Genomic DNA, 144,179 nt, shown 5'->3' with positions numbered 1-144,179 from the left:
CTAGTGGTGATGCATTGGATGTTGATGATGATCATGACACTCATGTGCAGGCTGAAAGGCAAGAATCACGGACTCTTAGTGGACCAGAGACATCATCTGGTAGTCCTTGGTCTGGGAGACTAAGGAGTACCTCTACATCTTCGAGTGCATCTAGTAGCACTACAGGTAAAGAAAAAGGAAAGAATAAAGTGTCAGAAGGCATTGATGCAGTTCTTGATGGAGACTCCAGTGGCTCAGAGAGCTTGGATGATGAGCTTGGCATTCCTTCAGTGAGGACTCCAGGTGTGCAGAGAGTACGTGTTAATGCAAAGACTCCATTGAGTGATCCAGTGGTACGTAGGTCTAGCAGGGTGAGATACCCTGTTAAAAGATTTGGTTTTGAGGGTTATGCAGCTCACCATTATGCTTATATGGTGAAACTAGTTGAGGATGTTGAGCCCACATGTTTTGAGGAGGCTGTTGGTCATGCTCATTGGGATGCAGCAATGGATGAGGAGATGGCTGCATTAGAGGCCAATAAGACTTGGGATCTAGTATCATTGCCAAAGGGAAAGAAATCTATTGGATGTAAGTGGGTTTATAAGATTAAGCACAATGCAGATGGTTCTATTAGCAGGTACAAAGCTAGGCTGGTTGCAAAAGGCTATGCCCAAACATATGGCATAGATTATGATGAAACCTTCAGTCCAGTTGCTAGGATGGCAACTGTCAAATGTGTGATTGCTTTGGCAGCAGCCAAAGGTTGGAGGTTGCAGCAAATGGATGTAAAGAATGCCTTCTTGCATGGTGATTTGCAGGAAGAAGTGTATATGGATCAGCCAGTAGGTTATGAAGATTTAGAGCATCCCACGTATTTGTGCAGGTTGAAGAAGGCACTCTATGGGCTCAAGCAAGCACCAAGAGCATGGTCTGACAGGATCAGAGAGTATCTTGTCAATATTGGCTTTTATGTTTCTGATGCTGATCACTCACTTTATGTGAGAAAGGGAGATGCAGGTTTGGTCATCATAGTCATCTATGTGGATGACTTGATTATTACAGGTGATAGTGATAGTGGGATTGCTGAAGTCAAGGGCTATTTGAAGATGAAGTTTGAGATGAAGGATTTAGGTGAGCTAAGGTACTTCCTTGGCATTGAGGTGATCAGATGTGATGATGGTATATGGCTGTTCCAAAGACAGTATGGCTTGGATATGTTGTCCAAGTATGGTATGACTGCATGCAAACCACTTTCAGTCCCGTTGGAGCAGAATGTAAAGCTGAGTGCTGATGTTGGGGATGAGATAGAAGACCCTACTATGTTCAGGAGGATAGTGGGGAGTTTGATCTACATGACCATTACAAGGCTAGACTTGAGCTATGCTGTTGGTCTTGTGAGTCAGTTTATGCAAGTACCTAGAAAGCCACATTTGGATGCAGTCAGACGCATATTGAGATATGTGAAGTCCACATTACATTATGGACTTTTCTATGAGGCAGGTACAGATGTACAGGTGTTTGGATACACAGATGCAGATTGGGCTGGTAGTATGTCTGATAGAAGATCTACCAGCGGATACATGTTCTCTCTTGGTAGTGCAGCAGTTGCATGGAGCAGCAAAAAGCAATCTACAGTTGCTTTGTCGAGTACAGAGGCTGAGTATAGAGGTGCTGCTGTTGCAGCATGTGAGGTAGTATGGCTGCAAAAGCTATTGGCTGATTTGGATGTCCAGGTGGAAGGCCCAGTTGTCATTTATTGTGACAACATGAGCAGTATACAGTTGGCTAGGAACCCTGTGTTCCATGCCAGGACAAAACATATTGAGGTACACTACCACTTTGTGAGAGAGAAGGTACTAGCAGGTGAGATTGACTTGGTGTATGTCAGCACACAGGATCAGATAGCTGATATCTTCACGAAGGCATTGGGTACAGAGAAGCTTCAAAAGTTTCGAAGCTTACTTGGAGTTGCAGAGATGCAGTTGAGCTTGAGGGGGAGTGTTGAGATGGCAAGCTCAACACATGTGGACATGGATGATGGACCGCCTGGTTAGATGGGTCCACACGTCTACACTTAGCACGTCGGTGGTCATTATGACTCTCACATGGCCACTGACTCATTACTTATTATATTCAGGTTGTTACACCTATTTACAGCTGGCATAGTTATAGCGCCAGTCGACTAGTGTAGTCGGTTATGCATTGTTTGACTTAGTAGGCCACTTTCCTTTTATGTTGTATCTTATCTATACTTTGTGTACATTGTAAAGAGTGTGAAAGAAGAAGAAGAAATCAGCAAGAAAACGTTTTGCCTCCATCTCTCTTCTTGTCTCTTGAGTGAGCTTCTCCTTGTGCATTCTGTGTGTGTTCGGCGCAGCATCTTGAGCAACCCCCTCCACCACGCGATTCTTGACAGGCTGCTCAATCCCAATCTCTATCTCCATCTAAGCTTCCAAATGTCCACGAGGTGGGACATGACACCATCCGTAGCTCTCCGCCAAGGGTATGCCTGTGCAACCTAATGTGACTAGATCAACTCATGCTCGATCTACACAAGTGAATGCTCAAAGGGCAACAAAAGACACGACCACTTCCGATCGCCCTAGGGACTTAGCACTGCAATCTACTAGCAATAGCCAGTCCACTGAAATAGCCACTACTACTTCCAATCAAGAATCACAATAGTCACAGCCCTTGGCCGTGACAATGCCCCTTGCAGAACGTGTCCTTAGTAGTTCACCTGTGGAGAAGGTGTCGCAACCAACTTCCTTGACAACTCTAGCACTTCCAAAGCGCCTAAAGCCTAGGCTAGAGGAGTTAAATAGAAGGGAATTGGGTGAAGAGCTAGACTCTCCAAAAAGGGAGGCAATTGTACCCTCACAACCTAGCCAGGCTATTCAGCAGGCCACGGCTATGTCCCATAAGGACACACTAGAGAAAGAGAATGCTGAGGCCCAACCAAGCACGTCAACGGTTGACCTAGTCCAGGGTCCTGATTCGTTGAGAGATGCACCTTCACTGACCAAGAAAAAGAGGAGAAAACAGCAAAAACAACAGCAGTTACAAGTGGTTGTGGACCCCAAGAACATTGACACCAAGAGCGTAGAGAGCTTAGGAATAAAGTATCGAGTCCGTTCACCAATGAACCCATTGATGCCTCTCCTAATAGCGGTGGAACCTCAGACACATCCGTGTGCTCTGAAAAATCAAAGCAGTCGTTACCATCAACGGTTGCTTGCAACACTCAATCCAACGACAACAGAACTCGCATTGACCAATCAAGAGTGGATACAATGTTGTCACAACAGGGTGACAAATTTATACCAGTCATGTCCAAGGAGAACCATGACGCAATAACAAAGCCTCAGGAGAAACATGGAAACCCCAAGAGCATAAGAAATCCTAGCATTGACCAATCTTTCTCATCTAGGCCTGAGCCCCTAGCTATGCTAAAGCCTAGGCAAACTCCTAGAACCTTGCATGAGATAGCAATTGAGCAAGCCCTCGTTGAACATAGAAGTGTCGCAGAATGCTTAACTGAGTTGGATGCTAAGCTCAAAGTGTTTGCACGTGTCTATGTCCTGGAAAACATGGGTGCATTCCCTAAAGAGCATCTTGAAGAATACTTGCCATTTCTCTTATCCTAGGAAGAGCAAGAACATCTTGACGAGCACTATAACAGGCTCCTGTATGAACGCATGCGACTCATCTCTGACGAGGAAGCTGACGAACTACCCTTAATTGTAACATTCAATGATGTGCTCTGCCAACCAAATCTCTTAGAGATAGAGAAACTAAAGTGACTATCAGAGGGTCGAAGTCAATTTGAACAACATTGTGTGAAAATTGCATTGCAATGGCCGAACTAGGAGCCCAGATCATGATAGTCTCAGAGGAGCAATCGGCCAAATGGCGGTCTCAAAGAGACCCAACCTATGTGGCACCAACTTCCTTTCGAACTATTTGCCATTCAGGGTACGAACTTGGCTTAAACTAGCCAAGAGAACTCTCTGTTTGATAAGGTTCTCACTGACGAGGAGTTACATGTTGCCAGTAGACTCGGACAAGGTTCCATGCTACTCGATGTTGCAAAATATCTATCGGTATTGAGTAAGCTGCCACGAGTACTAGATGCGTGTGTCACACTCCAATACAATCCAAAGTTCTAGAATTGGCTTTTATCCTTAAGAAGTAACATGGATTCGTAAATATGTACATTTTTTTAAAAAACAATAAACTTTGTGACCCTGTATAGACAATGTCAGCACACACAAGCAATGCTAGTCAAGCGTAGGGAGAAGAGTTGGGTTCAAGAGGCTAAGCTCCTCAGGTCCTCCTCTCACCACACATTTAGAAGTTGTGTGACCATTACCGTCTCTAGGTGGAGGGCATGTAACCCTCATCACCACCATAGGAAGATCTGACCAACATCTCTAAGGGTATAGGAAAGATACCATCCCTTTCTATACACCTTTCCCCCTTTCCGGTATATCCTCCCGAGGATGAGCCCTACCCCACTCCATGACAACTAGTCCACGCAACGTAGCATGAGCCAAGATCTGCTAATGGTTGGAGGCCAAATGAACATCATCATGGGGGCCATCCCTCTACAACAAACACTGTATGCCTCACCTCTCCCCTTCTCGTCATATGCGCTTCATAACCCACTATATAATCCCTTCCATGCGAATAGTTTTATCCTGTCTCAAGGCCTAATCATTGGTTCACATTTTGCAGGTCCCCCTATGGTAGTAGACATGGAGCACCCAATGCAGCTGGCTTGCAAAGACGATATCCATCGTCAAAAGGAGCATGTAGCACAAGCTTCTCCACAAGAACGCTACATACCTAGCCTCAAAAGGTATGCAAAGAAACGAGGCCCCAAGCGACACTGCCATGGACGTAGGCAGAAAAATCCCCAAGCCAAGGGAATAGAAGCTCAAGGGAGCACACAAGGCATGGCAACACCGATTGTGTGGGCTCCCACTAGACGCTTGGGCACTAGGTGCTCGAAAGAGAAGAGGGTGGCTCGACACAAGGAAGAATTTGATGCATTGTTCAAAAGCATTCTAGAAACAGTTACGGTCAGGGACTACACCATTCAGGTCTCGCTCGACATCTCCCCTACCCAACCTCACAGGAGCCCCTCACCAGCAGAACCTCAGTCACCCGACCACTCGGATTTACCCTGCCTCGTGCAAATAGAGTAGCCCCTATGATATACAAGCAACTTAACAAAGGCCATCCTGCCATAACTTTTTGTATTTTAATGGTTAAAGGTGCAGGCTCCCCACCTGTACATACTTTCTTTACCTATTGCTAATATATGTCATGTCTTTAACAAGCACTGGAATAGGCATCGCAATCAGCATCATATGATTTTGATAAAGCAATATCTTGACATGATTGCATTTGTTCGTTGTACTTAACACATGCGATTCTCATATACTCTCATGAAGTGACAAGTGGATGCTGGATGACACAAATCTTTGTGCAAACGCGTTCAATGCCCAAGTCACCCGCAAGACCACCAACCTCACAAACAACCACGACAAAGCCACGCTGCCGAAAGCAAAAATCACCCTTGCGAGTGCCCACATCGCATGGCCCAAAGCATAGTCATGGGCGACGCTCTCTTTCTGGGTCAAGCTCTACAGTTGGCTCACGACAGTTGTTACCTCAATTGTACCGACATCGCGTGTCGCAAAGAGATTTGCAATATCTCAAGTGTATCTTCCCATCTCAACAATTGCTTCTCTAACAACGAGGCTAGGGCACAATCATCACTATAATATCCATTTCTTGAGCCTTCGAAGCTTAACATTTCCCAACCCATTGAAAGGCTGATAGCCTCAACATATTGCAATGATTGTACTCAAGCAAGTCCAAAAAAAAAACAAGGAGAAAAGAGAAGAGAAAGAAAGAAACAAAGAAAAAAGCGTAAGAAAAGGAAACAAAAAAGAAAACAAAAAAGGAAAAAAGAAAAGAAAATAACGAAAAGATAAGAAGCACCCACGATCAGAGCACAATACCTATGGGTCCTCAAATTAGGTGCGTCCGGTGACCTTGGTCGGCTAGCTCCGTCCCTAGACCCCTAGCCCCTTAGCATCACCCACAATTGTTCAGGGCACATCAAGGGCAGGACATACCTAGGGAGCTTGTCTCGCCTATGGTTAGACCTGTCACCCTGACCCATTCACATGATTCCCTCTTCCACTCTGCCTTAATACCATTGCAATCAATTGTGGTAAGCACCGCACGAATGGCCATGAAAAGTACACGGTCCTCATCACGCAGGTCCAATAGCTACCAGCTACCGATAGTGCAGTGTCCCTGTGTTCAATTATGTTACGTCGTGCAATGACAATGCAAAGGATGTCGCATACACATTCACATGTACTTCTTCTCAACATGGACAACTTCGCTTCATCCACACATCGTTATGAGAAACCAACCCGCGGTCTTCTAAATACGTAATATCTAAGTATGTACGAGCACTCACATAATATCTGCACCGAAGTATATACACAGTTTGGGTCCTTAAGTGTAGGACAATACTCTCAACTTGCTTAGAGTTCGACCTATCTCCCAAACTAATTAAATTACGTCTTGTGCACGATAGACAAGACTAGCACTACCCCTAGGGAGAGACCACCTATGAGAGGTTTTCAACTGCAAGTATTGAAGACTCCAATGAAAGTGTCGTTTGCTCTTCATCAATACCCAACTCTGGATTCTTATCCTTTATCATCCTATAAGCCCGCCAGGAATCCTCATGTGCAGAATCCCCAGCAAACCAACACTTGTGCTGGCCATCAGGAATAACCCTACCACCAACTCCAACAACCCTACCACCAGCCACCTAGGCCACCAACGTGCCCCCAACGACCTTCCTCCACATCACCACCAACACTCCTCCACAGCAACCATCGATGTCCCTTCCACCCACGTCTTCAGTGCAGGCCAAAGCCTGCTACCTACGACGGTGAGTGCCATGGGACTGGCACTCGTCTAGGAGGGGGGTAATGTTAACCGGAAGATGAACAAGGTGGAAATTTTGGAAAAGCTAAAGCAGAAGACAAAGGCCAAGGCAAAGCGAAACGGAAGACAAAGATGCACAAGAAAAAAAGTCCTAAATAAGGGAACAAGGTGCACAAGGAAAAGCGCAAGTCAATACTTTTGTAAAAGAGCGCAAGCGCATCATGGTTTAATTCAAAGAGCGCCAGGCTCTCACCCGTGCAATTTGTAAATGTAGACGGGCGGTGGAAAGGAAGCTAGGAAGATAGAAGGACAATGGGAAAAAGGGCCTAGGCCACGGCCGGCTATGTAAAAAAGGGGATAAGGGGATGACCGCCCAAAAGGTATTTAGGGTTTTGTATATAAAGTTGAAAAGTGAATGAGAAGCTTATTCTTGTGTGTGGCCAAAAGTGGCTCTCTTCTTCTTCTTCTTCTTGCTTGCTTGAGCTTGTGCTTGAGAGAGGGAGTGTGAGAGTGTGAGGGAGTGAGTGTGTGAGGGTGAGGGACCGGGGAGGAGAAGCTCTCCATCTTCTCCTCTCTTCTTCTCTTCTCTTCTCTTGCTCATAGTGATGGAGCTTGGAGCATGGATCTTGAGGACGGAGCTTGCTTGAAGCTTGAATTTGGATCGTGGAGCTACTGGAGAGCGCGGGAGAGGAGGTAACTCGATCGGCATGGAGGTAAGCTCACTACACCCGTAGATATGGATGGCGCGTCAGCTATGTGAGAGGTAGCCATTACTACTCGGCTTGGAATACTTGAAACAATAAGCGATTCGTGGATCTTGGTGGTTGAGTGAAGGCTCCCACAGTTCTCAAAGAATTCCTCGCCTCCTGTCTTGTCGTCATCATTACTAGTGTGACTGCCTCCTCTACACACTCCAAATCCTCTTCGACCTCCACCCTCTACAATATCAACCCCTCCACCTGCATACTCTCCTTGTCTACACTCGAAACATTGCTTTCATCATACACTCTCGCACTCCAAGGAGCTAATGGCACAACATACCACCATCAAGGTTGTTAGGAATTTGGATAGAAAATTACATGTTCAATATCATTTATAAGAGTGAATCAACATCTGTGACTATTCCGTGTCATGAAAAAAAATTTAAAAATAGGTCATGCACATGTTCACAATGGGCTGGTAGAACAAACATGTTGCACAGATCCACCCATCTTTTCTCGAATTCTATTTCAAGAAATCCAAATGGACCTCGCTAAAAATGATTGCCTCAACTCCTTCCAATACCACTTTCAACCACTATACATCAAATATGATCATGGAGAAGCTACGTTAATCCAGTAAGATAACACTTTGCAAGTTTCCAAAATGCTTCATCATCTATAATGGTGTTTGGATCCATGGCCCACCATTGGCTCTCTTGCTCGAACTTTGCCATGACACCACAATCTATTGTGGAGCGCATTTTGTCAATGCGCTCAACATGAAAATGTCGCCCACGTGACCACCTTGCATTATAGATTGTGTACTGTACATTGAAATGGTTAGATTAGTTGTCGCATATAAAATCTAGATATGATGGATAATAAAACATGCAGTCACCTTCGAACTATATCCCCTCAAGAATTCCCACTCCTTAGTAAAGACCTCTACCCCTTCGCGAAAGAAGTTGTGATCAGAGCTCCATGTAACCATCGCATAGACATAAACCAAGGCATCTCCTCCATGCCCTCAGGATAGTCGATGGCATGTACTGGATCAAAATTTCGATCGCGTTTCTTCATGATCTTTCATGGCTTGCTCGTACCTAGTGAGCCACTTCTCCATGGATACATGAGGTAGCATACAAAAATGATTCACTTTCTCCTCCATTGTAGTATCCATCCTTTTTTCTACCCCATTTCCAACCACCACGTCTTCGATTAGTCTATCATCATCCTTTTTTAATCCACCATTGATAGCAATTGTGAAATATGCACTAACACCTCCAACACCAGCCAACCTTCAGCCATGCTACCTTCTGGCCGAGCTCATTGTCACAAAAAGTCCTTCAGGGTTTTCATGAAGAGATTCACGAAGAACATCCATCATGTATGGACGGATCCTGCAATCTCAACTTCATCTACAAGATGCGCCAGGAGGTGAGTTTGTATCGTGAGCATGCTGGTGGGCAGATACTTCTCAAAAAGATAAACCATCTCCACCGCTCCTTGCCTTGCAGATTCAATAAAGGATGTCTTGATCTCCTTCTGTAAGATCCATTGCACTAAATTTGACAACTTGTAAATCGCCTTGCATATTTTTGGAGTGAGGCATCACGCAATCACGATTGGTAGTACAAACTGCCACAAATAAAGAAGCATTACGAACACCGACTAGACACTAAATAGCAAAATATACAAGCTATTTGCAATCGGGGCCAAGATAAACCTGGCATATCTTATGCCAATCATGGGATTTCAGCCCTCATAGTTGGTCGTCTTTAGAGAAAGTGGATCTGAGGGAACGTATCATACCCATCGGGGTGCGGATAGACCTCGTAATTTGCTTCACAATGTGCTCTTCTTTAGTCGATAGGACCCAAGGAGCATGAGGTAGTTGCAAGAAACCATCAATGCTCGACTGCCGCCAAAGCGCATCTATCTTGCCTATCTCCTTCAAATCCATTCGTGCCTTTGCAGTGTCTCTCTTTCCTGTGATGTGATCCCATAATAAGCTACCCACATTTTTTAAAATATACATGGGATCCAACAAATATTTTATCTGTAAGTGGATCCAATACAACAACTCGTTGGAAACTAAGAACCATTGCATTCTATTTGGATGTGACTCCGTGTGAACCATTTTCAACTCATACCAACTTTGGGCATTCGTTCGTATTGGAGGTCATGCAAGAAAACCTTTCCTCAATTCATGACCCTCCGACAAGAAAGTAATGTGTCCTTGATATGCCATCTTCTTCGTGGTTCATGACCCCTTCGAGAGTTTACTAACTGTGGCTCACACAATGGACATGCATGATAACCTGAGGTAACTAGACATATCCCAACACCCCTATTTAGCCAACACAAACTTGAAAGAGCTATGCTAGATATCACCAACGAGAATGGAAGCCTACTTACCTGAGTACTCCCCGAATCCCAAAAAGTCATACATGGTCCATATGAGAATGGCTAGTATATTGGTGGACCGTCAACCATCATGCTTGCTCATGTCTTCCACGACAACCCCCTCCTCCCACAAAATCTTGAGCTCATCAACTAATGGACGAAGATAGACATCCATACTCTTGACTTTGTAGTGCCTAAGAATGAGCAAGCTAAGGATCAAGTATCCTTTCTTCGCAGAAAGTCATGGAGGCAGGATGTTGTAGTTAACAAGAACTACAAGCCACACACTGTAAGAAGTTGAGCAGAGACCAAATGTATTCACACCATCCATAGCAAGACCGAGTAAAGATTCCTTGGCTCTTTTATAAAGCCTCGAAAGGTGGAGTCAATGTGGCTCCATGCGCGTGAATTTGCTAATATTCGTTGGACTCCATCTATGGATCTATTTTTTGCATGACATGTTGTCAAGCTCACCATGCCCGATGTACAAAACATGTGACGTATACATCGTATAAGTAGAAAGTGTTTAAGAACTTTCTGAGGGATGGTTTATCCTTGCAAGTCCTATCGAGACCTATGAGCACCACACTTTGGGCATGTGTCTATAGTCATGTAGTCTCATTGAAACAACATGCAATCTTTGACATATGCATGAATGATGTTGTAGTCCATGCCAAGCTTTCGTAATACCAATTGCGCATTATCAAGAGACTCAACCATCGTGTTTCTATGTGATAATTTAGCAACCTAGAAAAAAAATCATAAAACACCTTGAAAAAACACGTGTTTTTTATAATGGAGTTCAAAAGATCAACTAAGCAAACATAGAATATACCTAAACAACTCGATCACACTCGCATTGCTCCACCCATATTTTTCTTGCACACTTAAGAGCACAAGTAGTGTCTTTAGGCGAGATACTCAACATCCATGGGCATCAATGCATTGATCATTGCCTCCATCTCAAGCTTCAAGATTGGAGGAAGGTCCGAAAGGTTGACTGTGTCCTCTCGTATCGAGGGTGTAGATTGATCTGTGCCTTCCAACTAATATATTGCCTTAGGCACTCCATCCATCACACGCCCACCATGAACTCTTCTAACTGGCTACAATAGGTGCATCCTTAGGATGAGGTGTCAACTCCCTATATAAATTTTATGGGAACATCTAATGTTTTTGTGTATGATATTCAGTTACTTTGCAAATGTAAAACATGATGGATACACACTTTTCTTACCATTCGCTCAAAGTCTGAGATCACCCGATCAATAATCTCTAATTAGAACTCGCTGAAGTGTCGTACGTGTTCTATAGATAAGCAACGCTTTCGTCTAATTGCTAGCTTGCATTGAGAGCAAGGACATGGGACACATTAATTAAGATACGCCTCGTGATCTTAGATATCATGACCATCGTCGTTCTACATTTGGTCTACGTTATGACAAACAACATGTTTTTGTTTCCCTTATTTATAATCTTCCTTTATTTTAATCTCTACTCCTCTTTCTCTCCCTTTCCCTTTTTTTGTTTGCCTCCCTTCATCTCTCTTTATCGATTCCTTTTCTCTCCATGTCCCTCTGTCTTTTTCTATACCCCTTTTTGTTTCTCTTCCAGTCCCTCTTTCTCTCTCTCTTTTCCCTATTTTTATTTGCCTCCCTTCCTCCTTGTTTATTTCTCTTCCCACTTTTCACATTCTCTTTCTCTTTATCTTTTTTTGTTTGCCTCCCTTCATCCTTCTTTGTTTCTCTCTCCTCCTCTCTCTCTCTCTTAATGTTTCTTTCTCTCCCCCATCTTCCCTCCCCACTCTCACTTCTTCTCTCTTTTCCTTTTCCTTCCTTCTTTTCTCTATGTCTTTCTCTCTTTTCCTCTCCACTCACACTCGACGCATCTCATTACAATCAAATTCAAAGATAGAAAATAAAAAACTCATAAAACAAGACATTGAATTACCCTCTCTCCCCACCCCTCTTCGTGCATCTCTTTCCCCTCCCCCTTTATTTTTCTATCATTCCATTCTCTCTAACTCTCTCGTTGTTTATGTTTTCTCTCTCATTCTCTCTCGCTCTCTATTTGTTGTTTTCTCTATCTCTTTTTTTCTCCCTCTTTTCATCCCTTTTTCTCCCCTTCTCTTTCTAGATCTCTCTTTTTTTTTCACTCTCCTTCCTCTCTTTACCTCACCCTTTTATCCACCTCTCCCTTCATTCTCCATTTCTTTTTCTCTTGTATCCTTGCACCTACAATGGTTTTGCAAGCCATGCAAACTTAAACGTCTCGAGAGATATAGCACCAACACAAGCAACCACTTCAACAACAACAATGACCAATGAGACCATGATAATAGGTTGGATGGTTTTTAAACTTTTTTCTAAATTACTTTCACATATGCTTCAAATATGAATTGTAGCAAGTATACAATACTTAATAGCACAATTCATGTCTTTTTTGCAAGGGCTCTCACAAAAGAATATACAAGCTATTGATGACATTGATAGGGTTAAAAATTAGTGGAGTGCATGCTTATTGAAATGAAGGATATTTGTGGTTAGTAAGTCACTATAAAATCACAATTTTGAAAAAAAAATAACTCTTCATCACGAAATGTTTTTCCCTTGAGTAGGTGCAAATATTGATATTCTCTTGCATGCACAACAATTGGGGCTTCAAATGGTAGCTTCCTTGCAACAGCTAAAGGCCTCTAAAGTGAACATGGGATCATATCCATGTTCACAGCTACAATATATTGAAGATGGATTTGGAAACTCACTAATTCGTCCAAAACCATTTGTAGAGCATACTCTTCCAAAGCCACGAAAGTGGACTTGAAAGATGGACTCTTTCCATTATTAATAGAAGCTAAAGAAGCTTGCATCTTCATAGTCAACTATTTGCGCATAAATTGAAATAAGAGAAGCAAGGAGAATAGTTGGAAATGGGGTACTTGGCCTTAATGGAGGATTTATCAAACAACATTGAAAGGTAGAGCCCGAGTGGAAGCACACAAGCGCAAGTAGTAAGAGCAAGGTAAGAGCTATGGCAAATGGAGTAAGAGAGAGATAGACACCGTATGTGGGAACTCCAACAGCCACAATGTGTGAATAGCCTTCCCTTATTCAATAGTTAGTGAAAGAATAAATAATAAAGTGACAATGATGGGTCCCACCACCTATAGTGTGTACAAGTGTGTGGTTGGAGTGTATAATGAGTAAATATGGACGGCTAAGGATAGATGCCTTTACCTACAACAACCTACACATGCAAGGGTATTGAAATCTATTCCTAAACCTGAGAAGAAGAAGAAAGTCAATATGCAAGCAATGCTTGACAAACTATGTGACAAGCAGGAAGAATGACCATGTTCCATGTATGAAGTTACTTTAAATCGTCTTGAGATTTCTTTATATGTGCATGATATGGAAATTAATGTCAATGTGTATCTTAAGTATCAATATTGAATCTATCCAATATCTCTTTTGTGGATGAAAAATGTTCGCTCCTAAAATTATATTCTTTGTATGCTCTCATGTAAATGATATATTGAGTGTTAAATTTTCTATACAAGTCTCATTCACAGAATCTGAAGACCTTGCTCCAAGCTATAGCAAATGAATGATGAATGGAAAGTTAATGAAATGGGGTTAAATACCCTACAAGCCTTTGGAAAAGCTCAATTGTGTTCAAGTGACTACTTATACATGCAGCTTGCAAGGGTATATGTTCACGTGTACATGCATGTAGCTTAACTTTTGAACATAACAATTGATGGATGCATTGTCTTGACTTCTGAGTCCCCATTCATAAAGACCCCACTGTAAAAGACTTGATTCTATTACATAAAATTGCTAGGGAGTTTGCATGATTTAAATTTTATTTTTTACATATTGTTATGCCTTTAGCTTTGTTTTTGTTAAAATAGATAGCAACGAAGCTGATTGACTTAGGGAAGGGGGGGGAAGGGGGGAAACATAGTACTAATGTAGAAGGCATAGGTATGAATTGAAATTTCAATTTGGTAGAGATGCACGGGGAGGTGCTGCCTGCATGTCTCGATAGATGCGAAAAATTACATCAACAGGAAATGTAGTCTGAGGAAGGAGAATTACGGTTAGCTTGTTGTTGGGATTGGCAAAAGCTAAGTGCCCAATTGGCATGCGCAATGCCTCTGCTGAACAGTGCTGATGCGTGATAATCGGTTGTACGAATTATGAGCAACAACAGAGCCGGCTTGGGAGCAATCGTCTGAATCCCTCACCACAGGAGCGCTCAATGAGAAGGCGTCGAGGCAGCTCGGTGGAAGACTTTCTTTGAGAGGGCGTTTGAATCAGCTGGCGGCTTGGGGGGGAAATGGGCTTTTGAATATGCATAAGATTGCTCTTCCAGTTGCACGTTATCGTCACCGGTGGGCTTCCTCTATGGGGGGTTGTGCAACGTTCCGTCGCCGACAGGTGGCGGGAGGGGGGAAAGAGGAGGGAGTTGGCGCAATGAAGAGGACGTGGCGGGGAGAGAGAAGGTGGCAGGGATGACATCCGTCAGCGGAGCTGACGAGGAGGCGACGTGGGAGGAGGAAGGCCACGGGCCTATTTCCCCCCCCTCTCAACTTGCCATGACAGATGGTGGGTGGGGAAAGACCACCCCTCCACCTTCACTCGCCGCCCGCCCCCCCCCCCCCCCCCGGCCAAAATACCTATATAAACCCCTTCGTCAAGGGGATGGAAAGGTTGGGAAGGCCGCGATTTGCTGCTGCTCGGGTAAGAAGAGAGGTAGGGAGAGAGGAGAGAAGGAGAGAGAGAGGAGAAGAAGAGAAGAATAAGAAGAAAGAGGGAGAGAGAGAGTGGAGGAGAAGAGAAGGAGGAGAAGAAGAAGAGAAGAAGAAGAAGAAGAAGAAGGTGAGAAGGGAGAGAGAGAGAAGAAGAAGAAGAGTAGTTGGGAGAGAGAAGAGGAGAAGAAGAAGAGAAGAAGAAGAAGAAAAGAAGGGAGAGAGGAGAAGAAGAGAAGAAGAGAAGATGAAGAGAGAGAGAGAAGGATAGAGAAGGTGAGAAAGAGGGAGGAAGAGAGAAAGAGAAAGAGGGTGTGCACATGCATTCCTTCTCTCCCGTTGGCCATGGACCTATACCCCGTTCCACGTGATTATCTTACGACCGCCAGCTCATCTGGCTTCCCAATCGGCCCTCGTTAATCGAGTACAAGACACGGAAATCATGTGTGAAGCACGTCTATAAGAAAAGAGATCGGAGATGGCACTCAAGCGAAAATTGTCGCACCCATATGGCACTCCCTTGACAAGCAACGAAGCCTCGAATAAAGGCATCACTACCGGTCCGCATGTGATGCCGTTCGTAAGTAATGTATTTCTGGATTATTGGATGCTTGCTCGATTATTGCATGAGACACATTAGGGCCATATTATGCCATTCAAGAATAGGACATTGAAACGAATAAACTTCATCATAAGTATTTGAAGGATTGAATTTCCCCAAATGTTGTATTAAGAAAAGTTAATTGTATTTGGATGCCATACGATAAACTTATAAACAGTTTGTAAGGCTTCAAGCATGGCCATCTTCCCATCCTTGCAATAGTAGGCACATTTTTTCATCACTTCAAATGTATATGTCGCAACTTGCATGTCTGATAAAATGCATGGCAAGCAACTTATTTTGGAAGGGAATCATTTTCGAAGCTCTAGATCTTTGCCAAACTCTCGCTAATAGCTCATGCCGTTAGATTGGGAATCTTGACGTTATGCTTAACTAGTATATACAATGACCATAAGGAGTAGAGGCAAAGTTGCCTTAGGATCCGCCTGATAAACACTATGTTTATCAATCCAAATTTGGAGATTGGGCTAGATACAGACAACTCCGGGCCCCAAAGGCAAGTAGAGAGCTCAAGGGATTGAGAAGATCGAGACAAAATAAAAGACCGCTACTCCTTCAAAAGAAGGCTAGATTATCGATCAATATAAGTGACTAATGGAACTTATGTCTTGTATAGTGTTAAAACCCCTAACAAATGCCTTAGCTAAAAGAAGGGTGTGATAAATAATTTTTATATGGAATCGCTCTTGATCCAAGGGGGAGAGTGAATATGCAATGGATAGTTATCGTGACTATCCCTACAATGATTGAAAAATGACACTATTACTTTTATCGATTAATCGAATAACGTTCTAAATGCTTTTGCATTAAACTGATTGTTGGGATGTGATCTGGATTATTATTCCAAGTGCTTGTGTCTAATGGTAAATACATGGCAGGGATCAGTAATGACAAGTTCCCATGGAAAATAAAGGAATGTTTTCTTGAAAGATGGCATTAGGCTGATTGCCTTGATTCTGCATGTTTTCTAATTGAATTAATTAAGGAAGGATATTTTGCATGGGTGGATCATCTCCAAGGTCATGCCGCATTTCAACCCGAGAGGGCACTGCTCGATTCATGGGCCAAAGATCGAGTGGTAAAAAGGCCAACCACGGAAAGCATATCTCACTCCTAGGTCGCTTGGGGTCAATGGAGCTCTGGACACCCCTTGCTGAGTCCAGAACGGATCTGTAGACTACCGTGAGCCCACCATCTAGGGCGTTGGAAGATCCTATTCTAGATACTACATAGAAATTATGGTGCCATGTGATGTGGATCAGGTACTTCTGTTGGACAGAAGGGATACATAAATTCTTCCGTATGGACAAGAGACAAAGATTAATCGAAAAATAAGTTAAAGAACTTGTTTGTCAAAAGGATTGCTTATTTTGTTTGCGTGTCGGTGCTCTAAATTATGCAAACGAACCGTGTTCTCAAAAAGGATTAATTAAGGAAGCTGGTTTTAAATGTCGCACATAAATGTGATAAAACTTAATTAGAAAACTAAAGCTATCAAGGGAAGCGGGTGGGCAGAATCCCCGAAGGGCCCAAGGTGGTCCCAGAGAACTTGGAGGCTTCTCATAAGGTTTTACCGTTGTTTGACCTTTAGGTATGGTTAGGTTAGAACCTAATTCGTGTCATTTTAGGGGACCGGAATGGGACTATGCCCTACGAGCAAAGAGGTTGAGCAGCGCATCCCTCTCGTTTCCCATTCTCTTTGAACCAAGTGTGGCATGGATCTACTTCAGCTTGGGCATCTCTGCGTAAAGTAGAATGTCTAAGACCCGATGCTAGAATGCTATCAAGAGACCTTGACCACCAGACCTAGATTTCAGGTTGTTTCTAGTGGGTTCGGCCACGAACGTTCCGTTGCGAGGCGGACTGGGAAAACCTTAAGCGATAAACCCTCTAACATTCTATGGAAGTGCCAGGCAATGATGCTTAGATTCGTTTCTTAATGGACCGCTAAAACGTGCTTGAACAGCCAATAGCCAGGCACGTTATAGTTAGTATCAGAGCAAAACTTCGTAATGATACATGATTGATTTATACATGGTTCGTAGACAAATCCTAAATGGAATAACCTAAGTGGTATGGCTTGATTGTCACGCACCTTCTGCACCTACGAATGCTGACATGCAAGAGAAGAAATTCCTTCTCAAGTAAATTAAGGCATACGAGTTTGGTGGAGAAGGGATAGACATCGCAGCAGAGGCGGAGATATGGATTGAGTCGATGGATGACTATTTCTTTGCTTTGGGAACTGTTGCTACCAATCAAGCAATGATATCCAAACTCAAGTTAGTTGGCCAGGCTCGGATGTAGTGGAAGCAATGGTGCAAAGAGGAGGTATTTCTGAAGCCGGTGTTACTTGCAGGCTGAAAGATGCTATATGCAGACAATACCTTCCGTCGAACTACCAAACTTTGAAGATGAATGAATTCTTCAAGCTTAGGCAGCTGGAATTAACCTTGGAAGCCTACTACTTGAAGTTTGTAACCATACTAAAATACGTGCCACCTATGGATATTGCATAAGAAGTATCCAAGTTCTGCCATGTCCTAAATGCTCCTCTAAACCACCTCCTTGAAGCAATGCATCCAACAGACCTGCAAAATGTGTCATTTCGAGCAAAGCCAATCGTCCAAGAACTAAATTCGGACAATTGTGACAAAGAGGATTCCCGAGATTAGGGCAAGAGATGCCATACGTGCGGAGAGATAGGGCACATCCGTAGGAGATGTCCCTACCGTCAATGCTTCCATTACAATGAGCTAGGGCATGTCCAAGCAGACTACCCTAACCTAAGTCTAGAAGACAATGAACCCCCAAGGAAACAAGGCTACATAAGTGTGGTCTATGGATACATGGAGAAATCAGATGAAGACGAAGACCTAGAGCCTACAACACCTACTCAGGATGATTAGAAATCCTAGAAAATTTTTGTTGACATGAAATACAACTTCTATTGGAATAAACTTTACTCTTGTAACTACAGTTAACCTAAGTAATACGAGTTCCATCTACTTTAAGCCTAGAACTTAGAATGAATTTTCCTCAAGTCTTCTTCTCAACTAATATAGATTGGATCTTGCCAGAATGATGAAGTTTGGGAGTACTCTTTAATACTACAAGCAAAGCTGATTGACCATGGACTCGGGTAAGTTACTCATGAATATATGTGTGTATCATGTGGGTTCAAAATAAGGTATTTTTAAAATATAAACTTTATACATTTTTTACATACAGAAGGGTGTAATATAAAGGGATTGTTTACAGACTGAATAGAAAATGGTTATGTTTTATTGAGGAAAAATTCACAGATAAGGATATTTATAAATAGGCCTTGAACGCATGTGATGTAGAGGATATACATATAATAACTTCCCCGAGACCATGGACCTCAGTCCAAGTCTAAAAAGAGAACAATTCAGAAACAAAGTTTTCGCGATAAAGGACCACTTCAGTCTGCTAAAATGATCCTAGGACAATTTGGCCTAATGAAGAAAATCCTGCCAACAAGGACGACTAGGAATCTTGTGACTGCATGCAATAAAGCTCCACGCTATTTTTATTGCAGGGAGTTAGGTCATTCCAAAAGGGAATGTCCAAAGCACCCTAAACACCGATGCTTCGAGTGCAACAACATTGGACATAACTATACCAATTGTCCCAATAGGACTCAAGGAGAACCTGAACTTACAAGGAATAAAATTATACAAGTTCCAATCATCTAGAAAATATGAGATACTTAGGAGAAACCCAGAAGATATCCATAAGATGTAACTACAATAAACCTTTCTCCTGTAATCCAGACTTGGATATATCCAGCACAATAAGTTATGTATCAAAGGACCACATGTTTATGAGTGAACAGAGTAGCGCAGCAGACGCATGGTGGGTCTTTTATCCACAAGCCTTAAGCCCCATTGATGCTTGTCTTTCCAAGTTCTTCCGAGATGAGGACATCTCGAGTTCTCTAAGGGGGAGAGGATACAAAGTTCCGTCGTGGCACACGGAACCCCCCTGTCGTCGCCGACAGGTGGCGGGAGGGGGGAAAGAGGACTGAGTTGGCACGACGAAGAGGACGTGGCGGGGAGAGAGAATGTGGGAGGGATGACATCCATCAATGGAGTTGACAAGGAGGCAACATGGGAGGAGGAAGGCCATAGGCCTATCCCCCCCCTCCCCCTCGACTTGCCATGACAGATGGTGGGTGGGGAAAGACCACCCCTCCACCTTCACTCCACATCCCCCCCCCAAATACCTATATAATTCCCCATCGTCAAGGGGATGGAAAGGCTGGGAAGGCCGCGGCCTGCTATTGCTCAGGTAAGAAGAAGAGAGGTAGGGAGCGAGGAGAGAAGGAGAGAGGAGAAGAAGAAGAGAAGAATAAGAAGAAGAGGGAGAGAGAGAGTAGAGACAAAGAGAAGAATAAGAAGAAGAGGGAGAGAGAGAGAGTAGAGAAGAAGAGAAGGAGGAGAAGAAGAAGAGAAGAAGAAGAAGAAGAGAGGGGGAGAGAGAGGAAGAAGAAGAAGAAGAAGAAGAAGAAGAAGAAGAAGAAGAAGAAGAAGGAAAGAAGGGAGGGAGAGAGAAGAAGAAGAAGAGTAGGGAGAGAGCGAGAGGAGAAGAAGTGTCAAGATTGTGGGAGAGAAGGAAGGAGTCTCACTTGTAGCTTTCTTGCTTGCACAATGGGGGAATACACACAAGGGTGGAGGCTGAAAACAGTTTTCCTCTTCTTAGTTGTGTAAGCCAAAAAGAACTCTAGTACAAAAGAAATAGAAGAACCCTATATATGGGTCTCAAACCAAACTCAACTAACTAAGGTGGCGTACTAACTGAGCCATGAACTAGAGTAGATAAGGGTAGCTGTCATGTAGCTATTATTCATGGGCGGTGTACCAACCGCATCTGCACTGACACGTCGGTGACATAAATGCACAACGGTCACCCTGGCATATCACGAGTGGAGCTCGATGTCTCAACACTCCCCCTCGAGCTCAATCCCAATTCCTGCACACCAAGCAGGTCTCTGAACTTGCGCAGCTTCTCTGCGCCCAATGCCTTCGTGAATATGTCAGCTACCTGATCCTCTGTGCTGACATAAACTAGATCAATAAGACCTAGTAAAACCCTCTCCCGCACATAGTGATAATGCACCTCAATGTGCTTTGTTTTAACATGATAGACTGGGTTATTTGCCAAGTGTATACTACTCATGTTGTCACAATAAATGACAAGTGGCCCATTTGTAGACTGATGCATATCATAAAGTAGCTTATGCAACCAAGCTACCTCACATGCAGCCATTGCTGCGCCCCTATACTCAGCCTCTGTGCTCGACAAGGCAATTGTAGGTTGTTTCTTGCTGCTTCAAGTGACTGCAGCACTCCCAAAAGAGAACACATACCCACTGGTAGATCGTCTATTAGAAATACTACCAGCCCAATCAGCATCACTGTATCCATGCAACTGTATCTGAACCCCAGTCTCATAAAATAGTCCATAGTGCAATGTGGACTTCACATACCTGAGTATGCGTCTAGCCGCATCCAAATGCGATTTCCTTGGAGCCTGCATAAACTAACTTACCAATCCAATAGCATAACTCAAATTTGGCCTGGTAATAGTCATATAAATCAAACTTCCTACTATGCATCTGTATATAGTAGGGTCTTCCAGAAGCTCACCTACATCTGCGCTCAGCTTCACATTCTGCTCCAAAGGAATTGAAATAGGCTTACAGCCTATCATCCCATATTTGGACAGCATGTCCAATCCATATTGCCTCTGCAAGAGCTGTGTCCCACTTGGTGATCTAATCACCTCAATGCCCAAGAAATAACGCAGCTCTCCCAAATCCTTCATCTCAAACTTTTGCTTCAATAGCATTTTTACATGAAGGATATCTTCATCACTGTCACCTATCATAATCAAATCATCAACATAAATGACAAGTAGCATAATATCTTTCTCTGTTTTTCTCACATAAAGTGAGAAATCTGCCTTGAAAATCTGAAAGCCAATAGTGACAAGATATTGTCCTATCTTGTCAGACCATGCTCTAGGTGCTTGCTTCAAGCCATACAAGGCTTTCTTCAACCTGCAAACAAACTCAGGATGAACAGCATGCACATAACCTGGTGGCTGCTCCATATAGACCTCTTCTTGCAAATCACCATGCAAGAAGGCATTCTTTACATCCATCTAATGTAAAGACCATCCCTTTGATGCAACCATATCAATGACTGCTCTTACGGTTGCTATCCTTGCAACTGGACTGAATGTTTCTTCATAGTCAATGCCATATGTTTGTGCATACCCCTTGACTACTAATCTTGCCTTGTATATGTTCACAGAACCATCTGCATTGTGCTTCACCTTATAAATCCACTTACAGCCAATTGCATTTTTACCTTTAGGCAAAGATATCAACTCCCATGTAGCATTTGCTTCCAAGGCATCCATTTCTTCATCCATGGCTTTCTCCCATTTTTATTTTCCCATGGCTTGCTCAAAAGAAGTGGGTTATGGTTCCTGTATCACTTTGACCATATATGCATAGTGAATGGCTGTAAATCCATCATATTTCAGCCTATCCACAGGATACCTAGCTCTAGTAGACCTGCGCAAAGTAGGTTCACTCCACGTGCTCTCAAAACATCCCTGGTCTTCCTTACTCCAGGTGTAACAATAGAAGGAATACCCAACTCATCATCAATGCTCTGTTCTGAGCCACTGGATTCACCATCCACATAAAAGTGACCTGCATTCATATCAAACATGGGCTGATCTACCTTCTCTTTTCCTTTTCGTAAAACCTTCATACCACTATCTACATTGCTTTGAGAAGATTCTCTTGATCTCAATCTGCCTGTCCATTGCGAAGAATGTGAACCACTGCTAGAGGACGCTCCAGGTCTACTAATATTTTGTGACTGCTGCTGTGAATTCTGTGCAGCATTACCATTTTGTGCATCTACATTATCAATCACATTTACTGGTTTATACTAGCTACTCATCTCATCAAAAATAACATCTCTGCTCACTGTAAACTTACGAGTAGAAGGGTTATAGCATCTATACCCTTTCTGCTGCAAAAAGTAACCAATAAAGATGCACTTCTCAGCTTTTGGATCGAACTTGGATCTCAACTCATCTGGCACATGAACATAGGCAATGCAACCAAAAATTTTCAAATGACAAATATCTGGTTTCCTACTAGTATACCTCTCCTCTGGAGTCATCCCATGTATTGCTACAGTGGGAGTCCTGTTCATTATGTAGACTGCTGTAGCAACTGCTTCAGCCCAATAAAAATCTGGCAAGTCTTTTTTGTTGAGCATGGCACGAGATACCTCTCCAATATGCCTATTTTTCCTTTCTGCAATTCCATTTTGCTGTGGGGTATGACTGCATGAATATTGCTACTTTATGCCATGCTCTTGCAGGAACCTTGCAAACTCATTTGAGAGGTACTCTCCCCCTCCATCTGACCTTAGGCATTTTATTTGCAGGCCTGTTTCTTTTTCAACCATAGCTTTAAGAGTTTTGAAATGCCCAAAAACTTCACTTTTCTTTTTCATAAAATACACCCAAGATTTTCTGCTATAGTCATCAATAAAAGTGACAAAATAATGACAACCTCCAAGAGATGCAGCTTTAGTAGTCCACACATCAGAGTGGATTAATTCCAATGGCTTCTTACTCTCTTGAACATGTCTAGGAAATGGTTTCCTTGCCTGTTTTCCAAACTGATAGGCTTCACATACCTTATGCATTTCTGCAACCTTGAATTTAGGCAATCCTGCAACAATATTTTGGGCATGCATTGATTTAAGTCACTGTACATTACCATGACCAATGCGTTTATGCCAGATATCAATATCTGCAACTACACCGGTCCCGTGTGCAAACATTGCTGTACTCAATTCAGACATGTCTGCATCCAAGGTAAACATTCTGCCCTTCTTCTTTCCTTTTGCTATCAAGCGACCTTTATTTTTCATATCCTCAACAAAGCATCCATGAGGATTAAATCTGACCTGCAAGCCCTGCTCAACCATTTGACCAACAGAAACCAGATTCTTGGTGATATTCGGGACATGAAATACATCGGACAGGTATTTCTTTTTCCCATTCTACATAGACAAAGGAATTTTTCCAATCTACACAATAGGATGTGCAGTATCATCACCAATCTCCACAAATCCTGGTTTTTCCATTTTCCTTGCATCCTCCATCCATTCTGCATGACCTGTCATGTGGTTTGATGCACCTGAGTCAACATACCACACATCGTTGCTTTCTTCTGCACTTGTCACAGAATTGTTCATGTGCTGCACCATAAACAAATGCTCATTTCTGTCATCACCCTGTCTACTAGAAGATGCATAATTCCCTTGTTGCAATTTCCCATTCATGATGTCATTTTGCTTTTTATAGCAGTCTTTAGCCATATGACCCATTTTACCACAGTAGTAGCATTCAACATTGTTGTTTGTATTTTGGCCTCTTTGCCATCCACTACGACTTCTTTGGCTCCCCCTGCCTCTAGAGTTATCACGTCCTCCTCCATAGGACTGGTTTTCTTGAGTTTGCTACATATTCTGATTTCTACCACGGCCTCCAAATCGGCCTCCTCTACCTCTTCCAGCATTTGAGTAGAAGACAGCTTCTTTTGAAGTCCCTCCTGAAGAAGATGCACCACCATTTCTCTGCTCCTCAGAAATTAGAAGAGCAATCAACTCCTCAAAATCAGGAAATCTTTCACAGACAGAAATGGATGTTCGGAACTGTGCATAATCCTTTCCTAGACCATTCAAGGTCACTGAGACTAAATCATCATCTTCCACTGGCGACCCAATGGAAGCAAGTGCATCTGCAATCTTCTTCACCTTCATGTGGTAGTCATTGATGCTCATACTTTCTCTTTGCACATTGTGCAACTCTTGCTTGAGCTACATTTTCTTGGCTTGCGTATTTGTGCTATACATTTTTGACAAAGTATCCCATGCCTCCTTTGGCGTACTTGCATCTTGAATATGCACAATCATAGAGTCTGAAATGTTAATAGACAGCCAGTACATAACTTTCCTAGCTCTCTCATGCCATGCTTTAAATGCCTGCATTTGCTGTTGATTCGGAACATCAGGAAGAACTGGTTCTTCTTCATTTCTTGCAACAAATTCCCAATATCCTTTTTCCATAAGGAAATTCGTCATTCTAAACTTCCATGCTTAGAAGTTGTTCTTGTCAAGCTTTTCAGTGACAATCTGTGAGAGAGAATCAGACGCCATTACAGAACACTGCAAAAAATTATGTCACTGCAAAGAACACAACTTCAACCTCACAAAGGCAAATCTGCAAAACTGACGAAAGTGGTATTTGACCACACAGTCACTTCCTAGTGACGATTTTGCATCAACAGGCAACAAGGATGATTCTGTAACTCCCAATGTCTCTGCGCACAGGCATACGATGCAATTTCTACAGTAACTTTTCACCAACATGTAGAACAGTGGTTGCACAGCATAAAACTGGGCCTTTTCCTGAGTGCGTGCAGAAAACTTCCGCCTCCAAAATAGGCCCCGAAATGGCCTCAAATCAAAAAAACAGGGTCGCCTAGGGCTAAAGCCCTAACCTGCAGCATATACTGCCCTCTTGCTTCACCGCGAAGGGCGTCTCAACCTGAGACAATGCACTGTTGCAATTTTCGGCTGTGCTACCTGCAGAGATTTGCTCCCAAAATAGAAAATGAAAGCAACACTGCTCCTCTTACCAGAACACCGCAAGCTTGGCTTGCTTTCTTAAGCTCCTTACCACGAACAAGGCTCTGATACCATGTCAAGATTGTGGGAGAGAAGGAAGGAGTCTCACTTGTAGCTTTCTTGCTTGCACAATGGGGGAATACACACAAGGGTGGAGGCTGAAAACAGTTTTCCTCTTCTTAGTTGTGTAAGCCAAAAAGAACTCTAGTACAAAAGAAATAGAAGAACCCTATATATGGGTCTCAAACCAAACTCAACTAACTAAGGTGGCATACTAACTGAGCCACGAACTAGAGTAGATAAGGATAGCTGTCATGTAGCTATTATTCATGGGCGATGTACCAACCGCATCTGCAACTGACACGTCGGTGACATAAATGCACAACGGTCACCCTGGCATATCACGAGTGGAGCTCGATATCTCAACAAGAAGAAGAGAAGAAGGAGGAGGGGGAGAGAAGGGGGAGAGAGAGAGAGAAGAAGAAGAGGAGGGAGAGAGAGAAGAGGAGAAGAAGAAGAGAAGAAGGAGAGGAGAGAAGGGAGAGAGAAGAAGATGAATAGAAGAAGATGGAGAAAGGAGGGAGAGAGAGAGAGAGAGAGAGAGAGAGAGAGAGAGAGAGAGAGAGAGAGAGAAGGATAGAGAAGGTGAGAAAGAGGGACGAAGAGAGACCCTGATCTTAGAGGAGTCATTGGCAGTGCCATTTCTTAGACACCACATGCCCTAAGATACATGCATGTTTCACCCAGAATTGGCACTTTAGGGGGTTCAAAGAGAGATTATAGAGTCTAGATCACTTCACATGTTCTCTTCAACTAGAGTGCATGCATATATCGTCAACAAATACTTCTAGCTCTCGTCTAAGCATTTATTTGAAGATGGCACACATTAGACGATGCTGAAAGGTAGCAGGTGCATTCATTATCCCAAACAGCATAACTAGTACATGAATACACTCCACTCCATAGCAAACGATGTCTTATGTCTGGCATCAAGGTGTACTTGAACTTGGTTGTAGCCTGAGAAGCTGTCCAGGAAACTGTAGGCCTCTTTCCTTGCCACTCTTTCAAGCATATGCTCCATGTAAGGCAATGGATAATTATCTCTCTTAGTCATGGCATTTACTTTCTTGTAGTTCACGCACACTCGGATTTTTTTTGTTCTTCTTCAAGACGATCACAATGGGTAACACCTAGTCCATGTGCTCAATCTCATAGATGAATCATGCCTTCAATAGCTTATCGATCTCTTCCTTCACGGTGTGAGCATTCTTTGGATTCGTCGGGTAAGGTTGTTGTGATTTACTGGTGTTGCATCAGGAGTCATCAAAATGTTATGTGTTACAACCCTCGAATCAACTCCTTTGAGTTCAGGCAAACACATCTATATACTCTCGCAAGAGAGAAATAAGATCAACCTCTTCTTGCTTGGTCAAGTCGTCAGCTATGAACATGGGTTGAGGCTTGTCCCCTTTCCCTGTTAAGTTGACTTCCTTGACTTTGGCACGTCCTTCTATCGGCTCACTTGTCATTCCTTGTCTCTTTGCGCCCAACAAGATCACTACCATGTCCCCTTTCTTGAATTTAGTGAAGCGCTTTGGTAGAGCTTGGGGTTTCTTTTCTTGTTCAACTTTTGACCCCTTTTAGTTGTCCTCTCTTTTCTTCCTTCAACCGTCTCTACGCCTAAGGTGGACTGGCATGTCCCCTTTGGTGCATCCCATTTTAGGCAGTTGGGGTATCTGGATCACTCACAAAGCTTACCTCCAATTCCAAGTTGAACTCACAACCCTTGCTAGAGGATGGAGTTTCCCCTGGTGATCACAACTCTAAGGTCCACTCCATCCTAAAGAGAGGCGCAACACTTGGCTAGACTAGCCTTGCTTGCTCATAGTCCATCACACGTAAGTGATCCAGCCAAGTGCGATCGCATTCAATTCTGAAGACTCCTCTTTCAATTCTCAATACATTGGCTCTCTACAGCTTGGAGTCTATCATCTGGGTTTCTTCTTCACTGCTTTCATTCGAGCAATGGCAATCCTCATACTCATCGTTTGAATTGCTACTTTCTTGACTACTTATCATCATCTAGGTCTCCATTCTCGACTCTCTTTTAGTCTGTGAGATAAATGCCCAATTTTACATAAGGTTTAGGTCATGCACTTTAGTCCATCGTCATTTTGGTTTATCCATGAGATCTTAGAGCAACTTGAGATTAGCAACTGGGTGACTAGCTAGCTCCCTTGTTTAATACTCAAGAATCCCCTGGAGTTCAAATCAATTAAACGGGATATGGAAAGGGGTGGGTGGTTGTTTCATGCTAGGGTTTTTGGCCATCATACAGAGTGGCACTGAATGATAGGGTCTTACCCCTTGGAATTTGAGGTGCGATGGCTTTATGGGAGTCACCACAGCTGTCCTTACAACCTGCTTATAATCCTCTTCCTCATCCTCCATAAACGGCAGGTCGATGGTGGCTAGCATGTGCATCCAATCTCGCTCGTCTTCAAGGCAGGAAATTCACTTCGTCAAGGGCCTGCATGAATTCCTAGCTTAGGTGTCTCCTTTCAAGATAGAGGAGATGGCATCTAAGTGACTAAGCGGCATGGTCTACCACCATCGAATATTAGGCCGTTACCCCAGTCTTCAATCACTCATGCATTCCTCATCCATGGTCTACCTAGTAGGTTATCCTAATCTACTCCCTTCATAACAATGAAGTTCATCAAGAACTGGACACCTGCTATCTTCAAGGGCCAGTCCTTCAATACTCCGAGTGGCTTAACTTTTATGCCATTAGTTGATGTGACATTAAACCTTGCAGTTTCCACTAGCAGGCTACCCCAAACCTACAAAACAGCATGGCTAAGTACACTAACTCCCACTCACGTGTCTACAATCCCCTTTCTCGTGACATCAAGTGTTGCCATTGGTAGGACCGCATGCATCTCTGTGCCTTCCCATAAAGCATTCACATGCAGGGACATAGCCATTGAGTTGAATGTGAGGCTTGGTATCTATGTGGCTGCATCATTCTCATACAAGTCAGCTACTCCTTGCTTGTTAGATCCCTCTATCCATTGCTTCAATTCTCATTATAATGAAGGGCTTTGCCTAAGCAGATCTCCCATTGGTAACGTTACACGAGCCGATAGCAATGTCACAAGCATGCCATTAGCCGCTTGCCTTTCTTCTTTCCCTACACTCTTTTTCCCCTGGTCTTGAGAAGCTTGCCTACCAATTGTGTATAAGCCTTGTCTTTGTGGTTTTACATGAGGTGCGAATGCATCTCTTGAGTTAATGCATGTCCGTGAGACACATGTGCTTACACTAGAGAACTCGTTGATCTTGTCTTCTAGAATAGGCTCGGCATCCTTTAGATACTCTTTGGCTTCTCTCACCCACTCCTTAACCTTATCAACTATTTCCAATTGGTGCCTTGGATTAGGATAGTCACCAACCTTGGCACTCCCCTTCTCCATTGTTTTAGGTACTGAAGTTTCATCCTCTGCATCTAACACTTGCTTCCCTCTTATTACATGGTCGCACTATCTGTTTTTAGTGTCACTTTGGCATCAACCCTCTTTTTCTTCCTTCGATGTGCCCTAGTCATGACACTCAACTAGATGGGAGTGGCCTCACCATCAAGTATTTCGACTCCAAACAGCCCTAAAGGTACAGAAGGTATGATGGCTGAGCTAGTAGAGATGGCTTTCACCTGGGACATTCAAAATATAAGTGAGTGATTCCACACTCAGGGCATCTCAAGTCGGCCTTTTCTTAGTTAGGTTGTTCTCATTTAGGGCAACGAGATGAGATGTGCCCTAGGTGGCCGCAAGTCGCAAGTCCAGCATGGGATTGGGTCTTGACTTTGCCCTCCTAGGCTTCTACCCCTTCCCTGTCCTAATGCCATCACCACACTAGTCTAAAGTCCATTAGGATGGGATTTCCCTCATCATCATATAGGATGTAAGGGTTCACGTATGTCTCATCCTCATTCAGCTCCTCTACGTAATGTATTGGAGTATCACTTGGTGGATGGGTCACGAAGGGTCCAAGTGGTCTAAGTATGCCTATAGTAGGGCTGATGTCCATTATAGGGAACAGCTGGCTTTTTCACGAGAGTCTATTCCCCAAGTAGTAAGGCTAGTTGTAAAGCTACCGATATGGTAATTGCCTTGGTAATTGGGAATGCATAGCATCATGATCGAACCTATCGTAGTTGGCACAAGGTCTGGATCTAGGATTCCTACACTCAACCGAGAAGTGGTTCCCTCCACAATTGACATATTGCACATGAGGTCGTGCAAGCCTTCTAATCATTTCTGAGAGCTTTGCCAACTCTAGCTTTATGTTCGCCAATTATTGGCTCAACACTCTTCCCCTTCTCTTGGCTACCCTGACTAGATCTCTCACTAGCAGTGGTAGCTTTCTCTGAAGCTCTAGAGGTTGCACTATCTCAGCTTGTGGCTCTTGAGCTCCTCTCCTTGAGCAATTCATCTATGTGTATGGCTTCTTCAAATACCCTAGCTAGCATGTCCCTTTGCAAGTTCGAGTTGCCTACCAAGGCCTTATAGAGCTCTTCACTCCTAATTCCCCTTATGAATATGGTGGAGACCGCTCGCTCTAGATCACTCTTCCGGTTGGGACTCTCTTAAAGAGACTCCGCACATGGGTGACGTAATCTCTAATGTCCTCCTTGTCCTTTTGACTGGCATTCAACCATGAGGTTATCCGAGTACTCTTTACTGCAACACCAGCAATAGGAAAAAAGAGGGAAAAAGGAAAAATCTGAGAAGTAGGAAAAGGCATAGGGCAGGCATGGAGAAGGCGCCCTAAAGAATAATAAGTCCGGAAAAAATCCAAAAGCATGGGAACAACCGCCGAAATTCTAAGGCGCAAACACCAAAGTCTGGAGGAGTTAAAAGCAAGAAAGTGCACCTTTAAATGCAAAGGCGCTCTCAAATCCTTGTAAAAGAGCGCCAGGCTCCCTCCTGTGCAAATTGTAAACTTGGAAGGGTGGTAGGACTAGCTAGGAAGTGAAAGAATGGAAAAAAAGGGCCTAGGCCATGGCCGGCCATGTAAAAATTGAGGATGGCCGCCCGTGGGAAGTAGGGCATGTATATAAACTTGAAAAGTGAATGAGAAGCTCATTCTTGTGTGTGGCAAAAATCTTCTTCTTCTTCTTGCCTTCTTACTTGTACTTGAGAGAGGGAGTGAGTGTGTGTGAGGGAGTGAGTGTGTGTGAGGGAGTGAGTGAGTGTGTGAGAGTGAGGGATCGAGGAGAAGAAGCTTCCCATCTCCTCTCTTCATCTTCTTCTCTTCTCTACTCTTCTCTTGTCTCGCGCAACTATGGAGGATGGAGCTTGTTGGAGAGGGATTGAGGTTGCTTGAGCTTGCCTCAAGGATTGTGGAGCTACTGGTGTGCACGGGAGAGGAGGGTACTCGATCGGGCATCAAGGTAAGCTCACTATACCCCATAGGTAGGGAGGGCGCATGGGCTAAATGTGAGAGGTAGCCATGGCCGCTCGGCTTTAAACACTTGACCAATAAGCGGTCCGTAGATCTCGGGGGTTGAGCTTGTAGCTCCCTTCATTTTGGTTCCATTGTTGGGATGGTCGAAATCGAGCCTTGAGTGCCGCGCGCTTCGAATCAAGCATAGAGGTAGGGTTTTTAGCCCGAACCGATGCTTGAGATAGATAGGAGATTTAGGTGGTTTGATCTTCGGAACAAGTAAATATTTTGGTTTGTTGTTGAGTAGGCAAGTAGGTAAATCAACATCAGCCACTATTTTTTATTTTTGTTGCACTTGGATAGGAGTAGGACCAAGGAAATAGGGAAAACAGAAGGGTTTTTTGCTGCTGAAAACTGGAGAAAGGGGCATAAAATCTAAATCTTGAGTAGATGGGTTCAAGAGGGCCAACCATAAGGTTGAAGGACATTTGAATAGGGAAATAAGAGGCTTAAAAGGTCAAGGGAGACCTCATTTTGCAGTTAGACATTGAGAGAGAGAGAGAGCTTGAGAGAGTGTGTGTGAATGCAGGTACAAAAGGGGTTCAATCTGATGGTTTTGCTGTCGCCCAACCATTCCAGGTATTCCTTGACCTTCTCTGAGTTGTGCTTATTTGATCTGGAAATTTGGAGCTTGTACTAGGATCCCCCATGCGTAGCATTCGTCACTCGTGTCCTCGCAACTACGCCGTGACAAATGTAGTCGGACCAGGCTACAGGTGTCCGATTTCCAAAATCGAACACTTGGACTATCCGACTCTCAAAGTCGAATCGTCCGACTCTACCAGTCGAACCACTCGTGGTCCGATCGGACCACTCATCCGATCGGATGCACCACCTTAGACTCAAACCACCCAGTCTGATCGGACTAACTATGCGATTGGACCGTCCGATTCTACTAGTCGGACCTTGCCACGTGGTAGTAGGACCCATTTTTAGACTTGGACCCACCCATCCAATCGGACTGCTGTCAGACACTCGGACAAACTCTAACACCAAGACTAGGATCTGACCACCTGGTCCGATCGGACAGTCGGACCACCCATCCTATTCTAGGAATTGGACCATCAGGGCAGAAAATTTAAGTGAGCCACCTCCTCAGGCCAAGGCTACTCCAAACACATCCCCAAACATCCCTGAGTACCTGACCCGGCTCTCAAAAGCCAAAAATTGGAGAAACCACACCTGGGTAGTCAACCTCTAGTAGCAAGCCATAGAATAGACGAGACTTAGAGCTGAAACTGACCCTCAGATTCCAATCCAGCCTTGACAAGGTGTAGAATGTGCAGCATAGACCCTAGACAATACAAGAGGACAGCTAGGAAATGCACTTAGAGCCATATTCGGCTACAAACAAAAGGGGGAAAAGCAGAAACTGCATTATTCATTTTGCATTCGTACCCCACACTAATTTCATCATTTAAAGTGCACTAAAAGGGAGAAAGCTTCATTTGGCACTATGCACTAGAAAGCACTAAGCACAAGTGTGAATAAAATTGACAGCTGCTTTCAATAACAAGGAACTCACATAGAATCATAATAATTCAAAGAACCCACTAGTAGGAGCAGACCCTGAGACGTAGCTGGGTGCCACAAAGCCCCGTTAATAAGACCCCAAAGACCCCGAAGAGTTTAAAGACGACAGGATTGAGGGCAAGTCGCTACCCGAGCTGATTGGACTGATTGACCACCGGGTGGACCTAGAGGCTAACAAAAATGTCACGAGCAGACGTGGACCGAGAGGATAACCAGCTGGACTTTGGTGAGTTCCCAATCGAATTGCAGCATATGGTCGACCAATACGACTAGCTAACAAGGATCGTGATCAACGGAAAACCGATCAAGGAAGTAGTTACAAGCCTTGAGGAAGAGAGAAAGGCAGCTAGGAAAGCGCTGCACAGCATCACGGCATATAACCGCGAGTAAAGGACGAGGAATTTGTGGCAAGACTTAGAGATGCTCGAGACATGATGCATTCTAGCCTTAACTAGTAAGGCCACAATAGGGCCTAACACAGAGAGGGAGAGGGAGCTAGAGGCAGACCTAACGTCGAGTGAGCTTGTCACCAAGCGAATCATAGACAACACAGCTACAAAATAGAGTGCAACTTCGCTAGCCACCTCTTTGCTCACAGGCTTAGGAATCACGCAGGGAGCGAAGAGCCACAACAAGATCCCTGCAGTGGCCAATCAGCTAGACAAGTACCAACCCTGCAAAAAACGACCCCTATAGCTTCGTGGAGCAGTTCGAGTAGGTTTGCAAAGCCAACAGTCTCACGGACCTCACCCAATGCTCGCAGGCTTTCATGCTTTGCTTGGGTTATAAGGAAAGGACATGGTACACCAGCCTAGATGCAGCAGAGCGAACGAACTTTAATCGCCTGAAGGATCTCTTCATCAATAGATTTTCAGAGACAGGGCACAACCTCATAGTCTGACTCTGTCAGAAGGACAAAGAGGAAATTAGAGTCTACATCACTCATGTACGTAGCTTGTTGAACGACCAAACAAGAGAGCGGTCTCTACCATTTTTATAAACGAAATCCACAGCGATGAACTTTACAAGGCACTAGCAAGCAACTCGAGCTTGTAGAGAGATGTGCTCGCTAGGGTGTTCGATGAGGCAATAAGGGTAGATGACCAGCTTAGGGAGAGAAGCGCTAGAAGCTCAAATCGAGATGGCTCTAGCCAAAGAACCATAGAGAAAGCCACAACTTATAGCGAGAGATCAGCCCTGACATGCAGGATAAGGGCAAGAGCACAACCAAGACCAAGAGCTAGTCGAAGTCAAGATAGAGCTAGCACGGTTGCAGGAGTTGGTAAAGAGACCCACTAGACCGCATATCCAATGTGTGCACTGTGGAGGCAACCACATCCCTACCGAGTGCCAAGATCCAAGATCCAGGCCTTATGCAAATTGCCGAAGGTTTGGCCACGACACAATGCATTGTCGATTGCCAAGAAGGTTTCCTTACGCACAGCAGTACAACTCACCAAACTACGAGAATAAGCCACCTAACTTCTTTGAAAGAGAAGCCCCATTGGCCCTTCTAGCACCTAATGATGCAAAACTAGTCATTCCTAGATTAGAGATCAATCCCACAGGCATTCCCAAACTTCCTAGACCCTTCGTGACACATCCACCGAGTGATGCTCCCATCCACTACGTGGAAGAGCCCAATGACGAGGAGTCATATGTGAACCCTTACATCTCGTATGATGAAGAGGGTAATCCGGTCCTCATGGACTATCAACCAGTGCCGATGATGGGATTAGGAAGGGGAACAGGCAGAGGTTTTTCAGGGCCAACCCAAGACCTAGTCACGTACTGGACTTGTGGTCACCCTGATCACATATTGACATGATGCCTAGAAAAAGAGCAAGCTTATAGAGAGAGAGCTGATCTCAGGTGTGCTGAGTGCGACATCACCCATCCCTTCAGGGAATGCCCTAGACAAAATCCGTCCTCAAGCTCAAGCAATGTACCATCAATACCTTTGGGGCTGTTTGGCATTGAGACATTCGACAACAAGGATTACACCCATCCCACTACATGTCATGACACATGCACAAACGCGACAAGTTGGCATATCACTACCTGGGCCTAGCAACCTAGACGCTGCCTCAATAGGGAAGAAGATTCATAGGCGAAGAAAGAAGAAAACCGACACTAAGATCATTCTCAAAACTGATGGAGAGACAACGCTAGTGAGTGGCACAAAGGTAACTGATGCTAAGGCTGAAACCACTACTCCGAAAACAGTAGAGAAAGGGAGTGCTAAGGTAGGGTAGTACCCCGGCCCAAAGCACCAATTAGAAGCAATTGAAAAGGTCAAGGAGTGGGTAAAGGAATCCCAAGAGAACCTGAAGGATGCTGAGGCCATCATAGAAGACGGAACTGAGGACTTCTCTAATGTGAGCGCCCCAATCTCACCCTCTCGACCAAGGTCAAGAGATGCGCCTATGCCACGGGCAGCACCACCCAGGAGAAGCTTAGGAGCCATGGGCCAGTAAAGCACCCAAGGCCAATGGCCTAGAGGTGTGGAAATGGAGGAGAGACAAATGACGAGTAACCTCCTCACGACATTAAGAACCACCCCACTAACCCTGAGCCTAAGAGACCTACTTAGGCAGCATCCGACGCCTTGGCTGGAACTAAAGCACTGGGTGGAGGAACCAACTAAGCAGATTGCTGCTAACCTGCATTAGCATGATCCAGTCACACAGATACCAAGCTTGATGTTGCACAGTGCCTAAATCTCTGCATGTAAATTATTTTTGGGAGGGCACCGAGATGCACGCTATGCTACCTATGGCTAGGAGACATGACGCGGAAAGGAATCGTAGACAAAGGCCTGCCAGGGGTTAGTGTCTTGAGCTAGACAGTCTTACAGGCCTGGGGAAACCCTCCCGTCTCAAGACTGCTAGGTTCAATGTCACACTAGCAAATGGAATGAAGGTAAGGACGTTCGGAGTTTTAAAGAATTGGCTAGTGAAGATTGCAGGTGTCCGGTTCTCTGTACACTTCATTGTTATGAAGGGAGTGGACTATGACATCCTACTAGGCCGACCCTGGATGAGCAATGCACAAATTGTCGAGGACTGGGACAACGGTCTAATCTTCTTAGGGAATCGGAAGGAAGCACTAAGGGTGGAGATGGATACCTAGAAGACAACACCTATTGATCTAGATGTCATCTCAGCCACATTGAGGGGTGACACGCAACCAACCACATCGTATGGGATGCTAACCAAGTATATCCCCTGCCCTGAGGATGAGCGAGATTGGATGCATGTCCTTGCAACCATTGGTCTCCCATTCTCAGACGATGAGGAGGAGTATAAGCAAGCCGCACAAGCCATGTGCATGCCAGATGAGGAACACTCAGTACCACTCTGCATGATGGCAAGGAGTGCGTGTGGTCGGCCCAAACCTAGCACTTTCCATGTCCCAAATAATGAGCTATAACTCCAGGAGACCCTAGAGTATTTGATAGGCAGATTGGCGGGCAATCCTTCCGCTAATCTCTTGCCCCTCAGAGACCTCCTAGGTGAGCATAAGTGAAAGTGCACTAAAGTTTATGACCTAAACTTGCTATACAATTGGGTTCTAGTCACCGACGAGAAAGATGCTAGATAGGAGGACCCAAGAGACGACGAGCAGTCAAGGAGTGACGGTTCTGACAATGAATATGAGGATTGTTCCTTCATCAGTGAGGAGAGCGAGGAGGAAATGAATATCGTGGAGTACAATATTGATGGAAGGGTGATAGTGCAAATAAGAGCAGACTCCAGGCCCCAAGAAAGGAATGTGAGCATGCTGGAATTGCCCAACCACCAGTGGTATCTGTGTTTAGGACAAACACACCTACTGAACTACAACCACCCGGGGAGACTCCTTCCTCTAGTGAGGGTTGTGAGTTCAACTCAAAGTCTGAAGTCAGTACAAAGAGCGACCCTGAAATACCCATGCCATCCAAAACCAAAAGCACTAGGGGGGACTTGCCAGTCCACCTAAAGCGCAATCAACTAAAGGAGCAAAGAAAGAAATGAACAAAAGAGTCAGACGCAGAACGACAAAAGAAACCGCAGGACATTAGGGGAGTTTTGAGGTCTTGAAAATGCCCTGTAAGAGATCCTAGAGAGAGAAAAAAATTTAAGAAATAAAATCATTTTATAGAATTTTTTAAAAGGTTTATATTTTGATAAGTTAAAATATCAAAATTCATAAATAAGTCATTGTTGTGATATTCTCGTGGTCACATCAAACCTAGAAATCTAGGTTGCCATAAAGTTGGCAAGGTTGTCATAATGAAGATCTTACCTCTCCTCATTAAAGTGAAAAGTAATATTCAATTTGAATTTTGGTGGATACTCGATTGCCTCCCTCCATCGTTTCTCTCTTCTTTTTTTCTCCTCCTTAGAAGTCTCTTCTTTGTTTTCGTTCTTGCTTCTAATCATATCCTTAGCTATCGATCAATCACCCAATGATCTCTATAACTTAGCTATGGATCAATCATCTAATGATCTCTGTAGTTCTCATAAAAGGCCTCTCTATCATCTTCATATTGAGTTGGACAGTGAGTATGAACCAATAAGAAAGAGAACAAAATCTATCACGATTACAGAGTCTATGAAATATATACTGAGGTTTGAAGGTAAGAAGAATATTGATCTTTGGTTACATGGAAAGCTATATCCCAAATATCCTAGCAGAAATAGCACTCCTCCTTTCTATAATAGCTCATCATTAATGAGGTTTATTGGTGATGGCTACAATGGATTTTTAGGTTATACACTTAATCTTGTGCAGAAAAGGATATCCTTAGACTAGAGAATCATCTTTTGATGAAACACAATATAGAGTTGTTGCAGAAGCTAGAGGATTGTCAACAAAAAATTCATTCATTGGAAAAGCGTATCAAAGCTTATCAACGAAAGCAAACTTTATTAGGCCTTTGAAATCGACAAAGAGCTCTTAAAAATATTGAGAATCTCAAACGAGGAGGAGGAGGCTGTGGTAAAAGAATCAAAGCAGCAAGGTATATTTTTTTTCACTTGAAAAATGTTAAATATGGCTTTATTTAAACTACTTGCATTGATTTGTGATGTTAATTTTGCTTAGATCTCTTCTACAACCAAATGCAAGTGAAAGAGATTCTTTAAAAGCAGCTCAGTTTTATTATCATCTTCTTCCTTCAGTAGTTTCAAAGGATATTTTGGAGAAGAAGAAATTTAAAAAGGCAAAGAAACAATGCTTGGAGTCATTTGTAAAGGATCATTCTTTGGATTCTGAGTTAGTACAGAAGACACTGGATAGTATTGGTATCAGTCGAGATGCTTATATGCAACTTTTCCAGCTTTTACAATCAAATATGAAGCAAGGATAGGTACGCAATTGCATACTTCCGAAGCCATTTGTGGTTAGGACTATCAGACAGAGAGTTAATAACAAAGTGATGGAGATTCTAGGTGAGCCTTTTCATATCAATGCTAGCTTCAAGGGCAAGAAAAAGGAGGTTACATTCAATGAATTTTTCAATATTTTCCTTGACTTGCCCACCCTACAATGCTTAATGATCAAATTTTATGACTTGTCAGTAGCAGAGGCACAGGGAGTGACTAGATTTGTGATTAAACTTGATGAAAGTGAGATTCTGAAATGCAAAAAATTGGAGAGAATCTCTATCACCTTGATGAATAGAGCACTTTCGTCAGGTCATTGCAATCACTCAACATCATTTAGTGTTCAATCTGAATATAACATCTAGTGGCTAGGAGCATTTGAGATAGATACTGAGAATTTTGATATACTATATTGGGTTTTTCATCAAACATCAATACCTAATGTTATTCAAAGGCAACAAGCAGGAGAAGAGCTATTTGTTGAAGGATTTGGGAACTACAGGATTGAGTGGCATATAGCTGGTGACCTAAAGACACTCAAATGTATGTATAATGTATCAAAGGGAGCTAACTCGAGATCTCCTTGCTTATACTGCATGTCACCAACTACAGAGTTAAACTCAAGCAATTAGAATAGAGCTCCCTCCAAGCACAATAAGGATCCACAGTTTAAACCAGTCTTGGACATTCCTTTAGCGAATGCCCATATTTGTACACTTCATGCACTTTGCAGGATAATTGAAAAGCTTGTTCATCTCTATATAGGATTTGCATGGAAGCTGAAGCCATTATCAACTAGAATAGATGCTATAACAAAGGTTGAAAAAGTTCTCTCTGCAATTGGTTTGCATGGTGGCAATGTTGTTATTGAACCAGATCTTCAAAAGTCTATGGATGGTAATTGTATCCCAAAAAAGCCATCTATTGGTGGAGTGAAGGCTAGAAGGTTTCTAGGCTTTCATGGGAGACTTGGCAAGATAAACTCGAGAAATGGCGGCTCAACTATTAAATTTAATCAGTGGAAATCCCTACATAATGCAATTAAGGATCACACTGATAATGGACAAGCTCGAAATAGAAAAGCTAAATTTTGGGAAACACTAGACAAAGTGTTTTTTTATTGTGATAAGACTGAATGGAATGATGATGATCTCAAAGACTTTAAAAACCAATTGAACCTTTTCAAAAAGGCGATGACAGAAGCTTGGGGTGATCAACACTTTACTCACTATATGGTAAGAAGTTTGTATATGTTTGTTTCTTCATTGTCGAACTCATATAATTTTTTTTAATAACTTTCTTTATTTGTTGACTATGCAGCATATTCTATACAATCATGCTCCATACTTTATTAAACAATATGGATCTCTATCTATCTGGTCAACCCAAGGTATGGAAAAATCACATTATCAAGCAAGAACAAAATATTTCAGACACAAAGACATGGAGGTGGAAGACACAAAGCCAACAGTTTATTAGAGGTCTTTCAATGGTTCTATCGACAAATTTGGCATAAATTCAAGCTTAAAGATACAACCACATCAAGCAATACATCATCTTTAGTAAGGACTATACAAATTTTTACCCAAAGAAGAAAAGATAGATATTTAAATTATTGCGCAAAGCAAAGATTTACAGAATGGTTACAAACCAAACAAAGAGTTGGGAAAATATGGGTTTCAAGAAACCCTTAATCTTTGGCATCTTCTAGTCTGATTGTGTTGCAAAAGAGTCCTTAGTTTCAGGCACCTCAACAGGGCCTTCAAAGGAGTCCTTGGTTTCAGGTAGCTCGACAAGGCCTCTAGAGGAATCTTTTGTTTCATCCCACTCAATAAGACCTCTATATTTCAAAAACTCTTGTTTCTGATAGCCTGGAAGAAGCTTCAAATTCTTACTATCTCCTACATAAGAGAGCAAATAGGAGCCAAGAACTCCAAAATATCCAGCTCTAGATCCACTGTATCCAGGCATGAAGCCAAAAACTCTTATGGGTTCTTCCTTCTCCACCAAAATGATCTTGTCCAAACCTCTGCTGAAAACTTGAGATCCAATTACCTTTGAGATAGCTCTCAAAGCCATCATTGGTAGACTTGGAGAGCTTGAAAATCTACTATGATATATTACGATTATTTGATTGTTTAAGTTTCCAATATAATGGCCAAGGCTTTGATTTTTTCCAAGCTTCATTGGCCTAGAGCCCTTGGCCCTTCCAAGAAAGTTGTCCAGATCTTCAATCTCAATCTACAGAACAAACCACAACAGTACAAGATATAAGATATTTATCTATAATGCATAATAAAGTCTAACATAAACTCAATGGGTAACTTCGAATTATATTTCATACCTTAGGGTGTTCGTCTTCTTCAAGAAGACTATCATCATAAAGATTTATTGAGCTCTTGGGCTTCTCATCTGATGGAGACTTCAATCTCTCTTCATACCCTACATCATCAATATGAAGTTTCTTCTGGACCTGCAAGAACTCTTCTTCTGTAGGTAGCCCCCCCTTTTCGTATTCTATGATCTGATTAATACATGTATGTAAGGCTATAGAGCTATCTTGGAAATTATCTCCCTCAACATCAAGACTTGCTAGTGGTTCTTGTTCATAACCTATAAAATTCATGTCATTTTTGCCCCAACCTGCAAGGATTGCTAAGCAAGAATCTTCTCTAAGATCAAAAAGATGTTGAATATCATTTAGCAACACATATCTCTTCTTGTTGATAAGATAAGTGAGAAATGTTGGAACACATGCAAGAGGACCTTCTTCATCAACCTGTGCACTTGGCTCGATCTCCTTTTCTTCCACCATTGTGATATTGTCAATCTTGAACAAACCTACATCAAAACCTTGGACAAGTTGATTCTCAACATCTTCTTGGAACATCTCCTCCTTCTCTTTGACCTCCTTATCCATACTTGCAATATCCTCTAGCTTTCTCTGTTGGTCTATATCTGGAGAAGAATTTTCCATGTACTGAAGATACACAATAAATCCAACGTCCTTGTGGATCAGAAGGCATTGGTGTTGATACATGTGGAAAGGGAAACATGTTTCTTTCTTTCTGAATTCCTCATCAATGAGGTTGAACCTGCCTAGCAAAGTTGACCTGGATGTACTGGTGGCTCCCATGACATCACTATAATGAACAAATTCATTGACTTCCAAACCTTGCACATGTCTATCATAAAAACATATGTACTCCTTAAGTTTATCTTCAAGATCCTCCAATAACTCCTTCAAATCAAAAGGAACATTGAAAATTTCCCTGATATAGCCAAGCTTGGAAGAATTTCCAGTGGTGTGTAAGAAATCAAAGAGCCTATCATCAGATGTCTCAATTATCTCCTCCTCATCCATTCCTTCCAGAGATAGCTTCCTCTTTGTCATCTTGATCAGGAAAATATTTATCCCTGAAAACAAAGCAGAATAGAACCAATATCCAATAAAACAAGATGGAACCATGGAAAGAGGCCCCAAAATTGCATTTTCCAAGATTAAAAAATCAAAAAAGGAGAAAAATTTTTAGTTGACCGGTGAAACGTGAAAATTAAAGTGTCCAAGGCAAATGCCTGTGAAGAAATCCCGTTTCACCAGACACTACCTTGAAGACGAAAATTATTTCAATATCTCACCGGTGAAACGCGATACTTAGCAAAATATCACTGACAAGGACATTGTTTCGCGTTTCACTGGTCAAAAGATGCAAATCAAGAAGAGAAACATGAACTATAAATTAATTCTATGGAAACACAAAAATTTATGATAAAATCCTTTCTAGATAAGCTATGCTGCTTTTAAAAGATACAAAGCACATAACATCTGTAATTATTCAAGTGTTATTAAAAATTCTTTCTATATTAATCAAATTTATTTTGTTAAAATACTTGTAACAAAAAAAAATTGTTACCTATCAAAGATTGTTGAACTGCTCTCCACACAGGAAGCAAGGACCTTGAAGGGAAGTCGAGACAAAATTTCGGCAGAAAAGAAGACAATGTCGGAGAAATGGCTTTGAAATGCTTTTATATTGACCATTAAGCATGTGGTGATAGTTCCAACGAAAAAGTTTGTGTAATAATGGAAAAATACGTGCACACGTGTCTCACTTAACACACCATATCAAACTCCTCATAAGACGTGCGCACTCTCTTTTTTCGAAAATATGTCACACATGTGTTACATAACACTTTTCCAAGTTAAAAAATTTCTGGTAAGCGAGAATACGTCACACATGTGTTATTAACACTTTGCCAGGAACGTTGAGTCCATAAAAACTTCACCGCCTTCGCCTTTCACCGCATTTCCAGCAAGCAAAAAACATTGCTACTCCGCCTTTACCTTTGGTGTTCCTTCCAATCTCCAAGCATTTCACTGCTTCCCCAACAAAGGAAACCTTCGAGCATATTGTCGTCATTAGGCTGAGATTGTGAAGAACAAGCTAAAAAGAAGGTATGGTTTCTGCATCTTGCTTTTCAATAACAGACTCCATTCAATGCATTCTTTTGATACTTTTCCTTAATCCTTTATGTTATTATGAGCTTATCAGCACTACAAAAGAATTTTTTCCACAGTGGGAGCATTCCTTAATGTTGTGGAGATTTAAGGAAATCTTCAAACTTCTTCCCTAATTCTGTGGATATTTTATGTAATTTTAAAAGCTTTCCTTAGATCAAAGCTCTTTTTTCTTGGTTTTGTCGATTTCTATGCTATTCATGAGTTGTCCGGTGAAACGCAAAAATAAGGTGCTTCAAGGAGGCCTCCTGGCTTAAATTCGTGTTTCACTGGACACAATGGACAACAAGTCCGGTGAAACGTGAAAAGAAGCAGCTGCAAGGAGGCGCCTTGCTTGGCACTCGCGTTTCACTAGACATGCTCGAGAAAAATTCAGTTGAAGCGCGAAAATGATGTGCAGCATGGATACCTCTTGTCTGGGACTCGCGTTTCGCTAGACATGCTGGAGAAGAAGTAACATGTCTTTTTTTGGCAGATGGCTAGGACTAAGGCAACAGCAAGAAAGGAGAAGATTGATCCTAGGGATTTAGCATCAAAGATTCATCAGTCTTCAAAGCCTCAGAAGCTCTCTAGAAAGTCAAAGCCAAAGAGAAAGTTTTCTCAAAATGTCAGGTGCCTAAGGGAGATTAGGAAGGCAGTAAAGGCTCTTGACAATGCAATTCCAAAGTTGTCTTTTCAGAGGCTTGTCAGGGAAATTTGTGACAAATATAGTTTGGATAGTTTCAGATGGACAAGAACAGCTCTTAATTGTATACAAGAAGTCACAGAGGATTTTTTAGTTAAGTTTTTTCAAGATGCCTATATTTGTGCTGCTCATGCTCATAGGCTCACACTCATGGACAAGGACATGGTAATTCTTAGGAGGCTAAGATATAGATTTTCAAAGGTCCTTGAGCCAATTCCCCTCACTAATATGAAGACATTTAATATCCTTAATGTGCCCCCAGCTAGGAGAAAGAAAGATGATTCTGGTCTCAGGGTTGAGGATATCACCCATGAGAAGGATACAAGGCAACTTGAAAAAGAGGAGAAAGCTAAAGAGGAACAGGCAGATAAATGGAGAGAGTATAGGAGGCAAAGGGTTGAAGAAAGGGAAACAGAGCAACTAGAGTCCTTTGAAAATGAGCTAGCCACCCTTCTTGAAGCAGCTAATCCAAAAGGATTCAGTGTGTTTTGTTTCTTACCTGGTGACTTAGGCAAAAGAACTGAGGTTATCTCCTTTGATGCTGTATGTGTTCAGATTCTTAAGGATAAAATAAGAGAAGTAAATGACAGTATTATTCTTGTTGGCCTAAGGTATGTCCATCCATAATTACTTATACTTTTTGACATTTTTTTAACAATAAGATTTTTCTTGTTTATACTCACTATTTCTATGCCTTTTCTAGGTGTATAATGCATGAGTTTCCTTTGGATATACAACAAAAAATTGAGGTTCTTGATCCATCTATCTCATTCTTTATGAGGAACGAGCTTGATACAAGTTTTATTGAGCACTGGCTCAATTTGATTGACTTCGATACTTTGAAGCTCCTTATAATTCCATATAATGAAAAGTAAGTGATTCAATATTCTATTGGAGTTTTTGAGATTTTATCCTACTAATTTGTTGAGATATCATTGCTTTTAGTTCTCATTGGAGCTTGATTGCAATAGACCTTGTGGATAAGCAATGCTTTTTAATCAACTCTATGAAAGGAAGCCATGGAAATGCTAAATTGTAAGTTATATTATCCAAGGGCTCCTTGATATTTCAATTCTTTTTTTTGTAAGTACTCTAAATTTCAACATATTTTATATACAGAGGTGCCAAAAGATTAATTGAAGAGCTAGAGAAAAGACCCCCTATGCCGTCTGATTTGCTTGCAACAATGCAATATGGACAAGTTGCGGTAAGTTATTCATTAAAATAATTGAAACATGAGTTTATTCTATGAACTACCATCCGTCCTCTTTATAGTTTTACTTTGTGTTGGTGGTTGCAGTGTTCCCATCAGGATGATAGCCATTCTTGTGGAGGGTGATTGCAAATGTTAGAAGAATGGTTAACTTTGTTTATCTTAATGATGATAAACATGTAAAGGTAATATGAAAGATGCTAAACTTTAAGATAGATATTAATTGCAAATAGTCTTTGAAAAATCTGGCAAAGGAAGGAGTTTTATTGATCCCCATTGGCAACGCCGCATAGGAATAACATAAGAATGGTCATAAAAGAATATTCCATTCTTTGCAAGCTCTGTCTTCTTTCTGTCTCTATACATTTCTTCTCCAATTGAACCATGTATAACATCAATAACATCAATAATAGATTCCACTGGTTGCCATTCCTCAAGATTAGAGGGATAGACATCTACAAGACAAACAAATATTGTAATGGAAAAACCTAAACCATGTTTAAGAAAGGAAAAACTTTAAGAATCAAATTCTTACAATTTGGTCTATGCATTGGAAGCTTTGAAGATCCAGGTTTCAAACACAGCTCTCTATGCATGAACACATGTTGCACTAGTACCTCTTTGATGCTATTCTTATTTGCTCCAAGCTTAAAATCTCGGATTCTGCCCTTCCAAGCAGAGATAAACGAGCTCTCATGTCTTTGCCTTTTTCCACGTTTTGCTTGTTGCATGGTGATCCAACTACCTTTGCTAATGATAGTAGGAATCCATCTTCCATCAGTTTGGAATGAGTTAAACACTGATATGGGTGTGATTTGGGAGCTTGGACGCCTTGTTGAAGGTCGAATTTCTGTATCCATGGTAGAAGAGAGAGATACATGCAAAGAGAGAGAGAGAGAGAGAGAGAGGACTAGGCTACCATAACGGAGGGAAAAACAATAGAGGAATAAAAGAAAGGAGGGAAAAAACTGAGAACCATGCTTTTCACCAATTTGAATTTCGATTACATCAATCATTATCATTAATCTAGAAACATCATTAAATAAAAGTAGCCGAGACTCTATGCCATTAATGCAAAAGATGTCATAATCACGAATATAAGAGACTAAAAATACATAATAAAAATACAAATTCGTAATATTATTATATTTATATATTTTTGTAAAATGATTTTTTATATTTTTTCAAATAGAAGTTCTGTTACGGAGGCTTTGCTCTTATTGGTCTAGAGCACTCTCTCTCCACATCCTAAAAGGCATTTTCAAGACCTCAAATCTCCCCTAATGCCTACCCAAATGCTTCACTAAGTTCAAGAAGGGTGACAGAGTGGTGGTCCTACTAGGAGCAAAGAGGTAAGGCTAGACCAGTGAACCTATTGAAGGACCCGCCAAGGTCAAGGAAGTCAACCTGGCAGGGAAAGATGAGAAGCCTTGGCATGTATTCATAGCAAACAACCTAACCAAGGATGAGAAGGCTAGCCTTGTTTCTCTCCTATGAGAGTACGTGGACGTGTTTGGCTGGTCTCTGGATGATCTTAAGGGAGTTGACCCCAGGGTTGTGATCCACAACATCCCTATGGTCCTTGACATTGTCCCTGTAAAACAACACCCTTATCCCATGAATCCAAATCATGCCCATGCAGTAAAAGAGGAGATTGATAAACTCATGAGAGCAGGATTCATCTACAAAATAGAGCACACGGATTGGGTATCACCAATAGTGATCGTTATGAAGAAAAATGGAAAGATCCGAGTGTGCATCAACTACAAGAAATTCAATGCCACTACAAAGAGAGATAACTACCCATTGCCATACACCGAGCACATGCTTGAGAGAGTGGCAGGTAAAGAAGCCTACAATTTTTTGGACGGCTCCTCTACAATCAAGTGCGAGTACACGTTGACGACAGGCACAAGACTGCCTTTGCTACAGAGTGGGGGATATTCGCTTACATTGTTATGCCCTTTGGGCTAATGAACGTGCCCGCAGCCTTCCAATGCCTGATGTGCACGATCTTCAAAGACATGCTCAGAAGTGAGCTAGAGGTGTTTGTGGACGATCTATGCCTACACTCTAGCTGGGTGGAACACTTAGAGAAACTATGTGTAGTCTTTGAGCAGTGTCGACTTTATAATCTCTCGTTGAACCCCTTGAAGTGCCAATTTTGGGTGAAACACGGATGCATCCTAGGGCATGTGGTGTCGAAGAACGGCATCGCCACTGATTTCTTAAAGATCAGGGTTATTATCGACTTGCCACCACCCAACAATTATAAGGGTGTTCGGTGCTTCTTAGGTCACACAGGGTACTATCGGCGCTTTGTACTGAATTATGCACTAAGAATGCCAACGTGCTTATGAAGAATTGAAAAAGGGGTGTTTGCCATTAAGAAATTTAGACATTATCTTTTGGCCATACCCTTCACCTTTCTTGTTGACCATCAAGCATTGCTCTATCTAGTGAACAAGCCTTGCGCTATAGGATGCATTGCACGATGGTTATTGCTTCTTCTAGAGTTTGACTTCTCTATGGTTGTACACAAAGGGAAACAGCATTACATGGCAGATCACATGTCTCACATACCCACAGGTGAAGCTGCTGGTGGATAAGGCATAATGGACGGCCTTCCAGATGTGCATCCCTTTGGCCTATTGAGTGACAAGGAATTATTCAAGGCTAATTTAACGCCATACTAGGTTGACGATGTCGTTCACATGCTCGAACACGGTCTAGCCCCGAGAGACCTATCGAGAAGGCCAAGCTTAGGAGGCTTATTGTGAAGATCCAACCCTATTAGTTGATTGCCAGCCAACTCTATAGGTTAGGGCAAGACGGGTTGCTACGTAGGTGTGTGTGCGAACATGAGATGCACGACATGTTGAGAGAGGAACACGCTGGAATCGCTAGGGGGCATTTCAGTGGAAATACGACAGCCCGCAAGGTGTTGCAATATCAACTATGGTGGCCCGTGATATTTCGTGATGCAGCTAGATTTGTCAAGCATTGTGATGAGTGCCAAAGGACCAAGGTCCCCATGCGGAAGGACAAAATGGAATTGACCCCTGTAATAGTACGACAACCTTTCAAGAAATGGGGCATTAACTTCATCAAACCCATTAGTCCTGTGGCCCAATATTCACAAGCTCGATATATCATCGTAGTAACTGACTATTTGATGAAATGGGCTAAAGCAAGATCCACAAGGAAGAATGACACAAGGACCACAGCAAAGTTCTTATGGGAGAAGGTCATCTCAAGATTTGGTTGCCCTATTGAGATAGTGAGCAACCAAGAACCCACGTCATCAATGAGGTGATTGCCCACCTGCTCTCAACCTTCTTGATCATCCATAGGAATTCTTCATCGTACTATCCCCAAGCCAATGGCCAGCTAGAATCAACGACTAAGATCCTAGTCAATGTGCTCACAAAGGTGGTTTCCACCTCTCGGAGTGACTAGGATAACAAGCTCATGGCAGCTTTATGGGCCTATTGAACAGCCTATAAAACGATTGTAGGATAAATGCCCTTTAGGCTGACATACGGAACCGATGCTATCTTGCATTTAGAATTTTTTATCCCTAGCTTGAGGATAGCGGTGTAGGAACATTGGGAAGGGAAAGAGGCCTGGACTAACCGTCTTATCGAGTTGGAACGCCTCACTGAAACTAGACTCATCGCGACCCACGCTCTAATTTGTGAAACGGCGCGAAGAAAGATGTGGTTTGAATGTCAAACAACGTGATTTTGACCAGGGCGACCTTGTGTTGTTGTACTCTGTGAAGGGCCATAAGCAGAAAATGAAGTTCTGAGGGTTAGGACCTTTTAGAGCGCGTGCCATTAGTAGGACGCAATGTCAAACTTGAAACACTGGAAGGCAAGGGCATAGGCTTTTTCAATGGCAGTCACGTGAAGAAGTACTACCCTCCCACACATCCTTTACATGAGCCCCCTATGATAGAGGCCCCTGTCAATGTCTGCGTCGCAACCATCACTGAGATAGAGGATGATGAGGAAGTTGTTACTCCAGCTTATTTATGAATCACGGCCATAGCCCAAAAGACACATTCTTTTGATGCTTTGATCGATGAGGGAGCTGACGTCAATATCCTAACCCATCCTCATTGGACCTTCATTGGTCAACCCCAATTGCAGCCAACCAACACTAAACTTAGCCCATTTGGGGGCGAATCCTATGCACTCCTTGGGAAGTGCAAAGTTATTGTCTCTATTGAGTCTGAAAGCTTGCCAATCATCTTCTATGTGCCACTCCACCAATAGAGAAGACCATACCTAAGGCTAAGGAGGGGGGTCATGATGTGTCACACTCCACTCAGCCCACAAAACACCACCCCACCAAACCCATTCCTAAGGTTAAGCAACCTACATTTCAATGGGTACTTAAACATCAAGGCAAGCCTTCCCACAATAAGCAAATGCAACCCCACAGACCTAGGAACTCTCATGCAAAGCCTAGAAAGCAGCCTAGATGCCAAAGCTGTAAACGCACCCTTAAGCCGCGATGGGTCCCCATAACCCTATTACGTGCTCAAGGACAATATGAGGGCAACAGCTAGATCTGGGTGCCCAAGATATCAGTCCTTAAGAACAAACCCCTTACACAGCTTGCGACCACACCTGCTTCAAGCAGTGTGTTCACTAAACAACTAGCCATACCTAAGACCCAAGCTGTCAAATCTATGACAACCACAAAGGCCGAAGCCCCAAAACCTAAGCCCATCTATCAACCAAAGCCTCAACCCGCTGGCTCTAAATCAGCCACTACTGATGCTAGAGCAAAGTCTCTAGAGACTCGACCAATCAGCCCCGTGCAGCCTGAGCCCACTATGTCTCTCGAGATCTCACAAACCTATCAACTTATGCAGCAGCTAGATATCCCGCAATCATCTTATGTGACCGACTCTTGCATGCTCAAAGCAACTCACGATGAAGGTTGCACGTCTTCCACACCGCATGACACACAACTAACCTTCCAAACGGATGCTCATCCCAAGGAGCAATCTAGCAAAGCATCATCGCTAATGCATCCATCTAGTTCTGTTCCACCATAGCCACCAGCAAGTCTTAGACCTTCATATGAGCGACGCTCATTTCTGGCTATGGCCAAGGACCTTGCTATCAATTCAGGTGATGACTTGGTTACTTGCATTAAAATGCTGGACATCACGTTCATGACCTTCACCAGAAGTTATGAGCAGACCTTGGCCTTCTTGATGAGCCACTTGCTTCAGTTATCACTAGCGGTGAAGTCTCAAAGGAGCAAGCAATCACCAGTAGGATGCTGACCTCATACCGAAATATTGCCAGCTTTGCACTAATCCAAGAGCTTGAAGAGCTTGTGAGTCTTGCAAACTCTACCTCTTCATTCTTACAGCAATGGTACACCTTACGCCTCCAATGGGAGTGAAAAGGTTGCCAAATTATGACAAATGCCGAGCAGAGACACGCAATCAAGGCTGCACAATATGATCCCATGTACGTAGCTCCTACTTCTTTTAGGGTTATGGCCATCCTGCGTAACAAACTGCTTGATGACTATTTATTGGCCCATCCTTACATCGACCAAGTCCTTACAGAAGAAGAGCTACACGTTGCTAGTTGCCTCAAATCTGGTGATGTGCTACACGATGTCCTAACGTATATCAAGCAAGCATCCATTAGACCGCATGAACTTGATCGTCATGCCCAATTGGAATACAACCCAAATTTCTACCAATGGTTGTTGTCAAACTAAACACACCATGCTGTGCTTTAACGCCCTTGCCTCATCCTATTCAATCCTAGGAAGGATTTTCATCTTTCCCCGGGGGAGGGGGTAAGGTGATCAGGAAAACATAACACAAAGAAAAAACATAATGAAGAGTTGAACTGCGCATAAAGACTTAAGAGTAAAGTGCACTTGGAAAATTCATGTCTTTTCTTTCGGTTTGTTATTTCTCAAATTTCACGTTCTCGTGTAGCTTTTCTAATTGTTCAATTCTTTCATAATGTCATAATTTAGTCTTTCATACCCCATCAATACTAATTATGGGTATTGTTGCATGGCAGGTACCCACAATGGCAGGACAAGAAAAAGGTGGTAAGCTTCCGTTCACAAAAGAAGAACAAGCCAAGTACATGATAGGTGTGGAGACAGGAGGATTTAATCAATTCACCTTCAAGCACACTCTAAACCTGGACAAAGCCATCCTAGAGGAGCCAGCAGTAAAGCAGCTAGTGGACAAGTGTACTCTCCGGAAAGTATGTGGAGAAAGTGGGACAAGCGGTGGATTACAGTGCTTGCACAGAGTTCCTGAGGAGTTTTGACGCTCGTAGGAACTATGGCATAGTGACAGTAAGAAGAGGGGATGTTGCCCACCATGTGGAGGTACCACTTAATGTTGAAGTGGTGGAGAAGGCCCTTGGCTTGGCCCCCAAGGCTATGAAGCATCATAGAAGAGACATATATGCCATGCTGGGGATGAACAGGAGTGAGGTGCACACAGTGGATGGAGTAAGTTTGGCAGACATCCCAAACCCGGAAGTAAAGATGCAAGTAAAGATGGTCCACGCCCTTTTCTCAAGATAGAGATACAATGCTTTGATGAACAAGATCAATGTCCCGATGTTGAAAAGCATAGCGGCAGGGTCCTCTAAGGAAGTGGATTGGAACAGGTTCATCATAAAGACCATCAAAACATAGCAAAGGCCCTTGCTATGGGTGCAACAGCAGCAGGAGGAGAGTCCCCAGCCTCTACAGTGAGATCAGTCAGCAAGAAGTCCTCTACCAAGGCTTCTACCATCAGATACGGTGGTGTACTAACGGCCATTATTCACGAGGCCACCAAGGAAGTAGGGGGAATTGAAGAGATAATAGCACCCTCCCAGCCACTGCACCATGAGGAAGACAGATCTAGTGAATGCACCATTAGTGACAGAGAAGAGCCTGAAACACCATCCACTCAAGCCAAAGCTAGGGCACAAGGAAAGGCGAAGATTGCCAAGATCCAAAAATAGAAGAAGGAAAATTTAAGCAAGGAAGAGAAAGCTGAGTTGAAAAGAGCACAAGAAGAGTCCAAGAGAATGGAGGAGGAACGAAGAAGAAAAGAAGAGGAAGAATTTGCAAGGATCAGAGAAGAGTCAATAAGAGCCGAGGAGGAGAGGAAGAAAAGAGCTGAAGATGAAGTTGAAGAAATGAGGAGGAAAGAAGCTGCGGATTTGGCAGAGGCAACTCACAGGTTCATGGAAGAGACCCATGGAGGGGAAGAGATGAGCCCGCATCATGAGGCTGGAGTTGGTGACAGTGTAGAAATAGCCCCGGTGATTGCAGGAAAGGGCAAGGCCCCACTGCACCCCCTCCCCTCTTCCCTTGTGCCACTCTCAACTAAAATCACACCCACCACGACACAGGAGTCGATGCCAGCTGTGGACATGGCTCAATTAATGGCAATGTTACAACTCCTAGGTAACAAAGTGGCAGAGATTGCCCCTGAAGCAAGAACAAAGAGGCTAGTTGTACAAATGCAGAATCACGGCAAGACCCTAAGTGGTAGAAGCTGGAAGCATCAACCACTACGGCCCCTCTCACAATGTCACTAGCAGCACACTACGACACATATGTGGCTGAACTCCTCACTCAGTTGAGCAAGGCCAGAGGAAAAGAAAGTGGCCTTGGTAGAGCTGGACGTTGAAAAGAAAACCTCGGCAGCTTTGAGGCTCAACGTGTCCAAGCAAGCCACAGATCATCAAAAAGATGTTAAGGCCCTAAAAAAGCAGTTGGATGCCAAGACGAAGGAAGCTCAAGAGAATGAAGATCATTTGAGATGAAGATTGGAGGAGGAAAACCAGAATGTACTAGCTCATCTAAAGAGTTGGAAAATGTTAATTCGGCAGTATGATGAGCTAATGGAAAGGACTACTCGCTTGGAGAAGCACCGGCAGGAAGAAAGCCGAGAGTTGGAAGAGCAACGTCAAGAGTAAGAGGACGCCCTGGCGTTCCGGCTATGGTATGAAATAAAGGAGCAAGGAAGTCTAGAAAGAGAGATCCAAGTCCTAGAGCAAGAAAGGCAGGATGCCACATGAAGAAGCACACAGGAGCTGAAAAATGACTTAGAAAACACAAAAAGAGATGTGAAAGCTCTCATGGCTATGGCAATAACAAAAAGAAGACTGCATTTCGCAGAGTTAGAAAGCCGTGAACAGATCCAAGAAGAACTATCAAAGAGATTCACAAAGGCACAACTGCAGTTTACCATTGCAGAACAAGGAAGGAAAACAGCAGAAGAGCAGCTGAACTGCCGCAATAAGGAGAAGACGCAGATGCTAGACTTAGTGAATGAGCAGCAGCAGCAGGTGGTAGTGATGATGTCTCAAGAAATGGAGGAGGGAAGGAAAAGAGCGCGTGGACTAACAGAATGCCTTGCGGCGAGTGAATGCGAAAGAGTGTTAGCAGAATCAAGAGCAGAGATTGCCAAAGTGTGCTCAGACACTCGGAGCCAAGCCTTCTTGAGCACGGTGCTGAATATCACCCAAGTTGAAGGTAAGGACTCAATGGAAAGGATGAGGAGGAAGTAAGAATTGACATCTTGTGCCTTGAGATACGGCCTTCAAGAACACACCCTTCCAACCGGCACAGGTATTACTACGACACAACAATACAGTTACCTGCGGCAAGCCGGCCTTTCTGTTGACGAGCTCAGGGAACTAGGGTTTGAAGGACAAGTGCAACAACCACCACCTGAAGACCAGGTGGCAGTTGAGCAAGCCACAGAAGAGGGGCCGGACTTTAAGCAAGAATTTAAGGAAGAACATCACAAAGAGCCCAGTCCACCCCTACCTGACTTACCACTGGAAGAGCCAGAAGGGGCACAAATTCCTGAACACATGGTAGTAGCCTGAAGAAGAAGGCAAGAGCTTGTGAAGCAAGCCTAGAGGAGAGCGAGAGTACGACCACAACCACTCCCTGAAGAGCCCATCCCGATACGCGAGGATCCCCATCCCGTCAACTAGTATCAGGAGTTGACTATATGGCGATAGCAGGAGTTCAAGACACGACCATTTGAGCTGTCATTTTCTTATCCACGAGCTTTGGATCATATTCTACCCCTGGAGACGGTGGCAAGAATCAACAGAATGGCTAATGTCCTCGCCAACAGATGGATAGAGGAGAGAAACATTGTAGTTACCAGATGGAGGCAGGAACCAGCAGATTATTGGCAGGACAAGGTGAACCGGGTTCCCAAGACCGTCCAAGGCTACGAGGTGCAGCCGAAGTGGAGGAGGAGGATTTGGGATACCAACTTTGATGCATGGACTGCTTTCTGCAGCTCATTGCCTGAAGAGTGGAACGAACCCATCTACATGCCTTACCCCCGTAGACATGGAGTCGACCATGACAGGAACCTTCATGGGCCCCTTAACTTTCCAACAATCTACAATGTCAATGCACGGACTCTCGAGGGATGCTTGGTTTTTAGATTGGAGGATATCCTTCCATCCATCAACCGCTTCCTCGAGGATTTCTCCTCATGTCTAGACCTGGCATTTATAGTAACCTGTAATTACCTTAGGCTCATTAAGTTCTTGCTTAAGCAAAAGCCTGCAGCTGAGGAAGCCCACCTTCCCCTACTCTTTTTTTATATCAACTTAGGCATCGATAGTCGTGCCATGGCTAGGCTCATGATAAGGGCGACCTTACTCTCCTCCTGCATGGAAATCCTAGAGGACATGAGCGATACCCGCTTCACGAGGTGTAACCATACCCTTTTGTAATCATCACCTCTAAAGGTAAGAGCTATCATCAAAGAATATCTACAAAGCCACACATTTTTGACTAAGTGCTTGAGGCCATCTCGTGGACCATCCGAGGATGATAGGAATACAGCATAAGAACTCTTTTTGTATTCCAGTCACAACCATGATCAATAAGTCATCCAAAGAGAGAGAGAGAGAGAGAGAGAGAGAGAGAAAGAGAAAAAAGAAAAAGAAAAGAGGCCAGTACCAGGAATGAAAAGAAAGAGGGCACTAGAGGACAAAAAGATGCAAGAAAGAGAAAAGCAAAGGTTTGAGCTCCCCATGAAACTTCTTGAGTGCCACATTCTGTGTACCTACCTAGCCCCTTCCCCACCTCACGCTTAGGGCACATCAAGGATAGGACTACCAAACCTGTCACCCTAAGCTATGCATCGCACCCATGACAATGCACGAACTGGGTCCTCAAGTGTAGGACAACACCGTGGGCTTGCCCAAGATTCGTTGCCCAAGGTTCGGCCCAACTCCCAATTCCACCGCCACGTGCACTGCACGCACCACGGAGAGGCAGACACACCCCTTAAGAAGTGCACAACTTTGCCTTGCAGGTTAAGATCAGGCTGTATCAAGGAGAAAGCATATCAACCAATGGATCCGCCCCAACACCATTTTCAATTTCAAGGGCAAATCTTTGTCAAGACACCTTTCCAGAGGGACCCAATTCAATACCATTTTCAATTTCAAGGATGAATCCCTCCAACACCATCCTCGACAAGGGCATGTATACAAACTCAAAAGGCCACCCGGCCACCAACACTACCACCTTCCAATCTAACACCCATCGGTGCCATGGGACTAGCACTCAGCTAGGGGGGGTTTAATGTTTACTACAACACCAGCAACAGGAAAAAAGCGGGAAAATAAAAAAATCTAAGAAGTAGGAACAGGCGTAGGGCAGGCATGGAGAAGGCGCCCAGAAGAATAATAAGCCCGAAAAAAATCCAAAAGCATGGGAATAACTGCCAAAAGTCCAAGGCGCAGCCGCCGAAGTCTGGAGGAGTTAAAAGCAAGAAAGCGCACCTTTAAATGCAAAGGCACTCTCAAATCCTTGTAAAAGAGCACCAAGCTCCCTCCTACACAAATTGTAAACTTAGAAGGGTGATATGACTAGCTAGGAAGTGAAAATTTTGAGAAAAATAACCTACGCCATGGCCGGCCATGTAAAAATTGAGAATGACCGCCCATAGGAAGTAGGGCATTTATATAAACTTGAAAAGTGAATGAGAAGCTCATTCTTGTGTGTGGCAAAAAGCTTCTTCTTCTTTTTCTCTTCTTCTTGTATTCTTACTTGTGCTTGAGAGAGGGAGTGAGTAAGTGTGAGGGAGTGAGGGAATGAGTGTGTGAGAGTGAGGGACGAAGGAGAAGAAGCTCCCCATCTCCTCTCTTCATCTTCTTCTCTTTTCTACTCTTCTCTTGTCTCGCGTGGCTATGGAGGATGGAGCTTGTTGGAGAGGGATTGAGGTTGCTTGATCTTGCCTCAAGGATTGTTGAGCTACCACCATGCGTGGGAGAGGAGGGTACTCGATCGGGCATCAAGGTAAGCTCACTACACCCCATAGGTAGGGAGGGTGCTTCGGCTATGTGAGAGGTAGCCATGGCCGCTCGACTTGAAACACTTTACCAATAAGCGGTCCGTAGGTCTCGGGGGTTGAGCTTGTAGCTCCCTTCAAGTACCCTGCCTCAAAGAATCTCTTGATGAAGAGACTCTTGAGAGTATTGAAGTTGTTGCGTTTAACATCATCTAGACTAGAGGACCACGTCCATCCTTTATCTCCGAGACAAAGACCAAAAGCTTGCCCATGTTGAGCAGGGTCTGTTAGGCCGTTCACCTCACATACCTGCTCAAACTACTCTTCAAAGCTATATGGGTTGTTGTGGGGCTGGTACTTGTCGAGTTGCTTGGCAACTATGGGTATCTTCGCTTGGCTCCTTGAATTTGGAGTAATTCCTAGTCCCACTAGCTGCTCCGCTCTGCTCTACAGTCGTGTTGTCTATGAGTCGCTTAGTGACAAGCTCACTCAAAGTGAAATCAGCTTCTAGCACTCTTTCCATCTCCGCATTAGGTCTTGTCCTATTCCGATTGGAAAACACTAAAACTTATTAGACCTCTCGCATTTCTATTTCTTGCCTTAGCCTTTGAGCTCGATGTTCCTGGTTGTAAGCAACTATGCCCTACAGTGACTTCTTGGCCAATCTCCGCTCTTCCTCAAGGCCAGCTATGATATTCTCAGCCGACCTACCATGATGCTCCATCTTTGTTTGTAAGTCATATCGATTGATCATTTGCTGGATATTGACTAGAAACTCTCCCAATTCAAGCTAGTCATTTTTATGATTGGAGCTTGGTCCTACAGTCCCTTGGTCTACTAGATTGTCAATCAAACAGATCAATTCACGTAAGATTGAGTCCCTAATTTTGTCGGTCTCCTTGCTCTCCTTTTGATACTCGGTAGCCTTTACCCTGCATTTGAGACAGGCATTTGAGATTTGAAGGTCTTCTCCTATTAGTGGATCCATTCAGCTTGCTTATCTTGCATGTGAGTTTCTTGTTAGTTCAATCAGTCTCCTCAAATTTAAGTGCGCCCAAGTGTTCGTGGGGTGCTTTTCTTTGTGCACACTGTGAAATCATGCTTTTTGCTTTCTTAGTGCACTTCAAGATAATCATGGACTGTATAACTATGACGAAAAGAATGTGATGCAACACACTTTTCTAGTCTGCTCCCTCAATAGGTGGTGGTTACCCTAACAGGTTTGTTTGGGTCCTTCAAGACGTTTCGAATGGGTGGTCTGAGAGGCTTCGCTTCTTAGGCCGCAAAATCCCGATCTTGAAGTCTAGAGGCTCTATGAGCCATTCGATGTGTCTATATGCCTAAGGGGGTCTTACCTTGCTTCAACTTGAGCTCTATCTAGTTTGGGATGTGCTAGACTAATTAGTTTCCAAGCTCTGGTTAGTGTGTCCAATTATCAAATATCCAATTCCGTGAATCGAATTGTCCGCTGACCAAGTAAGAAAATCGGATCTAGTGTCTGAGTCGATTGTCCAAATCGAACGGTCCAAGTCTATTCGAGTTTGACTATCCAAGTCTGAGTTTGGTTGTCCAACTCGGACTGGTTGACGATGTCCGATCATCAAACGTTGAACTATAGGTGTCCGAGTGGCCAAATTTGACTATCCGAGTCTGAGTCCGATTCTGAAAATCAAACTCCGCGACGTGCGTGCAATTTCGGTGATGCAAACAAACGAGGTGAAATTTCAATTCGTTCAATCCCTATAATTGATGCTAAGCCCTGGGCACTTCCAGAATCAATGATCAAGTGCTAAGGAAGGTTTATGTATACCTGGAGTAGTTGAAAACCTCCAAATCGGTGTGCTCGATCTTGTCTTTGCCTTGGAGCTCCAACTCTCTCTCTCTCTCTCTCTCTCTCTCTCTCTCTCTCTCTCTCTCCCTAAAATTGAAAATAAGCTCTCTTCACCATTTATTAGGGTTTTAGACCCCCTCCAATACTCTTTAGATGCCTTTTCCACTCTTTGTTGGATTTCAACCATGTTTTCCTTCTATTTAGGCTTGTACAACAAAACCCTACTATGGTTTTGTCTCTTCCTCAATTTTTCCTACCTAAATGCTTTTAAATCACAAACAAATGCTCATGCTAATCCAACCATCTTATCCAAACGTTAAAAATCCAAAACACTTACTTGCAATGAAGATCAAACATCCTTTCTTCCTACCTATTTACCTCAAGCACTAGTTTGGGAAAAATCCTCCAATGCTCAATTCGAAGCACGCAGGCACTCAAGGCTCAAATCCATTGGTCATGGCAACAACAGAACTAAAATGTGGGAGCTTTCACTCGACCACCAAGACCCATATACCACTTATTGTTCAAGTGTTTCAACTAAATGTCAATAGCTACCTCTCAAATAGTCGTACGCGCTCTCAAGCCAATGAGTGTAGTGAGCTTACCTCAATGCCCAATCAAATACCCTTCTCTCATATACACTGGTAGCTCCATGATCCGAGATGCGAGCTCAAGCAACCTTAATCCTCCTCTTTCAAGCTCCATGCTCCATAGCTATGCGTGCGAGATGAGATGAAAAAATATCAAGAACTTCTCCACCACAGTCTCTCACCCTCACACACCCACTCCCTCACACTCCCTCTCTCAAGCACAAGGACAAGCAAGCAAGAAAAAGAGAAGAGAAAAGAAAAAGAAAAGAACCACTTTTGCCACACACCAAAAATGAGCTTCTCTATTCACTTTTTTGGCTTTTGCACATGCCCTTATCCCTTTGGACATCCATCCTTTTTTTTGCATTACCGACCATCTTACCAAGGTCCTCTTTTCCTATTCCCTTCTATTTACATTATGCCTTCACCCATCCTCGTCTACTCTTTACAACTTGTATAGAAGGAAGCCTAACGCTCTTTTATAAAAATATGGAGACGCTTTCACATTTTAAAATATACATTCGCCTTGACTTTTAAGGTTACCCTTGCGCTTTTGGTCTTTTCTCCTCTTATCCTTCTGTCAAGCCACATTTTTCGCTTTGTTCCGCATTTTAAATTTCTTGATTTTTTTTTCTTCCTTTTTCTCTATCTTGTACGAGGATTAACATTGTAAAACTAGATAAACCCTTCCACTTAGATGTTATTGATAGCCTAGTTTTTAAAACAATCTATATTCTTGCTATTAGGAATACACAACATCACCATCACCACATCAAGAGCTACTAAAACTAAACCACTTTCACAGTCACTGCCTAGGCAACCATGTAAATAAGAACCCAAGTTGATTATTCATACAACTCCAAAGTAATTTCACACCAAAGTCTATTGATCTATCCTCATGCTACATTAGCACAATGCCTCACCCTCTTAAGGTCCCACCAATTATCCAAGGTTGTCAAAAGTTCTACGACCCCATTATAAGGGGTGTAAATCCCATTTCATGTGAGATGAGGTCTATGCAATTGGATGGTCAAAACATGACCAACCATGTGCATCCAGTCTATATATTAGATAGAGCCATCAATTGTGTAACAACTTGACACACATCACATTGAGTTTCAAGGATATTGAGTTATAAAGGTACTCCATTCTTGTGTTGTTAGCATATCCTAGCCAACTAGCAATGTCTTTAAAAACGGCATCTTGATCATATCAACCTACCACATTTGCAAATAAAGCAATCTCAATTCTCATATATTTTATTGCATATTCTCTTTTTTTACTTTGATTTCATTCATTTACACCATGTAATTTTGCATCCCACAAAAATGGTTCACGAAAAACATTTCAAACAATAAATGCAAGCACCTTTACCTTAAATTTAGAGGAACTTCCTAATCAAATGGTGGCCTTTTTGTATCTAAGATTTCTTTTTAGTTCAAAGTTGTATTGTTTTATCAAATCTTGAATTTTCAATGGCAATTTTCAAGTCACTTATGCATTATACTTTGGTTCTACTTGAATATTCACCCACGTATTATTGATCATTACGCAAAATTTTACTCAATCATAGATGTATATGAACTTATTAGTGATGATTCACAGCAACACTCCAAAGAGAGAGAGAGAGAGAGAGAGAGAGAGAGAGAGAGAGTGTGTGTGTGTGTGTGTGTGTGTGTGTGTGTGGTCTATAAGAAATCTTCATACAGAGTGACTAAATTGTAGCAAATGAAGAGAGGAGTTTTTCCATTCTATTACACATGTAGTCATAATGAAATTGTAGCTAATTGTGAGAAAGAGACACACACACATAGAGACTTGGAGACCTATAGTACTTACAACTAGAGGGACATAGAAATCTTTCTTGCAACCAAAGGGAGTCAAAGAGGGATTTTCCTAAGGGGTACCCTAAATGTACCCCATGTACAAAAAGAGAAGGAAAGATAGCCTACACAGGAGAAGAAGATGAATATATTGCACAAAGAGAGAAGAATAAGACGTGGTGCTACTCCTTAATAGCACCTCCATGAAGACAATGTTGATGGTGGCTACCTCCAAAATAGAGGGTGAGAAGAACTCAAAGAAGAACCCACTAAGACTCGAGCACTTAAGGCTACAATAGTGGAGGACACTTCACCACCGAACATGCACTACGTGCAATGAGTGATTGAACAGTATATTGCATACGTTGTCATTTAAATGGGTAAAACATAGTTGTTGGGCGATAGCACCTTTGGATTGCTCACCAAGATTCATTACAAGTTATCCTTATTATGATGGATCCATTTCATAAAAGTATTATACACTCCACAGTACATAAGTCTTTATTTCATGCATCCCAAAGGACCCACATTAGGTTCCTTGACTTCATGTTTCTTTGCACAATATGTACATAAAGCAAAAAGTGTTGCTTTATCTATGAATGAATTCAACACCAATCTATTCATCTAATTTCAGACTACCACAAGGGGTTTGAATCAATGTAATATGCAGCCATTGGGGTGAAATCAAAGTTTAGTATCAATTTCAATTAGGGTCACCCTCTCGATTCTAGCAACAATTGTCATAACTATGAATAAAATGTGACTTTCCTTATAGCTCTTAAGATTCACCCACTCATTCTCCCTCCTCTTAGCAACCCTGTGATCTACATCCTTATGCCAGCACACAATGCAAATGATGATCATGGCATCTACCACCCTGTATGTAACCCCTTTAACCTAATAATCATAGTCCACACTTCAAGGTCCAGTTCCAAATTGTGTTCCCATTTGAACGTGCTTCCTCAATGAACTAGCTACTACAACCTTACCGGCTACAACCTTACACTCTGGATTTCATCTACTACTTTAGAGTCCACTTTGCTCCACTCAACAACTTGTTTACAGTTTTGAAACTAATTATGGAAGAACCGATTGGCTCAGCAAGTGCTTGTAGCAGATGGCACCTTCAGAGGAACCTCAAAACTGTGCACTCACAATTAAGAACAGTAAAGCAAAGGTAGAAAGCATATATACATGGCCGTAGGTGATGAACCACTGATTATTACATTTTACAAAGCATGATCTGGCCATGTGATAAGCCACAAAGTAAATGCCAGCTGGCTGTTATGAAATTCATTCCAAGAGTGATGGACAGACTGCAGCCAGGTTAGGAGGTGAACCGTTGGCCTATAATCATGCTACATATCATGTGCTTGGCAATGTTTAATAAACATGTGTGATACTAGAAAACATGATACTGCCATATCTATCTAATGTACAACTTTTGCTTTTAGCTTCTCAGTTTAAACCCGAGTCTGCTAGGGCCACAGTAAGATAGATAAGGTAATTTGGTAACCAAGATTTGCTCACCCCACCTGAAACCCCACAATGCTGAATCTGATAAAAGAAAAGTTCTACTCCAATGGTGTTTCACTTACTGGCAACAGTAGAAACACTCAATCTCTTTTATCAACTGCCTGCAGATCAAACTGTCAGAGATGATGGCTGACCAAGCATAAAGGAATGACATGTAAAAAGCTGTGACATTCATCAAAGTCTTTGCATACCTTAATTGTTGGTGGCCTGCTCCCAGGAAACATAACTAGAAGTAACTCCCGTCTAACTCTGGACGCACTTTGAGCAGTGACTCCCGTCTAACTCTCAAAAACCTGCAAGAAACCCATTCTCTCTCTCTCTCTCTCTCTCTCTCTCTCTCTCTCTCTCTCTATATATATATATATATATATATATATATATATATATATATATATATATATATATATATATATATATATATATATATATATGTGTGTGTGTGTGTGTGTGTGTGTGTGTGTGTGTGTGTGTGTAGAGTTAGACCGCAGCATTGCAGAAGTGCATACATGGGCCGAGTGGAAAGATAAATGCACAGAGAGAGAGAGAAAGAGAGAGTTCAGAAATTGAGAATGCCAAAGACTAAGAATCTGGAAGGATATGTACAAGAGGGCTAATGTGACAATGTCACTCGACCAGGGCCTCTCTCTAAATCTACAGATCAGATACAATGATGGTGACCGCGAGTGCTAGGCAGAGCATAAATAGGTAGCAACAGAAGGAAATTGATCACGTTGGCTAGCAGATCTGGCTGACTGGCTGCTACATGGCTGTCTGCCTGCCTGGCTGACCTGCTGACTGCCCATGGCTGTCCATCTGCCCACTGCCCGTCCATGAGCTGACCTCTAAAACTCCCTCTTCGATCCTAGATGCTGCATGAGGCTTAGGTATCGGCCAGATTGTCATCTACCTTACAGTATTGCACAGCGACATTGGCATCCAAGATCTTCTCTTGAATGAAATGGTACTAGATCTTAATGTGCTTTGTCTCTATGTGAAACACCAGGTTCATTGCGATGGCTATGCAACACTCACCAAAGTGGCATGGCTTTGAGGACAGCCAAACTCTTCCAGCAATCTCCAAAGCCACACAACCTCGCATGTGGTAAGTGGATGCTGATCTATATTCAGCTTCCATAGAAGGTAGGGCCATTGTCATTTGCTTCTTGCTACTCTAAGAGAGAGCACCTGCACCAAGTAAGAAGCAATAGGTGCACATCTCTACTTAGTACTAGTATCAGCATCTTGGGACATTGGATCATCGATTGGAAATTATAGCCCATGAATACCCATCAAGTGGCCTTAGAATCCATCTTATCACACTCCTTGCCCAAGTTGTAGACATACGTGCCATACCCAAAGGCCCTGAAATAAGATACATTAGCCTTACAACCTCTACTCCACAAAACTTGGGTCACCTTCCAATGCTACTGCATAGTCCTTGCCATCTTCACTAGGGTCATGTTCTTTCACTCCAAGACTCCATTCTCATATGAGGTTTTGGTATTATCAAATTCATAATGAAGCCCTCACTCCACACAAAAGCGAGTCATTTCTTTGGAGGTGAATTCCGGCTCTGACTACTTTCAACTTCCTCCCAAATTGGTTTTCTCAAAGATACGCCCGTCTCAAAGATCAAGAAGACTTGTGACTTCAACTTCAAAAAGTAGGTGCTAGTCAGCCTACTATAATGATCCCTGAGAAAACTGAGTAAGGAAATACTTTAGAACCCTGTGATTACTCTGACTAAATCGGCTGCCATACAAATAATGGTGCCACTTCTTTATCACATGAAGAATAGCCAACATCTCTTGGTCAGATATTCATAGCCATTTTCTTAATTGTAAGCAAGCAACTCTCAAAGGTAATAACTCCATGCTCCTCTAGCAATACAACCCCTATGCCACGGCCACTCGCATCATACTGTATAGTAAACGCTCTAGAGAATTCTGGGCATACCAAAATAGGAGCAGAAGTAAAAAGTTCCTTTAACTAATTGAAACTGGAATCTGTAAGTGCATCCCAAAAGAAGGCTTCCTTCTTCAACCTGTAAATCAAAGGAGCTGCTACAGTGGCATAATGCTTAATGAGCCTACGATAGAATGACAATACACCAAGAAATCCTCTAAGTCCAATAGTAGTGATAGGTGTTAGCCAATCTCTAACACACTGCACCTTCTTAAGACATCCTGTATCACTTTTTCACTAACAATATAGACTAAGTACTCCATCTTTGTTTGCATAAAGAACACTTCTTTGTCAAAGAGTCTGTGATACCACAATATATCAAAAACCTTCCTCATATGTAACAAATAATCCTCTAGTGTCTTGCTGTAAACTACTATGACATTGAAAAAAACCAAGGATAAACTAAAAGAGGAAAGGTTGTAAAATCTTATTCATCAAACTCTGGAAGGTCGCTGGAGCATTGCTTAACCTCAAATGGATTCCCCAAGAAATGGTATAATCCACGATCAGTCCTAAAGGCTGTTTTAGCTTCATCACCCTCTTGCATACGCATTTAATGATATCTTAATCTCAAGTTAATTTTGATAAAAAAGCTAACCTCCTTGAGATCATCAGGCAAATCATCTACTCAAGGAATCGGATACATGTTCTTCACTGTGATCTTGTTTAAATCCCTATGGTCAATACACATCCTAAAGGATCCATTTTTTTTCTTTACTAAGAAGACCGGAGAAGCATACGGTAAAAAACTAGACTCAATGAAACCCATCTCTAGAAGCTCCTTAATTTGCTTAGCGACTTCTTTGCGCTCACATTTAAACAATCTGTAAGGTGGCTTATTGACTAGCTTTGAATGTGGCTCCAAATCTGTAGGGTGATCCATTGCTCTCTTGGGAGATAATGAAGTAGATACTTCAAACAAATCCTAGAACTCCTCACGCAGAGCTTTCAAAGCTAGATGCAAAACTGAATTCTTGGACTAACTCTCAATCTCTTTATTCAGATGTAAAATAAAAATCTAAGAGTGTAATTTATACTCTTCCTTGAGTTGCTTTATCATGATAACCTGAAAATCAGATTTACTAGGGATTCTCTGTAGATAGATAGACTGCCCATCAATGGCAAACTCCATGTATAACTATGAGGAATCTATAGCAATCTTCCCTAAGGTCATCAACCAATCACACAACATCTATGGGTCCCATTTTCAAAGTAAGCAAATACACCTTCACTTCAAAATTTTCAACCAATTGTATGGGAACCTATGGACACATTTGAGTACTAATCTCTTATTCACCATTAGCTACCTCTATTCTTATTGGCTGGTGCAAATCAGTAGGGAAAACGATATAACCAGTTTACCATTGACTTATTCACAAAACTATGCATACTGTCACTATTTATCAAGATAAACACATCCTTCCCATGTATGGTACCCTTCATATAAATTGTATTAGGAATCTTAAAACCTACCCAAGCATCCATGGAAATAGAACAAAGGGTAGCGGCAACAATAGGTAAATCTATCCCACCAATAGTTAAATCTATCCCACCAGGATCAAAGGGAACATGCCCATCAAGATCAAATGAAAATCCATCAGAAATCTCATAAGACTGATCTAGATCAAGATTCTCGGGGAGGTGAAATTTTGGGATGTTTCAATCTTTCTAGTAACATTTGATTAAGATATTAATCAAATGTGCAAGTTGTTTAGCACATGTAATACACAGGGCAACTTATTTCATGGTAACAGGCCAAGGATCCCAAGGATGTAGTGGATGTCCAAGGCAGAAGTTATAACAAGTTATGTCTTAACAGGTACTAGATGGTACTCAAAATCAGATTTGGGCCTAGACCAATTTATTCGCTACTAATGTCAATGGTGACATTAGCGATTAGGAATTAATTAATTAATTAATGCACGTCTAAGGGTTAATAATTGCTCAAGGATACTTGGAAAACAAATTGCCCTAGCCAATTTAACTATTGGCTAGTGAAATTTTTTTAAGCACTATGATAATTACTAAATTAATTTTTAAATAAGCTTAAAAATGCTAAAAAATGGGATTAGAAAGCTGCCACTTGGCAAAACTTGCCCATGCAAGTAAAAAAACGTTTTTAGGGGTTGATAGAAGTCTATTCCATCCATTGTGAGAGAGAAGGTGTCATGAGAACATATATTTTTGAAACCTCACTTAACATATTAATTTTTAACCACATGGTTAAATAAATGTTGCACATGTGAGGTGTAACTAGGGTTAGAGTAAATTTACGAGCTTAAAACCTTAGGAAATCACGAGATGTCAAAGATAAAAGTTGCAGTAAGTTATGTCGCACACATACTTTGTGATATTTGATACTAGTTGTTGGCCTAGGTCATTCATCTGGCCATAAGTATCAGTTGGTGACACTAGAGAAGTGGCATTTAATGGTACCTACCACCAATCTGAAAAGATGGCGTAGAGACACTCGCGAATGGAATTTGCTTAGTCAATTTAATTATTGGCCAGTCAAATTATTTTCCAAGGCACGGAAATAACTATTATATTAATTTTTAGTATTTAAAGTCTGAAAATAAATATTAAATTATGAATAATGTTGGAAAAACCATTTGAAAAGACTGCCACTTGTCAAAAATATCCATGCAAGACTAAAAAACGTCTTTAGAGACTGGAGAGAGATATTTAAGTGGATTCAGCTTGCAAGAGAGAGAGAGAGGAGATGTTGCTGGTCCGATATGCACCCATTGGAAAAACTTCTGAGGCAGCCAAGGGCAAGAGAAGACCAATCAACAACAAGTGGCAGCATCTATAGGCTATTGAGATAGGGCAGCAACAATAAATGACTAATTTTTTTCAATTCTTTGCATCTACAAGCTGTTGAGACAATGTAGTAGCAGTAAATGACAGATTTTCTTTAGTTCTTCGCGAAGAAAGTCTGAATTTTATCTCTCCTTAGCAGTCTCTCTCATCTCCCAACCTTTCTACAGCCTTGCTCCAAAGATTATAGCATTGAGATCACCAAAGGCTGAAAATTTTCAGATTTCTCTGTTTTAAACCCTAATCTGCAACAGAAATCAGGGTTTAGCAGTAACCTCGAAAAGCGTGCCAGAAATTGAAAGGCCCAAGACTTGGATTCAACAGGGCTGAAGCTGTTTTTGGTCAAATTCAAGTGGAGGGACCAGCAAATCAATGAATTTGGGGCATTTTCAATCTCCATCAAAGCGAGTGGAGATGATTGGCTACCGGAAACAAGGAGCAAATCAGATTGAAGACTTGCTAGTCATTTTGGACAGCAAGGGAAGTTGGAATACCGAAAGGGATTAGCAAAATCCCATTGTACATCACCTTCTTCAATTAAGTTAAATAAATACTGAAAGGGACATCAGTTTTGGGGCCAACAGGGTATCCAATGTCCAAAATTATTAAGTAAAGTGTGTGTTTCAGTTTTGAGAATTTTTTAATTGTTGTACATAGTGCTTAATCAGGTTATTTACCACCCTATCCGAGGAGAAAGACTGGTTTCAAAAGGAGGCTGTTAGAAAGCAAGGAGATATTGCTAATGTGATTTGCAGTAACCGTGGATCAATCCTACAACAAGTAACAACAATTTGGAGCCCTCTAGGAGCAAGTGACGGCAGTCCAAGGTCCTTCTGGTGCAAATAACAACATACAAGAGGAGACAACAATTTTTCTTGTGGTCCTAAGCTATAGGTGATAGCTTTCATGGGGCCAATATGCTATCCAATATCCAAGATCGTATGGTAAAGTATGTATTTTCAATTTATGTGAATTTTATGCTTGTTGTAATTAGTGCTTAATCGGATTATTTACCACCCTATCTAAGGAGAAAGGCTAATTACTGAGATACCATCAATTCCCTCAAATTTTTAGGCTCGAGGCACCTAATTCAAGATTAAAAGCTTTACTCTACTGTTGAAATTGTATTTAACTAAGCATTACAGCAAAAATTTCTTCAGATAGTGAGATGAGATCAAGCAAAGATGATACCTTTCAATCTGAAAATTCACAAAGTGTTGGGAAAAATGCAATGTCTAATCTTGGACAAGCGGCACAACATGGAAAGCAAGCTCATAATGTTGGTTTAGACCAAAATGTGGGTCCTTCTAGGTCTCTTGCAGTTGATGATCAACAAGAGAAAGAGGAATTTGATGACCAATTTAAATATCAACTGAGGACAGCAGCTGAAATGTTTATGCAATTGGCAAATTGATCCTTAGTTTGTGCGCTCTTTGAACCCCTTAAAGGAAGGCAGCAAAGCCAACACGAGGAAGTTGTCTTCAAGCGCTTCGGTACATCAAGATGCACCAAAGGAAGAACCAATACAGCAGCATGCTGTTTCAAATGTGGGCATTGAGCATAAGAAAATTGTGCCATTGGAGCAATTGATGCATATACAAGGCCAACTTGGAAGTACCAATCCAATGCTTTTGGGACAGCAGGGCATGCATGCAATGATGGGGCAGCCAAGGTACTTTGGTGGTGGCACTAGTTTCCATACTATAGTGAGCTTGGAACTGCGTACGAGAATGTATAGCACAACTCCTTATGATATGCAGAAACCAATGTGTGGTGTGCAAGCCCTAGCGTATCCTAAGTATGGCTAGTAATATGCATAACCCCATGTATAGCAATATTGGTATGCTGTTGGGGCACAAAGTAGCAAGTTTGGCAATGCATATATACAGTCCACTATGTTTGGGACTCGTGGTATTAATGTTAGTCGTGCAAATTCTTCGTATTGTGTTGGTCATGAGGAAAAATGCTACAAGTAATACATGCAACGTATGAAAAAATGTATCTTGTTATGGCTGGTAGTGTGCAAATTTCTATGCACAGTCAAATTGCAATGGTCCAAAGTATGCAAACAAAAATGTTTCCTAATGCATCTGGTGCTCCTAGCATGTCAAGTACACATGAGGGGCTAGTCAACTGGATACAATGGTGCATATTAGTTAAGTTGGAATTGTAACAGTGTGAAAGTATAAAGCATCGCAACGCTTAAGGGGAAGAAAGGCCTACAACCTAGTGGACGTTTGAGGCAACTAAAGTTAGAGGTAAAGTTTCCATATGCTTCTTGGTAAAGCTTCGGCATTGTTTAAGTCATAGATGCAAAGTAAATGGACTATCCTCGATTGTTGCAACTTTGCCGAGATGCCTTTCAATTAGAGCCAACTTTAGTTTGCACTCAGTCAGGTTCAACAAAGCAGGGGTCTGGAGTATTGCCTAATGCTCAAGGGAAAGGTAGCACTTTCACTCTGCCAGTTATGGACACCTCTTGTATATAGTGGATCTTGGATGTATTCAGCATATATCCAAGGTACTGTGCTGACATTATGTTTGCCATGAGGTCACTACTCAGTGTATTAGTCATTGTGAGATGCATGCAAATGAGTATGGTTGTTACCGCAGCTCTAAAACTATACTTTTACATTAGTTTGGAATCAATTCATGATCAATTGGGTCCTCAAGAAGCTCTATCAAAATATAATGTATAAACCAAGTGTATTGATGTAATCTATCATGGCAATCAACCTAGTGAGCTTTTGCCTCAATTTTGAGACAAAAACTCTGATCAGTTTCACCTCTGTTTTTGATCGGTTTGAGAACTATTTATGGCCACTTTTGGAATCAGTTTTGCATCAGTTTTTTATGTAGTTACTGATTAGTTTTTGCAATCAGTTTGTGACCAATTCTTAGATTAGAAAGTGATCAATTTATGGTCAGTTCATATTTGATTTTCAATGGTTTACAGCTACCTCCATGGATAGCAGCATGTGAGTAAATGCCATTGAGAGTTTCAGCCATGGTTTATGTTGAAAATATGCTTTACTATGATTCTGAAGTCAAAACAATTAAAAAACATGACTTATGGATGTATCCAATGGGTTTCTAGCAACATTTCCGAATTGTTTTTCATGTTTATGTCATGTTTATGCTAGCTGAAATTTTTCAACAAGGTTTAGGGCATGGTTAGACAACAGTGACTAATGTTGTGACTGTGATATCTTATGGAAATTTCAATGCAGTATGCCTTTCCTTTGGCATAATACAATGCAATCGAGAACGATTGCAGCGTTTTCAAGGGGGAGGTCTGTTGCAGGGACGTGAATTTTTAAGATGCTCTAATCTTACTGATAACATTTTATTAAGATATCAATCAAATGTGCAAGGTTGTTTAGCACATGTGATGCATATGGCAGTTATTTCATGGTAACAGGCCAAGAACCCCAAGGATGCAGTAGGTGTCAAAGACAAAAGTTGTAATAAGTTATGCATGACAAGTACTACTGTTAACAGATTAGTCAGCTCAGGTGTGAGTCTGTGCTGCAAAGGCTGTGGGCTTTTTGTAATATTTTTCTGGCATTTTCTAGTGCCCTTTTTAGGGCTAGGGAGCATTTAATGTTGGCCAACCAGCAGACTATATTTATTGCTCCCCCCATTTTATGCCTATATATTGTTGGGGCTCCTCCTCCTCTTCTGTACTTCAGCCATCATTTGTGGATTCTTCTAAGGAGAGAGGAGCCGGTGCCAGGGTGCCCACACAACCAGTGACTCACTGTTGTATGTTGCTGTCTCATGTTCGATATAGATTCCATTTCCCAAGCATACATCTGAGTTCTCATCTGTATTTGTGTTTATTCATTCTTTCTTTCTCTTGTCTTGTGTTTCACCAGTTTATTTCAGTATGTTGTTTATGCTTCCATTGCTGCACCACTTCTGACAAGGTATCAAAGCTCAGGATTTGTGTTTCTACTGTGTTTTCTTGCTGATTTCAAGACTATTTTTCCTCAAGCAGCTGCTGCTCCAATCAGGCACCAGTTTTGCTTGCGTTTTTTACTGATGTCAGCATCTGTACAGCCTACGCATCCATTTCAGCCTGCGTTTTGGTATTTTTGCATCTCCTCCTAGCTGGGCGCTTACATCATCAGGCCGTTTTTGCTGTTTTTGACTGATTTCTTGACTTTTTACAGCAGTTTTTGTCTTATTTTGATCAAATTTTGGGTTATACTACAGGTGAACTCTTGCTTTTTGCAGTCTGTGCTCGTGGTTTGGCAGTGTTCCCTCTCCAAATCCCTTCTTTTCTCTACTTCTTTTCTAAATCCTCTGCAAATGGCTCCTCCATGCACATCCACTGATGACAAGCTCCATGGACCTGATTATTACACATGGAGTGCGGTGATGAAGGCTTGGTTTATTTAGAAGCGGTTATGGTACGTGGTTAATAGAGATGTGGCATGTCCTCGACAACCTTCTCCTGTTCCCTTTGCTTTTAATGAAGACAACCATGAGGAGGCTGTGCTTACATGGGATTCGAATGATGCCCATGCTTATTCGGCATTACTTCAATGTATTTCCAAAGAAGTCCTACTGGCGGTCATCTCCTGTACGACAGCTTCAGACGTATGGTCGAAGTTACAGTTGATGTACGAGGCTCCTTCCATAGTGAGGGATGTTACTCTCTATGTTCAGCTCCAGCAACTGAAGTTTGAATCCAAAGATACGATTTAATCCTTCCTACTTCACGTTACCCAACTCCAGGACTAGCTTCGCACTATGCAGTATGCCCTATCAAAGGCACACCTTGTTGGTACAACACTCCACAAGCTTCCTCAGGAATTTGCGGAGTGGCAAATGCTTTACAGGCGCAATCATCTACGACTCTTATCAGTTTTCTTCACATATCCTCCATGCTACTTGAGCATGAGGCTACTTTACAACTACAGGGGAGGCTTTCGTCACATTATGGAGATTCAAGTGAGGCTCTTGCAGCTCCAGAGAGGGGTTCAAAGATGAAGAAGTCGAAGGCCCAGTGTTACCACCATGGTAAGAAAGGTCATTTAAGGAAGAACTGCAAAGAGTTAGCGGCTTCCCGAAAGAAAAAGAGCAAAAGACGAAGCGAGATGCGGACTCCTCGGACGAGTCATCATCTGCCTTAGATTCCGATTCCGATCCTCCAGCCAAGGCGAAATCAAAGGCGCGGAAGGAATCCTCTTCTTCGGATCGTGGGAAGGGCTTAGTGGCCCCTTCCTCAGCTGCTTTCTGGTGGTGGTGATGCGGACATCCCTCACGACTCTCCAGCGCCAGAGAGGGAGTGTGAGAGGGTGGTGAGATGGGGTAGCCGTGCCTCATCTATATGTCTATACATATGCACAGTATCCAGAGAGGGACATCCTTGACGCATCGATCGAAGTCTGGCAGGTACATACCCTGGAGCTAGGATTGACATTCAAGTTCATGATGGGCTGGTTACTTGACAAAGAACGGGAGGCTTTTGTCTGGAGCCCACATGAGAGGACACTTTGGTGGTTTTGGCCGAATGCAGGGATTCCATGGTCACATATTCAGAGACATGTTTGGAAAATTGGTCTTGTATGTCCTACGTGACATAGGTGACATAACACAAAGAGCTGCTATGATTCTTCTCTATTTTCCGATGGTGTTGTTCTGCTCGACATCGACGTCAGATACTCTCGGAGGCATCTTGGTGGTGGGCTGGCCACTCACTACTTGGATATCCATGGTTCTTCTAGTGGTTCTATATTGTCTAGTTTATGATACCCCATCATTGTACTATTATATTGTATCAGATCACCCCTGATCTGAGAGAGGGTATTAGCAAATTAGTCAGCTCAGATGTGAGTGTGTGCTGCAGAGGCTGTGGCCTTTTTGTAGTATTTTTTCTGGCATTTTCTCGTGCTCTTTTTAGGGCTGGGGAGCATTTAATGATCGCCGACCAGCATTAAATGCTGAATGACTCCATTTATTGCTCCCCCCATTTTATGCCTATATATTGTTGGGGCTCCTTCTCCTCTTCTGTACTTCACCCATCATGTGTGGATTCTTCTAGGGAGAGAGGAGCCGGTGCTAGGGTGCCCACACAGCCAGTGACTCACTGTTGTATGCTACTGTCTCATGTTTAATATGGATTCCGTTTCCCAAGCATACATCTGAGTTCTCATCTGTATTTGTGTTTATTCATTCTTTCTTTCTATTGTCTTGTGTTTCAACAATTTATTTCAGCATGTTGTTTATGCTTCCATTGTTGCACCACTTCTGATAACTAGGTGGTACTCGGTGTCAAATTTAGGACCTAGACCAATTATTGGCCACTAATGTCAGTGGTGACATTCATGACTAGGCATTAATTAATTAATTAATACCGGTCTAAGGGCTAGTAATTGTTGGGTGTAAAGGCTCTTTTTCGCTCTCCCGTGTAAATATTGCTTTACACACGTAAACTCACCCTAGCGGGTGTAAGTGTAGCATACCCTAAGTATAAATACATTCTTTCATTCTTTATGTGTACCACACTCGTACACACCTATCTGTCGACTCACTCTCACTCTATTCACTGTTCAATTCTAGGTCATTGAGCACCTCGATTAATGTGTCTGCTCTCTGCTCTCTCTCTATCTGCTTCCGCTTCAACTCTACAAACTCGTATCAGAGCCAATGGCTCACACAAGCAGGCAATCGTGACCGGTAGTCGCTGCTGACAGTCCAATCGCCACTATTGAGACCAACACGCTCCAGCTGTATTAACGTCTGTTGCAGGCGTAATTCATTGGCGATCAACGAGAGGTCAGTCCACGACTTCACGACTGATTAAGCGGGCGTTGTGGAGCTTCAAGTCAGGGCAACAGTCGTGACTGACTGTTCACAACGGGGGACTGCTGCGAGACGAGCGACTGTTGCACGATGGGTGACAGGTGCCGACAGGTCATGCAGATGCACGAACAACGGGCAAGTCAACGACACTTTTTTTTCCTTTAAATTTTTCACTTTGTTTTATACTTCTCTCTACCAGGTGTTTACACGAGCAAGCACAGAGCACGAGTTTGTGCAAATCTGCTCCTGGAAATTTGGGGCTTTCTTAGATTTGGTGCCAGACACATGTGTCAGTGACTCTTGATCCATAAATTGCAAACATTGAGTGCACGGGTCTCAAAAATTTTGGGGATTTTTAGATGCAAGGGAAATTTTTACTTGTTTGAGCCAATTTCTTGGAAATTGTGCACTCTTTCACCCCAAATTTTGGAGCTTTTGCAAAATCCATGAAATTTCTGCAATACTGGCCTGTACTTGATGCTCTGGAAGATGTATTGATGCAATTGGAGCAAATTCACTGCATAAATTTTGGGGCTTTTCACATTGGTGATGTATTTTGAATCGATTTGAGACTGGACAATGAAATTTGTAGCAAATTCACTGCTGAGTGAGAGTCTTTTGAGTTTTGGATGCTTCAAATGTTGAAAAAGGGCAGCTTCTCTTGGTACATGTATTGTTGAATACACACTATGCAGTGAAACAATGGTAAATACAACATTTGGGTCATTGCATTAGGGAATTTTGGTGATGTATTACTGAAGTGGAAGCTGTCTTTAATGCAAATGTATCAGTTTTGATTCATGTATATGTTGTAATCAGTACTTGAGACTGAAATTGCAGCTAAACATATGCTTCTTGAACACCTTGGAAGTACAAGAGTATATACTTCTTACAATTCAGCAACCTTGCTATTGGTTGAAAGCATCCGGCCCTTTATTGCAATTGTGTAATCAGTACTTGAGACTGAAATTGCAACTAAACATCTGCTTCTTGGACACCTTGAAAGTACAAGAGTGTGTACTTGCAGTTACAATTCAGCAGCCTTGCTATTGGTTGAAAGCATTCAGCTCTTTATTGCAGTTGTGTATTGCTGAAGATGGCTGGCATTGCATCTACATCTAACACAAAGAATCTCTTTGATATTTGTAAATTCGATGGCAATGGTTTTGATCTTTGGAAAGATCATATGCAAGGTATACTCTTTCTAAAGGATTGTGATGATGCTTTAGTAGAACATAAGCATGTTGCTTTGTCAGATGAGGATTGGGCTAAGATGAATAAAAAAGCTATTACTTACATTAAAATGGCCGTCACAGATGATATCCTAGTTGATATAAAGGGGCTTGATACTGCCTATGTAGTTTGGGAGAAACTCAAGGCTACTTATGAGAATACAACTCATGTCAATCAGATACATCTCATGCGTAAGTTGGTCAACTTGAAGCTTGATGAGTCCAAGCCTGCCTCAAAGCATTTGAATGCTTTCACTGGTATTCTGAGTTAGTTATAGGATGCAAGTTTGCCAGCTTTTGATCCTAAATTGAGGGCTATCTTCTTGCTCATGACCTTGCTCGATTCATCGGAAGCATTGGTTGTGTCATTGAGCAATAACCCCAACTTGACATTTGATGGTGTGCGTGGTTCTACTCTAAATGAAGAGATTAGACGCAAGGCAAGTGCGTGTCAACTTGAAGCTTGATGAGTCCAAGCTTGCCTCAGAGCATTTGAATGCTTTCACTGGTATTTTAAGTCAGTTATAGGATGCAAATTTGCCAACTTTTGATCCTAAATTGAGGACTATCTTCTTGCTCATTACCTTGCTCGATTCATGGGAAGCATTGGTTGTGTCATTGAGCAATAACCCCAACTTGACATTTGATGGTGTGTGTGATTCTACTCTAAATGAAGAGATTAGACGTAAGGCAAGTGGGAAAAACAGTGGATCAGCCTACAATGTAAAAGGAAGAACTGAAAAAAGATATAATGCTGCAAATAAAAACAAAAATTGCAGCAAAAGCAAGGAATAACAACAAGATGTAACTTGTTATCAATGTGTCGCAAAGGGCATAAAAAGCCTGATTGCAGGTACTTTAAAAAGGAACAAGAACACAAGAAACAGCTAATGCAAAAGGCAAAAAGAATGACAAGGATGGCACCTCTATCCCTAAAGAGACAAAAAAAGCAAATGTGGTATCTAGTGTTGTTATTGAGGAAATAGAATATGATAAAGATGTTGATTTGTTGATTGCATTTCCGATCTGCTTGCTATGACAGTGGAGGACATATATATCACTAAAACAGATGTGATAGATACTTTGTTGTCAACTCATGATGGTTTGTCACAATCATGGATTGTTGGCAGCGGTGCTTCTTTTCAAGTAACTCCATCTCTGGAGTGTTTTTCTACTTATACAGAAGGTAACCTTAGAAAAGTCTACCTTGGCAACAATCATGCATGTGATATTGAAGGAATGGGCACCATACGCTTGGCTCTAGAAAATGGTCAAGAATTGATTCTTCAAGATGTTAGGTATGTATCTGGTATCAAGAAGAGCTTGCTTTCTGTTGGACAGCTAGACAACAAAGGTTACTTCACTACTTTTGATGGTGGCATGTGAAAAATACAAAAAGGATCTATGCTAGTTACTAGAGGTGGTAAAAAGGGGACTCTGTATTATCTCTACTACAAGGCACTTCCTAGAAAGTTTGTTGCAATTACTGAAGTACAGTCACACATGGAGTTATGGCACAAGCGTCTTGGACACATGAGCCAAAAGGTTTTGCAAGCACTTTTTTCACTTAGAAGAGTTCATGTGAAAAACTCAAAGCTTGACTTTTGTGATGATTGTGTTCTTAATAAACATGTAAAGAGTCCATACTCTCATGGAGCCTCTAGGAAGGCATGTATCTTGGATTTAGTCCATTCTGATGTTTGCACCATGCCAATAAAAACTCATAGTGGTTTCCGTTATTTTGTGTATTTTATTGATGACCATTCTAGGAAGCTATCAGTCTACTTGCTTAAGCAGAAAAGTGAGACATTGGATGTTTTTAAAAGATTTTATGCATTGGTTAATATTCAAAAGGGCTTAAAGTTAAAATGCATAAGAACAGATAATAGGGGATAGTATGTATCTAAAGAATTCAATAAGTTTTGTGATGTCAATGGGATTAAACAAGAGCTTACAGCTCCTTACAATCCATCATCTAATGGTATAGCTAAGCCAATGAATCACACGTTATGTGAGAAGATTTGGTGCATGTTGTCCACAGCTAACCTCTCGCAACCGTTTTGGGGAGAGGCACTTAAAACCACGATGCATATTTGCAACCGATCTCCACAAAGTGCACTTGAAAGTGGCATCCTTGAAGAGGTTTGGTCTGGCAAACCTGCTTCATATGACCACTTCAAGGGTCTTTGGCTGCGAATGCTATGTACATGTACCTATTGATGGTAGAACCAAACTTGACATGAAATCTCAGAGACATCTTCACGAGTTATGGAGATGAAGGTAAAATGGGCTATAGAGTTTGGATTCCAAGCATGAAAAAGATGCTACGTAGCCAGGATGTGGTATTTAATGAGTCAATTAGCCATCAGCCACCACTGAAAATTCACCTCCTTTTGATGCTGATTATGACAATCAGCGTATCATTATTGAGCCACATGAAAATGGGCAGCAAGGGGATGCTGAACATCAGCTTGAGCACCAAAATCAACATGCTAAAAAAGAATTACAACAGCCTGAAATTGTATTACAGCAACCTGAACATGTAGTTCAGCAGCCAAACAATGAGGTCATTGGCATTCCCTTGGATGTGGATCCATTACTAGCTAACACAAATCATTGGGTAAGAAAGTCTACACGTGTCAGAAGACCTATACAAAGATTTGATCCTTCTTTGGATTGCATTTTGCTCACAGATGAAGATGAGCCTCTTACGTATAAAGAGGCCTTATCATGTGAATTAAAGAAAAAGTGGAAGCTAGCTATGCAGGAAGAAATGAAATCACTATATCAATATGATACTTGGGATTTGGTTACATTGCCCAAGGATAGGAAAGTCATTCATAATAAATGGATCTATAAAATCAAATGTGTGAATGGCAAACCCAAAAACAAAGCCAGACTTGTGGCTAAGGGCTATACACAAAAGGAGGACATTGATTTTCAGGAAGTGTTTTCTCTTATTGTTAAAATGACCACTCTTCGAGTGTTATTTGCCATTGTAGCATCTATGGATCTTGAACTTGATCAGATGGATGTTAGAACTGCATTTCTACATGGTGATCTCGAAGAAAAGTTGTACATAAAACAGCCCGAAGACTTTGTTATACAAGGAAAGGAGCATTTGGTATGTAAACTTAAGAGAAGCTTGTATGGTTTGAAACAGGCTCCTAGACAATGGTATAAAAAGTTTTATGTCTTCATGCTTTCACATGGATTTAAAAGGAGTAGTGCAAATCACTGCTTATATATTAAGAAGACTGATGATGGAAGCCTTATTATACTTATGCTTTATATGGATGATATACTTATTGCTAGTAAGCATAAAAGCCAAATTAATGCACTTAAAAGATAGCTGAATTCAACCTTTTCCATTAAGGATTTGGGTGCAGCTGAACATATTTTGGGCGTGTGTGTAACACAAGATAGAGAGCAATAGCTCTTATTTCACAAGAAAAGTACATCAGCAAAGTACTTGATCGTTTTTCTATGGCTGATGCTAAGCCTCTTGGTGTACCTTTTCCACCTTATCTTAAGCTTAGCAAAGCAGATTGCCCAAAAGATAATAAGGCAGCCAATACTATGAAGGGTGTTCCTTATGCTTCAACTTGTGGTTCACTCATGTATGCTATGGTTGCCACTACACCTGACATTGCTTATGCAATGGGAGTTGTAAGCAGATTCATGTCAAATCCTAGCAAAGCACATAGGAAAGCAATGAAATGTATCTTACGATACCTTAAGGGCACACAGAGAAAATGTATTTGCTATGGTAAGGATACGTTATATCTACATGGGTATTGTGATGTAGACATGGCAAGTGACTTGGATACTCGCAAATCTACTAGCGAGTACATCTTTACCTTGACTGGCGGGGCGGTTTCTTGGTGCTCTAGATTGCAAAAAATAGTAGCACTCTCTATCACTAAGGCTGAATATATTTCAGCCACTAAAGCTTCAAAAGAAGCAGTTTGGCTTGGTAGTTTGGTCAAGGATTTTGGGCTGCCCACCAAAACACATGTACTTAGATGTGATAGCTAGAGCGTTGTATGCCTGGCTAAGAATGCCATGTTTCATGCACATACCAAACATATTGATGTTCAATATCATTTTATCAGACACATTCTGGATGATGGTCTAGTCACCCTAACTAAGATCAAATCACAGGATAACCCTGCAAATGTTCTCACTAAAAGTCTTGCAAAGGCTCAACATGAGCATTGCATTAGACTTGTGGGAGTTGGTTAAAGGTTCACTTAGGACCTTTAAGTGGAAGGTTGTTGGGTGTAGAAGCCCTTTTTCGCTCTCCCCTGTATATATTACTTCACACATGTGACTCACCCTAGCGGGCGTAAGTGTACCGTACCCTAAGTATAAATACATTCTTTCATTCTTTGTGTGTACCACACTCGTACACACCTATCCGTTGACTCACTCTAACTCTATCTCATTGTTCAACACTGTTCAATTCTAAATCATTAAGCACCTCAATTAATGCGTCTGCTCTCTGCTCTCTCTCTATCTGCTTCCACTCAACTCTACAGTACCTGCTTAGGGATACTTGGCCAATTTAATCATTGGTTGGTGAAATTAATTTTTTAAGCACTAAAATAATAAGGTGAATAATGCTGAAAATTGGGATTAGAAGGCTACCACTTGGCAAAACTTGCCCATGTAAGTGGGAAAAACGTTTTTTGGAAGCTGATGGAAGTATATCCCAACCATTGTGAGAGAGAAGGAGGCTATTAGAGAGCAAGGAGAGGTTGTTAATGTGATTTGCAACCACAAGAGATCAGTCCTACAGCATGTGACAGTAGTTTGGAGCCCTCCAAAAGTAGGTGACACCAGCCCAAGATCCTAGTGCAAATAACAGTATAGAAGAGGGGGTAGCAATCTTTCTCGTGGTTCTAAGCTGTAGGTGACAGCTTCCATAGCTGTTTGAGCAAGGCATCAGTGGCTTTTCAGTCTTTCTCGCAATGAAACTCTCAAATTTCTCTCTCTACAGTATTCTCTCTCATCCCTCAACCATCTCTCAAGTTATCTCAGCATTTTCCAACCATTTAAGCCATCAAAGGAAGAGATTTCAATCAATCTCTACTGTAAACCCTAATTTACAGCAAAAATTAGGGTTTGGACAGCCGCTCAAGATGCGTGCTCAAATTTAAGAGCCTAAGACTTGAATTCCAATAGCTAAAATTCAAGAATTTTAAGGAGATTCAAATGGTCAACCAGCCAATATTAAATTTGGGACGAAATGTCTTTTAAGGAGCGAGGTGAAGGTCAAATCCCCAAGCATACCAAGGGGCAAATTCGTTTGAAGGCTTGCTGGACAATTTTGATAGCAAGAGGCACTTGGATTAGCAGAGCAGATCATAGGATCTCAATTGTACTCCATCCATTTGCAATGGATAGTAAAGAAATACTATAAGGGGTACCACTTTTGGGACCAACAGAGTGTCCAATGTCCAAGATTGTATGGTAAAGTGTGTATTTTTAATTTATGTGAATTTTATGCTTGTTGTAATTAGTACTTAATCAAGTTATTTACTACCCTATCCAAGGAGAAAGGCTGGTTTCACATCATGATCTTTAAATTGAGCTTGGACACTCATAGTTGGTTCTTCAATGACCTCTTCATCCACATTCTCATGTACTATCATATTATAATTCTTGGCTTTGACATTCTTTTCACCACATTGGAAACATAGACCCTTCTCTTTGCGCTCTCTAAAAAGATCCATAGGTATGAACTAGCCATTGTTTATTGAATTATTTTTGGGTCTATTATCACCTTACTTAGGCTCTACTTTATGGCTAATTGCTGACTTTGAAGCGCCTTACTGTCTTGAAGCATTGAAAGTAGAATGTGCAGGGACTTTGGGACTACTAAATGAAGTATTGGACCCTCCATAATTGCCACCAAACTTGCCGTATTTACCAACAGCCCTTTGTTGTCCAAAAGAAGCCTACATAGGAATATCTTTCCTATACTTATGGGCATACCTCTCTGCTAGCTCAATAGCCTCGAATAGTGTAGCGGGTTTCTTGGCCATAACATCAACTGACAAATTAGGCTCCAAACGATAAATGTATTTATACAACTTTGCATCATCACTTATACTCTCTACATACATGGTAAGCTTCAAGAATCAGTTGGTATACTCTCCAACTGATAGGCTTCTTTGTTCCAACTATTACAATCTTCTAGCCAACTTTTCTTTCTCAATGGAAGAGATGAATACTTAATCAATCTTAGCTTTAAATTCCTCCCAACTAACAACCTGATGGTTTTCTTTCTTTATGTATCCATACCATGTAGGAGTAAAGCCCTCAAGGTGAAGTGTAGCAAAATGAATTTTTTGGTCATTTGATCAAGGAAAAATGTCAGAAAAAGATTGTAGCTTCGAAGTCCACTCCTTCAAATCAGCCAGAATTCCCTCTCAACAAAATCTTGATGTCCATTAGTTACTTGGGGCTACGTATCCATATAATTGCCAATGCAATTTGAAATATTAGAGGCACTTCTATGATAATTGGCTTCAAATCTGCATTGAGGAATAGGTGGCTCATTTCTAGCTCCTAGAAAAGGATTTGACCCATTAATACTTTAAAAATAAGCTCATCAATCCTAAAATAAGTCTCCCCAATCTCATAAGTGGTATGTGATATACCCTTCTTCCCAATAATACCTAGCTAAGGGTTATTATTTGACGGCTGAAAGGATTGTTTGTCTCTACTCTCTATGTCTGTCATTTGTGCTGCCACAAGCATAGAGATTTAAGTATTAAGTTTTTTCTAATGAATCTCTAGTAGAAGAATCAAACTTCTCCAAGGAATCCTTCACAGAGTGGGCCATCTGCTCTATGGCTTCCTTGGTTTGAATATTGGATTAAACCATCTCTTCAACCACTTAACCCACTTTAGAGACTAACTTCATATGTCTCATAGAATGCCTAGTCTCATGGTTACAAAGAGTCGCATTGAGACTACTATGTGCGCCATATTCTTGAGATTCTTCCTTATCATGATAAGCCTTAGGTATTACCTCACATGCTTCCTTCATTTGTTGCTGAACATTTTCATTAGCTGTCACGAGGACGTAAAAATTTGATGCTTTGCTTATGTTTAATTGACATTTGATTCAAGGATTAATCAATGTGCAATTAAAAGATACACGTGTTGCACATGTGAGCTGCAAGCTACTTTCTCACAGTTGAAGACCGAAGGACCCTGTGAAAAAGATGGGTGTCAAAGGCAAAAGTTGTAACAAGTTACACTTGTTAGATTCTAGGTGAATTTTGGTGTCAGTTTGCCCCTAGGACCATTAATTGGCCATTAAGTGTCAGTAGTGACACTAGGGACTAGGCATTAATTAATGGATTAATGCTTGTCCAAGGGTCAATTAATGCATGGGACCACTTTGGGTTGCAAATGGCCTAGCCAATTAATTTTTGGATGGGCAAGGTCAATTTTCTGGGCATGGATTAAGGGCTGAATTAATTTTCAGAATTAATTAATTCTAAAAATTAATTAAATGGCTGGAAATTGCTAAAAATGGATTAAGAAAGCTGCCACTTGGCAAAACTTTCCCATGCAAGTGGGGGAAAGGCTAAATAGGGCTGAAGGGAGAGGGAAATCTCGTTTTTTCATTTTTGGAGCTGTTGGAAAGAGGTGTTGGACTGTTGCTGCCAGCTTTTAGGGCCAGTTCCCAGCCATTGGAGACCATTTTGGTGATGGAGATTGCATATTCTTGACTTTGGGAAGCTGACAATTGCCGCTGATGCACTTTCTCCTGAAGATCACAGTCTCTGATACTCCTATTGTTGTTGGTGCATCCGTTTGGGGCTGGTACAGCAGGACAGCAGCTGATTTTGATCAGTTCTTCACGACAAATCTTAAAATTTTCTCTCTCTAGAGCATTCTCTCATCTCCTTCAGCCTATGCTTAGCCATTCTCAGAAATTCTCAGCCATTCGGAGGAGATCTCAACCATTTTTGGTGGGCTGATCTGTAATTTCTGCAGTTAACCCTAATTCACTGCAGAAATTAGGGTTTAGCAACCACCTTGGGATCCATGCCAGAGATTGAAGGCTCAAGGGACTGAAATCAACTGTTGATAATTGAAGGTTATCAAGGGATTTCAGGAGCCAGCCCATCCCGAATTGATTTGGGGCAGCATTTGGCCAGCCAAAGGTCAAATTGGAGAAGAAGTCCTGGGTAAAACAAGGGGCAAATGACCTAAAAGGCTTGCCGGACATCTCTGACAGCAAGAGCAATTGGTTAGCAGGAGGAGATTGAAGAATCTTAAGTTGTACTCCTTCCAATTGAATGAAAGCTAAAGAAATACCGCAAGGGGCGCCAATTTTGGGGCCAACAGGGTACTGTCCAAGAATGTTATGGTAAAGTGTGTATTTCATTTTATGTGCATCTATTTATTGCTGTAATTAACTCTTAAATCAGGTTATCACCACCCATTCCAAGAAGGAAGGTTGGTTTCATTAGCCTTGTTCTTTCCTTTGTTTCCAACCATTTTTGCTCAATGTTAGAATGAAGTCTATCACCAAAATGGCTATAACTCCCGACATCCACATTTTTCCTCAATGGGAGTATCAACATGGCAAGAGCATTCTATTTAAGCAAACGGGGATGAGATGGATAACTAAAAAATTCTTTCAGCGGTGATGTGCAAAGATTTGATCGATGAAAATAGAATCAAGAAATGGAAGTTGGCTAAGGGTCTCGCCACACTAATTGCAAGTACTTATCCTTTAAAATATTTCTTTCTTGGGTACAAGAGAATCACACAATCAAATCAAGGTTATGCATCAAGAAATTGTAAATGGTAATCATGATTAAAGAGGACTGAAATGAATGCTGAAATTCAAGTAATAGGTTCTAATTATTGAAGAGAAGCACTAATCTCTGATCTATTAATCAATTTAGAGACTTAATTGATCAAGAATCTCCCATCAACAAGTGGGAAATCTCCAAAGATTAAGAAAGTGAAATACCTCTACTAAACTTGAAGAAGATGATTGATTCACTTGGAATCAAGCTTCAGTCCACTAGTTGAAGAGATTGCCCAAAATCAATGTAAGAGCTTCATGCTTCCAAGAATCCAATTAATTCAACCCGGACATGCTTGAAGGCCAATAAATCCTTGAAAAATCAAGGCCTTGAGTAATCTTGAAACACTTAAATACCAAAGATTTAAGATCTCTGACCAAAGCCCCAAAATATGACTCCCTTATGCACTCCAAGAAACTCAATATGCTTAAAGCTTTCCAATATCTTCAAACTTAAAGCCAATCTTGCTTGCAAATGATAGTGGAAAAGTATTAGAAATCGATAAGAGCCAAATTGAAGAAACTGGAGCTTCAAACCTATGACTATGGCTGCCCTGCTGGTTTTTACATTTTTTTAACGAGGATGAAGATCATAGACTCAAATCTTGTGAAGGCTTATTGTAATGGCACCCAAATGAGTGTTCCAAGGTTGCTAGACCAGCATAGAGAAGATAGGAGGCAATTAAGGCACCAAATCTGAGCAAGATGATGAGCGAAAAATGCACCAAAAATCACAGTCCTACTTTTGGAGTCTTCAACCTGATCAATACCTTCAAACCAGTACTCTACTTGCTGCTCTAGAAGAGTAGAACCTTAGCCCCATAGTTAGAAGAAGAGATATGATCATTGAGAAGCAAGGAGGGTTTCTTGGCAGCCACTATGGAAGCTTTGACCAAAAGCTTGAAAAAAGAGGAAAGAGAAAGCATGTTTAAAAAGTAATTGGACTTCTAACCCTAGCTAACTCTATTTTTCCCGCCTTTTACCATTTTACCTCCAAATTTGCATGTTTCTTGTGCACGACCTACCATTTGATCCATGATGCCTCCAACTTTGCCTTCATGTACTCCAGTTAGCTCTGACTAAGCTGTCCTTGGTCTCCTTGGTCTTTGCACCTATCCATTTTCAAGCTGGCACCCTGTCCTTGAGTAACCAGAATGTAGCTAGTCTGTAAAGAAAATCTAGAGAAAGATTGAGCCAAATGAATCAAAGGCCAATGCTCTGATAGCACTTGTCGAGAAGAGGATTGAGAGGTGAGAGAAAGGAGAGCAAAAGAGAGAGAATGAGTAACGAGGAGAAAGAAAGACTAGAAAGATAGAAAAGAAGAGAAGCTAACACCTATCCTTTACTAACCAAAATGTAGCTAGTCTGTAAAGAAAATCTAGAGAAAGATTGAACCAAATGGATCAAAGACCAATGCTCTGATACCACTTGTCAAGAAGAGGGCTGAGAGGTGAGAGAAAGGAGAGCAGAAGAGAGAGAATAAGTAACGAGGAGAGAGAAAGACTAGAAAGATAGGAAAGAAGAGAAAGAAGCCCTAAAAGCTATGAGCAAGGAGGTAGAATGAGAGACAATAATTGTATTATCCTTAATATATGTCAAAAATTACATATCTCACACCTTTTATACCTATGCCAATGTAACAAGGTATTATCAATAATCTCTCACTAAAAACATGCCTTCCCAACTTCTCACACGTCTGCTACCGTCCGGCGCTCGATTCCAACCTTCGTCTCCACCTGTGATCTATCCCCTGCATCCTAGAGTTGTTGCATACACATTGGAGTTGTGGTCTACACTCAAAACTTTGCATTTGTTGGTGATGTCATCATCTAGAACTATCACCATCAGTCTGACACTATCACCATCATCGAAAACCTTGCGTTTGCTGAGTTTCTCTCTCCTCCAGCTGTCAGCTACTCTTCTTGCTTAGTCATCAACTATTTTCAATTGTCGCCTAATTTTTCTCTCTCCTCAAGTACTTGTGTTTTTCATCTTTCTCTTTCCTCACTACCAATCTATACAAGATCCAGTCACTCTGGCTGTGTTTGCTAGTGTTCGATACACGGAGGCTGCCTTGTTGCATTTTGCGATCCATTTCGGAGTACGACACACTCTCCAACTCATAACCTCTAACTTGATCCTAGAGATACGAGAGCTTGAGGTCCAATATTCACTGCATAGTGTGTTTACTACATGAGCACTGTATATTCAGTAGTCATTCACTTCATTGTTCATTGTGTTCATTGTCTTTGAGTTACCCTAAACCCTAACTATGTTCAATGTTTCTCAACTTGTGATTTGTCATACAATTGGTTTTGTGTTTTCTGCATTTAGAGCATTTCTTCACACATACATGGGATGCAAAAGCCAATCACTCCAAGTGGGGGGTAAAAGGAAAATAGAAACTCAAAACTGAAGAAATGCAATGCAATGTTAACTTGCTAACTTTAGTAGTGATATATCTTTCTTAGATTCAATCCATACATCATTTATAAGGCCAACTATCTTACTAAAAGGTCAAAAGCTTGCTATGGGTAGGCATCTGACTTGTTGCATATACAAGAACAGTGGTGGAAGGGAGGGCAACAAGGTATGTAGTGGCTAGCCACCTGGCAGCATGGGAGGCTGAATAATCCACTGGTGACCACATGTCACCAGTTGGTGGGCCAGCAGTCTAGAGAAGTGGTGGGAAGAGCAGTAACATGATTGCTGGAAGCAACTATGACACAGCCTGCTCCATTTCACCACGTTCACTCTCACTGTAGCTGCTAGCATCACATCTGTAGGCCCAAACACTACTGCTTGAGGTGACTTTTACATAGCACTAAAGCCACACACAAAATACAAACATTAAAAGCAGTTCTTATGTTCACATGCAGTTGTTTTAAAGACACAAATTTCAGAATGTGCATCTGATGTCTGCCAGAATGATTGCCCTAGGAGCAGCATACATATTGCTAGCACATCCATGGCTGCATGGAAGGTGCCAGCCAGATCAAGTGGACTGTGCATCCGCCAAGACAACATCAGGGAAAAAGCATGATGAAGAACTTGGAATGGCATGGATACATCATATGCACCTATGGGGGGATATCTGATGACACGTTTATCAGATGACCAATGTCCCAGATGTGACACACTTAGTGATGGGATGTGGCATGGCTGCCAGAAGATAAAAGTTCTTTTCTGAGGTGACAGACAAGACACCTGTAGCTGTAGTGTGATAGTTGACTCACAGTTGATAAATAGTATAGCAGACCTGAAGATAATGGATTGAAGCACTATTTGCCAGACTTATAGCAGGAGAAACAATTGATAGGCAACACAAAAAATATGAGAAATGAAGTTGAACATGAAGATGATGGAGGTGCACACAGAGCCAAGCCAGCTCGATACCACTGTTGGGTAATGGAAGAGATGGCTGCACACCAGAGTGAGCTCAAGAGGAAAGAGACTTGAGAGTTGCTTGTGGAAAGAGAACATGAGAAGATCTATGCCTTGAATTCTAGCACTTTAGTCAGTGTTTAACTTACTCAAATTTGCATATACAGCCTCTAGACAGGCAATAGAACAAAATGCTATGTAGTGAATGTCTATCTCCATTTCAGTTCCCTCCATTGTATCTAGACTTACCCAAGGAGTGGATGCTCCTTTCTCATCAAGTAAACCAAGATTGCGCAACCTCCTTTCAGGATAATATTCAAGTTGATCAAGTTTTGACCTCTGAGTCTCGAACCACAACTGCAGCTCTTCTAGGACTCGTTTCTCTCCTAGTCTTATAATTACTGCCATCTCCATTCTAGTGCTGAGTTGTCCCATCCTCAATATGTTTAAATCCTGCCATCAATAAAGGAAGAATCAGGACAGTCGTGTTAAATAAGCATCATAACTCAATCACCACTTTCCTTTTATATGAAAGGTGTCTATGTGCAATAATCAAACCTCATCAACTGTGGTTGTAAATCCAGCTAAGGCAGATTTGCAACCTTCCAGAACTGCTGTACATACAGCCTCTTCATTTTCCTGACTTATAGGGAGTTGTAAGTGATCCCATACACTATTCCGGAAAAGAGCTTCTAGTAAAAATGCATCAGGACCACTCAGCGCCACTAATCTGAGAAAAGGAAGCAGATTGTCGGGTAAATCTTCCCCAAGAACAAGATCAAAATAAACTGTAGCATTGAGGCCATTGAGCTCCACAATATCCAGTTTATCAGCAAAAAACCTATCAGTTTCTTGTATATCCAAAGTAAGCATGAAGCTGTCCCTGATAGCTGACAAATTTTCAGCACTTTCAACAAAGCCATAGTCCAAGGCAAGCTGTCCATTACTCTTTCTTTTTCCATACTGCATAAACACCTGCGAAACTTACATTTAAACATTTGGACAATTGAGCTTTTTGAAAATATAATTACTCTTTAACAGATAGATCACTATATGCTGTACCTGCATTCCTGCTCCAAAAGACATTGGAGCTCGCACCATGAGATTTTCCTGGCGGGAGAAAAAACCCAAGCTTTTTCTCTCCCAGCTTGGTCCTTCCATAGACTTTATTGGACCATGATTCACCTTATAACTCAACCAGTATAAATGTCATCGAGAAATTCACACCAACTTTAAAAGATAACTATAGCATTATGCATCTGAACAGCTCTGTATAAGTCCTTACCAGATCTGCTAGAGGGACCAAAGCCAGATCATCTCCAGTTAGAGGAGGAAATGTTCGAGATCTCAGAATACCAAATGCCCATAAAAAAGCCTCTGCAGTGTAAGCAGACTGATCAAAGAGTTGGGAGTAAGGGAGTAAAACTTCTGCCAGCAGATTTTCATATTCACTCTCAACATGTTGCTGGTAACCTGATATTGATCCAAGCAGTTGTGTCCCTATGAACAACATACCAATTTAGGGGTCAGAAACGTCCAGCAATACTCAATTAAAATACTGAAAGCTGTGATCTGCACAGTATGTTAGACAATCTGAAGATTTCCAGACAACAACATGCAGAGAGTTTGCCAGAAGCTGCTAGCAATTTCACTGTTAAAAGGTCTCTTTTCATAAAGTGGGACGCACAAACAGGATAAGTAGGGAGCGCTAAATATTTGGACTATATAGATGTGTTGGTTACAGAAACTTTTTTGTTTCACAGATGAGACACACATACTCAACCGCCCAGAAGGGAGGACACCTCGCCTTAAAATTATTAGCCAAGAGAGCATGCAAGAGCCATGTCAGGTATTATTTCTATGTGCTGATAGGATAGCTCACAACCCAAATGAACAGCGGAGCTGGATCACACATGGACCACCCTCCTCACTGACCTACCAAGGAGGATAACCAATGCAGGTTCAAGTAGGCAAGATCCCAGAAATATGTGTCCACAATATTGAATAGCGCAAAAATGCTGCACATCAAGAAACAGAAATTTTTTGCCTCGTGTATTTATTTCTGCAGTGCAAGGATATGTGGAGCTTTCATTGCCCATGTGTAGAACTACTTTAGATGTCTTCAAGATTTGATGACAGCTACCTTCAATCTAGAAGGAAAAGGACTGCAGAAAGTAAGTAGTTTTCCCATATCTTACTTGCCACTGAAACTTGGTCTTGCTCATGCAAAACTGCAAAATGCTTTATTATTTGGGATACATTATGCCTGAAAAAGAAACAAATTAATGAGATCTTTTGTAAGGTTGACATGGGATGATTGAGCAAGCACCTGACCTTGCAGTTCAGCCAACTCACTGTCAGACCTGTAGGTTGGGATAGGGGAAAAAAACACCATGAGCCAACTTCAGAGGCAGGCAGATTGGTTATACAATAGAAAAAGTCAAATTAAAACATGAAGATAGTAGGTTTTACATGAGCAAAATTTACAGTTCTACATGGCCCTCCTAATGCAGAACCCCATACAATCAGCTCTTGACTTAAAAATCCATATTGAAAGCTCCCCTAACATGGAGTAATTGTGTCCAAATGGCAAAACCCAGAATTGGAAGACAAGATCAAAGAGCACAGAGATGAAACCTAAACACAAGTCCCAAGGCAGACCGCACAAAGGTGCATCATGGGAAGGAATACCCATTTTCATATGGATTGTTCATGGAGTTAGTACTCTTGTCCCTTTAACACTCAGGTGAAACCTCCTCCTTGGCAGGTGGCTCGAGTAGGAGGATCCTAGTTGCAGTCAAACTCCATCGTTCACTTAGATTGTGCATTATCCTTGGAGTCCATAGGAGATGCCTACATTGTTTCATGGCTAATATTTGGAGGGGAGGCACCCCCCCCCCGCCTTGTGGGCATGGGCGTTCGGGTGTGCGAGTTTAACAAGGGGGAATACAAAACGAAAGAAATTATGAAGAACAAATGAAAGCAATGAAACTCAACCCCATGGTTGTCACATCCGATGACATTCGATTAGTATCGTCCGATACTAGTACAGTACTAATCACACTAATAAATCTTGGAAATACGTCCAATGAAAAAAAAATTGTGTATAATGCAATGAAAATAATACACTTCAAACATTAAGAGTCTTTATGCTAGGAGTTTACATATGGAAAGCTTGATGATAGAGGGGATGGAGAGCTTGAGAGCAGAGGTAGGACAAAGGAGAGCTTGAGGGAGTAGGGGGTAGAGAGCTTGAGGAGAGAGAGATTGAGATTAGGGAGCTTTAAAGTTTGAGCTTGAAATTTGAATCTGAAATTAGAGAGGAAAGAATATATTGGCAGAATTGGGGGTGGGGTTGGGGGGGGAAGATTTTGGGGTGTGTGCATGTGCATTGTGGGAGAGGAAGCCTAAGACACATCTACAACTACCACAAAAGTAACCCCAAAAAATCAGAAACACACACTTTAAAACAGTCAGACAGCTTGGATCGGAAGCCATCAGACATAATCTGATGTGTACTGAATAGGATCGATCAGACTAGTCCATCTATCCATCGAACACGGACAACTAGGCTCAATTCACTAGTGTACAACCAAAGCAAGTACAACCATCACCACAACAAGCAAGAAGCAAGTATAGAACAGCCTCTCTCCATATCCAAGGGCAAGGATCTCACACCCAATGACTATTGCAATAAGGCCTAGACGTACAAGTAATTCCATAATGGGGATAGCACATATATATAGACACAACCTTAGTATATATGCCCCTCAGAGAAATACAAATGGCCCTAAGGTGAATACGCATCCAGTGTAATAATGCCCTCTTAACACCCCCTCTCAGCTCATATGTGGAACACCGAAGAGGAACAAAGCTTACCATGAACATTCAAACAAAGACCTCTACTAGATACACCTCAAAGAAGCACAATGAACCTAAACAACCAACAGTCGGTCAAGTGTAGGAAGAAGATGCACAAGGCATCACACACCAAAGTCACATGAGATATTCAACAAGCTCACAACATGATAAGCATGGAAACCCTCTCATAAGCACGAGCATGCCCCATGGTTCCCTCATACACACAAATACAAGAAGCATAAAGTACAAGCAGCAATGCATACATGAAATCGGAGATAACATATCATCCAAGTTTTCTCTCATGTGAAACCAGCCTTCCTCCTCAGATAGGGTGGTAAATAACCTGATTAAGCACTAATTACAATAAGCATAAAATTCACATAAACTGAAAATGCATACTTTACCACTTTAATCTTGGACATTAAACACCCTATCGGCCCCAAAATTGGCACCCTTTGTGGTATTTATTTATCTTATATTGCAAATGGACGGAGTACAACTAAGATCCTCTGATCTCCTCCACTAATCCAAGTGCCTCTTGCTATCAAAATTGACCAACAAGCCTCCAAACCAATTTGCCCCTTGATTTGCTTGGGCATTAGCTTTCAGCCAGCTCCTTAAAAGACAAATTCAGCCCCAAATCTGATATTGGTTGGCTAGCCTCGAATCTCCCTAAAATTCTTCATTTTCAACTGCTAGAATTCAAGTCCTAGGCCCTCAATTCTCAGCACCCATCTCGAAGCAATTGTCAAAACCCTAATTTCTACTATAAATTAGAGTTTATGGTAGACTGAAATCTCTTTCTCTAATGGCTCAATTTGTTAGAAAATGTTGAGATAACTCAAGAGAAGGATAAGGGATGAGAGAGAATGCTATAGAGAGAAATTTTGTAGTTTCATCACAAGAAACACTAAAAAACTCCTGTTGTCCTACACAAACAGCTATGCAAGCTGTCAACTACAGCTTAGGACCACCAGAAAGACTGCCGCCTCCTCCTCTATGTTATCATCTGCGCCATAAGGATCTTGGGCTGCTGTCACCTACTCATAAGCCCCAAACTGATGTCACATGCTATAGGATTGAACCCTCATGGAGCAGCCTCTCCTTGCTCTCTAACAACCTCCTCTCTCACAATGGCTGGAATAGACTCCACCAACCCCTAAAAACGTTTTTTCCACTTGCATGGGCAAGTTTTGCCAAGCAGCAGCCTTGTAATCCCATTTTTCAACATTATCCAGCTTATTAAATTAATTTTTAAAATATTAATTTTGAGAATTAATTTAATAATTATTCTAGGGCTCAAAAAGTTAATTTTACCAACCAATAATTAAATTGGCTAGGCCAATTTGTCTTCCAAGTATCCTTGAGCAGTTAATGACCCTTAGACTAGCATTAATTAATTAATTAATGACTAGTCTTTGATGTCACCACTGACATTCGTGGCCAATAAATTGGTCTAAACCTTAATCTGACACCAAGTATCACCTACTACCTATCAAGCATAACTTATTACAACTTTTGTCTTTGACACCCACTGCATCCTCGGGATCATTGCCTTATTACCATGAAAAAAAATGCCATGTGCATCACATGTGCTAAACAACCTTGCACATTTGATTAATACCTTAACCAAACGTTATCGACAAAATTAAAGCATCTCAAAATTTCACATCTCCGTCACACATGAGTCCTCTCCAATCAAGGCCCAATGTCACAAGGACATGAATGTTTAATTTAATGCTCTTTGGACACTCTAAGTTGTGCATATGTGAAATTAAGTTAAATTTATATCATAATGACAAATAATCCTAACTTAGGCAATGGGATACCTAGGACAGATCTTGGTTAAGGACATTGAATAGCCCTCTGGAAACATACTTGAGGGAAACTTGAAACCAGAACAAGAATGTCAATTTTCAAAAGGGGCGAAACAAGAATGATAACATGTTGGATTTAGGGTTACAATAATGTGTTGAGCTAAAAATGTATTATATGCTTATTAGCCACATTAAATAACCCAAAAAGCAAGCTTGATTAATTAAATTATCAAACTTTCATTAAAAGAAATGTGTTCCTAGAGACTGTTTGTGCCCCATAACCCACACAAAAAATTGGGAAGACCCATTCATCTATAAATAGACAAGCTTCCCACCACTACGCCTATATCCCATTTTTGCACCTTACAAGTGTCCTCTCTCTATTATCTACACTCCATTTACAGAGCATATCTTGGTTCGAGCTATTGCCTAATACTTCTTATCATCAAGCACTTGTTGTCCAACCTTTTTGCTTGCTATCCAACCAAGCGATTGTTGTTTGCGTTGTCACGAGAACGTAAAATTTTGGAGCTTTTTTTGGCATTTAATTAAAAGAGAATCAAATGTGCAACTATAACTTGCACATCTAATGTACTATAAATATTTCACAATGTGGGACCTAAGACCTCAAGATATCAGTTAGTGCCAAAGGCAAAATTTGTAATAAATTATACCTTACAAGTAGTAGACGGTACTAGGTGTCCAAATTTGGCCTAGAACATTTAATTAGCCATAAGTGTCAATGGTGACACTAGGAAATTGGTATTAATTAATTAATTAATTACAATTCCAAGGCTAATGAGTGCTCAAGATCACTTCGGACCAATTTAGCTATTGGTCAGTTGGCTTTTTTTTAATCCATAAATAAACATTAATTTAATTTTTAAAATTACTATTCTGAAAATGAAGTTAATAAAGCTAAATAATGATGGAAACTTGATTTGGAAGGCTACCACTTGGCAAAACTTGCCCATGCAAGTGAAGATTGGGAGGCTGAGAGAAAGGAAGAGAGCCCATTCTAGGTGCAGCCAGCAAGAGAGGAGGCTATTATAGCCATCAAGCAACAAGAGAGGTTTCCAGCCAGCCAGAGCAACCTAAACAGTAGGGGACAACCTAGGTAGGGCCTACACAAGCAAGTGATAACACCAAACAAGGGGTGACTACATTTCTAGGTCTTCCTAGCAAGCATGCGACAACCACAAGGGCCAACACTATAGCAGCTAAATTCCTTTAGTTTCTCACAAAGATCAAATTTTTCTCTCTCCTCGCCCAACCTATTCTCATTCTTTCTCATCAATTTTCAACAAATTCATCATTCAACCATTGGAGGTGGAGATTTTTATGAATCTCTATTATAAACCCTAATTTACAATAGAAATTCGAGTTTGACAACCATCTAAGCATACAATTTAGGGCTTATAAACTTGAATTTCAATCACTAAAATTGGAAGATTTCAAGAGAATTTAAGAGGCCATTCAGCCAACAGACATTTGAGATTGAACTTACCACCCAAGGAGCACAATTGAAAGCCAATCCTCAGGTAAACCAAGAGGCAAATTAGTTTGAACGCTTGTTGGTCATTCATGACAACAAGAGGCACTTGCATCAGCAGAGGAGATTAAAGAATCTTAGTGCACTCCATCCATTTGTCATAAAAGATAAAGAAATACTGCGAGAGGCGTCAATTTTGGAGCCAACACGCTGTCCTTTGTCCAATATTAAATGTAAATTGTGCATTTCAATTTATGTGTTTTAATTTCTTACTGCAATTATTGATTAATCTGGTTATTACCACCCTCTCCGAGGAGAAAGGCTAGTTTCACTACACCCTAATCAACTGCTATCTACTACCACATTTATTGCCATTTACGTTTGCAACCTATTCGACTAGCATGTGAAGAAAAACCCTAACATAGAAACACAAATAACACTATATGACAAAGCACAAACTGATAGAATAATACAGTTAGGGTTAGGATAACTCAAAGACAATGAACACAAAGAATGAATAAAGTGATATGACTACTGAATATACAATGCTCATGCAGCAAAAACACTATGTAGTGAATGAATATTGTACCTCGAACCCATGTATCTCAAGGATTAGGCAGGGGTAATGATCTGGAGAGTGTGTCGTACGCCGAACGGATCCCAAATCACAGCAAGCCAACCTTCGGATGTTGAACACCAGCAAACGCAACCAAGGAAGGCTAGATCTAATGCAAATAGCAATGTAGGAGAGAGAAAGACTAAAAGCGTAGGTAAAGAGAGAGAAAACGACAAACGTAGGCTGAGAAGATGATGGCGACAATTGGAGGAAAGAAAATCTGCAGGGCAACAGTTGGGGCCTATGAACGCAGCAATATGCTGACATGGCAGGCTGTACGGCAGCTGGATGACGGACAGCAGCAATTGCCTAGCTGGAAACAACAGCAAACTAATGTGACAAAGGGCTGGAAACACATGCCAGACGAGTGAAGACCGCACTGGACAGCTTGGATGGTGATGTCCTCTGCGAATAGGATACGGGCAGCAAGCTAAAAACACCTGAAACCTGCAAAAACGAGATTAAGGCTGAATGGAGGGCAGCATACCTGTTTATAGAAAGTTTGGGCCCTCCCAAGTGGATTTGTGCTTATGGGATATAGACATTCTCTAGGAACACATTTCTTTTTAAATAAACAAGATTCTTTTCTTAATTAAACATGTTTTGGGACTCTTTACATAAAGCTTATGCATTTTCAGCTTAACACCCCCTCTCAAGCCCAACAACAGTGCCACGAGAAGGAGGCCAGCCAAGCCCCTTTTTTTCTTTTATTTTTCTTCTACCCCAAGGCATCCCACCCCAAAGCAGCCAAAGCATCAGACAAAGGGTGTGTGTCGGCTGCCCAGTGGCCTACCAGGACTACAAAGGCAATAGTCATCTTACCAAGGAAGCCCAAGTGATCATCCCAGAGAGGCCAAAGCATGTTCCCAAGAGCATAAAACAAGCAAATTTTGCAAAATTTTAGAAAAGCCCCAATTTCTCAAGTCTAAATGTGCACCAATGTCAGTAAGTTCGGCTCAACTGAGTAAAATTTCATTGATACATAAAAAGCCTCAATTTTTTCAAGGCAAATGTGCACAATTTCTGCAATTTTTGGGTCCAATGCAACTGTTACGCATGACTAGAATCGAATCTCAAAAAAACCCCAAATTTCCACGCATAAAAATGCACAAATCTGGGAGTTGTGCTTATGCGTGTAAATCCTCGTCAGTGAGAAGGGGAATGAACTGCAAGAATTAAATTTTTTTTAATTGACAAAAAAAAAACTATCAAAGTGGCACCCGTTGACCTATCGACCTGCTTGTTGTGTCACATCATCGTTGCTTTGTCTCGCATGACCTGTAAAGAATTGTCACCTACCGTCATATCCAACCTATCATTTGCCGTTGCAACTGCTCACGCCATCACCACTTGCTAGTTCTTGGTCAAAACAACCATTGTTGCCTGGCCTACCATGCCACGCTAGTCAGGCTGACTATCTGTCGATTTCAATCTGGTCATGACAGCTGCCAATGGGCTGTCACCTGATCAAGTCAAACACATGATCACACTCGACTAGTTGAAAGGTAAGCTGCCTGACTTCTTTGCGTGCACAAGTAAAACAAACTCTCACTGTCCTCGAGAAGCGCATACACTCTTGTCGCAGCTGTGATACCAGTTTGTTGGGACGAGTACGCAATGAACTGCGAGACAGAAAATGAAGCAAAAGCAGTGTTCAGAGTGAGAGTGAGAGAATCCCAAGATGAGTGTACCAATTGAGTGTCAGTACACAAAGAATAAAATGTATTTATATGTTAGGGTACAAATAAGGGTGTGTTCACACTTGTAAGTTTATACACACGGAGATTAAAGGGACTTTACACCCGAAGGGACTTTACACGCAATAGCCTTTAGGACCTCTATATTTGAATTTCCGGGTGGTGTTCAAGCATCTTTGAGGGAGACTTAGCCTCTACCTTACGCACCTTTGGGATACTCCCAGCATGGGATGCATTCCCATGCTTATCCACATGTGGACTAGTTGATACCACAATTTGCCACTATGGCAATTCGTAATGGACCATCTAGTTATGCTATTGTGTCTCAACTAGTAGTTGCAAGGTTTAAGAGTCATGCCTTCTCCACATGGCACAAATACCTATGGGCCCCTTGCTGCCTATTCATGCCCATGCACCCTATCCCCCCTCCCTATCCTTACCCTCGGACACCTCATAGTTCTTCGTCATCATCAGCAAAGCGTGCTTTTACTGATAAGACTTGTTTTGATGGGTCTAACTATACAACTTGGTCAAATCTGATTAGATATATTATTGATTCCCAAAACATATGGGACCTTGTCCACATGCCTTGTTTCACTAGAGATTGTCTGCTCATGAAAGGCCAAAAATGCCTCCGCTATCATTGAGCTAATGCAAGGTCTACTCCCTAGTTTCACTCACAATAATGGAATTTTAATCTAGTTTCAAGTGGTGGAAACACTTGATTGACTATATGCCAATTAAGATAAGATCTATCATATAAACCTCAACCATGAGCTTCAAAGTTTCAAAATCAATGAAATCGACATGACCTTACGATCAAGTTGGCTGAGTGTGATAGCAATGATGTTTGTCATGCGTTGTCATCGTCTACTTATGAGTCTCAATCTAAGTCAAACGGGGACATTAGGAGCTTTCATATGTCTATCATGTGTTTTGACACAGGAGGCAGCTCATTCTAGAATATGCATTTCTTTTTCAATCAGTTTCAATGTGTTCACACTGATTGATACTCTATCATATGGATATTAAAAGTCTCTTTCTAAAAGGTTGTTTGGAGAAGAGAGTCTATGTGGAGTAGCCTCCCAAATTTCCTTCTACGAACTATAAAGACAATGTCTTTCGTTTAAGAAAAGCACTTTATGGGCCATAGCAACCAGAAATGTCAGAAACGTTTAGAAATGTCAGAAACGTGTTTCGTAAGTTTCTTTCAAGAGGGAGTAAAATAAGAAACGTGGATTTTTTAATATAGGGATTTTTAATAGTTTTGACTAGGGAAAGAGGTTCTAAATCTCTATAGAACTCTCTCTTAACAAAGAATGGCCAATTAAGCTTGAGTAATAATAGAGTCAATTGAGAATAATATGTTACATATCTATGATCCATTATTAACTTGTCACTTATGTCAAAGTTATTCTTTGGACAAGCCATACTATGGTTTAGAACTCAAACATTATGATTAATACATATCATACAAAGAAAATTGAAATTAACATCTAAATAGCCTATCTACAATATGGACTCAGTCAAGTTGCAAAATCATAATTCTCATTTCAAAACAAACTGACAAAATGTCAAAATCAAGAATGAATCATAATATATCATAAATAACTCATAAATGAGACTAAAGTCGTATAATATTCAACTCTCAAGACAAGAATAGATACTAGATTGACAAAGTCCAATAACTAAACAAAATCACAAAAAAAAACAGTTTTTCGTCCAAAATCTTGAGCCCTCACGAGTCATTACACATCATCATCATCATGTTTAACATTGCCCAAAAGTTTTTGTTTAAAAAAACCATGTTTTGCATTCCAACTCAACCAAAAAAAGGAAAAAAAAAACACCCACGTTTTTTACTCTCGGTAACATTTTGTACTTTAAGAAATGTTTCGTAAGTTTCAAATTTAAAGAAACGTGTTTCGTAGCTGCTATGTTATGGGTTGAAGCAAGCAATGCATTCATGGTCTCATAGAATAGATGAGTTCCTTTGAACTCATGATTACCAGTCTAGGCCTTATGCGCTGAACTTATATTTCAAAAATAAAGGCCCAACTTTGTTCCACATTCGAGATGATTGATCTTGGTCAATTGTCTTATTTCTTGGGGATGGAGGTAATTCAATCTAGGGATAGTATTTTTGTCCCATAGCAAAAGTCCACCCTTCAATTAGTTGAGCAGTATTGTACCCATCAAACACGACCTATGGCCATATCTCTTGATCCCACTACCAAGTTTTCTAAGGATTCCCTAAGTCAACCCTTCAATAGCACACCTACAAGTCAGTTGTAGGGAAACTTCTTTGGTTGATCCACACTAGGCCAAACCTTGCATGCTCTATTTCTTACTCACTCAATATTTCAATGCACCTAAGATGTCACATTGGATTGCTTCCATGATAATGTCAAACACAAACACATATGAAAGTATGATTCAAACCTTGGACCTGAATCATATGTGTCTCTAATTGTTTAATATATTTTAACATCATAGTGTCAAATGAAGACATTAGGCTGTAAAAGCTTACTGTCTTTTCATTACAACAAATCCTCAATTTCCAAATTCAAAATATCAGCCTTCAAGCTTCAACTTAGCACATGTGAGAGAGAGAGAGAGAGAGAGAGAGAGATATTACCCAGTGGTCAAAAGGTTTGGGACAGATGTGTTCCCCACAATTTGTAGACTTCATGCAGCAGGGATTTTCAGTCATTTTCAGTCAAAGAAGATGATTTCCAAGCTACATGCACTTAGGACAAGTAAACAAGCAAAAGCAACCCGAAATCTGTGTTTTTTTTTTATTTTTCCAAAATTTTAAAGGAAAAAAAGTGTCAAGTCTAAAATATGTTCTTCAAACATTTGTTTTTCGAACGTTTAAAACGTTTGAAATTTTTTTCAAGTGCATCTAAAAACAACTATCCTTGCATGTGTCTGTCTGTGTGGAGATATGTTCGGTGTACTTATTCATATGGTCTAACAGTCATGGTTTGCTTTTGCAAGGGTGCTATGCCCTAAAAGTGAATAGGCACATATGTGAGACCGAGGAAAAAAGACCCACTAAAGAGGGAAAAATGTACCCGATGATCCCGAGTGTGTTCACACAAATCACTAACAAAATATGGCAACAAATCCCCCCTAGAGTAATGCGCCAAATAAGAGTTGGCACTCATATATAGAGAAGTGTCTTGCCCAGTGGACTAGATCAATCCACAAAGGGAAGTAAGCCCAAGGCTTTGCGGAAAGCTTTGAACTTCTCACAAGGCAAAGCCTTTGCGAACAGATCTGCAAGGTTGTCCTAAGTTGGCATATACACCAACCTGATCTCGCTTGCAGAGTCTCTCTCCTTGACATAATGATAGTGCACCTCAATGTGGCTAGTACATGAATAGAACATTGGATTCCATGCAACTGCCAATGCACTCTAATTGTTAGTAAATACAGTGGTGGTAGATGATTATCCAACACCCGAATCAGCCAAGAAGTGTCAAAGCCAAACATACTCAACCATGGCTATGAAAGCTGCCCTATAATCAACTTCCCAACTAGAAGTGGCCACATTGGATTGCTTCTTGCTCAACCTCTATATACATGAGCCGCCAAGCATGAAGCAAAAACCACTTGTGCATACACCAATGTCATAATAACTAGCCTCATAAAAATCCAAAAAAGCACGTAAATCTAGCAAGAATGAATTCAACTCAACTTTAAAATCAGCAATGTATATCTCGTCAGGACCAATGAACAGTATATCATTGACATAAACAACAATGATAATAAATATATCATCTGCATGTCTAACATATAATGTACTCTCAATGGGACTATTCCGAAAACCACATGTAGTCAAGTATGCATGTTATCTTCACATACGACACTCCAGGTGCTTGCTTCAAAACATATGAAGCCTTTTTCAATCTCCACGCTTTGTTTTCTTGCTCTTTCTACACAAAACCTCTTCTCCCCAACCCTCCTAATGCTCAAAAGTTGGATGACTCCAACTATGCAATATGGAAGGTCAAGGCCAAGTCAATTCTCGACACGTATGAGACTTTCATCTTCCAATGTGGAAGGTCAAGGCCAAGTCAATTCTCGACACATACGAGATGAGGATTTTCATCTTCCAACCCATTCCTTACCTATCCCTAATGATGAACTTTCACAAGCTCATGCTAGATTTTTGGAACAAGGTCAATGTTGTGCTTTGACAAGTTCCTTGATTGTACTCACAATGTGTTGATTCATGTGAAGTAGTTACCTATTGTAGCACATGTATGCACCAAGCTTAGGAATCTCTATGAGATTCGCACTTTCTCTTCTCAACTCACATTGGAGAAGAAACTTTGACAAATGTCACCATCCAAGTCTCCCATCATAAGGAATCAAATCAAAGTTGAAGTAGATTCAATCTAAGTTGACTTCATGTGAACGAGTAGCGGATTCTCAGGGTTTGACAATCATATTGCTTACCCATCCCCTACCCCCCCCCCTCAACGTGTTGAGCTAAAAATGCATTAGCCTGATTTAAACAGCCCCAAAACACGCTTAATTGATGAAGAAACCTTACTATTTTAAAAAGAAACACAATCTCAGAGAGTTACTATGTCCCACATGCAAAACCCTAATTTGGGTGTCCCAAACTTTCTATAAATAGGCATGCAGCCCACCACTCTTCCCTGTGAAGAAAACTGTTGGGTTTTGTACTGCAGACACACAAAGAGTACGACCACGATAGAAACACAAAGAGACTGATGTAGACATAGAGCGCAAAACTCAAACCCTAAACGCAAAACTCAAAACTCAAACACAGAAATTCAAACACAAACAGAAAAAGGAGAGAGAGAACACAACTCTAAAGTGAATGGTTGTAAATGAATGTAAGAGTGTACAATGTGCTCAAGGGCAGAGCAATGTCAGAGAGTGACGTCCACCGGAGATGGATCTTGAGTGTTGAAACCACCAGTCGGAGCTGTAGGAGTGTTGAATAGTGAATGGCAGTAGGCTGGTCACCAAAACACAACAGTTTGGAGGCTAGAAACTGGTAAACGCAACAGTGTACCACCAATCGAAAGCTGGAAACTGTGCACATGCACCGTAAACAACAAAACAATAGCTAGAGAAGGTGTGTCGAAGAGTGTCAGGGCCTGCAATGCTGAAACGCAGGCTCACTAGCACTTAGTGATGATCGGCGACAGGCTCGAACAGCAGTCTAGGACAGTCTAGAGCAGTCACTAGCAATTGGGAGCTGTCGCCTACAACAATGGACAAGCTGAAGATAATGTGGCCACAGTCGATGATGGCTGGACAATAGATAGAGGCGAGCTATAGGCTGAAAACTGGGTGCCAACAGCATCAGAGGGTGTGTGGGCTGGTGTAACCTGCAAAACAAGGATGAGTTTGAATGGTGGGCAGCCTGTCTATTTATAGATGTAGAAGGGTGCCCCAAAAATTAGGGTTTTTGGGAGGCCACTAAAATTCTCTTGGACCTCTCTCCTTTTTAGGGTTTCTCATTAATTAAGTGTGTTTTGGGGCTGTTTAAGAGGCTAATCAACAAGTAATGCATATTTTAGCTCAACAATCCCTCTCAGGCCCAAAACTGAGCCGAAAGGTGAAGCCAGCCATTGTGATGTTTACATACCCCAAGGCGTCCCACCCCAAAACAGCCAAGGCATCGGCCAAAGGGTACACGTCGGGTGCCTAGTGGCCTACCAAGACTAGAGAGGCGATGGTTATCGTACCAAGGGAATCCAAGTAGTCAATGGCCTACCAAGCCCTTACAAAGGTGGATAAAACCACATTGAATTATTTTTTTTTGGTAAATAAGTGAGTTAAATGTTATAGGATGCGGTCGATTGAGTAATAGTGACCCAAAAGATGGGAGTAGAGAAGGTACACCCAACACATCACAAAACAAAACAAGCTAACCCATCCACTCAGGATGTCGATGACGAGGAAAAATAGGTGATGAGGTATCCATGTAATGGAGGAGGATGGTGATGTGGTAACAACAACCGCCGGTGGAAACGGCTTAGGATCCACTCAAGTGGTGCTCTGCACAATGAGATGCAAAGTATGCTTCATGCTGAAGAATGGTCATGCAGTTCACTTGCCCAAGCGTCCTAGTACAAAGATAATGAAATCATGCAATGCAAAGGGTAAGGTACAACAGGGGGAAGAAACCGATGTCGAAGACAAAGTGCTGAAGTCTATAGAATACCAAGAAAGGTAGAAACCCCCTCTCGACCTGGATGTAGATGTCGAAGAAGGAAAAGGAGCCTGATGTCAATCTTTATATGGTGCCGAGAACCATAAGGAATGAAAGAAGATAAAGTGGATGAAGCACCCTACTAGAAGAGCAAGGTAGGAGTCACCACCATGATAGCATCGAGAGAGATGCTACACGATCTACCTTAGGAGGGAAACCGCTATGCTGAAGAAGAGCAAGCACTCCTAGGATAATGAAACCATGAAAGGAACGGTACGCATCCCCACGTCTCTAGGCCAAGTAGAACCAAAGCAATCTGCATGTTAGCCCTACACTAACAGGCAAGACCCTGCAAAAGAGATGAGAATCTACAAACACAAAGGTTAGTAGTGAGATGATCCAAACCAAAACATAACCTAAAGAAAATCTAACTTAAAATAATGCAATGAATGTGTATATGTGTAAGTAAATGCAGCGAAGACAAAGAATGGAAAAGCTAAGGATAATGAATCCTATGGGCCTAATGCTAAGAGTGCGAAAAATGAATGCGACTAACCTAGGGTATCCGAAAGGACCTAGAGACATACTAGTCTAAGAAGATAGCCACCATCACGTATGTCCAGGAGTAGGGCGCTGCCAAGGGAGCGCCTGACGAGGTGGAGAGGAAGGTGAGATGGATGCATGAAGTGCAATGGGATCAGAACCTACAGACCAATCAGCCAGTCCCTTCAAGGTAGTGAAAGAGATAGGCTGTTGGGGCTGTACTCCAGCCACATGTCCAGTAGCAACAACAAGTGTTGAAGAAGCAAATGAAGCAGAAGTAGAAGGCGTATCCCCATTGGATTGTGCAATTGCAACAGTCTATTGAGGCTTTTTAGGTGGAAGACCTTAGGCCTCGGAGCGACACTCCTCGTCCACATGGCCTGCTCTTTGGCAGTGTATGCAAAACCGATTTTTCTTAGGGAGTTGCTGCCAAATAGGTCTAGATTTTTTGGTTCCATCGAAGGAAGAGGAATCACCCTTTGATTGGCTTGCCTTCGCATCTTGTAAGTTTTTGCCACTAGTGGTTTTCCCTCCCGAAGAAGAGGCAACCAACCCCCTCTGCTCTAAATAAGGCTGTCATGAGGATTTCTTGTGGACTTGATCATGCAGCCTTGCGTAATGAAAAAACTCGCACTCAAACTTGTAGAAGGTTGGCAATCAAGGTTGGGAGATTATGTGTTGAATGAAATTGAAATACTTTTCGGGCAACTTATTCAAGAAGAATGTAACCTGATCGTCATTTAACTTTGGAGAGCCAGTAGTTGCAAACTCGGCAAGTAACTGCCTATATTCAGCCAGCATGACTTTCAGATCATCCCCTTCCTTAAAAGAGAACTCTTGAAGCTCAAAGTCAAGCTTGATGCGCCGAGTACGATCACGAGCCGCATAGAGGTCGAGAAGGTAACTCCAACGCTCTGATGCGAGCGGAAAGTGCTGCAACTGAGAGTGAAACTCAGGAAGCAACCCCTGCATCAGCTCAACATTGGCTGTGGCATTGCAGGCTCTCCATTGACGGATGTAGTCAGGGTGAGCTAGTTGAGGGTCCCAGCATAGGCTCTAGACCAATTACGAGGTCCCAAAGAGCCTGAGACTCAAGCACTTGTTCATATCCACAACCATTCTCCTATATCAGTGGCTACATACATGACTCCTTATGATTATGAGGCTTTCTTTTGTGTGAGAGCCATCATTTGCTCACTTTGAGTCTTTGCCTATGATACTTACTTGCAAGTCCCTACATAACAAAAAGGAAAGTCGGACTCCTTAAGTCCAAGCCTCACATCTTCCTTGAATATAATTTAACTACTCATGGTAACCAATTCTATGATCCTATAACTCAGCAAGTCATTGTTGGCAAGGAAATTGTCTTCCTTAAGGATGATGTCTAGCATACTACTCTATCAAGCAATCCCTCTACATCAGCTAGCAATCCTTCAAACTCCCTTCTACAATGGCACAACTTTTCACCACTCGAAACCCTCACCTTTAGGCTCAGCTTCTACTTTCGCTTCCTACTTTGTAGAGACCCCTACCCCACTCACACCTTTACCATAGCATAGCTACATGGAACGGACGGAACAAGGGCTAGGAACCCCGAAACACCGTCTCATAACAAAGGGGAACAAGAAAGGCGTTCCAACATAGAGGAACGCTCCAAGCTCTGCGTGTTGTGGTGTCACAACATTCCTTGAGTTGGAATGTTCCAACCACACGATCCCTATAGGGAATGATGCGTTCCAATCACGCGTCCGCGCTACCCTGTTCCCTGAGATGGAACGTTTTTGGCTAGCGTTCCTTGTCAAGGTGGCATTCCAAGCCCACCTTGCAGCCCCCTTTTTTGACTTGGATTCTAGAGACTTCTTGACATTTCTAGTTTTCTTCGTCTCTTCCAATGCACTTTTCATCTCAGCTTTCTCCCCGCCTAGTTGTTGACTCTACCATGGCTCGTGAGTCATGATTCGCCTACTACAAACTGCGACTTTGCTGCAACCTGCTTAACAATGCCGAGTTGCAAGTGGATATCCGACACACACACTCTCTCGTCTTAGTCAACCATGGCCAAGCAACCAACTAGCAGTGAGGCTTGGGCGCGCACACACATTCAAGACTCAAGTTTCTCTCAAGAGTCGAGACTCAACTTCAAAGTTATGCCTGAAAAAATGGTCGTTGCTAGAACTTCCTCCCATACGGGAACTAGGCACTAAGCATCTAGAGATTGGTCATGGTGGGATGAAGTGAACATTGAATGCCATGGATGTGCAAGCTATGTCCTTATGGACGCATAAGTGAAGCTAATAAGGTGTGGGCTCATTTCTTGGCAAAGGAAGGAAAAGAGGTGCACTTTTGCACGCGATTGCCACCTGAGAATAGGCGAGAGCTCGAAGTATGTGCAGCAGATCAGGATGCCTTGGCTTGTGATGTGTGCCTATTGATCCTACCACACGTATTTCACAAGCATCTACAACAGCATCTACTCCCAGTGCCAGGACATCTATTCCCACCGGTGCTCATGGATCGGTGAGAGTTACACAATCATCCTCTTGTGCCCATAGTACATACGAGATCAGTGCATCTGCTTCTAACGCACCTCACATACGACAACAAAATACCCTTGAGGCTTTGTGGGATCCGAAGAAGGAAACCGATGTTGTCATTCGCTACTTCTATGCGGACCATACTGCCTTTTATACTCGGAGGTAAATTTTTAAAAATAAAAAATATTCACAACTTCATTGTTTATTCATACATGGAAATTGCAATAAATTTTAATAATGAGTCTTTGATCAATATTTCAATCTTTGAAGTTTGTAACATATATGTACTATGCATAATGCAATACTCCATGTATGATCATTAATGAATCATGATGTGCATTGTGTTCAATCATCAATTAGGCCAAGTTCTTCAAGGATATGCTAAAGAAGGTTGCCAAATATGGCCCCTCACACACTACCATCATCAGAGCAATTGCGTACTACTCTCTTGGAGAGGAAGAGGCACAAGGTTTAGCCGGCTGCAAAGGATACCAGGAGGCTTTGGGCACGCCATGGTGTGACATTGGTCGGTCGTAGATGGACAGAGCAACGCTTGCAAGAGATCCATTCATGGGCTAGTAGCATATTTGTGTGGCAAGATGTACTTTGTTTCATCGCACGATGCTTCATGCACAAGCAAGAGTGCCGATGTACTTCCCCACGAGTGGATAGACAGCATTGAGATGGTTGGGCCACAAAATGTTGTGGCATTCATGGCAAATGGTGAGCCAACAAATATAGCTACCGATGGCGCTATAGTTGAGAGCTACAACCCCCACATTACAATTAGTTATTGCATGGCTCACTGTTTAAATAATTTTCTCAAGGATATTGGTAAGCTTTCATGGATTGAGCCGACAAACACCAAAGCTGCTGAGATGGTGACCTTTGTGCTTAACCATCAATATGTTCGCCATGAATTTTCAAAGAAGTCTAAAAAGATTCTCCTCAAGTACTTCGACGCTCACTTTGCTTACAATTTTTTTATGCTGGGTTATTTGAGGGAGTGCAATGGTGCTGTGAGACAAGTATTCTTCAGTGATGAGTTTATGAGCTCTCCTTTGGCTTCTACCCCTACACGGATGTCATGCATGGCCATAGCTGAGGACCTGGGATTATGGGATGAGGTGAAGAGGATTGATGCCATGGTTCACCCGATCATACACTTATTGCACCTCGTAGATGCAAGCAGCCATGTATTGGCAACAAGGTCTACGAGGCTATGGACAGGATGATTGAGCACCTAGAGGAGCTAATGCCAGATGAGAATCAGTATGATGAGATTCGCACTTTATGTGTGTCACGGTGGAATGCCTATGCATCTCCTTTGCATTCAGCAATATACATGTTGAATCCTGAGATTCAAGGTTAGTAGGCAAGAGAATGATCATTGATAAGGAGGTTAGTGATGGCTAGAGACACATCTTGGAGCGCATGGTTCTTGATATTTGTATAGCCTTGGTTGTGGTTCATATGGTTGTGGTGATGCAAAGGTAGATAGGTTCATTAGAGGTGGTCCTTTGTGGTGGGAGGATTATGGATATGATGGCCCTGAGCTTCAGCGCCTAGCAATTTATATTTTGAGCCACATTATTAGCTCCTCTTGTTTGGAGCCATTGTGAGCTCTTACCACCACAATGCGTCCAAGAAAAGAAGTAACCTTGGTGTGCAAAAGGCCAATGATCTTGTCTTTGTCAATGCAAACTTATGTATGCTTTGCAATAGTATCACTGCGAAGGTTGATCCCTTTACTCAGTGGGAGATGGAGTAGGAGCAACAGCAAACAACAGGGTAAGTGCCAAACTCAAGAGAGACTCAGGAGGAGGCAACATAAGAGAGCATCGATGACATGGCACGTGTCTTGAGGTCCTAGAGCTGGGACTTGAGCCTTGGCCCTTGAGGCTCGAGGATATTCTGATATTGTCGTGCAGCATGCCACAAGGACCATGGTCCATGGAGTTTAGACGTCTATGATTTGTCCTCATTCATGATTCATTCTATGTCATATGATCTTGAGACTTGGGAGTATGATATTACATGTATCTTTTTTATGAATCATCTTTTTGATGTACTAGAGACTTTATTTTTGACATTTGTATATACTATTGGCCTTGGGACTTGCCACTTGTGACTTGGGCCTTTCACGTTTAAACAATTATAAATTATCATTATGGCTCGAGTCTTGAGTCTTGAGTAACCGAGTCTTCAATTATCAATCTTTCAAGTTTAAACTTGTCTCATAATTCATTAGAACTTACTATTTAGAGTTTTGTTAGTTGTGTGCCCTCGTGACTCATCACTCAGTATTGTGTAGTGTATACATTGTATTTATAATTTCATTGTTCAAATCTTATTATTATTAAGTTATTTGCAACTGCCGGTATCAATTGGCCTTAATATATTTTCAAAGTGTGCTTTTAGAGTATCTATGAATACTTGTGAAGTTTTTTAATACATAATTGTTTAAAAATCTTGAATTTTGTCTTCCTTTTTTTTGTGGTACCCCCATTCCCAGAATGGGGCCTCCCCATTCCCTACTATAGAGGTGATCAACTGCCAAGACCCACAGACTGCTTATTGTTTCAAGCGTTCCAAGCCAAGCACTAATGGCTACCTCTCACATAGCTGACATGCTATCTATCTCTATGAATGTAGTGAGCTTACCTCCATGCCCGATCGAGTTGCCTCCTCTCCCCAGCACTCCAGTAGCTCCACGATCCAAGTGCAAGCTTCAAGCAAGCTCCACTCTCAAGCTGCATGCTCCAAGTTCCATTGCCGCAAGCAAGACAAGAGAAGAGAAGAGAGGAGAAGAATGAGAGCTTCTCCACCACGGTCCCTCACCCTCACACTCTCACACTCCCTCTCTCAAGCACAAGCTCAAGCAAGAAAGAACAACAACAACAATAAGAAGAAGAAGAGAGCTACTTTTGGCCACACACAAGAATGAGCTTCTCATTCACTTTTCAACTCTATATACAAAACCCTAAATCCCTTTTGGGCGGTCATCCCCTTATCCCCTTTTTTACATGGTCGGCTGTGCTAGGCCCTTTTTTCCATTGTTTTCCTATCTTCCTAGCTTCCTTCCTACCGCCCATCTACCTTTACAATTTGAATGAGTAGGAGCCCGACACTCTCAAAATAAATCATAGTGCACCTTGCGCTCTTTTACAAAAGTATTGACTTGCGCTTTTTATTATACGCCTTTCTCCTTGATTTAGGAATTTTCTGCACTTCTTGTGTTTCCATATTCTTCTTGGCGCGCCTTTGACTTCCGTTTCACTTTTGCCTTAGCCTTGTCTTCTGCTTTAGATTTTCCGAATTTTTCACCTTGTTCGTCTAAGGGTTAACATTACCCCCCTCCTAGACAAGTGCCAGTCCCATGGCACTCACCATTGTAAGTAGCAGGCTTTGGCATGCACCAAAGACGTAGGTGGAAGGGACTGCCATGGTTTCAACTTTGGAGTTTTGGTGGTGGTGCGGATGAAGGTGGTTGGTGGCACTTTGTTGGCCTGATTGGTTGGTGATAGGATTGTTGAAGCTGGTGATAGGGCCGGTTTTTATTGGGAGTTGCACTCATGGGTTGGCACAGGTGTTGATGTTCTGGGAATTCTGGGGCAGGCGACGATTCTTTGGTGGGCTTGCGGAATGATAAAGGATAAGAATTCAGAGTTAAGTGTTGATGAAGAGCTGACGGTACTTTCGTTGGAGTCTGCAATACCTGCAATTGAAAACCTTTATATACAGTCTCTCCCTAGGGATAGTGCTAGTCTTCTTATCGTACACAAGACGTAGTTTGATTAGTTTGGGAGACAGGTCGAACTCTAAGCAAGCTGAGAGTATTGTCCTGCACTTGAGGACCCAAACTGTGTTTATATTGTGGTGCACATATATATGTGAGTGCTCGTGCATACTTAGATATTACGTAGTTAAAAGACGGCTGGTCTGGTTCCTCGTAGCAATGGGCAGATGAAGCAAGGGTTCGATGGAGTGGAAAAATTTGTCGATGTTGAGGAGAAGTACACTAGGCTTCTTGAGACATCATTTGTGATTTTGACGATACGATGTAGCATAATTGAGCTCTTTGATGCCTTAGCTTTGGTAGCTAGTGGCTACTAGTAGTGGTTGAAGAGTACAATATACTTTCCATGGTCTTCCATGCCTTGCTTACCACTGTTGATTGCAATGGCACTGAGATAGAGTGCAAAAAGAATTGTGCAAATGGTTCAGGGTCACAGGTTGAGAACCATAGGCGAGACGAGCTCCCTAGGTATGTCTTGCCCTTGATATGCCCTGAACAATTGTGGGGGATGTGTAAAAGGGCTAGGGAATTAGAGAGGGAGCCGACCATGGTCACTAGACATACCTAATTTGAGGATCCCTAGGTGTTGTGATGTGATCGTGGGTGCTTTTTTTCTTTCTTTCTTTCCTTCTTTCTTTCTTTCTTTTCTTTTCTTTTCTTTTGCTCTTCTTTTTTTTTTTTTTGTGGATAAAATGAATACAACCATTGCAATACGTTGAGGCTATCAGTCTTTCATTTGGATTGGAAAATGTCGAGATCCAAAGGCCGTGAAAAATGAATATTACAAAGATGATTGTGTTACTAGCCTCGATGCTAGAGGAACAGTTGTTGAGATGAAGAGATACACTTGAGAATTTTCAAACCTCTTTGTACATGTGAGACATCGATACCATTGAGGTAGCGACTGTAATGAGCTATGCATGGACAAGGAATAGTGCATCTGGTAGCGAATTGCATCCTGGTAGACGAAGAAACGTTTGTCATTGGTGGCTCCTACCTGGATGTTGAGTTTGGCCAAACAAGAAAGAGTAGCCAATGACTATGCTTTGGACCATGCTCAAATGTACTATGTGCTTTCTGCATGGTTGATTTTCTCTTCCAACGAGGCTTCCGTCATGGCTCTTTGCTCTTGGTATTTCTATCACTTTCTCCATAATGGTTCTTTGTGGGGTTGGTGGTCTTGTGGTGACTTGGACCTTGGACGCTTTCATACCGAGACCTGTGTCATCCTGCATTCACTTGGCAACTCATGAGAGTATATGCAAGTCATATGCTTCAACTATAATGAACAAGTGCATCTCAAAGAGACATCACTTATCTGAATCCCATGGAGTTGACTTTGATGCATATCACCTGTGCTTGATTATCATTGCTTATGTGTGTGTTGGCTTTGTTTTCCATGTGTTATCTACACGCAGTCACAAAACACATTATTTATTTATATATACGTTTATAAATCCATGTCACATCGTGAGGATAAAAACCAAATTGTAGAACTGAGGATTGTACTAGAGTGTGGCACACGCATCCAGTACTCATGGCAGTCTACTCAATAACAACAGATATTTTGCAACATCGAGTAGCATGGTACCTTGTACGAGTCTATTGGCAACATGTAGCTCCTTCTCAGTGAGAATTTTATCAACCAAACTGTTCTCTTGGCTATAGTTCCGACTAAGTCCATACCCCAATGGCAGTCAATACTCGAAAGGAAGTTGGCGCCACATAGATTGGGTCTCTCTAAGACTGCCATTTGGCTAATCGCTCCTCCAAGATTGGTTATCATAATCTGGGCTCCAAGTTCGGCCATTGTAGCACGGTTTTTAAACCAATGTTTTTCAAATTGACTTCGACCCTCTAATTGTCGCTTTAGTTGCTCTATCTCTAAGAGATTTGGTTGGCAAAGCGCATCGTTGAATGTCACAGTTAAGCATAGTTCGTCAACCTCCTCGTTAGAGATGAGTTGCATGCATTCATGTAGGAGCTTGTCATAGTGCTCGTTAAGATATTATTGCTCTTCCCAGGATAGCGGGTATGGCAAGTATTCCTCAAGTTGCTCCCTAGGAAATGTGCCTATGTCTGCAAGAACGTAAACACACGCGAATAATTTGAGTTTAGCTAGGATTGCTTATATCCTCAAGGTTTTCATGTTTCTCCTAAGGCTTTGTTGCTATCATATCATGGTTCTTCTCAGATATGACCGGTATAGTTTTGTCAACATGTTGTGACAGTGTTGTATCCACTCTTGATTGGTCAATGCAAGTTCTGTTATCGGTGGATTAAGTATTGCAACCAACCACTGATGGTAATGGTTGCCTTGACTTATCAAAATACACAGATGTGTCTGAGGTTTCACCGTTGTTAGGAGAGATGGCAATGGGTTCATTGGTGGATGCACTCGATGCTTTATTCCTCAACTCTTCAGCGCTCTTGGTCTCAATCTTCTTGGTATCTACAACCACTTGCAACTGCCATTGTTTTCGTTGTTTTCTCCTCTTTTTCTTGGGCAATTGAGGTGTACTCTTTAAAGATTCAGGACCCTCAACTAGGTCAGTCGATGTGCTTGGTCGGGCCTTATCATTCTCTATTTCTGGTATGGGGGACATAGCTGCGGCCTGTTGACAGCCTTACTAGGTTGTGAGGGTAAAACTGCCTCTCTTTTTGGAGAGTTTAGCTCTTCAACTAATTCTCCTGCGTTCAGCCCCTCATCCAATTGCATTGGCAACTGCTCCTGGTCAGGCGTTTGCTTTAGACTATTGTCCTTACCCATTGGAACATGCCTTCATTACTTCTTATCAAAGTGGGTATTGTGTTTAGAGTTGTTTTCTCTTGCTCTGGAGGTTCGGGTGACTCTAGACCAAGAGATGGTTTAGGATTCCTATCATGTAGGTTTGGACAAAACTAGCTATAGAAGTCAGGGTTGTATTGATGAGAAGCATAGAGATCTAGGATTGCAAGGTCTTGACTGAGGCAGAAGACATACGCTGACATCAAGAACCATGCTCCCTACTCCTAGCCTGCTAGCAACGTGTAGATCTTCTAGAAGCAGTTTATCGTACAAGGGATGTTTTTGGACAATGGCAAAAAGCTGGACCTCATGGACCATTGCCAACACTCTTAATGAGATCGGGGCAACGTACGTGGAATCATGTCTTGATGTCCAAAGGGCTTTCCTTTGCTCAGCAAGCGTCATTAGTAGGTGGCCAATTCTGACTACCAAACTCTAGTTGAAGTATCAATTCTACACAAAGTTGCCTTTTCCTTTCCCTTTTCATTTGATTGCTTCGAACTTTTCCTTGTTTGTCTCACATTGAGCGGTCTAGAGTGAGGCAAGCGCAATTCTCTAGCTATGGCCTTTAGGATGTCCTTTATGACTTCTTCAGCAATAGCTACATAGCGGGAGCAAATATGTTTGTTGCTCATCCCAAGTCAAGGATTCGGCTATGAGCTTTGTGTGCTCTGGTATTAGCCTTCCAATGTCCACATGGACGTATGCACGTGTAACGGCTATCAGCTTGTAATCAAGCTTTATCAAGCACTTCATCTTTGGTTCATTGGTCAACTGCACCATCTCCTTGGCTAAATCTTCAAGAGATTTCTCCTCAAGCCTATGCTTTAGGTGCTTCAGAAATGCTGGAGGTGTCAAGGATGTTGGTTGTGACATCTCTTCTGCAAGTGAATTGCTAAGGACATGTTCCGCAAGGGGCATCATCACGGCCAAAGGCTGTGATTGCTTTGATTCCTTATTAGACGTTGTAGTACCTAGTTCAATGAACCAGCTACTATTAGTCGACTGCCATGTCAAGTCCTTAGGTAGATTGGAAGTGGTCATGTCTTTTGTTGCCCTTTAAGCATTCACTTGTGCAGATCAATGAGCATCAGTTGAGCTAGCCACTATGAATTGCACAGACATAGCCCTAGGTTGAGAATTAGGGATGATGTCATGTCCCGCATCTTGGACATTTGGAAGCTCAAATGGAGATAGAGATTGGGATTGAGCACTTGTACTTGACAATTGTTGTTATACTTCCTGTGTCCGTTTAGAGAAAGAGGGTGTAGAAAACTTGGGACTCCTAGGTGGGCTTAGCACTGGCTGAAAGATTTGCTCATGGCTATTAGACGACTCTACCATCTGCTTTATTGAGCAATTAGCCTTATCATGAGCAATGTTGTGCCTATGTTGCTCATTATCCTCTTGGGAAATCAAAGGCTCCTTGGGCACTAGTGGCTTTTGTGTACCTTCAACGATTATATATGATATCTGTTTATTAGGCACGCTAGGCTGAGGATCTACCCTTCGAATAGTCCTGTTAGGTTTCTTGATTTCAATCGTAAGGGGTTCAGTCACTCCAACCTTGTTGAGTGAAGACTTGGATTTTCATCTAGATTTCCTCCTGCCCTTCTTCGCTTTTGATACGATCTGACCTTCAGCTGACAGAGGTGGTTTAGCAGGGGGTTTTGGCACCCAAATCCATCGGTTACCTGCATAATACCCTTGAGCACGTAGCAATGCTTTGGATATCCATCACGGCGTTGTAATGGCTCTCCATCTATACCTTAGTCTATAAGGCTTGGGCTTCTTTTATGGTCTTCTACGATATTTGTAAGTTCAAAGCATGTCCTTGGCATGTCTTCTAACCTTGCTTCAAGCATGGCCTTGCTCATTGGTTCTCTCTGTTCATGATGCGCTTGTGTCAACTCTTTCAGCAAGTCCTTGCTCTCGTTACTAGGCTTGCCTTGTACGTCGTAATGTTCCTTGTCTTTCCCTCGAGGTTTAATGAGGTCACCCTTGCTAAAGGTTGTGATTATCTTCACACCCGATAGTGTCAAGTGTATCCTCTGTGGTACATAATCGGCCTCACACTTAGTCGCCCTTTTGAAGGGTCTTCCTAAGAGGATTTCCTTTCCACAACTTGCACTATTGGAGGAACGTGGAATAGGATAGGCAAGCTTTCAGTTTCAATAGTTACAAGGATTTTGCACTTCCCTATAAGTGCTTGTGGATGTCCCCCGTAAGGATTAACAATTGCATTAGTCGATGTGAACTCTAGTTGGCTTAATAGGGTCCATGCTTCATAGGTCAAAATATTAAAATCAGCTCCTTCATCGATGAGAGTATCGACACAGTGCTCTCTTTTTGCGATGAGTTTGACCCTAAGATAAGCAGGCGGTACTATGTCTTCATCTTCCAGGTCTTGGCTTTTAAATTCAAGTCTTCTGATACATGCCTCTGAGTCTCCAACTGCACAACCAAATATGGATTCTCTACTCATGTCTTGGGTCGTTTGTGTAGTGCCGTTCAAGGTGCATCTATCGTCAGGACTATCATGTCTAGTCATCCTCGCAGTTGTAGCTTAATGTTGTAACATTCCACTTTGCCTAGATGCAATCCGAATACAACCTATACATGTTTTTGTGGTGTGGCCTTTTTGCCCTCGTTGGCTAAATTGGCCCATTGAGATTCTAGGGTCTCTGTTGTCCTTATTCGGATATTGACTTTCAATTGTTGTTTAGCAAGTGAGAGTCTATGCTGGTGTAGAGCCATTACTACACTAGGATCTAATTTGGAGAACCTATCGTGGCGCACATTTTCTCTCCAACCTACTTGGGAGAGGTGCGGAGAAGGTAGAGCTCCCTCTGCGGGGGTCCGAGTGGGGCAATCCCCCCCGGCCTGCAGGGCCGTTATGCTAAATACCATATGCAATTTGAAGGACCGTTCATAGACAAGTTTTGAACTACTTGCCAATCATATGTCTATGATGTGCTTTCGGCTCTATACGGTCGCTGGGTCGGTTTCAAGGATTAGATGTGTCAAATTTGTATTCTGTTCGCCTATCCGATTTTGACAATTTTATGTTCAATTCTTAGAGGTCCAATTCTCAGGAGTCCAATTATCAGAATCGGGCGTCCGATTCTGGGTTGGTCCGATCAGATAGTCTGAGTCCGAGGTGTCCGATTCTGGATGGTCCGATTTTTGTGTCCAATTCTGGTGGTTCAATTTTCATGTCCAATTCTGGTGGTCCAATTTTCATGCGTCCAATTCTGGGAATCGGACATCCGATTATGGGGTGTCAAATTTTCAAAATCTGACAGGGTATGTCTGATCAAACAGGATGGCTTGGTCCGAGTTCGAAAATCGGACCGTCTGATTCTAGGAATTCGACCGTCCGTGTCCCATTCTAGAAATCAGACTCTTGTAACAATGTGCGATTCCTATAGACGAGTTTTCAGCAATGACGAAAATCACTCATTTCTAACGATTTTGGTTATGAGGGATCACACAAACTTCCAGAATGCAAGAATAAATCCTAAAGAAGGATTTTGTATACTTGGAATAGCAAATAAACTCCAAAACACAAATTGGCAAACAAATCAAACGCTCTTGCCCTATTATGACAGCAGAAACCCCAATGCCTATTTTTTCTTTTTTTTCTTTTTTTTTTACTACCCTAATGCATCCAAATCACAAAGAAAATACCTACACTAATCCAACCTGCTTTTCCAAATCCAAAAACCCAAAAACCTACTTACTAAGGAGTTTGAATACCTCTTCAAACTCCCTTGCTTCCTACCTATCTACCTCAAGCACCGGTTTGGGGAAAACCCTACTTCAATGTTGATTCGAAGCACGCAAGCGCTCAAGGCTTAATTCCGTTGGTCCCGGCAACGAAACAAAAATGTAGAGGCGATCAACCGCCAAGACCCATGGACCACTTATTGTTTCAAGCGTTCCAAGCCGAGCACTAATGGCTACCTCTCACATAGCCGACGCGCTATCCATCTCTATGAATATAGTGAGCTTACCTCCATGCCCGATTGAGTTGCCTCCTCTCCCGAGCACTCCGGTAGCTCCACGATCCAAGTGCAAGCTCCATTGCCGCGAGCAAGACAAGAGAAGAGAAGAAAAGAAAATAAGATAGAAGAAGAATGAGAGCTTCTCCACCACGGTCCCTCACCCTCACATACTCACCCCCTCACATTCTCACACTCCCTTCTCAAGCATAAGCTCAAGCAAGCAAGAAGAAGAAGAAGAAGAAGAGAGCTACTTTTGGCCACACACAAGAATGAGCTTCTCATTCACTTTTCAACTTTATATACAAAATCCTAAATTCTTTTTGGGCGGTCATCCCCTTATCCCCTTTTTTACATGGCCGGCCATGCTAGGCCCTTTTTCCATTGTCCTTCTATCTTCCTAGCTTCCTTCCCAATGCCCATCTGCCTTTACAATTTGCACGGGTAAGAGCCGGGCGCTCTTAACATAAATCATGGTGCGCCTTGCGCTCTTTTACAAAAGTATTGACTTGAGCTTTTTCTTGTGCGCCTTTCTTCTTGATTTAGGTCTTTTCCGCACTTCTTGTGTTTCCATATTCTTCTTGGCGCGCCTTTGACTTCCGTTTCACTTTTGCCTTGGCCTTGTCTTCTACTTTAGATTTCCGGATTTTCTACCTTGTTCGTCTGAGGGTTAACACCTACGTTTCCCCCATTCCTAGATGGGAACCTCCATATTCCAATCACGTTTCCCGTTCCCGTTCCCGTTTCCTGTTCAACATTTCATGTAGCTATGCACCACAGGTTACCCACAAGTTTTCCCGCATGTTAGCCAAAAGAGATTCCCACAATATTCACCACTCTCTTTCTAGTGAGGCCAATTGCACCAGTGCAGATATGGTGCTAGAGGGGGATTTTTTTTTTTTGGGTTGCCAAGGGCGAGGGAGAGGGGTGTATGGAAGGGAGATAGTAGGTTTAGAAGGCCAAGAGGAACTAGAGACTTCATAGTATTAAGGCTCTCATGGATCCATATTTCATTCCTTTTCTAAGACAATTTGAGATGGATATGAAGATTGCAAAGAATACAACATTCACAAGGGTAGTGAAACCAGCCTGCCTTCTCTAAATGGGTGGTAAATTGAAATACCAGTGTTATCAGTTAATCTTGAATAATAGCCTCTTGATTGGCCCCAAAACTATCACCCCTTGCAGTATTTCTTTAACTTATATTGCAATTGGAAGAAGTACATTGAGATTACTCCAATCTCCTTTAAAATTCAATGCTCTTTGCCGTCAAAAAAGTCTGCAAGCCTTCAATCTGATTTGCTCCTTGATCTAATAGGGGATCGACCACCAATTGACCCTTGGCTAGTCAAAATGAAGCCCAAACTCCAATTAGGATGTTTGGCCTCTTGAAATCTTTGGAAAATCCTCGAATTCCAATTGCTGATTTCAAGTACTATACCTTCAATTTCTTGGCACAAGCCCCAAGGTGGCTGGTAAACCCTACTTTTTTGTGACGGGCAGTAAAGCCCCTACTATCCACTTTAATGGTTGATATTTGCTGTAAATGGCTAAGATCTACTAAGAAGGGTTCAGAATTGGCTAGAGAATGAAGAACACTAAAAAGAGAGATCTTTCGCCAACATCTGATCAAATCACCTGCTCCCTGATTGGAAACAGCCATAAATAATGTCGTCAACTACCAAGGATCACAAAAACTGCAATCGCCTGCTCCAAATGCTGTTATCATATCATAAACAGCCTTTCTAAGCTGACATCTACTGCAAATGGAGTCCCTAATCATGTCACATGCGGTCCTGGGGTGCAACTTGCTGCAAATGCTCCAGATTGCCTTGGTTCAGCAGATGACCTGCTCTCCTCCACTACTACACAACCTAGAATGGTCTCTACAGCCTTCCAACAGCCCCTCCTCACTTGCATGGGAAGGTTTTGCCAAGTGGTAGTCTTCTAATCAAATTTTCAGCCATTTATTTAATTTTCACAATTGATAATTCTGAAATTTTATTTCAGCCCTCATCCCTACCTAGAAAATTAAATGTGCCCATCCACAATTAAATTGGCTAGACCATTTTGACTCCCAAGTGGTCCTAAGTATTAAGTAGCCCCCAAACTAGCAGGTGTCAAAATGGCAAAAACTTTTATAAGTTACTAGTGTGTGCATGGTGTCAATTTAGGCCTAGGGTATTTAATGTCGTTGGCCCATCACTATGGCTTAACTAACTTGCCCACCACATATGAACATTTGATCAATGCCTGAGCCAAATGCTAAGCAAAGCATTAAAAATACACATCCTCATAACAAACAGCAACCAATGTTGGTTCACTTAGTGTAAACTATTCCCTTATGCACATGATTATGAAATATAGAAAGCCTACTTTAGTTGAGATGCTTTGACATTGGATACTTCTCATGTGGTGCCCTTTGTCATTCTTTAGGCAAATGACTTGACCATTACAAGGAGTCACATTGAGCACATTGCTCAAACTAGAGCGATGTTAAGTCGAGAATTTAAGCCAATAGATCTTGGCCTCTTTTTGCTTTTTCCTTGGGATAGAGGTGCTTCAAACACCCACAAGCATTTTCACCTCACCACAAAGATATGTGGCTGAGTTGTTAATAGCCTTTGCATGATTGCTTGCGCGTCAATTACACACCCCACGGACTTAGTGCTCAAGCTGTCCTATCACACCTATTAACTCACATGCAGTGACAAAAATCACTAGCTCCATGCACTTGGTTGGGTCTACAATTTGGCTCTTTCATAACCCAAAGATGTTTCTTATTCAATCACCATCTCAAGTGCTTTCATACAGAACCCTCTTAAATCTCCTTGGCAAGCCACTTTGTAAGTTTTCCAATACATGTGGGGCACCCAACACACCAAATTTTGTGCGCAGAGGGCAGAGAAAGATAATGTTATTGGAGAAGCAGGAAGCTCTACAAATTTTTGATTGAGAGTGCCCGCCCCGTCCTCTAACAACGGACACATATGAGGCGTAATAATGGCAACTGACGAGTTGCTGGTCTGGATGGGTAGCATAGTAAGCCAGGGAGGGAAGTTAGCCACTAAGCAAAGGCCCTTGCAGCTTTACACAACCTGCTCCCTCTCTAATTCCAGCCCTGTTTGAAAAGCCTTACATGCTAACAACTTTTGAATGGGAAAGTAGGTACCATTTTCGCTTATGAATCATAACCCATGCTGAATCGTAAATATTAGACTGAAATGCTTGCATGCTAAATGTAAAGCTCACTAATGTATGGAGGCAAAGAAACCTGCAGTATGGAGGCAAAGAAACCTGCACACCAGAAATGAATCACATACATAACCATGAGGCTGTGGATGCAAATCCCCTCGTCTTAGGGTAGGCAAACAGCAGGAGGAAGCATGGAAATGAGGTACAGCTGACACGCAGTCGATTCAAAGACAATCCAAAGCATTCCAAGCTTGCAGCTGGAAACTAACATCCAATTTTCTGTAGCTGCCAAATCAAAGCTCGTGCAATTTTGTGAGCTTGGTGATCATGCTTAATGATCATGTGTTAAGGTCCAATCACAGCATGAAATTTTGAAAAGGCGAATAGTATGTTAGATTATTCATGAAGCACATGACACAAGGGGAGAGAGGAACTTTTGTGATGGTGCTATTTGGTGGAAATTTCTCACCTACTCGGTGCTTAGGGAAATGTAGGGAGATTCAGGTACGCTAGATAGGATGAAACTCCAGAAAGGATTTTTCTTACCATATCAGTTCACAGAAAACCGCTGCCAACCAATGAGACTTTCGGCATACAGAATTAAAATTCATCCACTGGATATGTTGACACCAAACCAAAATCCCATTGGACAAAACTTCATGAATTCTATATGCATATACAAATTACTGGTTATAAATCTTTCGTACAGCTGGTCTTTAAAAATGTCCCAATAATAGTAGTGTAATTAAGAAATCAAGAACTTCACCCTATCAGAAATTTTTGAGAAATACCAGAAAAGGGGAGAGTCCAGACACTCTGGTAAACTGTCAATGTAAGCTCTCCACTTCGAATCAGGGTTATTCTTCTCGTACAAAAGGAAGACAGCAAGCGCAACCCACGGCCGAAGGCCTCCACAGGCTTTCCCAATGGGGGAGTCTCTAGCAGAGGCCAAGCTCATCCACAAGTCACGAGGAACGCTCACAATCTCCTCACCCTGCTGAATGGAGCGCTGCGTGAAGAGGCCGAGGCCCTCTGCACAGGACTGCGGCGTGACTGTGGCCGAGGGGGAGAGCAGGCCCTTGTCCAAAAGCCATGCGCAGAGGCGCTGGAGCTTGGATTGTTGGGCGGCGGGTGCAGCGGAGGCGGAGGCGGAGGCGGAGGCGACGAGGCCCTTGTTTCTGCTGCTGTTGCGATGAGTGGAGGTGAGGGAGGCGGGGGGTGTAGTGAGGAGAGGAAAATGGGAGGAGGAGGAGGGGGGCGGAAGCAGTATCTTCGCCATGCTAGTGGCAGTTGCTGAGGGCGCCATAGCCTACTAGAGCCCCATCTCATCTCTCCCGAGTAGGATATTTGATTCCATTCACTCAATTGCCATCAACTGCCACGTGGCACGATTAGGCCCTCCCTAATTTAATTGCTCCTTTTATCTTATTTAGGCACGATTAGGCCCCCCCTAATTTAATTGCTCCTTTTATCTTATTTGCCCTTTTTTTTAAATGGCATCAATGAGTTTTAGGAGATACAACCACTCAATTGCGACGTGTACTTTCCAACATTTCAAGATTTTAAGCGGTTCACTCACTTTATCGTGTCAACTTCGCTTCACTCGCAACAATCCCTTCTCTAGGGCCAAAACAAACTCACTCATCAATTAACATCATTGATATATTGTGTAGGCAACTTCATTGTATGTGAACAGATATGTACAATGCAACAAATTCAATTAAATTGCCATCTAGAAGAGTGTGCAAGAATAGGAAGTTGCATGTGTGTGTGTGTGTGACTCAAATAATGCATATAAGGACCACTCTCCATTGCAAGGTAACTTTGTGCTGCATCGCTACGTAGCTTGCTCACATCACAAGTAGTTGTTGCATCAAAGCGCATCATCTCTACACTATTCTCTCTCTCTCTCTCTCTCTCTCTCTCTCTCTCTCTCTCTCTCTCTCTCTCTCTCTCTCTCTCTCTCTCTCTCTCTCTCTCTCTCTCTACAATGAATCTCTACATATTTCTCTTCATGTAAATAAACAAAAACATGTCGTGGCAATCTCTCACACGTTGACAATGATTCTCCCTAACTATTAGGATACTGTGAGTGGAAAGTTGATAGGGATGTTGATCATTTCTAGATGACTACATTTGCTAGGTAGTTTTATAATATCTATAATATCCATTCTAGGTAATTCTAGATAATGTGCATTCCTTTAGTTATGGTACATGTGGACTGTCCATGGTTTATCTATTGTTAAGATTGATTTGTTGGACAACGTATAGTGCATGTATATGTGGAATTCTTATATAGAGATTTGTTCATAATTTCATTATTCTTTTTTTAAATGTGATGTAATAATATTGATATTTCTATCAAAAGTTATTTACAAATGGGGGGGGAAGGATTCTAACGATAGCCCACCTCAGGTCTTGGTCACACACCCATTTGAGAGGGAAAAGTCAAAAAGGAGCCTTCTTCAGTAGCTTAAAGCCAACTTTGAAGATCTGATGTTTTTTCTAAGTCTCTTTACTATTGCCAACAATTCCCTTGCTATTTTGCCACACAAAACTTAGGGTTTTATCCTGACTCCCGTCAACATTGTCACCACATTTCTATTCTTCCACAAAGCCCTTAGAGTAACAACCCTGATGAAGTGCCAAAGCTTCATGGTTTCTTCGTCAATGGTACCTCAATCACCTAACAATGCTCTATTTATCCTGATGTTGGCATTTAACCCAGCAGTAGTTATCCAAGCTATGATTCTTCTCCAGGCTACCTAGGCCATGGGGCAGTCCTAAAAGGTGTGGGTGATTGACTCATTCACCTTGAAGCACAGCTAGCATGCCTATGGTATCTTCATGAATTTGGTTATCCTATCTTTGGTTGCAATCTTCTTGGTACCAATCTTCCATGGCAGCATGTTAAGCTTATTGGAGGGTGTACAAGTCCACACCCTCCTAATTCTACATCTCCACATTTTCCTATGGGTTCTAGGGAATCTCTTTTTCCACTTGACATGCACCTTCAAGAATGTATGACCCTTCTTCTCCTTGAAGATGTTCCTCCCTTTTGCTTGTAGGCTCCATCCTCCATAGCCGTGCGAGAAAAGAGAAGAGAAGAGAAGATGAAGAGAGAAGATGGGGAGATTCTTCTCTACGATCCCTCACTCTCACACACTCACTCCCTCATACTCCCTCACTCAAGCACAAGCAAGAAGGCAAGAAACAAGAGAAGAAGAAGAAGAAGAAGCTTTGGACACACACAAGAATGAGCTTCTCATTCACTTTTCAACTTTATATACAAAACCCTAAATCCCTTTTGGGCGGTTATCCCCTTATCCCCTTTTTTACATGGTCGGCCATAGCCTAGGCCCTTTTTCCAATTGTCCTTCTATCTTCCTAGCTTCCTTTCCACCACCCGTCTACATTTACAAATTGCACGGGTGAGAGCCTGGCGCTCCTTAAATTAAATCATGATGCGCTTGCAGTCTTTTACAAAAGTATTGACTTGCGCTTTTCCTTGTGCGCCTGTTTCCTTTATTTAGGACTTTTCTGCATTTCTTATCCTTCCATATTTTTCTTGGCGCGCCTTCGTCTTCTGTTTCACTTTTACATTGGCATTTGTCCTCGGCTTTAGATTTTCCAGATTTTCCACCTTGTTTGTCTGACAGTTAACACAAATGTGTCCATCCATTTCCTGATGTCTTTCTTTTCGATTGACGTAGACTTTTAAAGTCTAGTGTGGTCGAGGCTTTCCCATCTTTGTATGCAATAGGAAATAACTAGACATGTTGAGTGAGAGACGCATCACCCCTCCTCTCTTGGGCTTGCTTCCATTCAAAGCTTCCAAGTGTGTACTTCCAACTCTTCAGCAAAACGACTTAGCAAGCATTGACTACTTGATCTTAGAGTCAACTCCTCCCACCAGGACATCAGACCATGAAAGGTCATTTCGTCCCCCTCTTGTTACAATCGTGGCTTTACCCATCCACTCTCTTGTGATAATCGTCCAAGGGAGATGCATCTCAATTCTAGAGAGTAGTAATAAATACCAACTATTGAGCCTTACTTCTCATATTCTCTACTCCCAAGCTACCATTGGCTTTAGTCTCACATAACAAGCTCCATGCCACCACATGCCAATTTGCTTGATCCCCATATCCCCAAAGAAAGTCCTTGCCCTTTTTGTGCAAGGTTTCCCAATTTGTTATTGAGAAGGCATGGGCTATCGCAATAAATGAGACCGCAAGGTTGAGGATAAAGTTAAGGATAATAATCCTCGTACTAAGCCCAACCGAGAGCTTCTGGAACTTAGCAAGCTTGGCCTCCACCTTCTTAGTAGCCAATTGAATTTCTATTTTTCAAAAATTCAAACCCCTAAAGGAAAACCCAAGTAGCAGTTGATCTAACCTAGTTTAATCTCCTTGAATCCATAGTCCTACAACCACTGCTCCTCTTAGATGGACATAAGAGCAAGACGTGTCTAGTGTAACATAGGGAAAAAGCAATCATAGTTAAATTCTACAAATATTTATGTGCATCTCATAGAGCTCTGTTTTAAAGTTAACAAAGTTTACATAATTGTTGATTTGATATCTGCATTAAGTTCTTTTTCTTAACTAAAGTATCTTTCTTTTTACTGTGCAATTAGTTACAAGATTGTATGGTTGTATTTTAGCTTAATATTTATTCATATCTTATAAAGTTAATAGTTAGAATCCAACATAATATTGATTTTTAGATATTTGAGTTGAAGAATCTTAGAGCATGAATAATGTCTAGGTGATGGTAAAGTAAGCTCATGTTACAATGGTGTGTGTATAGATGGTGTTATAAAATGTAAGTATAATATTGTGCATTATTAAAAATGTATTCACTTAGTTATGAATTATAAGTTTAATGTTCATTAGTGGGAATGGTGGAACACTATGCTTCCAATTATATTCTATTTCCTTTTCCTATGCTGTATAAGTCTAGCCTAGCTCTTCCCTCATACTTTTTATCCTTGCACTTCTTTACCTTGGTTATCTCCTTACTAATAGTATAGATATTTCCCTAATGGACTTTTTTCAATAGGCAATGAAGGCCACTTTCTCCTTTTCCAAGGTGAGTACTTGCATCTTCCTTTCATTATCCTTTCAATCCCTTTCTTCCTTTGATTTGCTTAATAGATGCTCAAAGTTCTTAGTAGGTCCTCAAGTGAGGAGTGGTATGAAGGTCGAAGATCCTTTAATTTGTGGCACCTTTGTTGCACGTTTCTCTAAGTGGTGGCTAATATTCTTTTGAATCCTTGACCTTCAATATTATCAATTTTTTAAATTAGATCTCTTTAGCAGAAACAATAGTTGAGTATTAGAAGTAAGATTAGCTTTCTTTGTGGAAGGCTTTGCTATTTTCTGTATGCAATCCATTTTTAGATAGATTTTCTAGCTTTCTTTATTAAAGCAATAAGACTACACATATCACTAGAGAATAGGATATTCATTTTGCATGTCACCATGGCAGATTGGGCCCTATCGTGTGTTTTATCTTTGAAAAAAAAATACTAACATAAATAATTTATTTAATGTTTTATGAGATTGTATGTTTCAAAGTTTTGAGGTGCAATGTTTCTACTAGTGGTATTAGAGCTTGACTATGCTCCCAATTTACAATTACTTAACATCTTACGTGAAAGCGAGCACTGTAGAGCAATCGAGGTCTACAAGGCAAATCGTTGTAAATAGAAGCTATTGTTATATTTCTCATGCTTCAAAACTCCCATTAAGTTTTGAATGATTATATGGATTGCCAAAACTTCGAAAACTCAAGTCATTGTGTTTCTACCTACACTTCCATCCAAAATCCTCCTACAAAGGTACTTTCCAAGTTGTCTCACTTTCTATCTCTTTAGAATTTCAAGATGGTATAAAAATAAATACTCTATTGAATTTTAATTATTATCTATATATAAAGGAGTAAATATTAATCTGATATACAGTCATGTAGTCTCCTAACTCATCCTTATAATGAAATCTCTCTATTAAAATTATTTAAATAATAGTAACCTTGCACCTTGACTTCAATACCACTATTGCAAATAGATCATGTGGTGCATCTTCAATTTCAAAATTTTGAAATATATAATCTCATAAAGCAAAAAGAAGTTATTTAAGTTAGCAAATTAGAAATGAACAAAGATAAAATACACAATAGGGCCCAACCTCCCCCATAATGAAAGCCATGGTTTGCCATCCTTTATTATGGAATATTGAGTTACAAAACTATTTAAATCTATATTTCATGCCCATGTGCAAAGAAAATTCAGATATCAGTAAAAATACAATGTTTTGTGTATCAAGAGGTCTCATAAAGCTTGTTGTAATACTTGTATAAATATTTATGTGTTATACGATGATGCTTTGACCTTGCTATCATATCCAAAGGTCAAAACCTTCAAAACGACTTCAAAATCTCCAAATTCCAATTCCGAATGAAGAAGAAACAACAATACTCTCTTTTTGCCATGCTCTCTAAATGGACTACACAAAGAATATAGCAAAGCATTCTATAAAGAAATCTTATTTTGATTTATAAGAAAATCTCCTTTTAAATCTAATACTCTATATATACTAAATATAAAAAATTAAGAATAATTACCACTAAAGAAGATCAAACATATAATTTATAATTAATATTTTTAATAACACATAATATTGTGATTATATATTACAATATCATGTACATACATGCTATTATAGCATTAGAATTACGTAAATGTTACATTACAATTAATTTGCAATCACATAAAGGTTATTTATACTCTAAGCTTATTCAACTCAAAACTCTAAAAATAAATACTCTGTTAAATTGTAATATCAAATCTATAATATACAAATAAATACTAATTTAAAATACAATCATATGATCTCCTAACTTATCATAGTAATGAAGTTTCTATATTAACATTATCTAAATAACCCCAACCTTGTATCACTTGCCCAAGGAAAATCTATGTTAATGGTTTCCTCATCGTCATCCTCATCTTCTTTATATAGTTATACTATATCTTGTAATAAGTATTAACCACTTCTTAATGTCCTACCCATTCTCTCACTTTTCTAATCACAAATGTATCTTACTTGAGGTGCACAAGGGGAGAGAGAGAGAGAGAGAGAGAGAGAGAGAGAGAGAGAGGATTTGTGACTGGAAGGAGATTCAGGCATAACACAAGCTCAATGTCGAGACCAGTGGGACACCACCCTTATTGTTTCTAAGACAAGATGTACTTAGTTCAATGGTGGCAATCTCTCACCTAGCCAACTTATACATGGAACCTTATGACAATTATGAATCTAAATCTACCATTCATAGTAATAGATAGACTTGACGCTTGGGTGTAGTGAGCACCCTAACCTAACTTACCCTATTATAATCATGACACCATGATAAACAATGCTCACGATCCATGTGATGCTACTTGCTTTGATCCACATCCTCATGCATATATTTACATGTAATATAGAGAGGAGAAGAAGAAGAAGGGGGGAAGTAGAGTGATGTAAGCTTCACAACATCTCTCTCTCTCTCTCTCTCTCTCTCTCTCTCTCTCTCTCTCTCTCTCTCTCTCTCTCTCTCTCTCTCTCTCTCAATTAGTCTCATATATATACTCTCAACTTGGAGAGAAAGAAAGTAGAATGGCAAAATTTTCTCTCTACCAAGTCTCTCACTTTCACACTCACTCCCTCTCTTTCACTCTAATACATGCATGAAAAGAGAAGCAATAACAAAGAGTCCTAAAGTTAACACACACATGAAAAGCCATCTCTAGTAGATTTTATCCTTTTTTATTCTTCTTTAGGATTTCTCACCCACATGGGAATCCACACCATTTCCATAGTCCTAAATTGGTATTCTCAAAGTTCATGCACCCTACTTAGTCTAAACCTTATCCCTATTGTGTAAATAAACTTGTGTATGCTTTAAGCTTATGGTGCTATTAAAAGAACTTACAACTTTGCATTGGAAAGAGTTTGGTTTTCATTTTTTTACATGAACTAATTGTGCAACATGCCATATTACAAAAATAATATTGCAATTCTTTGTTGCACATTGTTCATAATAGTTTTTGTGCTACCAAAATTATCTATCAAAAATAATTGTATGGTGTTCCTTGGCATGATCTTGCATCTTGTTGCACATTCTCATTAATATCATACCCCCATCCAAACAAAGTCCCATTGCACTCATGTTGAAGGTAGCATGTTATAGTTTGCACCAAAGACAAGGAATGCTGGGACAATTAATGAAGGGCCCTAGTAGAGGAAGAATATTTGTTATTGATTGTTGCTATTGCATCTCAAGTGTGGAGACGCGATGGCTACTTAGAGTTAATTGGTGGCACTGAGGAAGAAGATGATATAGATCATGGAATGATGATGATGATGATGTAGAGGCCATCAATGTCCAAGGATCCTTAACAAACCTATAAGCCAACTCGTGCTCTCCCTAAGGATTGTGTCGATCTCAATTGTGTAGTGACTAATACACGTGCAAGGGCAATTAGAAGATGGGTCAAATTCCAAGTCAAATTAGAATGTTGTCCCACACTTGAGGACCCAATTAGTATAAGGTTTTAATATGCAATCCTAGTATTATGGTGACATGTTATTTGAGCAAGCCCAAGATGTCCTACCCTTGATATGCCATGAGATTATGTTATGGGAGCTATGACTAGAGGGTTAGAGATGGAGTGACAAACTGAGGCCACTTGAAACTTCTAACTTGAAAACCCCTAGGTGCAGTGAATATATAGCTATGAGGATTTGTGCTTCTTCTTTTTTTTTCTTTTCTTTCTTTTTCTTAGTTATGAACAAGTACAAATGAATGAGTGGAGAGTAGCTCACTACTCAAGAAGAGGGTGGAGTGTCCTCTGCAGACATCCCTTTCTAAGGAGTTATTCTTTTGCAGACCCCCGGAGTTGCAATCATGATTAATGAAGAATGGGGACACTATCCACCATGTCTTTCAACAAATTTACACAATAATTAAACAACAACAAAGCTCAAAGATGGAATCGCACCATTTCCACTCAATCAATTCCTATATTTATGTCAAATAATAATTGTGGGAGTCCATCTTCATAAGGTCTGACTAGCTGTTATAGGAGCTTGATCATGCTCCTAAAGGTAGTTGCAAGTACTGATAAAAGAAGGATTTTGATAGTTATTGAAGTTACAGATGGAAAGCACTAGCTCTAAGAGTTGGAATAAATAAGCCTTGTTCATATGAGTGACCCTCACATTTGGAATTCTTTGAAAGTTATATCTTTTGTGCTTACTTTCCTTGTAATCTACCATGTCTTTTGGGTAAGGACAACATAAGGGTTTTGTCCGCTCATCCTATTGTGAGTAGCAATAGGTGTACCATGCTTGCTTGTTGGACTTGAGGATATGATAACACCACTCTGATTGCCTTGGCCGTGCATCCTTGATTTTCTTCTCGAGATAGTTGCTTCTAGTTCCATCAACTATGAAAGATATGTGGTAGGCCTCAAGATCTTGTTGGTTGAGCCACTTTTGTGCTATATTCTCCCTTGTCTTGGTGAGAAATCAAATTATGTGCAAGGGAACTAGCCTTCTAAATATTTTCTCTCCATTTACCTTGAAGTCAAGCATTTATAGTCTTTCTAAATTATTCAACCTTTCCTATTCTTCCTTCCTAATTTTAGTTGTTGAGTTATGGTCTTTGAGTTGAGCATGAATGTTCCAACAATAGCTACCAGTCTAATTGTATAATGAACTTCTTATGGGCTTCTTGAGTTTCATACTGCCTAAAGGTTCTTGTTTGGCTTTGATTACTTTTAGTTTGTCTCTTTTGAGTTCCACACATAGCCACTCCAAGGCTCCTAGCTCACCTATTATGCTTTGTTCTATAGTGTGCTCTTGTGGGTTCCTAGTGGATTCAATAGGGTGTTGTCTTTCTTCCCTAGTTGTGATGGTAACTTCTTGCGTAGATTTTGCCATGGTAAGCTTAGTTAAAATTTTCATGCATATCCCCTATTTTTCATCAATTCTTGGAGGGTCACTGAGTCAACAAGCTAGGGGTCATCTACTGCTTTCTCTTTCCCTTTCCTAGAATTTCTCTCCCCTCTTTTGACTAGGATCTCCACTAGTTGTTATAGAAGGGACTATTTTTTGTTTCCACATCACTTCCTCATAGGATTCTTGTATAGCTCTTTCATAGTGTTCTTGATTTTTCCTAAATTTAGCCTCTAGCTTCTTACACTCCTTAGACTCCTTCTTGGCAACACAAATTGCTATCTGTTGTTCAATACACCTCCAATATAATGTTTTAAACCTTGATAACCACACTACATCCATAGTTTAACAATCCATCAAATTTATAGTTACATGTAAGCGTATTGTGTACTTGCCTTGCGTGTGTGCATGCATGTGTCTGTAGCTAGATTATATTAGGCTACTGGCCATGATGATTTTTGGTCGAGCTATGATATTCTTATTGGTTTTGTGGTGTATCTATTTGGTGCTAATAGGTCTATTTTAATCTGTTTTCTTTCTATTTGAGAGATTAAGATAGTAGATGAGTGGTTTAAAGAATTATTGAGAGTGTTTTGGATGGTTTTTGATGGATTGGATTGTTTTGAGTATGAGTTGTATGGTTTTTATGCTTTTCGTTGAGCTTCTATAGGCCTTCTGTTGTCTTATGTGTGCTTTTGTAAGTGTCATGTTGGATGAATAAACACTTAGGGATTTGTTTTTCAATCTTGGAAGGGGAAGAATATAATCTCAAATTAGCTAGCTCAAGTAGAAAAAGTAGATGTTGAAGACTTGAAGTGAAGATTGAATGAGCTTTGAAGGGTCACTATAGTGGCTATGGTGTCTCTTCATATTAGGCATACCTCTTGGGAGGTGTATCCATGACCAAGAGAGGATTATTGAGAGATATTTCTTTATTATTATTATGTATTATTGAGAGAGAGTATCTGAGAGAGATTGTGTATAAGAGATAGCCAATTTCTTTGAAGAAACATTTTATCTATATCAGAGAGATTGAGAGAAAGACTATGTAGAGGGTTTGCATCACGATGGTGATGTATTTGTGCCATTGAGGGGTAAAGTTCTTATAAAAGGTGGTTTTAACAATGAAAACTTTTAACTCTTCAAGGGTAGTAGGAATTCTACACTCTTTCATTGTTTTTCTTCCTCTTCAACAGTACCATTGCTTCCATTTTCAATCTCTATTGGATGCTTGTTGATGGCAGTTTTCCTTGGTTATGCACCAAAGACATAGAGCTCTCTAGATAACACCATAAAAATAAGTTAAGTATTGAAAGAAAATCTATCTTGTTACATCAAAAAGCCTATTCTTCATGCTTCAATCAATAGGAAGAAAAAGAACATTGTAAACAATAAATCTTCACGCAATATCATATATACGATCTCCCATGGATTTATTACAATAAATCTTCAACATATTCTTTATATTCTTCATAGAAACCACAAAAGAACCAAAGGAACACAAAAGAATGCTTTGTCTTGAATGGAATTGATCACATAGTATTCATATTTCATACACAAACTAATTCCACTGTCTTCCAAAGCTATAGAAAGCTATATCATTCTAGCCAACTATCTCCCTGAAAATTGAAGAAGTTGAAACAAAGAGAATGAATATCAATGGAAGATCTAGCTCTCATTGAGGAGTTTCTTGACATTATCAAGTGGGAGATTGTGAAGAATTTTCAAGAATCATAGTCAATGGAGGTCCACAAGAATAAGAAGGAAAAGAGTTGGGACTTGTTCGTAGACTCACAACAACAAGATACGTGGGATGCTTGGTCTTTGACTTGTCCAACTGGCAATCCACTGAAAGCTAGTAGAGAGCTTAGGGTGGGGGGGAGGGGTGGTTTACTCATGAATACATACATATATACATACATGTGTGTGTGTGCCACGTGTGTTTAAAATAAGGGGTTTTTAAAATACAAATTTTTACACATAAAAGGATGTCATATAAAGGGATTACTTACATATTGAATAAAAAAGGGTTGTGTTTTATTCAAAAAAATCATAAATAGGGATATTTATAAATAGGCCTTGCATGCATGTGATATAGAGGATATATATATATATATATATATAGTGAATCCCCCAAGGTATAGAGAGTTTTCTTCACAAGCTATGCTGTACTAAAAACGATGGCAATATGGAAATTTTCAAAAGAATGAACTTTGATACCTTCGGAACAAAATATATTTCCCTTTGTAGTAGCATGAAAGCTGAATTCAAGGACTATGAAAGAAAGAAGTAGAAGAAATGTTAGCTAGAGAAACTTTCAGAGACTAAAGCCCTTTTGTTTTCCTTTGGTGAAGCATAGCCAGATTGGGCGGATCCAAATCTATTATAAATAATATGATAAAGAGGCAAGTACTAGAATGAATCTAGAGATACATGAGAAAAGGAAATGCAAAATCAAATTCAAGAATGAGTTAGCAGAAACCTCCTTTGACGCCCTTATGACAATCTTCATAAAAGTCCTAAATGGCAAATCAAGGTCCCCTTCTTAGCCAAATCTATCCTAGAAATGTTGATATGACAGGCCAATGAATGTAATCTCGTTGCCAATTTTTAAGGAAGAATATAATGAAGACCCTAATCTTGATGTAGCCAAGTTTATGGTAGCATGTGTGACTAACAATGCTAGAACCCTTGAGCATGGTGATATTCCCTACTACTTTCAAAGGCATAGCATTTCAATGATATGAGAGATAAGCAACAAGAACTTTTGACATATGGGATGAACTAAAGGTGTGACCTTTCTCACCAAATTCACGCATGAAGGTTTTGAAGAGCGAATGCAGGAGGAGTTTTTGAATTTATATCTATTCTTTGGAGAATGGGTGGAAGCATATGTCTCTAGAATGGAATCCATATTCAAGAGATGGACCAACCATCACTTGGATGAAGACATCCAAAAGGATTTTTTTCTTAGAGGTCTATAATCAAAAGTTCATAAGTTTGTGGAGTTGAAAAGATCAATCAACCTGCAAGCTATAGTGGAAGGTGCAAGATTATATGACAAAGTGGAAGCTAGATTGTTTATCATCTCAAGAAGAGGAGTCCTACCTCCTCCAATTCCAGAAATGGTGTATCAACCAAATGGAGTCCTAGGGGACTGTTCCCTACATTTACCCTCAGATGCAAATAATATCTCAATATAGTGCACTGAATCCATGATAGCCACCATAGACAATGCCTCAAATGATGGTTCAATCACAATAACATTGACCTCAAATAGTTCTTCCAATGGCAAATCAACAATAATAGTAAAACCCTACTAGCTGGAACTAACAAGCAACAATCCAAATAGGAGCTCTAGATTTGAATCAGAACAAAGGAACCTCTACATCAACCCAACCAATCTATATGGTGATTATAAAGGCTCCACAAAATCCTACTCCGTGCTCTAAGAGAATAGAATTTGAAGGACTACCTGTCTAATTCAATTGCAAATATCAAGGAGTTGACGGATGTGATTATAGAAAAGTTAGAGATATTAAAAGCAAATACTACCAACCTATCAAACATTGCAGGAGTAGGAAGAGATGTCATATAATCAAACACTTGGTGTGGAAAGTGCCATCAAGTGCAGGACATCTAGCCACTAAATGTACCCAAAGCCAACTATCCCTAGAGCCTTCTATTCTTATTTTCTCAGCAAAAAGAACCATATAATGGGCATCTACTCTCTAAAAGAGATGCATGATAGAAGGAAGAAAGACGAGTAAGACATATTCAACCTGCTAGAATCCAAGACGACAACCCAAGATATTAGACCAAAGCCTAGAGATTTTAGCCCTAATTTCAGCCCAAGGAGGTTTCCTATCCAAAGTTACAGAGAAAGATAGCTAGTTATTGAACAAAGATTAGAAGTGGAGTGTTACAAATGTAGAGAGAAAGGCCATATCTTTCCAAATTGCCAAAAATCTGCAAGATCTATAGATTAAAAGCCCCTCTAAAATTGATGTAAAGGAAAGGGCCACACTACAAAAGATTGTTCCAATCTAGCCCCTATCAAGGCTAATACCATAAACAACTAATAGAAGAATTAGGAGCCAGCCTATGACTTAGTGGAACTAGAGGTAGCTACAATTATGTGTGCTAAGAAAAGAGAACCAATAGTTTCGAAAGAAAATGTTCCACCTACAAAAGCTATGAAATTCAAGCTCCCAACAAAGTTAGAGAGCAACATAGAATAAGACAACATAGTACAAAGCACTGCAATGCCACAAAAAGATACAGAGACAGTCTAAGAGACATGACTAGAGGTCCAGCAGATAGAAGAGGTGGACGTATCTCTAGTGATTAAAAAAAGTGGTGATGCAATACTGTTTGAAGATAAAGCAGACCCTATAAAAAGAGTATGACTTGGTCAAGGACTTGGATATCTTCCACCCTAATCCGACATTCCAACAACTGTTGATGTTACCTCCCATTACCACAAAAGGTTCAAAAGCATTTTTGACATGAAGACATGGCCTACAGCTTGCCAATCCTATAGCTACTACCAAAACTAAGAAGGCCTTAGAGCCTATGAAAGAAGTAGATGTGGCCAATGCCTTCGTGGATTCGGGCACTCCAAAGACTAGCGTTTGAATAGAAGGCTATTCCCTAGTTGATTGGAGAAGCCAGTGGACCCCATAAAAGAGTATGACTTGGTTAAGGACTTGGATACCTTCCATCCTAATCTGACATTCTAACAAATTTTTTATGTTGTCTCCTAGTTGCCATGCAAAAGATTCAAAAGCATTCTAACACAAAGACGTGGTCTAAGCTTGCCAATCATTCTACAGTTGCTACCAAAACCAATAAGGCCCTAGAGCCTATGAAAGAAGTAGATGTGGCCAATGCCTTCCTAAATTTGGACACTAGAGATTCACGTTTGGATTAGAAGGCTGTGGCATCTGCATAGAAGGTTATTTCATTGCATTGATAGATGGAGGTTCTTCAGTGACTATAATGATTGATGTGACAATGAAACATCTGGGCCTACAAACTATATAGCCTACTTAGTGGCTCATTAGACTGGTAGATTAGAGTACAATCAAGCCTTTAGGCATCCTTTCATATATCAAGACCACCTTGGCAAGAAGAGATTATTAGCTCACTTACCTGGTGATGAAGCCAAACTCTTATGGGACATCTTACCCTCTATTTTGCTAAGAATACCATGGCTATTTGAAGCAAGAGAAAGGATTGATTTGTTCAAAGGAACCCTAATCCTAAATAGGGGACCCAATAAAGTGGTGCTAAACCAAGGATTGATTCATTCAAATCTCTTTCTTTCTTTCTTTATTTTTTCTTTTCTCTCTCACCTCCCCCTCCCTTGCTCTCCCCAACTCCCTTCTCACCCCTCCCTATCTTCCTCTTATTTCTCTCCCTACTTGCAATTACCTCCCCTCCCCCTCTCTCCCCACCTTGCTCTCCTTCTTCCTCTCCCTCTTTTCTCTCCCCTCCCTACCCTCCCTCTCCTTCTTCTTCGTCTTCTTTTGCCTCCTCTCTTCTTCTCCTTTCCCTTGGCCTCCTCCTCCCCACTCCCTTCATCCCTCTCCTCCACACTCCTCCTCCCTCTCCTCCCCTTCTCTCCTCCTTTTTCTCCTCCGCTTTCTTCTTCTTTGTCCTCTGTTCCTTCTTCTTCCTCAATTCCCTCTCACCTCACCCTTACTCCTCTCCCTTGTCAACAGCCCCAGACCGTCTGCTGCCATTGCCGCACCCAATCGGTAACTGCTAGCCCCGCCCCTCGTCATCCTCCTTCTCTACCTCCTCCTCCACCTCCTCCTTCTTCAACTCCTTCTCCCCTTCCTCATCCCTTACCATCCCACCGGCCTGCCACCTCCTAGTTCCCCCACCACACCCCCCTTGTAAGTGGAGATATTGACAAGGTCAATAGACTTGTCCTCCATGACCCCACGTATGAAGTGATACCTCACCTCATCAGGCTGTCATGGTTCGTGTGTGCGTAGTTTCTTGCTTTCATTCACACATGAGGATGCATGTGCGATTTTGTCTATGCCACAAAGCTGCTCTTTTCACACACAACATAGCGAGTCCAAGTACATGCCTTCCTACCAATTTAAATTGTTAAAACCTTAAAAAAAAACCAAAAATTCAAATAAAGTCACATTTATTAAAATAATAAATGTAAAAATAGCTAACATTTTGAAACAAACAATATATGGACACAAAAATTTTAAAATCTAAAAAAACCTTAAAGAACTTGTAAATTACATTTAAAAATATTTTAAAATAAGAAAATAATTATCAAAAGATAACATAAAAATGTTAAAAAAACACAAAATAATCTATAAATTTTTCCAAACCAAAATGTTGTTAGTTGTCTTACCAATTGGTTCTTTTATTTAACTTAAAAATTCAAAAAATAGAAAAACATCCTTGAAAGTATTAAAAAATTTTAAAAATATAAAAACTATACATTTCGTACTTCCCCTCCCCCCTCATTTTGTGGATTTTCAAACTCGTTGGATTGCATTTTTGTTTTCTTCATGGACATGGCGGTTGATTTTCTGCATGCTCATTCAAGTTAGGTTGCATTCACACGCGCTTCAAGTATTAAAATTTCCATTTTTTTTGTGCATGACAATCCACATTTAATTGCTAAAATAAATCTAGTTGATCACTTATCCACGTGCATCCATGCCCTTCACACATACTTTAAACAAAATCAAAGAAACTAGCCAATCATGTTGCACCTAATCCATGCACCAAACACACACCTTAATTTATAATAAAATAAATAGTCATCGTCACTCTCACACACACTAGCCAAAAAAATGCTCTATAAATATTAAAATTTAAATAATAATTTTACATTTAGAGGCCATAAGAGTTGGGATCACACTTGTGGGTTGTTGCACTTAATGCACCGATCAATTTAACAAAAGGTTGTCATGGTGGGTAATTAAGAAACCCTCATCTTCTTTTCTATGATTGATCACCTAATAACAAAATTTCATCCATCGATCATAATTTCTTAAAATCCACCTAACACTAAATCTCAATCCATCCACCTAGTACATCTATCACATAATTAATGAATGTGCTATGGGGTTTTGTGGGTAACACAATCTGATAGTGAATCTATGTAGCTATGTTCAGTTCAATCCAGTCCATGGTATTGAGTTATTGATGTGTGTGGTTTGTTGGTTTCATGGTATTTTATCAGTCCCATTTGGGATACGGTTTGTATTTTCTTTTGCTTTTACTATATGATATGGGGATCAAGGTGCTTGTGAGTTGCATATCACGAAGCTATCGATAGCACATGTGCATAGGTCATGTCAAAGCTTTTTTGTAGGATTGTGGTTTGCTTGGGATGGTCTGTCATATCATGTTCATGTCATTTTTTGGTTGAAATCTTATCATTGTTATGTTTGTTTCTTTCAAGCATCTTTTCACGTGTTTGTGGTTTGTGTGTTTTGTGCAAATTTGAATGGCACCCCACCATGTCCAGTATGTTCCCTTAGTTTCCAGGGACTACTATCCCTTGTTGTAGTTAGGACCTTATTCAAAAGGCTAGCTTATCTAACTTTGTGGCTCAAGATTTACTACTTGTTTTGATTGATCCTACCCTCTCTACGATGCTTTTCTCTCATCGTGTGGCAAGGTGCAGGTCATGTTGGGGATACCACCCTCATATTGATCCCCAGAGGTCTAGGGAAAGCCTTGTCTCTTTCCTATTAACGAGAATCCTTTCTGGCATCCCATCAGTTGTTTGCTAATGAGGAAATCGTGAAGCTATTGCAAAAACAAACCAAAGATAGCCTGGATGCTAAATGAGTTATCACTACTTCTTGTGTCTTAATGTCCATGATTTTTTATCCCTTTTGGAAGCAACTATGCCAGTTTTTGCAAGGTAGGTTCATGCCAACTAAGACTACTATAAATTACCCATCCAAGTAATTGTTCATTGCCTCCCAAATAGTGTTGAGAAGGGCATTAAAATTGATTGGATTGCTTACCTCCTTACAAAGATGGACCAACGCTTCCTAAAGGTCACCCGGGGTAATGCCACCAATGTGACATATGGTTTCTATCTACATGCGTATTCTACCCCTTTACATAATCCACCTCCTTTAGCTACTACAAAAAACCACCTATTGATCCTCTTTCTCTTTCAGAGGATCATATGCCTATTTAAATAAGATGGCACTACTCCTTTGTCCCCTGTGGTAATCACTATTCTTGCCACATCTAGAAGTTCTCTTCCTATGTTCCTCACTTGCCCTTTTTTTTTTGGCACACCAAGAGGGAAATGTGGAGATTCAAGATTCCTCTCTTCACCACCTTATGGTAGAAGAGGCTATTCCTTTCCTATGTTGGGACATTTAGTGCTCTATTAAGTTGACAATTATAGCTTGTGTCTAGCATCTGTGCTCATCTTTTTATGAGAGTATGTAGCAATCCAAGGGTGAGCTATATAAAGTTATTGTTAATCTTAGCTCCACGAAGGAGAATTTATCTTATCTTTTTAAACAAATGGAGCATTCCACTCAGTTGTCAAAATATCAAAAGGCTAAGTTATCCTCCCTATAGACACAGCTTAGTGATAGCCCAAACCCAGTTGATGACTATTATCGAGGAGAGATATAGTCTTTCCATGAAAGCTCAAGAACTACATGCTTTGGTAGCTACTTAGACTAAGGAGTTGCAATTCACCAATAATATTGTTGATAGTCAAGCTACCAATATTAAAGAGTTGAAAGAACAATAAGCTCATTCCCATTTTGTTCCCCCAAGTCCTATTGCTTCTCCAGTGCACACATTCCCCCACAAACTTAGTGGCTCTTCAGCATATTGCTGCATTGTGTCTTTTGTTTGAAGATAAGGCGGAACTATTACAGTCCAGGATGGAGTTGTTGTGGATAGCTTTTGAGTAGTATGTGGAATATGTGCCACTGGATCATTCACTCTTTATTCATTACCAACAACAAAAGCTAACATTTATATTAAGATGTCCACTATGGATTTGTCTCCTCCTGAGGATGGTTGGGATAGTCCTTGGTCATCAAATCTTCTAATAAAAGTTGTCATTGTGGTTTTTGAAGATTCTACGACACCTGACACCATATTACTATTTTACATATATATTAGAGGTGATTTGTTAATTCTAGATGATGAGCATCTCTCTGTAGTGGATGTAGTTCTTCATGTAGCTTTATATGTTCATTTCCTTGAGATTAAGATGGATGAAGCTTTTCAGGCATATCCCTTATGAAGTGACCAAATGTTCTGAGACTTCTTGGTATTCTATAATGGACTCTATTGTCTTGAATTAGAGACAATTGAAAGCCCCTACTTTAGTACAAAATACTAACAACGGATCTTATTTTCTACATTGCCAAAAATCCACCTTTCAAAACTTCCTTCTTTGAGGCTTATTCCCATCGTTAAGCTTTAAGACCTTCAATTACGTCCTTACTATACTATCAATAGTTCTCTTATAGATTCGAAGCCTATCCTTTCCTTATCATGAATCCATCTTCCGTTATTCTCTCTCTTTTATTCTAGCCCTCTTTTGATCCTCATATTCCTATCTTTACCCATTTCCCATACATTATTGATTGTATGTTTTCTCCTACTCGTTTTCAGTCATCTCCTACTTCAGTCCTTTCTAGCCTATGCTCTTACTTCATTTTTGTTGGATTCTATTTTTTCCCTAAAACACATCTTTATCGCCTCCTTCCTTCTATGAATTTTCTTATCCTTTCCTTCATCTGTTGACTCTTGTTCCCATTCCTCCCCCTATTTCTCTTGTTTTTTATCTGCCTTAGTTGGTTAGTAGATATATTAAGTTCGATTCACAGGTGCCTAGAAGAAAATACCGGAGTCCAAAAGATTGTTTAATTGATCCTCAGATTGTTTAACCGGTCCAAAAGATAGTTTAACTGGTCCTCAGATTAATTGGCCTATGATTCTAGGAGAATGGGATGTACCTTCAAAAGCATTTCATAAATATATTCAATTTGTCAAGACTCATTGCCAACCAACAAATCCTTCAATTTGTGTAGCTACTCATTTTTAATGGTATTTGGCTTTTATGCATAAACACTCTCATAATGATCCAAAGCTAGTGTCAAAGCTATGACTTAATCCCAATATTAATATTGACCTTCAAAAATTGGATATTTTGTATTTCCATGCTCATTCTTTTCCTAGCCATTACATTGTACTTGTGGAGAGGATATGTCGTTTGCAATTTTTTTGCAAATCCTCCCAGGACATTTGTTAATGAGGCATATTCCTTGGATAGGTTCAAGAATCATTAGGCATTTAAAAGAGAATATCTTCATTAACGGTTTCTTTTAAGATGTATTCGATGGATGATCTTTAATCGAATTTCTTTTCATTCTTCCTTATTGGGGTGTCATTCATATTTATATATTACAAGTTTGTGAGTGGGTGTGTTTGATTTGTATCCCTATGGAGACATGGTTCGAGCGAGCTGATAAGATTCAAAGATGTTTATTTTTTTATATGTCTAAAGTTTTGAAGAATTGTGATGGAATTGAAGAACCTCTTATATCCTTTAATGGTTGTTTGATTATCTTTTGTAAGATGAGAATTGTTTTATGCTTCAAGGTATTTTCATTTCATCAATATTTTAATAAATACATATTATTTTGAAGCATGATGGAAGTGCTTAGCTAGTTTTGAGCTTAATGTTATTCTTTTTCCAAGGTCACAAGGACATTCCCTGTCTATGTGGGGATATGTTGAGGGTTGAACTAACTCATTCTTTGGTTGTTTTTTATTATTTTTTGGAACTAAATGGTTGCTTTTTTGGTTGATTGATTCGATTTTGTGGTATGTCTATTTGGTGCTAATAGGTTTGTTTTTGCCTCTGTTATCTTTGTGTTTGAGAGGTTGAGATAGTAGATGAGTGGTTTCAAGAATGATTGAGAGTGTGTTGGATAGTTCTTTATAGATTGGATTAGTTTGGGTATGAGATGTATGATTTTTATTCTTTCTATGAGCTATATGATTTTTATGCTTTCTATTGACCTTCTATAGTGTACTATTGAGCTATTGTATGCCTTCTGTTGTCTTTTGTTTTGCTTCTATAAGTGTCTTGTTGGATGAATGTTTATATTGGGGATGTTTCCCAATCTTGAAAGGGGAAAAATACAAGCTTGAATTAGCTAGGGCAAGGGAAAAAGTAGTTGTTGAAGACTTGAAGTGAAGACTAAACTGACAATGACAGTAATGGGTTGTGAAGGGTCACTATAATGGCTCTAGTACCTCTTCATATCAATCATATCTGTTGGGAGATATATCCAAGGCCAAGAGAGGATTATTGAGAGTTATTTCTTGTTCTCATGTATTATTTAGAGAGATAATATGCGAGAGAGATTGTGAACGAGAGATAGTCTATTTCTATGAAGAAATCTTGTATCTATATGAGAGAGATTGAGAGAAAGACTATGAAGACTATGAAATATGAATACTATGTGATCAATTCTATTCAAGATGAGCATTCTTTTGTGTTCCATTTTTCCTTCGTGGTGGTTTCTATGAGGAATATATTGAAGATTTATTGCGATAAATCCATGGGAGATTTAACATATAATGTTGCGTGAAGATTTGTTGTTTATGGTGTTCTTTTTCTTCATGCGGTTGATTGAAGCATAAAGAATAAGCTTGTTGGTCTAACAAGATAAATTTTCTTACATTATTTACCCCATTTTCATGGTGTTCTCTAGAGAGTTCCATCCTTCTATTACTATGAAGATATTTGCATATGCGGAGACCACAAATAAACATGGAAAACAAAGAAAGTAAAAATATCTTTCGAACAAAGAGACACAAAGCTATGAGTTCCTTGCCTTGCTAAAGCTGAAGCTAAAGTTCTCCATTACTCACAATTACATTTCCCAATGGCAAGCCTAGCAATTTAAAAAATGTATTCGATTTTTTTCATATAATGTGGTTGTATATGTAGTAGATTATGCTAAGAACTATACTTTTAAATACCAAAATGAGATCCAATCTATGCATTGGCATTCCACCCAAGTTACTATATTACATAAAGAATGCCAATCTATCCAGTTCTTCTTTTATGATGATAAAGTTCGCAACACATTGTGCAACGTTATTTTATGTTGCACTTCAAGTGGTTGCAAGAGCAAGGAGTAACAATAAATATTGAGCAATGGGTATGGTCAACCTATCTTAGAGGCTATCTAAGCTTGCTATCCTTCAAAGTAGAGAGAACACTTGTGTGTGTTTTTTGGGAGATCTTGCCAAAAGGTGTAAATAGAGAGGTGAAATGGAATTGTGAAAGAATCTCTACCCTAACACACACTCTCTATATGATGTTCGTGCTCATAACCCATTGGATTCTATTGGAATCACCACTAAATAGTTGGCTTGCTTTTGTGATGCATGCATTCATGGCTATTGGAATAGATGTGTCAACAAAGCATATGTTCCATGTTAAGAATACCAGGTCCTATAGCCCCTGGATGATTGTAAACCCCTTTCTAATGAGGAAGATCCATACAATGTCATGTCATATGAGGTACATTATGATGTGTTGGAGAAATGCATTACAAATTGGTGACACACTTGCAGTACAACCAAATGTTGTAACTAACACAAAGGAATCTAATTTTTACGTCCTCAAATGTATTGTACAAATGGAGCAGATTGAATACGACAACATGGATGAATGGCAAAACGATATTTTTGGAGAAACATATGTCATAAAGGGTTTGTATTACAAGCAAGTAGGCATGTATTCCACTCCTAAAATAATGCCCATGGTCCACATATTATCACATCTTATGCGATGTATCAAGATACCCAAGGAGCATATCCAAAACAAGAGAAATCTATATTGTATCACTCCAAAAACCTACGAGTCAATGTATAATAGCATGCCTTTGACCTTTTGAATGAATGTTTCTCACTGTTGGTCCTTGTTATCGTTGATATGAATATGGAACTTAGACAAGTAATTGAATTCAACAATGATCTTAGAATATATGAGTGAATTTAGGATAGTCTATACTATAGTATTAGAGTGAGATTGATTGATGCTTAACATATCTACATTTTTATTATATTTGTCCCATGATGATAATGCATCCAAGTGTTTGTTGCTAGTTAACCATCCTATATGTTAGTTAGCAATCACCTAATTACTATTTGATAGTCACTATACTCAATGGTATGCTTGTTAGCAATTACTATGTGCTAGATAATAGTTGTTGCCAGTATGCTTCTTAAGGGTTGCAGTGCAGATGCAAGTATGTTAATTAGCAGTTGGGACTGTAGTTGCCTACATGATTGTTAGTAGCTTTCTATGGGATGTATGCTAGTTAGTAGGTCTATGGGTTGAATGGTAATTAGTAGTTGTACCTTATTCAATTGTTTGCTTGCTAGTTAACATATTTTTTTACTACATGATTGTTAGTAGCTAAGCTATCTATGGGCTATATGCTAGGTAGTAGGTGTGTGGGCTATATGGTAGTTAGCAACTATATGGTAATTAGCAACTTTGACTACTACTTAGCATTTTAATGTTTGTATGCTAGTTAGTAGTTGGACTGTCATTGCCTACATGATTGTTAGTAGTTGTCCATGGGATAGATGCTAGTTTAGCAAATCTATGAGATGTATGGTAGTCAGTAGCTATATGTTAAATAGTAGTTGTTTGCTGCCAATTATCATATATTTGTGTGCTATTCTAAGCTTAATCCTATTCCAAAAGCACAATCTGTCTTACAAGGGTGGTTTGGCTTTATGTCTTCCATTTGAAAGGTATAGATTTATCGTAGACTTTAAGTTAAATCAATAAATCAAAATGCTAATTCAAAAGTTTTTGCAAGATACTATGTGTAACAAACAGTAGCTTTGCATGTAATAATATCTTAGCTAAAGATAGCATAAGAGTAAATTGGCTTTTGATAATAGCAAAGCTATTAATATATATTGTTCAAATTTTGGATTCCTTAGTATTTCTTACTATTCAAAATTTAATATGCAACTAGTATGCTGTTTTATTATGGACTCATATTAATATCCATGTTTGGTTCATTTGCTTATCCCTTTTTTATTATGGACTCGTATTAATATTATTGATACTCACATGGAGAAAATATACATGAATGTCTAATTGCTGCAGAAGCACTCCTTGTTGCGAAGACATTGAAGATCATAATACTTAAAATCACAACTTCAAGACCTATGCTCAATGTATACACCTTTTGAATAAACTCCATATATTTTGTATTTACAAAGTGGTGCACAAGCATCATCCAAAACATGTATAAGGTTAGTTTCTCATATGTAAAAGCGGGTGCACAAGCACTACTCTAAACATGTATAAAGTCCCTTAGGTATACACATAAGTTGGTGCACATGAACTAGCAAGATTATATATAAAGTCATATTGATTTACAAGTATGTATAGGCAGCTAAGAAGTGTACAAAAATGTCTTGATGGAAAATCTTTGGATTTGAACATTCACTTCTATATCACCATTCGGAACACGGACTCTCATCATCTAGCGGTGTTCCCATCTATACTGCTGACCATATTCTAACGATTTTCTAGCGGTGTCATCATCTAGCGGTGTTCCCATGTATGCCCTTCTAACTAGAGCTATTCTCAAGTTCTTTTACTTTTGGCATGATCAAACAGCAACAACGTAGATTTTTGAAGCACTGTATGTAGAATCATCTATGATCACTGTGTTGACGCAGTTGAACGTAGGAAGTGTGTCCATAAATCTATTTAGAACTTGAAGAAGACGTGCTTATTTGTACTAGGAGTTCTCGACACTTTTGGATATGTCTAATATAGTAATTCCAGTCAAGCATGTTGTAGAGTTGCAAGACTTAGACATTATTATCAACTTACAAACACGATGCCTTAAAAAAGTAAGATAAATTTTTCTATAAATTTTTTTGACAATTTGTAACAAAATAGACAAGAAGATGATCTTAATATTTGTGGAAAGTACAAAAGCACCACCTCCATGAGGTGGGTAGATACCCATCTTGTCATTGCCCCATGGCCTTTTTTTTTTGCAATCTCGCCTCGAAGGTGGCCCAATGGTGAGTCATCTCCATTTTGTGCATTTTTTGACATCTTGTTACCACAATTGTGCATATTCAACTCTTGAAGGACAATGTTAACTTCCTCATATCCATCGTCACCATCCTTCTCATGGATGGGAGGTTCATTTCTTCAACCCTCTACCCCTTGTACCACTTTCAATGGATGATTGGGACAACTCTATGCTGGAGTCCTTCAGCTCTTACGCATGATCTTTGTGCTCTAGTGATAATATGGCATAGCCATGTTTGATAGGAGCAAAGACACTATAAATACTATTCTTGACAAGCCCAAATTCTATAGAG

The 144,179-nt window shown here is 41.0% G+C and overlaps 1 protein-coding gene across 3 annotated transcripts; it reads right to left on the bottom strand.

The window, feature by feature from the left end:
* Positions 1-60,760: 60,760 nt before the first annotated feature.
* On the bottom strand, positions 60,761-120,087 carry LOC148015450 (fructose-bisphosphate aldolase-lysine N-methyltransferase, chloroplastic-like). Of its 3 annotated transcripts, none has more exons than XM_087665271.1 (8): positions 119,535-120,087; positions 88,530-88,558; positions 87,481-87,695; positions 87,258-87,380; positions 86,754-87,170; positions 86,445-86,648; positions 61,331-61,432; positions 60,761-61,252 (listed from the first exon to the last, which is right to left on the bottom strand). In XM_087665271.1, the coding sequence occupies exons 1-7, from the start codon at positions 120,047-120,049 to the stop codon at positions 61,418-61,420; spliced, it is 1,518 nt and encodes a 505-aa protein (XP_087521397.1). In that variant the 5' UTR covers positions 120,050-120,087; the 3' UTR covers positions 60,761-61,252; positions 61,331-61,417. The 3 variants fall into 3 exon arrangements, with proteins under 3 accessions (XP_087521397.1, XP_087521398.1, XP_087521396.1); XM_087665272.1 differs by having other exon boundaries at positions 60,761-61,236; XM_087665270.1 differs by having other exon boundaries at positions 60,763-61,240.
* Positions 120,088-144,179: the final 24,092 nt, after the last annotated feature.

Source organism: Lygodium microphyllum, chromosome 24, assembly GCF_053477565.2.
Source record: "Lygodium microphyllum isolate KBCC chromosome 24, Lygodium_microphyllum_v1.1.10, whole genome shotgun sequence".
Classification (NCBI taxonomy): Eukaryota; Viridiplantae; Streptophyta; class Polypodiopsida; order Schizaeales; family Lygodiaceae; genus Lygodium; species Lygodium microphyllum.
This window is presented reverse-complemented; position numbering and strand designations above follow the sequence as displayed.

Bases quoted from the DNA above. Each gene is read 5' to 3' on its own strand.
- LOC148015450 (XM_087665271.1), bottom strand. From the start codon at position 120,049: ATGGCGCCCTCAGCAACTGCCACTAGCATGGCGAAGATACTGCTTCCG. The intron at 88,559-119,534 runs GTATTTCTCAAA...CCCAACCTACAG, and splicing joins CTGGACTCTCCCCTTTTCTG to GTCTGACAGTGAGTTGGCTG. The intron at 86,649-86,753 runs GTTTGATTATTG...TATTGATGGCAG, and splicing joins TTACAACCACAGTTGATGAG to GATTTAAACATATTGAGGAT.